Source organism: Canis lupus, chromosome 24 (assembly GCF_048164855.1).
Source record: "Canis lupus baileyi chromosome 24, mCanLup2.hap1, whole genome shotgun sequence".
In the NCBI taxonomy this organism is placed as follows: domain Eukaryota; kingdom Metazoa; phylum Chordata; class Mammalia; order Carnivora; family Canidae; genus Canis; species Canis lupus.
This window is the reverse complement of record NC_132861.1, coordinates 52,021,690-52,162,670: the sequence shown is the minus strand read 5'-3', so window position 1 is coordinate 52,162,670 and position 140,981 is coordinate 52,021,690. Positions and strand designations below refer to the sequence as shown.

Here is a 140,981-nt window from a genome sequence, read left to right as displayed (position 1 = left end):
TTCTCACCCTTGCGGCCTGTTCCGGGGGGCCCAGCGAGGCAGCTGCTTCTCCCAGGACGAGAGCTGGAGACCGGGTCCCCAAGAGGGCCGCTGCCGTCCCTGACCTAGCGGGGTCCCGTCACCTCGGCTGTGCACCCTGCGCGGGGCAGGAGGGGTGTCAGAGGGTGTCAGGACAGGGCACGCTCGGGGAGGCTGAACCCGGGAGAGGCGGGAGAGGAGGCATGTTCCCCAGTAGAGCCCGGAGCCCGGGTCAGGGATGTCCAGCAGCAAACCGGCACCGACGGTCAGCGCCCGGAAGGGATTATGGCCCAGTGAAGGCCAGGTCCGGGGAGATGAATGGAACTTACTGGAATGAACTATTGTGTAAGCTCATTGCTGAGACCCAGTCAGTGTGGCCTGCGTGGCTCCACGAGGTGGGGGTGGGCACCCAGGGGGCACCTGGCCCCTCACGGAGTCCCCCGCCGTCCAGGTCAGGTCCTGTAGCCACACGAAGGTGAAGCCAGGGCCTGCCCACGCGCTCCAAGCTGCATGAGTCCCTGGAACGTGACCACAGGGTGGCCAAGAACTTAGATCAGGAAAACATAAACAAGGGGAAAGGAGAGAAAACGAGAGGGAGAAATCAGAGAGGGTGGGTGACCAAACATGAGAGACTCTGGGAAACGGACCAGGGGTAGTGGGCGGGGGGGGGATGGGTGCCTGGTGACGGGCACTGAGGGGGGCACTTGCCGGATGCGCACTGGGGGTTACACTATGTGTTGGCAAATCCAATAAAAAACATATACATTAAAAAAAAAAAAAAACAAAAAAAAAAAAAAACATATACATTAAAAAAAGGAGGGCAGCCCAGGTGGCCCAGTGGTTTAGCGCCGGCTTCAGCCCCGGGCGTGATCCTGGAGACCCGGGATCGAGTCCTGCATTGGGCTCCCTGCATGGAGCCTGCTTCTCCCTCTGCCTGTGTCTCTGCCTCTCTCTCTCTCTCTGTCTCTCATGAATAAATAAATAAAAATCTTAAAAAAAAAAAAAAAAAAAAAGGAAAACACATGTGCCTGGACGGGGATTTGGGATCAGAGATGGGGACTGGATGTGCTCTGGCCCTCCCTGCTTACGGCGTAGTGGGAGCGTGGGGACGGCCAGCTTGGGGAAGGGCCTCTGCGCCCACCTCCGTGGTCACCGTGGCGGGCACCGGGCAGGGCTCCGCTGGGGGCGCCAGGTCTGGGGGCTGCAGGGCACGAGGCAGAGAGCAGAGGTGAGCAGGCCATGGCGGGCGGAGGGGACGTGGGGGACACGGGGGACACGGGGGCGCCTGGCTCGAATATGCACCCGCCAGCACACGGTGAAGGGGGAGCTTCCCTCTCCACCAGGTATTTTTAAAGCGGAAAATCAGAGGGGGTGCGAATGACCTCCAAAGCTGATCAAATTAATACCCACATGAACGTCTAGCCCACAAAAAAATTCAGTTCAAATCCCCTAAATTGCAACTGTCACATGCAGCGGGGTTCCGGGAGGGGAGTCGCGGGGTGCGACCACCGTCTTCATTAGATCTGCACCACGCGGAACTGCTTGAACCACGACTTTCCAGCAGAAGGTATTGTGAAAGAACGATTCTCCCCCCCGATTTTCATCAGATTTCATGATTTTCAAGTGCGTGGCGGGGGGAAGAGCTGTTTGCTCAGCAGAGGCTGGAGCCGGGCTTCGAAGCCTCCTCGGCCTCCACAGGGCGCCTCCCAGGGGCCTGCTCTGCACACGGCCTCCCCGGACTTCTGGAAGCGTAGGAAGGACAGGCTGCCTGGGCCCCGGGCAGGTGTCTCCTCGGTTCATCCTCACCCTGCTGTCCAGAGGGTCCCGGGGGGTCAGAGGGTCCCGGGGAGGGGGGAGGATGCAAGGGGACGGCGCCCACGGCCGCCTGAATCTCCGGGGCGTCGCGGCAGCAGGAGTGTGGGCCGCGAGCAGGGTCCTGGGGCCTCCTGGCCTGGCCGAGCCAGGGGGCAGCAGCTCCCCCCTCAGGGGCCTGCCGTGCGGGGCGGCTCGGAGTCCTTGCTGCGACCCCCTGCGCCCGCCTGCAGCTGGCCTTGGGTCCTGGGGCCCGGCCACGCCGCCACACCCACAGCTTCCTGGTCATACTGCGGCGCTCCTTCCCCCCTTCTCCTCGGCCCCCGTCCTCCCGAAGTGGACCCCAGGCCCGGGGAGATTCTGAGCTACAGACCGGATCGATCTGGGGCCCCAGCGGCGGGGGGGCAGGATGGGGAAAGGTGAGAAGCTAACCAAGGTCATGGTTCTGGGTGGAGCCTCGCCCGGCCTGGTCCCCAGGTCGCAGTCCCTGGTTGTCCTTGCACCTAGGCTCCTGCCTTGGATGCAAACTGCACACAGGCCTCCAGGACATGCTGTGTGAGACGTAGGGTGGGCTTGAGGCCCCGGGCACCCTGTGAGGCACAGACACAGTCCCTGCATTAGAGGCAGATGCACCCTCAGGCCCAGGGGCAGGGGTGGGGGTCCCTGGCACCCTGCCCCATCCTGGAAGCTGGGGGGCCACGTGGGCCCAGGGACGGGGGTGGGGGTCCCGAGGGTCAGGAGCCTGGACGCCAGGCCTGGCCTGAAGGCTCGAGTGGGAGAGCAGCCCCCACGCTCAGGCTCAGTCACGCGGCCCTGGGGTCCTTGGCAGGACTGGGGTCCTCATCACCTCGGTGGGAGCCCCCAGAGGCAGCTCGGGGCACGGCTCGCAGCAGGGCAGGCGGCTTTCCGGGATGAAGAGGGGGAGGTCACCGAGGCGGGGTCCTCCACACTTAACCTGGGGGGGGCGGGCATCCTGCTCCTCCTTCGAGGTGACTTGGCCCCTCAGGGCCCCGGGGAGGGTCACCCCAGCTGCGAAGGCAGGGTCGTCGGCCGTCCTAAGACACGCTTTGGTGCAGCGGTGGGCCCCCTCGGTGGAGCGGAGCCCGGGCCCAGGCCCCTCGGAGGGCTTCTGCCCGAGGGAGACGCACAGGGGCCCAAGGCTGCTCGCTGGTCACACCCAGCCCCATGCGTCCGGCCCCGGGTCGCCTGCTGCCGGGCAAAGGCGCTTCGACCAGAGACTCCAGGCCTAATGCTGCTCACTTCGAGGGCAGAGGCGCGAGGATTTTCAATTTTCTTTTTAATCGGCACAGCATCCGCTGGGGAAACCTGCCCGGTCACCGTGAAGAGCGCTTGCCCAGTCTGAGGTCCCCGAGACACTTAATCAAACCCGGAAAAGCACAGGGGGGACACAGGGGCGGCGGGGAACACGGCCCTGGGCCCACAGCGCAGCTCGCCGGCCTGCAGACGTGACCCACGCGGGTCCCCAGCCACCCTGCGCTCCGCCGCCGCCGTGGGCCCCACGCCCCTCCCCCTGCCCCCGTCCCCCCCGTCCCTCCCAGCTCCTGGGCCCGGGCTCTCTCACTTGCAGACCAAAGGCAGAGTCTGGGCTAGGAATGTACCAGAATGCGGGCGGAGGGAGGGGCGCCGGGCTGCCCAGGGCAGAAGCCGCCCGCAGCCCGCAGAACCCAGTGGCAGGGAAGGCGGCCAGGGCGGGGGAGCCCAGTGCCCAGCTGCCAGACGTGGCCAGGAAGCGGCGGGGCGGGGGCGGGGGGCGGCGCTGGCCGGGGGTGCACGGCCGGGGCTGGGCCGGGGGAGCAGCAGAAGGGCCCGATGCAGTGGCTGCTGGTCCTCAGCTGCGTCATGCCCCTGAGGAGTGAGGAACAGAAGCGGATCACGGTTTCCAGCACTTTCCGGGAGCCTCTACCCGGCCCCCCAGCCTGCAGCCGCTGAGACTGGCAGTGCGGGGACCGGCCACATCCCAGGACGGCCGGGGCGCGCAGGCGGTGTGCAGGAGCTGCAGGGGGCCGTGCCCCTGACCCACCTCCTCGGGGCCTTGGGCCAGCATCCCAGAGGCACCACAGACAGAGGCCCTCAGTGTGCACTGGCATTGCGGATCCAGCCACTTGTCTACACACGCGGAGGGATCTATTTAACATACTACCCTGTGAGGATCAGGCTGTTTCCAGGGCGGCCTCGGGGATCGGGGAAGAGCAAAGTCTGGCTGCACGGGGTCTGGCACCTGCTGCCTTAGCACCTCTCAAGCGAGGCTGCACCCCGCGCCCCGCCCAGACCTGGGGCGCCCCCCAGGAGACGTCCCAGCAGACCCTGCTCTCCCTCACCCTCCTCTGCCGGCGCCTTCTCCAAGGAGGACCTGAGAGCCACTGCCACGCGGTGACAGCTCTGGGTTTGGGTGGGGCGCCTGCTGAGGGTGGAGCGTGGGGTGCAGTGTGGTGGCCGAAACGCCCATGTGTGTGCGCGTGTGTGCATGTGTGCGTGTGTGTGCACGTGTGTGGGTGTGTGCACGTGTGTGTGCATTCACACACACTCTCCAGGAGGCCCAGCACCTCAGTGAGTCTCCGAAGCACGTTGGCATCGAGCAGACAGGCAAGGCGGCCACTGGACACGCCAGGAGGCCGAGGCTCAGGAAGGTAGCATGACCCTCCCAAGGTCACGGGGTGACAGGAGAGGAGCCGGCTGCCCTGGGAGCAGGGCTACCCCAAGGAGCCCGAGGACGGGGCACCCAGCACGCACTGCCCTCGCCCTCCAGGGTGCCCCCTGACAGCTCTGGTGGAGAACAGAGCTGCCAGCGTCCGAGGAGCTGGCCCGGGCCCGGGTCTGGGGGTGACGGTCCCGGGCCGGCCGTCATTCTGTTCCGGCACAGAAGGGCCGACCGCTCCCCTCACGGAGGGCAGCTCCCCGCCGCAGTCGCCTTGCCGTCCTTGAGGCTCCCCCGGAGGCGCAGGGGCATCTTTGTGGGCATTTACTCAGGCGCCACCTCGGGGGCTGGAACACTCCCAAGGAGTGGGCGACGGTCCCAAGAGCAGGGCCACTGCGGAGCCCAACCTGACCTGTGAACGTCCCCTGCCCTTTCTCCCAGCTGTGCGATGGGGACATGAGAGGACATCTGTGCCCTGCTGTCCGGGCTCCACGGGTGACTCGGTGAACTCTGGAAGGCCACGGCTGCACGCCTCTCTATGTGGCTGGGGCCAGTCGTGGCCAAGTGGCCCAGGATCGCCTCTCTGCGACTAGTGCGGAGCAAGTTTGCTGGGTGTGAACATCCAAGGAAGGGCCCGGGGCGTCCCCGCTCCCCCGGGTGCCCCTCCTCCCCTGGGCGTCCCCCCCAGGCATCCCCTCCTCCCCAGGGCAGCAGCCCCCTCTCTCGTCCTCCACGTCCAGCCCACAAGCTCCCGGGGACCCTCCTGGCGACTTCTCCGGAGTGTCCCAGACACAGCTAAGTGCATCGAGCACAGGACCCATGGAAGGACACAGAAATCACACGGCCACCACAGGGAAGGGAGGGAGGGGGAGGGCAGGGCCACACAGGGCAGGGAGACGGCTGCCCTTGGGGTCCAACCACAGCCCTGCTGCTGGAACGCCCGCTCCCGGAGTGGCAGGTGGGACTGAGCCTCAGAGACAGACGTGGGTGGAGGGGGGTGCGCTGAGGGGGCACCGGGCCAGGTCACAGGGAGACCCTGTCTCTAGGTGAGGCAGCCCCTAAAGAAACACTCAGGCCCCCCCCCAGGAGAGGCCACCCTTCGGGGACATGCGATCTGGGGACATTACAGAAGGGGCCCCGGGCACGCTGACACACGGCTGGCAGAAGCAGAACTGCACAGCTTTCTGGAAGAAACACGCAGGCGCCAGGCCCCAAGCGAGGGTACGGACATGCTCAGAGCAGCCTTATTTATAATAGGGGGGAAGTGGAAGCGTCTAGCAGGCCTTCCCTGGATGGCGAAATAGCAAGAAGCCAGGAAGCCCGCCAGGGCACAGCGGACTCGGGCACCGCGGCCAAACACCTGGCCTTGCCCAGCGCGCAGAGCGCCCCCCGCAGAACACAGCCCCACGGGCATTTCTGAACCAACACAGACCGTGTCGTGGACCGCGAAGTGAGGCTCAGTAAACTTAAAGGGTTCGGGGAACACAGAGCACGTTCCGTAGCCAAAATGGAACGGACCCAGAAGCCAGCAGCAGCAGGACACGTGGAAAATCACGCACGTTTGGGGAGTAAGTAACGCACGTGTCAGTAACCCGCGCTTCAGGGAGGGGGGCCAGAAGAAGATAAGAAAAAAGTGGGAACTAAACAAGAATGAAAATAGAGCAGGTCAGGACCAGCTTCCCAGCTCCGCGCGCCCGGGTCAGAGGGCAGCAGGTCGCACGCCGGTGGCCCCGCCCGTGACCTCGGCGTCCGCCTGAACGAGCAGGGCCAGAAGGGTGAACTAAGCCCGTGTAAACAGAAGAAGGAAGGAACCAAGGTGAGAGTGGAAATCAATAACACGGGAAACAGGAAAATAAAAACAGAGGCGATCCACGAAACCAAAAGCTAGTTCTCACCCAGAGTGACACATCTCTGGTCAGACGGATGAGGAAAGAAGAGAACGAGACACGAATGACCAGTATCAGGAACGAGGAGGTGACACCAGACTCTGCAGATGCGAAAGGACTTTAAGAGAATATCGTGAACAACTTGAGGCTAATGAATCTGACACTTTGGATGAAATGAACAATTTTTTTTTTTTGAAATGACCACAGCTCACTCCAGTGGAAACGTGTACCTTGATAGCCACGCACCCAAGCAAGTCGAATTTGTAGTTGAGAGCCTTCCCACCAACAAAACTCCAGGCCCCGGTGGCTTTCCTGGTCCGTCAACCCCACGTGAAAGGAAGAAATGATATTCCCTACAGAAACTCTTCCAGAAACTCACGGAGAGGGAGCACTTCCCTGCTCATCGATGAAGCCATTACCTCTCCCCAAACAGCAAACGCCTGCCTGATAGATCGGTATCTCTCACGAATGGAGCCATCCCTGCTCTTAACCAAATTTTAAGCCAACTAGATCTGATCATATATAAAAGGATTAACTCCCAGGCCTATTAGGTTGGTTTAACATTTGAAAAGTAATATTAAGTGAAAAGAGATGTTTTTATCTTTTTATTTTTTATCTTTTTATTATAAATTTATTTTTTATCGGTGTTCAATTTGCCAACATATAGAATAACACCCAGTGCTCATCCCATCAAGTGTCCCCGTCAGTGCCCGTCACCCAGTCACCCCCACCCCCCCGCCCTCCTCCCCTTCCACCACCCCTAGTTCGTTTCCCAGAGTTAGGAGTCTTTATGTTCTGTCTCCCTTTCTGATATTTCTCATTTTTTCTCCTTTCCCCTTTATTCCCTTTCACTATTGGAAGGTATGATGCTGAGTGACATAAGTCAGTCGGAGAAGGACAAACATTATATGGTCTCATTCATTTGGGGAATATAAAAAATAGTGAAAAGAAATGTTTTTAAAGGCGATCTCAGTAGATGCTAAAAACATGTCCGACAGAACCCAACATCCACTCCCCCCAAAAAAAACTCCGAGAAAGTCAGTAATAAAGCAAAGAGTTTTCAGCCTGATAGAGGGCATCTGTGAAAAACCCACTGCTAACATTTCTTGACACTGAAAACCTGAACGCTTTCTCTGTAGGATCAGAAGGATCAGAATCCAGGCAAGGACACCCGCACTCACCCCTTCTAGCCCACAGGCCACGGGAAGGTCTGGTCTGTAAAATAAGTCACAAAGGAGAAGGGATCTAGATTGGAAAGGAAGTCAAGCTGTCTCTAGATAGCCTGATCGTCTCTGTGGAAAAACCCGACAGAGTCCACAGAAACCTTGGAGGAGCCAACCACCGAGTCTAGCCAAGTTGCAGGGTACGAGCTCAAGGTATCGAAATAAACCATATCGTTATAGCCTGGAAACAAACAGTTGGAGGTTGGAATTTAAGGAGCACCATTTACAATAGTACCATATGAAATACTCAGGGACCTGACGGTGCATAAAACCACAAAGCGTCGCTGAGAAAAAGTGAGGAACTAAAAATCGGATTGATATTCTATGTTCATGGGCTCAGTGTGCTCAAGGTATCAATTCTCCTCGTTTTATTTTATTTTATTTAAGATTTTATTTATTCACGAGAGACACAGAGAGAGACAGAGACACAGGCAGAGGGAGAAGCAGGCTCCCTGCGGGGAGCCCCACGCAGGACTCGATCCCAGGACCCCAGGGTCATGCCCTGAGCTGAAGGCTGACGCTCAACCACTGAGCCATCCAGGTGCTCCAGTTCTCCTCATTTTAATGTATATTGTAAACGCAACCCCAGTTGGAAATCCCTGGAGGATCTTTTGAAGCAAACAGGACAGGTCAGTTCTGAAATCCTTTTGGAAACATAAAGGAAGTAGAGTAGCCAAAACAACTTTAAAAAGAAGAGAGTCAGGGGCGCCTGGGTGGCTCAGTCGGTTGAGCTTCCGACTCTTGACTTCAGCTCAGGTCATGACCTCAGGGTTGTGAGACGGAGCCCTGAGTTGGGCAGGCGCTCAGCAGGGAGTCTGCTTGAGAGTCCCTGTCTCTCTTTCAAATAAATAAGTAAATAAAACCTTAAAGAGATGCTTATTAAAAAAAAAAAAAAAGAAGGGAGTCAGAGGACTGACACTATGTGGTTTGAAGACTTACTATAAAAGCCGTAGCAAGCAACGCCGCACGACTGGGGGAAGATAGAGCTAGATCATTGAAACAGAATGGTGGCCAGAAAGAGACCCCGCACGCGTGCAAAGCTGACTTTCTACAAACGTGCAAAGATCATTCAGTGGTGAAAGGAAAGTTTTCAAAAACAAACCTGGAACAATCAGATAAACATTTGGGGGAAAAAAAAAGATCTGTACCAGGCAGAGAGGGGTGGTCAGGGAGGGGAACAGGATGGTTTCTGGTGACGGATACGTCCATATTTTGTCGATGGTGATGATTTTATCAACTACCCGTGTGTGGAAAGCTATCAAGCCGTACTCTTTACCATGTGTAGTTCATCGTATGTAAAAAAGTGCCCTAAGACCCTACGCGGTCTGTCCTCCATTCACCCTCCAACCTTCGTTCTGAAAACTCTGTCCCTTGCTAAGTCCACCCCATCCACCAGGACTCTTTGCTGTTTTGTTTTGTTTTGTTTTGTTTTGGCCAAGCCCTCACCCCACCTCACTTTGCATGTGCTGTGCCCGATGCCTGGGATGCGTTTCTCCAGGGCTGCTCGGCTCTCTCTCACCAGCACAGCCCGAGTAGGTCTTGGCTCAAATGTAACCGCTCAGAGGCCTTCCTTGGCCGCCCTACTTAAAACCAACACTCTCCACCCCTCCCCCAACGCACACTCACTCGAGCCCTGGCCCACTTTGCTCCCTCGTTCTTGCCCACGGCACCTGGAGCCTTCTGCACCTTACATTCACTCCTCTGCGGCCACTGTCCCCCCCACACTTACACGTCACCTCCACGAGGGCAAGTGCGTTTGTCCGGTTTGTTTCCTGCTGCATCCCCAAATCTGGGGACAGGGCTTGTCACTTTTCGGGTGCTCGATACACCTGCTGTGCAAACTAACGAGGTAACGGCTAAATGCTCCTCAGCCGGGATCTCCAAAGACACGTCCTTGCGTAGCCGGATGTGTTGCTACCGTTAGAGAAGGATGAGGTGTTTATGTGCGCTGCCCTCCCCTCAGCGTGAGTGCAGCTCAAGAAAGCCCTCATTTTACAGCTTCTCCTGGATCGTGCTGCAGGGAGTGCGGGGGGCACCATCCCAGAGGCCCCAGGATGCTCTGCTGACAATCAGGTGTGTCCTTACCTGAGCCCACACTGCGCCCTGAGCTCTGGTGTCTCTTCCTTCACTGGTGTCCCTTCTTCCCCATCCTCCCTCACCCCATCCTGAGGAACTGTTAGATCAGAAATGAGGAGGTGAGTGGTAAATGGGAAGGGGACAATTTATCATTATTGCCAGCTCTGTGGATTAAAAAAAAAATTAGAGAAGCTTAACAAATCAGAAAATTCTTCCGGGTTACTTTTGATTCATTTTGAGTCCACTGTACGCTCTCCTCCTCTGCACTCTGAACATTGGAAGGAGGAAATAAAATCTAAGGGAGAAATCCCCACGGGCAGGTAAAAATCCAATCCCCCCCCGCCAAAAAAATTCCAATTCCCTAATTTTTACTTCAAGTTTAGTTGATGCCAAAATAGAACCCCGAGACCGCTATGTGTCTGCACATGGAAAGATGTTCAAGACGACAGTAAGTCAACTCGGCAGGTTACAGAATGAATACAGGGAGGATTTCGGTTATACCACATAAATTATACACACACGAAAGAACATACTGAAAACGGCTCATTACAGTTGCAAACCTTAAAAATAAAGCTGCTCATTATCTTTACCAGCTAGGCAAGAAGCGCCCAGACTCGCAGCCCACGGCGAAGGAGTCCCTGGACCTTTGCAGAGAAGCCTGTCTTATAGGGGAAAGGGGGGCGGGGGCTGTTGTAAACGGAAAGTCCATTGGAGCAAAATGGGAGCTGGAAGTGTGGTGGCTCCTCATTGGCTGGGCTGTGACGGCCTCTCATTGGCTGGGCTGTTGCCGGGGCAGAAGGAAACCACCCCTCATGCTGAGGTGGCGAGGTGCTTTACCTGTGCACGGTGGGTTGTCGCTGCAGGCTCTGCATTGCCAGCAGAGCCAGGCATGAGGGTTCCTGCTGGCCGCCCTACGCTCTTCTCAATGAGGTTTCCCTTTACGGATTCTCAGCCAACTAGACGAGGCTGGGACTGTAGAGGATTTGCACCATTTTACATCATCCACTTCTGTAAAGTGTGAACATTTTTCATCAAGTACATATTGATCGTCGCTGAATAGTAACTGTAGTTCCATTGTGTGTGGGACACAAAAGAAATGAAGGAAGGAAACACTTGCAGCTATTATCCTGGACCTTCTAAAAAGTCCAAGCCGGCAACCTATAAGAATAAATAAAGAACTGGAAGATTCTGGGTGTTGTTCCTAAAACCTCTTTGTTATTTTAAGAATGCTTGAAAAATAGGGATTGACATCATCCCCGCTGCCTCTGAAGCTCCCATTTGGTGTGCAATCTTCCTCCTGGCAAGCGCGAGGTTGCACTTGGCTAGCCGGTGGGCAGATGTGTGTGTCACAGATAAGCCTGGGATCAGGAAACAAGTCTGTTCCCTTTCCACTGGGAGCCCAGGAGAAAAGAGTGACAAAGACAGAGACCTCGGCCGCGGGCATCTCTCTGCCGCAGGAACGTTTTGCTTGACGGAAGCTGTCGTTGTAAGCCAAGCCCGTCCAGGGGAGCCGACAGCGCAGGGCAGTAGACCGCGGTGTGACGGGCGATTCCTGGAGGCCCCATGAACCTCAACGCCTCCACGGTGGGGATGCTTGAAACTCTGCCCCATGGAAGCTCACTTGGGTAAGCAGAGGACCGCCATCCCAGAGGCGCTAGCACGTTCGGCGGCCAGCAGCAGATTAGCGCATTTTCCTAAGGTTTGGGTGACCTGGGGGTGTAATTTGAAGTCGTGGGTCCTGCTCCACATGATTACTGCGAGGGTGAGGCCAGTCCTGGACAACGGTGGGAGCCACTCAGGCCACTTTGGGCCAGCTGGATGCCGTGGGCGTGAGTGGAGGTGGGCACGGAGGGCGCCTCACACTTTTGTGAACCCCTAACTTTAGGAACGGCAGGCTTCTGGCCCGTTGTCTACCTATCTTCATATCAATGTTTTAAAAAAAAAAAAAGTTAAAAAGTAATGACTGGCTCTGACTGGTTATAAAATGAAGTCAAAATTCCTCAACCCAGCATGCTCAATTTTTCAGCCTTACTTACCATTTGCCCTCAAGCTTCTGGCCCTCTCTGTGCCCTCCCGGCTGGTGTCAACTCCGCCTGCCCCTCCCGGCTGGAAATATCCATTTCCTCACTTAGTGTCTCAAACCTAGCATGACCCACAGTGAGTTACATACCCTCCCCTTGCATGTGGCTGAAAGTGTGACTTGTGGGGCGGCAAAGATGGTGGGACGGCCACGGGAGCAACCCCCTGCTGGAAGACTCAGGTCTTAGGAGATTGGAGGGAGACATTCGCCTCCTGCCCTTGGAGACGCGGCACCGTGAATCCTCCAGCCACAGGAAACGAATCCCGCCAACAACCTGTGTGAGTTGGAAGAAGGGCCTTCCCTTCTGGGGGTGGGAACGCAGCCCAGCTGACCCCGTGGTTACAATCTGGCGACACCCTGAGCGGACAGCCGGCGGAGCTGCGCCTGCACCCTGACCTACAGTAAGAGGACAAACGGGGCTGTTCTGAGCCACTGAGTTTGTGGGACTTTGCTGGGCAGCTAGACAACTGCCGTCCGTCCACTCATCACACTGTTCAGCCTCAGCCACCCAGATGAGCGCGTGCCCCCTCATCACCATCTCCGGCGCTTGGCACCCCGGGGACCCCCGCAGAGCCCCGAGCAACTCACAGATGGCGTAAAGCAGACTCTCTTACGGGAGGACCTATCACAGGAAGGCCCCAACCAGGCTTTATTTAAGATGCAAAAGTAACGCTGAGGGTTCAGCGGGGTTAGTGCTCGCAAAATAGAAGAACAGCCCTGCTCATCCTTTTATGGAAGCTTCCCGTCAGGAAGAGCCTTGCCTGGGAGCCTGTGGGGGTCTGACCCCCGCACACCCACCGGGTCTCCATCAAGTCAGCGTGGACCAAGCGGCCAAGCGCGGGATTGGCAGAGGACCGGTGGCCCTGGCGCTCGCCCTTTGGGGATGGAAAGGGGCTTCCTATGGCAGCGCTGTCGGCTGACAGCATCATCTTCTAGGAAACCCACAGGAGGCCGAGCGTTCGCTCTGGCAGCGCGTATTTCAAGGAACTACCCCCAAACACCCGGGCAGCGACCAAAATATAATTTGATCAGATCCCGGTCTTTAATCTTTCGGCCAAAACTAATGAAAATATGTGAGAAACCGATTCGCCTTTTCCATGATTAACTTTGTTACATAAACAAACCTCCACATTGGCCCTGAAAACCAAATTCTCACTCCACTCAAGAATGTTGACAGAATAAGGCAGCAAAATAAATCTCAATTTAATAACCCTATAATCACATTTTTAACCACTTGCCACTTGAGATTAGAGCAAAGTCAGCGTCTGTCTCTTCACAAAGTCTCTGAACTCGCAGCATCTGTGCGCAGAGCCGGGCGTCTGGGGGCACCGGAGCCCACCCACTGCTGGGAGATGGGGGGGTGCTGGTTCTCGGAGGGGGACTTCCCCATCCCCCATGGGAGGGAGGGGAGGGTGCGAGGCGGTGCGTGGGGGGGGCACGGGGCGGGGTGTGGGGGGGGCTCCTGGCTTCTCAGGAGAGGCTCTCCCTTGGCCCTAAGGATTGACTTCCACAGCCCCACCCGGGCCTCGGACTCGGGATTTACCTCCATGTGGTTTACCTGCGCCCCTCCGGCCCTGCCCCTGCACTTCCCTTGGCCCCTGAGCCCCTGTGCCCCTGCACCCCTGCACCCCTCTGCCCCTGTGCTCCTCCGGCCCTGCTCCTGCGCCCCTCCAGTTCTGCCCCTGCACGCCCCTTGGCCCCTGAGCCCCTCTGTCCCTGCGCCCCTCCACCCCTGTGCCCCTCCACCCCTTCGCCCTCCCCCCTGCCCCGCACCCTCGGTCCCTCAGCCCTTCCAATCCCTCTGCCGCTGGGCCCCTCAGCCCTTCAGCCCCTCTGCCTCTTAGCCCCTCCGCTCCCCTCGTCTCCTGTGCCCCGGCCCCTGTGCCCCTCCAGCCCTGCTCCTGCGCATCCCCTCTGCCCTTGTGCCCCGGCCCTTCCGCCTCTCTGCCCCTCGGGCCCTGCACCCCTCCTCCCCTGCGCCCCTCCGGCCCTGCCCCTGCGCGCCCCCGCGCCCCTGCGCCCCCCGCGCCCCTCCGTGCGGGCTTGTCTGACTCGCGTCCAGGGCGCTGGATCCAGCACCGCGCAGGGGGGCAGCTCCTAGGCGGGCCTGGCCGCCTCCTCCGCATCCTGCCCGCAGCCCGGCGCTCGGTTGCTTGGACGCGACCCCCAGGCTCCCGCGCCTGAGGATGCTGTCCGGGTGTCACTGCGTGTCTGTGAGGAGTCCTGCGTAATTAGTGCAGAGCCGCATGCACGTCTTCTTTGTCCCCAGACTTGTGCGAACTCATTATTTCTGTCGGTGTAGACGCGTGTCTAGTCTCGCTCAAGAAGCCCTAGTCCAGTGCTGCTGCGCTTAATGCGAAGGAGCTGCAGGCCTGGTGGGGCAGCTAGGGGGGCTTCCTGGAGGAGAAAGCTGGCTTGGCTGTCGGAGGAGGAGCGGACAGCTTCCTGGCGGACAGCTTGGTGCGGCCACGGATCCCAGGGCGCCTCGGAAGAGCCTGGCCCCCTGGGGACCACAATGGTCCCAAATGGCTAAATTCAGGGGGCAAGCGGGGAGGCAGGAGGGGAAGGGGAAGAGCTGCGGGAGGAGAATGTCCAGGCCTGAGGCCCTGAGAGTCGGGGAGGCTGGAGAGGGTCCCAGGAGGACGCGGCCGCAGGAGCCTGTGACCCTGCCTCCCGGAGAAGGGAGCAGCCGGGTCAGGCCGCAGCCTGGAGCTGGTCCCATTGGGCCACCTCCTGGTGGGACAGAACGGAGCAGCCCTGAGCCCCCAGTCCTGCGTCCAGGCAGGCACCTCGGGAATGTGGTCCGCGTCAGGGAAGAATTTACCCACTGCCTTCAAGTCGCCCTGAAGGCCGTACAGCGCTCTTCCACGCGGGTGCACAGCAGCAGAAACGGGGTGGGGGCAACAGCACCCTGCTCCCTCAGTTTTGAGGCCAGAAGCTGGGATGGGGGTGTGGGCCCCACCAGAAGCCGGGGATCGGGGTGTGGGCCCCTCAAGAAGCCCCAGGTCGGGGTGTGGGCCCCACTAGAACCCTCCCAGGGCTCTGGGGAGCGTCCTCCTGCTTCTCCCAGCTTCTGTTGGTTCCAGGCGGCCCTGGGCTTGAAATTGGGGTCCACCCCTCTCCTGCATGACCTCATCTGACCCTGGCTGTTTACATGTGCAACAACCCTGTTCCCAGATAAAGCCCCGTGTGGGACACTAGGGCGTGGGCTTCACCACATCCTTTAGGACACAGAGCTCAGCCCCTATCAGGGAGGTGCTGTCTTCTTGCCCCGATGTTGGGGCAGAGGAGCGCGGCTACCCCGGGGTCAGGCCGGTGCCTGGCCTGGCAGCCGAGTGAGGTTCGGGGCCCTGCCCCCTCTGCACTCCTGCCCTGTACCAGTGTCCCCGCAGCTCCTCACTCTCCGAGGGTGGCCTCCTGCCTCAGCAGGCCAGGGCCTCCTAGCTCTAGGCCCGTCCCTCTGCCACCCGGTCCCGGCTGACCTCGTTCGTGCTGGCAGGACTATTCCTTCAAGCTCGTCCCCATCCGAGGACGACAATGGTGATCTGTCTCTGCCTGGAAGTGACCGCAGACCTTGTAGATGTGTCCCACGGACCCTTCCCGAAGATCCCTGCACAGTCCCCACATGCCCCCGCCCGCCCGTCACACGCCATGGGCAGCAGAGCAAAAGTAATGGGCTTAACTCGCTGTCGGTAATATCTTGGTTTGGTGTGTGTTTTGTTTGTTCTGTAAAATTTACAAAACTGCGTGACGGCGATGAGCACAGCACCGGGGCCTCCCTTCCGCACAAGTTCTGCTGCGTAAGCCACGTGAGTTCAAGTAGTTTGCCCTTTAGGGACTCCCATCTGGGGACCCGATCGTATGGCGCAAAGCCACGAGCGCAAGATACTTGTAGGATGTTTACGGCGACCCGCGTGGAGCGCCCAGGCCCCAGACGTAGCCTGGCTGTTGTGAACACGATTGCTGAGGGCACGGGCTCTGGGCGCCCGGAGCAGGAGCCTCACCTCCCAGGAATTTGACCCCCAGGGACGTGTGACAATGTCTGGAGACTTGGGTTGTCTTGACTGGGGCCCGGGGGACGGAGGCCAGCGACGCCATGAGCCACCCCACAGGGCAGAGCATGGCGCCGCCACGGAGAGTGAGTCCACGGCTGCCTGAGAAGCTCCGGGCCGGTACCAGCTGCTGGGGAGCCCGCGCGGCTCTACCGTGGGGAGCCCTGGCAGGTGTCCGAAAGGCATCGCTCAAGGAGAAAGCGCAGGTGTGTGAGGGGCGTGGAGTGGGCTTCGGCAGCAGCCGGGGTGCGCGGGGCGCCTGGCTGGGCCGGGGCGGCGCCGTCTGTCTGCGCCAGGCCGTGGACACTGAGCGTTTGCTTGGAGAAAGGCAGTGGAGGCGAGGGGGCGGGGAGGCATCTTTTTTTCTTTTTCTCACTTTAAAAATCTTTCTTCCTCTGCAGTGTGTACCCGTCAGCTGGCCTGCGTGCGGAGCGAGAGGCGGCCGCTCGCGGGGAGCGAGGCGGGAGGTGAGGTTCCGCTTTCAAGGCTGCCGCTGTCCGCGGGGACAGGGACGGGTCTAGCGAGCGTTTCAAAGGCATCTCCAGCCCTTTAATTCCGGGGCCGCTGTTCTTGGCGCAGCTGGGCTCCTGCCCAACACGCGCCCCCCAGCTCCCCGCACCCCAGGCTCACGATACCTGCTCCTGGGTTGCTCAGTGAATGTAGGACAAGCCGCTAGAAGTGACACAGGAGCCTGCTCTTTTATCAACCTGTTTCCACCACCGTCAGGGCAGAAAGAACCAAAAAGGCAGAGGAGGAGGCCCGGCGGGCGGCCCGCCAGGGGGAGCGGGACGGCTGGTGCCCAGCTCCCAGCGGAGCCCCTCCGCGGCAGGCGGCCCGGGAGCCCCCGACGGCGGTGGGACGGGGCCATGCTGCCCAGACGCCTCAGCCAGGCTGAGAAACACGCTGAGCCCCGGTTCCCATAAATCCGGCTTTTATGTGGCGATGAATAGGCGTGAACAATGGATCTATTTCAGGCCGCAGAGAAGCCGGCCCAGCCTGGGTCCCTCTCCTGCAATTAGGAGCCTCGGCATGGCGGGTCCTGGAATGCGCGGCCCGGCCTGTAGGCCCCACAAAGAACAGCCACCTGCTTGGGTTCGGGGGAGGGTGTGCTCATCCGCGGGGGTCCGTGGCTGGCAGGACCCCCTCCCCAACCGCAGGACCCAGCCGCGGTCACCGCCCCATCACCCCATCTCGGTGAGCACAGAGTTGGCCCCGGCCTTGGGTGGTCTCTCCCGACTCCTCGCAGGACGGGAGCCCCTCCGCCGCCCCCTCATCCATGTGGCCAGCCTCCGCTCAGATTCTCCTGCTGAAGCAGACCCACCCCTGCAGACCCCTTAGAAATAAGGTCCACGTCCACCAGCCGCCATCGCTGCATCGCTCTGCCTGTGGACACCCAGCACTCCCCCGCCAAGGGTGGACATTGTACGTGTGCTGGGGGCAGCCAGACGGGGGAGGTCAGGCACTCCTACCCAGCAGTCCCCACCCCATGGTCTACGGCGGCGCAGAATCCACCGCCTCCAGTCCTTTCTCCCCCAGGTGAGTGTCCCTGGAAAGTGCATATTCTCTAGACGCTCATCTCTCTGCCCCCCTGCCCTGCCCCACCCCGGTGGGGGCTTCGGAGGGGACCTTCGCATCACACTGCCCTCAGTCAGCTCCAGCCCAGCCTGGCTCCCTTGCCTCAAGCCACGTGCCCCACCTACGGAGCGACATGCTTCCAGCCTGCACCTCCCCAGCTCCCAGCCTTACCTCTCAGAAGCAATCACGTTCACCTCTATTAGCTGTTCTTCTGCTCTTCATCTACGTGTTTCCAAAGAATAGGTTTATACTTCTGTCCCTTTGGTGACTACTTCTGTCCCTTTGTCCAGCCCATGGGACCCAGTTGTTTGCTCAAACACCAGTCTAGATGTCACCATGAAGGAAAATTTTCAATGAAAGCAGATGGCCTTTCATAATGTGGGTGGGCCTTGTCCAATCAGTTGGAGGGTTGAAGAGGAAAGACTGAGGAAGAGGGAATCCTGCCTCCTAATGGCCTGTGGACTCAAGCCGACACATCAACTCCTCCCTGGCTCTCCAGCCTGCCCTGCAGATTTCAGACCTACAAGCCCCTACAAGCGCCTAAACTAATTCCTTACAATAAATCTCTCTGCCTTTCTCCCTGTGTTCACATCCCGTGGATTCCTCTCTCTGGGGAACCTTGTGTAATCCTCAGCCTTATTGTGGGCAGCCTCTGAGATGGTCTCCAGTGACTCCTGACTCTTGGTGTGCATGCCCTTCTATATTTCCGTTCCCTTGAATGAGGGAGGGACCTAGCAATGGATTCTAATAGAGACGGTACGGCAGGGGTAATGGGATGCCATCCCTATGATTAGGTTACAGAAAGACCTCCATCTGCTTGCCTTCTCTGGGGTTCCCTCTGGAGTCAGAACCCTCCCTCTGGGGGAAGGCAGCATCTGCAGTGTGAGCTACCCTACGGAGAGGCCCTGTGACAGGGACCAGAGGGAGGCCCCCAGCCAACAGCCGTGAGGGACTTGAATCCTGGCAACAGTGCTGTGAGTGAGGTGAATCCTTCCCTAGTGAGGCTTTCAGGTGCCTGCAACCACAGCTGATGCCCTGTGAGAGACCCCAAGTCAGAAGACCCCACAGTCCTGGGCCTGGGTTCCTAACCCGTTTGGATGGTGGAGTAATGAACATTTTGTTGCTTGGGGCCTGTGCACTTTGGGGTGACTCGCTGCACTGGCGTAGGGAACTGATACACCCCTGCTCATTTACATTTAGACCTTATCTGCTGAATCTTGCCGTTTCCCACTGTTCTCCCTGTCCCTCAACACAGCCATATCAAAGTTTGGGTGAAATCAGTGCCCAGGCCTCACAGGATTATGAGCATGTAAAGGAAGGAAATTTACTTCTGAGCTAGAGTGCATCCTGATGACGTTACTACGATTCTCCATCCTTTTTTCCCAGAGTTAGTTATTGCCTTGCTTTTATTTATTTATTTTTAAAGAGCTTAGTTTTCCATGTACCGATTTATGATCCGAAGGCTGAGGCAGAATTTTTTTTTAAGATTTTAATTATTTATTTATTTATTCATAGAGACACACACAGAGAGAGGCAGAGACACAGGCAGAGGGAGAAGCAGGCTCCTTGCAGGGAGCCCAATGTGGGACTCGATCCCAGGAACCCGGGTTCACGCCCTGGGCTAAAGGCAGATGCTCAACCACGGAGCCACCTGGGCATCCCTGGCCTGTTTTCTTGATCAAAAGCAGAGGCTTCGGTGCAGAGGGATCTCTGGGCACAGAGCATCCCTCCTGCCACTAAGTGGGAGCGGCCCGTGCACAGGTCAGTGAGCTGTATTCAGAGAGCAGCGCGCTCTCCCTGCTATACCAACATAACAAGTTGTAGAGAAACAAACTCTGAAATCCTGACTTTGCAACACTGCTGTGACCCCACTGTCACCCTGGCAGGGAGTCACCTTCCAGCCTGCGGGGCAGAGCTCACTCTCTTCCTCCAGGCTCCCTGGGCCCCTTGCCTCCCCTGGACACCCCCAGCCTTCCTCTGAACCCCCATGGTCAACACAACCCCCCACCATCCCCACATCCCACATGACCCCCCCACCCCCCATAGCCCTCCCCATCCCCCACAGCCCACCAGGCCTAGAAGAAATTCAGACCACTTCCCACCAGGCCAAGAACCAGCTGCTGTCAACAGTAGGGCCTTTCCTGTTGTACTTCTGGGGTCATGCAGGGGCACTGGGGTTCATGAGAGTGGGTTTTCCCTGCGTTAACATTAGGTGGAGCCTCTAGTGAGCCTTTCAGACTCAAATGGGCATTGGGATCCCCTAAAGGAGAAGCGCCCATGACAGAACCGCCCACCTGTCCCGGTGGCCTTCTCCCCGCGTCCCCCTGGGGCTCACGGAAGTGGACTCTGGGGGGCAGGGCAGGCGTCAGGCCCAGAACCTGGAGGCACACCGGTGGGGCACTTTGCCCCAAGCTGTCTGCCCCCTGGACTTCCGCCCCTGCCTGTGCCCGCGTCTGCACGGCGGCCCTGCGTGTCTACCTGGCTCGCACAGTCTCCGACCGTCAGGGCCCAGGACCCACAGCTGGACCGACGGACGCTCGAGCAACACTGCTAAGCTGCTGTCCCGTCACTGCGGCCAGTCTCCGTGAGTCCCTGGGTTGTTTCCCAAGAGCCATGAGTTCAAAAGCCCTTTGGGCTTTCTCGGGGGCAGACACCCGGCCAGGAGAAGCCAGTGCCGTGGGTTTGCGGTCACACCCAGGAGCGTGTGCCTCCCAGGACGGGCTGCACGGGTCTATGTGGGCAGCCCACTGGACGCTGCAGCGCCCCGGCCCCGGAAACCCCAGGACACCTGGGGGTGGGGGTGTTGACAATGCGAGGCTCCGCCGGGCCAGGCCTTCTGAACGAGGCTCTGCAAGGGGGAGGCATGTGCACAGCGGCTAGGGGTGCGTGATGGCAAAGGGGGGGTTCCGTCCCTCCACTCAGGGGCTGTCCCCAGACCTCCACCACGGGCCATTGGCTGCAGCAGGTCCCTAACTTGGAAAGCTTCGGTTTCCTCCCCGATGAGATGGAGAGGACAGAACAGCTCCGAACTCAGCAGGAGCGAGGCCTCTGGTGGGGGGTCTGCGGAGGGGCCTGGACGAGCATCCACTGGGAGACGGGCGCTGGGACGACGTGAAGCGGGTTCCCGGGTGGGGCGAGCACCCCAGAGGCGGCAAATCGGAGTAGGCGTCCCCGTGTTTCATCACACAACACAGGGGCTCATTGCCCTCCGCGCTCGCTGTGTTCAGGCGCCCGGATCGCGAGGCCTGCCTTCCTCACTAGCGCAGACCCGCGTGTGGCCCGTGTCCGTGGGGGCTCCTGTGCTGGGAGGACGGAGGAGTGCAGGGTCCTGGGGCCGCGGCAAGGCCACCCATCTCGTCCTGCCCCGCAGAGCTCCCAGGCCTCACCTGCTCTGCACAGCCCACCTCCCACGCCCTCGTGCTTCTGAGACCCCAGCGCCGGCTGCCTGCAGGGGCGCAGCAGGTGCTCTACCCGGCGTGAGGGGACCTAACCCCGTGGGCCAACCCCCAGCCAACAGAGACACAAAGCACCGGATAAACACTTCTGCTCCTGGTCTGTGGTCTCAGAAGAGCCCCGGCGGGCACCACTGGCCCACGGCCGTGCCAGGGCAACACGTCCAGGTTCCGGCTTTCCCCTTCGGTTCCCAGCCCCACCCAGTGCTCCATCCCGGCTCCCTGGGATCGCTTCCCACACGTGCACGCGCTGAGATGGCTCTGGTTAAGTCTTGGGGTGTTGGGGTGTGACCCTTGCAAGCTCTCTGTGCCCTGGAAGGAGGGGGATGAACGGGGAGCCCCCACATTCTGCATCTCCTGCTGGCCTCTCCTTCCGGGTGTCTCTCCTCCCACCCAGCCAGGACCACATCTACGACCCCGGGCAGGATCCTCACACCATCTTGGTGCTGGGGCCCTGGGCTGCCGTCTCAGGGAGTATTTCCAGAAAGAAGATCCTGGTGCTAGGAGCTCTGGGGGCCTGAGGGGGGCACAGAGCATCCGGCGTGGGATCCGGGCACCTATGACCGCTCACATCTAAGGCCTCTCTGTCCCAGTTGTGGGCCTTCGGGGCCCACGTGCCCTCCATGTCCCCCCATCCCTGGCCCCAAGTGGTGCCCCCACCTCTCTGGCTGCTCACATTCTCTCTGACAGGCCCGCCGGGCCAGCTGTGCAGACTCGGGGTGCGCTGAGCCAGGAGCCCCGCCGAGCCACGGAGCTCAGGGCTGTGTCATGGCCTGGACCCTACAGGCCCCCGGGCTGGAGCCCCTTCTTGCGGCCAGTCTGTGCCCGGGGCCCGGCAGGGACGGGTAGGACTGCGGCTTAGCAAATACAAGTACAGGCCGCCCAGTTAGATTAGGATTTCAAACAGTCAACGAACACACTTTTAGCATCGAGCCATCCGCCCTGCGATCCAGGGGCCGCCGCTGGCCGGCCTCGGCCTCCCCGGGCCTGGGTCCCCTGGGCTCGGGAGGCCTCTCAGGGACCAAGCTGGGCCGTGGTCGGGAGTTCCCACAGATCAGCTAAAGGAAAGAATGGTTTTTAGAAGAGTCGAAAGGGCTTTTTTTTTTTTTTTTTTTTTATTTTTTTTTTTTTATTGGTGTTCAATTTACTAACATACAGAATAACACCCAGTGCCCGTCACCCATTCACTCCCACCCCCCGCCCTCCTCCCCTTCTACCACCCCAAGGGCTTTACACGTTTTAGTTTCAGTTCTGCACGGTACCTTCTCCGACCACCCGTCTGTCCCGCGGGCCGGCGCCGGGATTCCAGCGAGGACGGCGCCCCCTGGCGCCCGCCGTGATTGCAGGTGTGCGTTTCCTCGGATGCTCCGGATGGTGGGACGTGGCTCCCCATCTCAGCATCTCCTCGCCCAGGCCACATCTCCCCCTGGCAGCAGTTTCCAGCAACATTCACCTCGACTGGGCCTTTCAAGGCAACTTCGTTTTCACCCACAAAACTCTTTTCATGTTCATTAGATTTTACGATGTTTAATTAAATCCTTTTCTTAAAAGATGAGAAGTACAGTCAGAGACTGTGGATTTGGGAACAGAATTCGTGAGCGTGAGCGGCATCCCCGCCCCTTGCAGGTGCTTCTGCAGAATTCGCAGCTGCGTGAGCGGCCCTGATGCTAACCAGGTGACGCGGGCCGGGCACCGACCACCGAGTGTTCAGCCCGTCGGCGCTGTCCCCTCGGGACGCAGGGAGTGCTCCAGACCCGAGACACTCCGGTATCTTCAAGGAGCCGCGGCGGGGGGGGGGGGCACATGGCTAAGCCGAGGGCAGTGTCGCTTCCTGGGGCCGAGGAGGGGACAGAGTGACTGACCGTGTGCTGGGGAAGGCAAGGCCCCAGGGGGGCAAAGTTCCTGGGCTCGGGGAGGGACAGGGGTGGGGAGCTCCGGGCTGAGCCGTGCACACTGCCAGAGCCCAGAGCCCAGAGCCCAGAGCCCAGAGCCCAGAGCCCAGAGCCCAGAGCCCAGCGCGGGCTGGCCAGAAGGGAGCCGGGAGCAAGCCTGCAGCCGGGGCTGAGGTTCCCAGGCTGGACGGGCTCAGCACGTGGACACTTCCAGAAGCAAAGTGAAGCCTCGGAAGGGAGCTGAGCTGATGGTGGCTGCGGGGAGGGTCGGGGAAGAGGAACCCCCCCGAAGGCTCGGGCAGGGGAGCCCAAGTATGGGAGGACCGGTGGCTTTAGGGCTGGATAAGGAACAAGGCTCTGGTCGTGCTGGGACAGCTGGCAGGGCTGTGACCTCGGACGTCCTGCCCGTCCTTCCGGGGACCTGGGGGCTCCCCCTGGGGGCCCGGCTCCACACCTGCAGCTGTCACCCACCTCGAGGAGGCCACGCTTGGTGCAACGGAGTCGGACGGCAGAGGGCGCCCGAGACCGCCTAACGGGAGCATCAGGCCTGGCAGGATGTGCCCTGGTGTCACCTGCGCAGAGGCAGAGGACAGCAGGCTCCAGGCCAGCTTGCCCCCCCCCCGCCCCCCCCCCCCCGACACACACACACGCTGGCGGAGGCCGCAGCCGCCCCCTCTCTCTGCCGTCAGCATGGAGGCCGACCCTTGTCCTCTGTGTCCACCAAGGTCCAGCGTCCCACCCCAGGCAACTCCAACCTGGGCCCCACCTGGACCCGTCCTAGCGGCTTCCTGCCTTTGGAGCCGGCGGGGTGAACCCGGCTCTGCAGGTGCTTCTGATGTGCAGTCAGGGTTAGAACCTCTGCTTTAGACAGTGGCCCCCAAAGCCGGGCCCTGAACCTGCTTGGCACCCGGTAACAGGTCGCATACGCCCCGAGCTCTGAGGCGGGACCCGAGCGGTGGAGCCCAGCCACTGCCTGCTAACACGTGCCCCTCAGGCCGCGCTGACACTGCCCAGGTTGAGAACCTGCCCACGCCTCGAGACCCTAAACCTGCTCTGGGCCAGCGGCACGGGCATGTCTCGGGAGCTTGTTAGGAATGCAGATTCCCAGGCTCCCCTCCCGACCTGCTGAATCGGAACTTGCATTTAACAGGACCCCTGGGTGACCTGCACGTAAGGTGAGGACCGTTGCTCTGGGATCCCCTGGAACAAGAACAATCCACGGCTGGCTGTGCAGAGCTGCAACGAGCGGCACTGTGGGGGGGCTGCTGGGTGAGGGGGAAGGGGCCCTTGTCCTGGGGCAGACGAGTTGGTCTCCAAGGTGGGGTCCTCTAGGTGGGGCTCTCCAGGTAGGGTCCTCTAGGTGGGGCTCTCCAGGTGGGGTCCTCCAGGTGGGGCTCTCCAGGTGGGGTCCTCTAGGTGGGGTCCTCCCGGTAGGGCTCTCCAGGTGGGGTCCTATAGGTGGGGTCCTACAGGTAGGTCTCTCCAGGTGGGGCTCTCCAGGTGGGGCTCTCCAGGTGGGGTCCTCCAGATGGGGTCCTCTAGGTGGGGCTCTCCAGGTGGGGTCCTCTAGGTAGGGTTCTCCAGGTGGGGCTCTCCAGGTGGGATGCTCTAAGTGGGGCTCTTCAGGTGGGGCCCTCCAGGTGAGGTCTTCTAGGTGGGACTCTCCAGGTAGAGTTCTCCAGGTGGGGCTCTCCAAGTGGAGTCTTCTAGGTGGGGCTCTCCAGGTGGGGTCCTCCAAGTGGGGCTCTCCAGGTAGGGTCCTCTAGGTGGGGCTCTCCAGGTGAGGTCCTCTAGGTGGGGTCCTCTAGGTGGGGTCCTCTAAGTGGGGTCCTCCAGGTGGGGTCCTCCAGATGGGGTCCTCTAGGTAGGGTCCTCTAGGTGGGGCTCTCCAGGTAGGGTCCTCTAGGTGGGGCTCTCCAGGTGGGGTCCTCCAGGTGGGGCTCTCCAGGTGGGGTCCTCTAGGTGGGGTCCTCCCGGTGGGGCTCTCCAGGTGGGGTCCTATAGGTGGGGTCCTACAGGTAGGTCTCTCCAGGTGGGGCTCTCCAGGCGGGGTCCTCCAGATGGGGTCCTCTAGGTGGGGCTCTCCAGGTGGGGTCCTCTAGGTAGGGTTCTCCAGGTGGGGCTCTCCAGGTGGGATGCTCTAAGTGGGACTCTCCAGGTAGGGTCCTCTAGGTGGGGCTCTCCAGGTGAGGTCCTCTAGGTGGGGTCCTATAGGTGGGGTCCTCTAAGTGGGGTCCTCCAGGTGGGTCTCTCCAGGTGGGGCCCTCCAGGTGAGGTCTTCTAGGTGGGACTCTCCAGGTAGAGTTCTCCAGGTGGGGCTCTCCAAGTGGAGTCTTCTAGGTGGGGCTCTACAGGTGGGGTCCTCCAAGTGGGACTCTCCAGGTAGGGTCCTCTAGGTGGGGCTCTCCAGGTGAGGTCCTCTAGGTGGGGTCCTCTAGGTGGGGTCCTCTAAGTGGGGTCCTCCAGGTGGGTCTCTCCAGGTGGGGTCCTCCAGATGGGGTCCTCTAGATAGGGTTCTCCAGGTGGGGCTCTCCAGGTGGGATGCTCTAAGTGGGGCTCTCCAGGTGAAGTCCTTTAGGTGGGGCCCTCCAGGTGGGGTCCTCTAGATGGGACTCTCCAGGTAGAGTTCTCCAGGTGGGGCTCTCCAACTGGAGTCTTCTAGGTGGGGCTCTACAGGTGGGGTCCTGCAGGTGGAGTGCTACAGGTGGAGTTGCCCTGCTGGGGCTCTCCAGGTAGGGTCCTCTAGGTGGGGTCCTCTAGGTGGGGCTCTCCAGGTGTGGTCCTCCAGGTGGGGCTCTCCAGGTGGGGTCCTCCAGGTGGGGCTCTCCAGGTGAGGTCCTCCAGATGGGGTCCTCTAGGTGGGGTCCTCTAGGTAGGGTTCTCCAGGTGGGGCTCTCCAGGTGGGATGCTCTAAGTGGGGCCCTCCAGGTGGGGTCCTCTAGGTGGGACTCTCCAGGTAGAGTTCTCCAGGTGGGGCTCTCCAAGTGGAGTCTTCTAGGTGGGGCTCTACAGGTGGGGTCCTGCAGGTGGAGTGCTACAGGTGGGGTTCCCCTGGTGGGGCTTTTCAGGTAGGGTCCTCTAGGTGGGGTTCTCCAAGTAGAGTTCTCCAGGTGGGGCCCTCCAGGTGGATCCAGGGAAGGTGTGTGTACAGGCCAGTAAGGGAGAGGGGCTTGAAGGACTCAGGGAGAAAAGGTCTGTGGTGAACGTGGGGTAGTGATTTGGTTGTGGAAGACCTGGGGGATTGGCCCAGGGCGGCGGATCACAATGCTTAGTAACAGGGAGCAACGGGTGGTGGTTTCACAGGTTTTTCCTCCGTACATAAAAGTAATAAATTAAGGAATATATGTATGTCCAGAAAGAAGAAAAACCCCACCCGTCGCCCCACCACCCAGTACCATCACTGCTCATTCCTTGCAGGTTTTTTTCAGGTAGTTTTTTAAAATAAGGAAACAGTTATAAAGATACAGTATTTGTCATTCTCTTTCCTTTCTCCTGACATCAGAGGAGTGATTGGTTGCACATCGGGGGCGGCCGGAGCTGGACGATGCGCCCCTGCCCTCTGCGGCCCGTCCGGCGGGTCCTCACTGCCCCCCGCGCGCTGCCCAGCCCTGTCAGCCGCCCCGGACACGGAGGTCTCAGCCCCCACGGCGCTGGGCGGCGCCCCCACAGACAAGCGGGCCACGCGGAGGGCAGGGGAGCCCCACTCGCCCGGCGGGCGCCCCACGCTGTATGAGGTCTGGCTCTGCACCAAACCCCGCGTCCCCCGTGTGGGCGGCATGCGGGAGCCAGGAGGGCCCAGGGGACGAGGCTCCGGGTGGAATCGGGAATCCGTTCTCGGCCTGACAGCGGTGCCGTCCGCAGGATGCGGGCGCTGGAGGCCGTGCGGCCGAGGGGCTGCAGAGGGCCAGGCTCTGGGTGACCGGGCGGCTCCCGCCACAGACCACCTGGACGGGATACGCGGTGCGGGCTGTGGGGCTGGTTGCCAACCGGAGAGTGTGGGGAAATAAAATCAGGAGCTCAGGGCTTAAAATTCCCAGCTCAGGGGGCAGGTGAAGAGCCAAAAAGCGTCTGTGCTATGCAGAGGGGGGGTCCACCTGCAGGTCCGTCCCCCGCCCCGGCTGGCCCCCGGGAGGGCTCCCAGCACCCTCAGGGGTCCGAGGGCCCCGCCGCTGCCATCGCCCGAGCAGCGTGGTTCAGGCTGAGCACCCGAGTCTCCAGCGGGCAGAGGGACCCTGTGCCCCGTCCCCGGCGGGTACCCTGGGTGCCGCAGCTCCACGGGCTCCCCCGCAGACGGCACCTCCCACGTCGTCACACCCAGTGGTGGCCTGTGTGAGCCCACGGGGAGGGCCTGGGAGCTGCCCCCTGCTCCCTGCTCCCCCCTCCCCTGCACTGCACCAGCCCCAGCAGGGGCGCGGCCTCTGGGAAGTCCAGGGGTCCTCGAGGTCCCCGAGCCGGGTGGGCCCGGGGACCCTGACGCAGCTGCCCTACAAGAGTCCAGTATCTCTTGCAAGCACAGATTCCAGTATCTGAAAAAGCACAAAGCAAACCCAAGAAGATTTGATCTGGTGGGTGGCTGCATCACAAGGCAAGTTGAATTCCTGATCTCTGGGGCCATCTTTTGCGGGGGGCCGGGTATTGTTGGGCAAGAAGGAGCCCCGTCACTTGGATGGGGACATGTGGGGAGATTCTGAAGGTGAAGACCTGAGCCCCGACATTCTGCAGGGTGTCCTTTGCCAGAAGCGCCCTTCCTCCCCCTCTGGCGGGTTAGCCCCCCTTGCCTGGAGAACCTGTAGTTCCCCCCACAAAGTAGTCATCCGCGGGGGGCTGTTGATTCTCCTCGGGACCACCCGTGACTCTGTTTCCAGATCCGTGACGAGACCCTGAGGCTCAGATGTGACTTAGAAGCTGAGGGGCGAAGTGTGTCCCCAGGAGGCTCTGCATAGGACCATTTGTGTTGCCCGCAGCCCAGGGGCCATATATGGGGAGGGTTAGGGTGGAGGTGATACTGAGTGTTGGCCAGGGGCCCCCGTGGACGAGAGTGGATTCTCAGGGTGACGGCGAGTGGCTCTGTCTGTGTTTGCACAAAACTTGCCCACGCAGGAGGCTGAGATGCCAGACCTGTGGTCCCCGGTCCAGGCAGGTGGCCAAAGGCTTGGGGGGACCAGGGGCTTGTTGGTTGGATCTGCCACCTAGGCCCTGTCCCCTGCCACTCAGCGGCCAGCCAGACGGCACGCCGTGCACCGCAGCTGCGTGGATTCCGTGGGTGACGGGCCCCGAGGTGTATCAGAGCACTGACCACGGAGCCTGGATGTGGGCCACGGCGTCCCTGGGGCTGGAACACCTGCCTTCCCAACGACGGGCTGGATCACGGCAGGGACGCTGTGGTCTGAGGTGGGGGGGGACTGGACACCCACGCTTCCCTCACGGCCTCTGCTCAGCGGTGTCCTGTCGGCAGGTGGCTCCCCAGGGGTCCCCCGAGGCAGCTCAGCCATCACGCTGGTCCTGCAAGGGGGCATCTCAGCCCCGGTGTCAGGCTCAGGACGTGTTTCTCTCCCGGTGGACAAGACACTGCGTTGACTTCCAGTTCCCGTGCTGACTCCAGTCCCGAAAACCCCAGCAGGGGCCTCTGCAGCGGTGTTTTTCTCCCAGCCTGATCCTTGGATCCGATCCTCAGGAGCGAACTCTCAAGATCGTGCTGCCAGCAGGGTCACAGGAGCCCTCAGTCCTCGGGCGGTGGCGGATGAAATATTCAGTTTGACGGCTCCGCTCCCGAGGGTGGAGGGTGGAGGGGGACGCCTGCCTCCTCGGCCTGGCCTCTTATAAAGAGGAGCCTGCTGGGCCGCAGAGCCCATCCCCTTCCCCCTGCGGCCGCGGTGAGCCCCGGGAGCTCAAGGTAACCCCTGCAGGGGCAGATGTGGGGGCGCCGCGACAGGGAGGGACCCAGACGGCCGGGGCTTGGGCTCAGGACGACGGTCTGAGGCTCCTGGAACTGAACCCTCAGAGCCCGACCTCTTCCCAGAGCCGTTTTCCAGGGAGCTGCCCGGTGTGGGGAGGCTTGGGGGGAAGAAGCGGGCGCTGCCGGGCGCCTGGTCCCACCCTGGCTCCTCCCGCTGCAGGTGGACGGGAGCTTCGTCAGCTGGTGGGCATGATGAAGGCCTGCTTGGTGCCAGGGGTGGCCCTCTGCCTCCTGCTGGGACCTCTGGCGGGTGAGTGGCGGCTGCTGTGCCCCTGGCCGCTAGGCAGCGGGTGTGTGGGGGCCGGGGGGTCCTGCCTGGGGGGCTCTCCAGGGTGACTGCCCTCCTCTTCCTCTGCAGGGGCCAAGCCGGTGCAGGAGGAGGGAGGTATCGTATGGTCTTCTTGTTCTCTCCTTGTGTGTGTTTGGGTGGGATGGGGTCTGAAGAGGGAGCCGGGTGGGGGCTGGGTGGGGGCTGCCCCCCCGCCCCCGTCCTGAGCCAATGAAGCAGGAGCCTGGGTCAGGCCAAGGACAAGCTATGCAGGCAGAGGGTCAGGAGCCTCTTCCCCCGGCCCTGCCCTCCAGCCCCCTGGGGACACAAACCCTCCGCGACCGGTGTCCTAGGCTTGCTCGGCCTCCTCATCCTCGGGTTGGACTCACCCCAGGGCCCCCCCACCTGAGTCCTGCCTCAGAGCAGTGGCGTCTGGACTCCAGGGCTGGGGCTGTGGTCTCCGGGGAAAGCCCCCCCCCGGGCTGTGCCCCCACCCTCACCGAGGTGTTCCCTCCCTGCCCAGCATCTCCAGGATGGGAGCCAGATTCCCCGCCCCCTCCCCCTCCCCCTCCCCCTTTTCCTGTCCCTGAGCTGTCCCCCCCCCCCCAACCAGGAGTGCTGAGAGGCAGACCCAGGCCATCACCCAGATAACGAGGCTCCGGGTACTTCCACAGAGGACCGGGGGTGGCCCAGGTCCCGGCTCCCAGCTGGGAGGGCCCCTTCACTGCCAGGGCACTGCTGGCCACCGGCCACCTGCCCTGAGGCATCACGGAGGGGCAGCTCGGGCAGGGCGGGTGGGGCAGCCACTGAGGCGGCGGCGGCCGTGTCTTTCAGGCCCCTATGCCGAGCCGCCCGCCATGCCCTACTGGCCTTTCTCCACTTCCGACTTCTGGAACTACGTGCAGTACTTCCAGGCCCTGGGGGCCTACCCGCAGGTTGAGGACCTGGCACGCACCTTCTTTGCTCACTTCCCCCTGGGGACCACCCTGGGGTTCCATGTCCCCTATCAGCAGGACTGAGCCCACCTGGCTCCCCAGTCTCATGCTCAATAAATTCCCGACTTGAGATGCACCGAGCCTTCGGGTTTTCTTTCAAGAACGGCTCTAGTCAGGCCACGTTCCCTTTCTTATGTGACAAGCGCTCCAGGGCCCTGACTCAGGACCGTGCTTTACACGTCACCCTGTTACCTAAACTCACAGCCCCTCGGAGGGAGGTGCTGCAGGTCTCCTGGAGTGCAGGGGGGAAACTGAGGCAAACAGACACCAGGGCGCTGCCTGACTTGTTGACGGGACCTAGATTCCAGGCGGCCACACCCCAGAGCCCCGGCCCTCGGTCACCGAGGTGTGCAGCAGCCGGACCCTCAGCGGCCGCCCGCGCTGGGACCCCTGCCGCCCCCCCTTCCCGCAGCGTGCTCCTGAGGGCCGCTCACAGCAGGGCGGCAGGAGCCTGGCCTGTGGGGAAGGGCCAGGGGCTGGGTGCCCTCCGTCTGTAAGGGGAGGGTCCCTGAAACCTGGGCGCAGGCGTGGCCTACTCCTCCGTGGCCAACTCCTCTGGGGCTGTGGGAGGAAGCGGGCTACATGCCCTGGGGACTCTGGAGGTGGGGGAGGTGGGGGAGGACAGGCAGGCCACCGGCATGGTGTCTGGGGTGGCAGCTCTGCAGCTCTGCAGGCGGTGAGCCTCCCCGGGGCAAGCGTACAAGCCGCACGCCCTGCCGGCCACCTCGGGTCAATGAGAAGCCTCTGTATGGGGCGCAGTAGGTAGAGGACACATCCGGCTCTCCCCGTTTGTCAGTGAGCACGGGGTGCTCCCACCTTTGAGCTGCTGGGGATGACGGTGCCCTGACCACAGGGTGCAAGTGCCTCGAGCAGAGCCTGCCCCCACGTCCTCTAGGTGTGTCCCCCAGTGGCACCGAGGCTGGCAGGGCTGGCAGGGCGGTTCTACCCGCTCCGCACTGCTGCTCCGGGTCACAGTCCCCGGCGGTGCACGACTGACCGCTCCGGCCCTGCCCTCCCCTCCCCTCCCCAGCTCCTCCTCCTCGCCCCCTCCGGGTTGTAAACCAGGGAGGTCAGGTGGATCCTCCGGCATCTCCCCGAGGCTGCGGGGGCGGAGCACCCTTCCTGGGCTTCTCGCCATTCCTGTGTCCGCTGCAGAGAAAGGGCTCCTCGGGTCACTTGGCCACTGAGGTGCGGTCTGTGCTGGAGAGTCACGGGGTCTCCGTGTGCTGCGCACGGATCGCTCACCGCGGTGCACAGCGGCCCACGGGCATGTGCCTGCAGCGGGCGGGGCCCGGGAGTCCCGGAGCCCCCTGACCACCACCACCCGCCCCTGTCCTCGGTCCGCGGGGCTCCCCCCGGGGGCTCCCCCCACCCCATCGCCGCCCTCGCCGCCTCCCCCCAGCCCCGTGTCCATCCCCCTCCCGGCCCCGTCCTCCCGCCCCCACCCCCGTGCCCTCTCCCCTCCGTTGTCCCCTCCCCCGCCCCGTGCCCTCCCCTTCCCCGTGTCCCTCCCCCCCGTGTCCTCCCCCTTCCCCGTGTCCCCCGCCCCGTGCCCTCCCCCCTCCTCCGTGTCCCCTCCCCCTCCCCGTGTCCCCCCTCCCCCCGTGTCCCCCCCGTGCCCTCCCCCTCTCCGTGTCCCTCCCCTCCCCGTGTCCCCTCCCCCCCGTGCCCTCCCCCTCCCCGTGTCCCCTCCCCTCCCCCGGGTCCCCTCCCCCCCGTGCCCTCCCCCTCCCCGTGTCCCCTCCCCTCCCCCGTGTCCCCTCCCCCCGTGCCCTCCCCCTCTCCGTGTCCCCTCCCCCTCCCCGTGTCCCCCCTCCCCCCGTGTCCCCCCCGTGCCCTCCCCCTCTCCGTGTCCCCTCCCCCTCCCCGTGTCCCCCTCCCCCCGTGTCCCCCCCGTGCCCTCCCCCTCTCCGTGTCCCCTCCCCCCCGTGCCCTCCCCTCCCCCGTGTCCCCTCCCCGTGTCCCCTCCCCTTCCCCGTGTCCCCCTCCCCCTCCCCCGTGTCCCCCGCCCCGTACCCTCCCCCTTCCCCGTGCCCTCCCCCTCCCCGTGTCCCCTCCCCCCCCGTCCCCCCCGCCCGGTGTCCCCCGCCCCCCGCCGCCCCCAGGACCGCAGGATAGCCCGGCCCCGCCCCGCCCCGGCCCTCCGACCCCCGCGTTCGCGCGCGGCTTCGCCCGGTCTGCGCGCTGGGCCGTCGGGGCCGAGCCGTCGGCGCCCGGGGCCACCCCGCCTCCCCGCCTCCCCGCGCAGGTCCCTCCCGGGGCGCCCAGGGAACCACAGAGTCGGCGGTCCTCCGGCGCCTAGACCCGCCGCGGCCGGCGCGCACCGGAAGAGGCGTCGGGCGGGCCGGAAGTGGGCCGGGGGCGCGGGCGGCGAGATGAAGCCGGCGGTGGTGGACGAGATGTTCCCCGAGGGCTCCGGGCCCTACGTGGACCTGGACGAGGTGAGGCGGGGAGGCGGCGGCGGCCAGGCTGGGGCGGCGGCCAGGCGGGGGCCCCAGGGGCGGGAGGGGCTCCGGGCGCCGAGGGAACCATAGAGTCGGCGGTCCTCCGGCGCCTAGACCCGCCGCGGCCGGCGCGCACCGGAAGAGGCGTCGGGCGGGCCGGAAGTGGGCCGGGCGCGCGGGCGGCGAGATGAAGCCGGCGGTGGACGAGATGTTCCCCGAGGGCGCCGGGCCCTACGTGGACCTGGACGAGGTGAGGCGGGAGGCGGCGGCCAGGCGGGCGCCCGGGGACACGGGGGCGGCGCTGGGAGGCGGCCCGGGGGGCGGGCTGGGGGCTGGGGCGAGAGGGGCCGCGGCCCGGGAGCGGGTGGCCTGCGTGGCCCGGGGCAGGGCGGGAGGCCGCGGGCAGAGGCGGCGGAGGATCCCGGGATTTTTTTTTTTTTTTTTTTTCTTAAACGTCTCGGGTTTGGGTTCCTGAGAACGACCGCGGAAAGGCCCAGGGGCAGCCGCCCGGCGACTCCGGAGCCGGGAAAGGCGGGAGCGGGCGGCCCGGGGACCCTCCCCCGTCGCCGTGTGGCCTCCGCCTGCCCGGCCGCGCTGGCCCGCGAGGCGCCGGGACCCCAGGCCCGCGGGGAGGCCCCAGGGAAGTGGGTGGAGGCTCCGCAGCAGCGGGGGGCGATCCAGGGCCCAGGCGGCGGCGCAGGGTTCGCACAGACTCGGGGCCTCTGCGGCGCCCCGTAGGGGGCTAGAACCCCGCCCAGGGTTTGCGGGGAGGTGGCAGGTCAGGGCGGCTGCAGGATGCTGTGTGAGACGCAGGGGGAGCCCGGGGATGCGATGCACACGGCGTCCAAGACCCGAGGACCCGAGGGGACCTTCAAGGTAATTCCCTGGGATGCCGCCCCTCTCGCCCACTTCCTCGGCCTGAAACGAAACTCTGGCTCCGACCGGGGCACCTCTCCACCCCTCGCCCGCCTGCCTCTGCTGCAGGGCGGCCCCGGGTCCTGTAGGGCGCTGTCCCCCCCCCCCCTTCCTGCTCTCCCGGAAAGCAGCCCTGACGCCGTGTCCCCTTTCCCTTCCAGGCCGGAGGTAGCACCGGGCTCCTGATGGACTTGGCAGCCAACGAGAAGGCAGTTCACGCAGACTTTTTCAATGGTGAGGACGCGGGGGTTGGGGATTCCAGGGCTGACCCGAGTGTTCGTCGGGTGTGTGAGGCAGTGGAATACCTTGCGGCGCCGCAGCCTGGGCAGTCAGCCCTGCTTCCCAGGAGGAAAACAAAGTATAAAACTGGACCCAGTCTTGCGTTCCGGTGGTCGAGCTTGCGCTGTAGCCACGCTTTTGGCCTCCTGAGCCCGTGGCAGAGGCTGGTCTGTTGTCGTGACCCGAGACTCGGGTGCGGGAACCCCAGGGGGGTTTCTCGTCTGCCGTAGGAGACGGCTGGTTTTCCTTCCTTCCCTGTGTCATGTTGCTGGGTTCTGGCCCCCGGGCTCCCTTCACGGCCACAACCCGCTCTCCCCGCCCTTGTCGCTGAAAGCAGGACTTCGTTGTACTTCAGAGCTTTGATGCTGGTTACCCAGAACCTGGATAGTCACTAGTGAAGAACCAAGGGGGCGTGACACCTTCTCACAGCCTCCCCACGTTACAGGGGGTGTTTCTCCTGCTGCCCTCGGGTCTCCTAAGGCCCTGTTCCTGCAGGTTGTATTCTTACTAAGACACAAGATAGGTCGTCTTGGGAGAGCCCGTGGTGTTTTCCATCATCCTTCTTTCATCCAGGGTGCTGCTTTGATGTGCCCAGTCCCCGCTGGAGCCCGAGTCCACGTTCTCTTATCTGGCGTCTTTTCAGCAAGTCGTTGCCTAAAAAGAGAAGCCAGGCTGCTTGCTTAGGTGCCGTCTTCCCGGGGAGCCGGCCACTCGCCTGAGGCGACACCCAGGCTGCCACCAGCCTGGAGGACGGGACAGCCTTTCTCTAAGGTCTCCAGAGTCACCATGTGAAAGCCCCGCTCATGTGAGGTGATCTCAGGGGGCCTCTCCCCGGGCAGGGCAGGGTGGTCTCCAGCAGCACCCGACCTGCTATCACATGCAGTAATCTCCCTCAAGGTCCCACGGGTCCTCTGGATTTACAGACTTGCCTGCGTTCCAGTGTTCAGGTGCACATGGTTTCTGAAAACAGCCCTTTAATTCTGCCAGGAAGGTACCTGGGAGGGACCTGGGCCGCCCAGCGTGGGGCCCTCCTCTCTCTGGTCAGGGCTGGAAAGGGAGGGAGCACAGAACGACTTTGTGCTGCATCGGTCCACCCACCGACAGTTCACGAGGAGGGAGCACGTGGCCGTCAGGCTGTGCCAGTGCCCTGTGTTCAGGAAGCTGCTTACTAGCCGGGAGTGCCTAGGGTGGGGCTTCTGCCCCCTGGCCCCTGGGGCGTGCTCTCTTCACTCACTGTATGGTAGGCCAGGCACGAGGGGGGGGCAGCTGTGAGGGCAGTTTCTCTGGGGGCGGGGGTGTGAGCTGGGGCTGGGGGCTGGGGAGAAAGGTGCAGAGCTGTGGGACGGGGAGTCAGCCCTGCTGCACTGGGACACCCCCCCCACCCCCGTGTCATTGCTGAGCAGAGGCGGCTGGGACCCTCCACACCTCTTTCCAGCTGTTTGTCCTGCACCGTTTGAACATGGGACTATGAGGAGACCCTTAGTTTCCTTTCCCCGTCGTGAGAGCAAGGCCTGCCAGTGGTAGAGGGTTTAGGAAACCCATAGACAAAGAGAATCCAGCGTCCTCCAGTGCTGAGGCAGGGGACCCATCCCAGTAAGCGGAACGCCGCAAGTGTGTGGTGCTTCTTCCAGCACAAAGGGCTCAGACCGTCTCTCAGGCGGGACCGTTGGTTGGACTCCCTTAAAGACGACCATTCTTGGGTGGCTCAGTTCTAGCACCTTCCTCCCGCCTGCCCTCTGCGTTCCCGTGCTTGCGCGGCGTCCAGTGCCTGCCAGCCTTCAGTGGCCTCGCCTCCGCCTGTGTGCATTTTCTTAAGATTGTCACCTAAATAGGTTAAAGGTGCCGCTTTCTGCACTACTCTGCCCCTAGGACAGTATGACCTCTGCTGGATAAAATGGAGTCTGGAAAAGCTCGTTTATTTGGATTGTTTACTGTTTTTTCTGTATTTTGGATGATTATGTAATTCATTTTGAAGTTATTTTCTTAGTTTACCTTTGTGCTTAGTTAACGTGTAGTTTTGTTTGTTTACGTAGATTTTGAAGATCTGTTTGATGATGATGACATCCAGTGAGACGCCGTCCAGGGGCGCGTGTGCGCGTGTGCTCACGCCTGCACTGTACTGCTGTGGTGGAGCTCCGCAAAGGACAATTTCAGATGGCTCTAAAGAACTTGTGGACATTACTAGAAATTAGGAGGTGGTTACCAAGAAAGAGAAGGATGGTTTTAAATATCTGCATGAGGCCCGCTAATCTCTAAATGTGACCAACTTTTGTCCTTCAATTAAAAGAAAAAGTGATGCCGTCATTGCAGGGTAATTTTAATTCTTGAATTTTCAAGCAAATGTTACAATCCCTGAAAGTCTCTGTGCTTACGTGTGGGTGTGTGTGTGTTGGCATGGAGAGTGAAACACTTGTCAGCCTACAAGTACACACTACGCTCTTTTCCCCGTATGCAGTATCGAGTAATTGTGAGGGCTCACCCCCTGCAAAGTGTGGGCTAGACAGCGGTGTCGGGTGTGCACGTGGCCCTCCTCACAGCACGCTGGTCAGACCTTACTCTGGGCAGATGCGCCTGGCACGGTCCCCCCCGCTCCCCCAAGCTGGGCCTCGGGTCACCTGCCCTAGCACTAGAGCAGCTGCTGTTGCGAGACCCGAGGCTTGAAGACTCAAGACAGCTAGATAATGACCCTGACGGAGGTGCCTTCCTTGTGAGAAATGTGTATGTTGGGCCATTTCAAAGAGGATGTAACACCTAAGGGAGAAAAAGGTATTTTTGACTTTCTTTTTGGCCCAGCTCAGCTATAGATAATGGCTGTAAAAACTAAGATTTCTATTTCATGTCGATGTCAAAGTGAAGAGTGTTTTCTTCGGCCAGGAAGCGCCCATGCCACAGGACTACAGCGCTCCGCATATCTTAGAGATGAGCAGGGCCACTGAGTAGATGCTCAGCACATGCTGACCTCCCCCGGGACAACGCGCTCGACAGCATCACCTGGTAGCCCGAAGAGAGATGAAGGTCTAACCTGGAGGAGCCCTCACCTCTGCTGCGTCCCCGTGAGTGCTGTGCGGGCTTCCAGTCTGTCACTTAGACGGTGCTCCTGCCCTGCCCTGGGAGAACTAGTCTGGCAAGCTGCCCTGGGCCCACACGAGAGCGGGTTACGGCCCAGTGTCCCTGCCAGACAGGACAGGACAGGTGTGGTCTGCTGTGTCGGAAGCCCCTTCCTCTGAGGCTCGGGGCCCCAAAGCACAGGCTGCCTCACAGGCGAGCTGCGCACTCTCTGCCTTCTGAGAGCGGCTTTCTTGGTGCTTAGCTTAATTCACGAGCGGTTTCTACTGTTTGCTAAGTGGGTTTCTCAGAACAGGCCCACAAGTGTCTGGGGAGCAGGTAGGTGTGGGGGTGAATTCTTTGGGGTTACCCTACAGTCCTCATCCGTTGAGGTTTTCAACAGCCCTGTGTGGCTTGTGCCGTTTTGCGTCGGGGCTGGCTGGGGCTCAGACCCGCAGCGACCCTGCAGTGACCCCTGTGTTGAGTGTCACCAAGGAGCTGTGGGCCCCGCCCAACCCCCCTCACCTGTCGGGCCTCCTTCTTTGTCGGCAGACGAGGCCCTTGGTCCCTGACATGGCTCCTGGTTCTTGGGCCTCTGCTTGTCAGCAGGAGGGGGTGGCCCGAGGTGGAGGAAGGGGAACCAGAGCACGGGAACTCCATGGCTGCAGTGGGGAGCTCTGTGTGAGCCTTAGAATCCCGGGCGAGTCTGTCCCAGCAGCTGTGTGAGTGCTAATCCCCGTGTGTGTGACACACGCGGTTAGACCCGTTAGGCATTTGTGCCCTGGACCACCTTTTGCCTTCACAGAAGCTGCAGCTTCCTGGTGCCATGAGGCTCAGAGACAGAATTTGCACCTTCTCCCCCTTTGTCTCGCTGCGCCTCGGCCATCCCCATGGGGAAGCGGCGAGTACGGTAGGAGACAGCAGCATCCGCTTGTCCTGTGCGTGTGCGGACTCTTGCCGTTGTCAGTCATGTGTCTTCATTGACAGTGGCAAAAACACACTTCCTCTAATTTTTTCTACCTCCTTGCCTTGATCATGGGGCCTCGTGTGCCCATCTCTGGCACATTTAGAAATGCTGTGGGACGCCTGGGGGGCTCAGCGGTGGAGCGCCTGCCTTCAGCTCAGGTCATGATCCCGGGATTGAGTCCCACATCGGGCTGCCCGCTGGGAGCCTGCTTCTCCCTCTGCCTGTGTCTCTGCCTCTCTCTCTGTGTCTCTCATGAATAAATAAATAAATCTTAAAAAAAAGAAATGCCGTGGAGTTATGCCACACTTGACGTCAGGCCCAGCTGCCAGCCAAGGGGTGGAACGTGAGAAGGTGAGGCACAGCTGGGCCGGAACCCCTGGGGCTGCTTGGAGACCCAGCTGAGGGTAAGGAGACTCCTCAGTGAGGACGGGAGGCAGCTTACGCACCAGAGCCTGTGAGTGGAAGCGGGGATTTGTGGGCAGGCTGGAAGGACAGGTGAACAGAGGACAGCTGGCCCCAGGCTCTGGGACCCTCGAGGGGGCCGTCCCCCCACTTCCCCTGCCACGGGCTTCTCGGGCCAGGTGGGGCCAGGGTCCTGACAGTGCTGGCTGTAGCTGGCCCCGTGTGCCCCCCGACCTGCCAGCCGTGGCCAGGCTGCCGCTGGGACAGTGGGTGGCAGTGCCCACTCAGACCCCGGAGCTGGGGAAGCACCTTTGTACAGAGCGGAAGGTGTCCGCTCCATGGCCGTGATGGGTTCTTTGGGGAATATTCTGTTAACTGTTGGGGGATCCTCGGGATCTGAAGTTACCGGTTCTTGGATGTGAGGATGCTAACGAGAGGGAGCCCTTTCAAGACCTCGTGACCAACTACACGTGTGGGGCTCAGGAAGCGACCCGAGAGGAAGACTGTCCCGAGTTTCACACTGGCAGGACTTCAGTCGGGGCCTCTGAAGGGACCGTCCCCTCTCCTGGCCCTCGTGTCCTCCCGAGTGGGGGCAGCGTTCACCTCACGCCAGCTCTGGCCCGGCCCTCCGTTCGAGCAGAGATGTGCCTGTGGCCTCTCAGGACTCCGGATACCACCCGAGACGGGGCGGGGGGCCGGCCTCTGAGTTCTGGCACAAACACCAGACAGCTGGGCTGAGCACGCTTCCAAAACAAGTCACATTTTTTAAAAAGCAGCGTTAGTGATTTTAGAAATCTTACCGCTGTGAATTCCGCCTGGAGCCAGGAGAAAGTGCTGAGGAGAGGCGCCCAGATAATAGGGCCCTTTGTTTCTCCAGAGGCTGAAGATGGACCCCGAGGGGCCGCAGAAGCAAAGCCTCGGCCAAGGGCAAGGGTGACTGCCCCACTCCCGCCCCCAAGGAGGTGGATGCAGCATCTCTGCACCCACCTCCTGCACCCAGCTCAGGTCAGTGCGGGGGTGTCAGCCCCACGGTGAGATCTGCGGGTGCCGCGTGTTGTGTGGATGATGCTTAACCCCGACGAGCCAGAAAGTGAGCTGCTCAGAAGTATGGCTCACTGGTGTAACTCGGGGGAGCGCATGTGGTGCCCTGGAAATGGCAAGTGCCCTCCAGGCGAAGAGCATCACCCCTTGGGGAGGGGCGGTGGCAGGGAGGGAGAGTCCCCTGGCCCGTGAGTGGCCGCGCACCGGAGGGGCAGCTTGTAGCCAAGCAGTGGCTGCCACGCAGTCGTGCTCAGGAAGCGCCTGGATAATAAGTGGCACTTGTGCGTGGTGCTGCGGCAGCGTGCGTCCCCACCACAGTGCACAAGGGCTCCTTTTCTCCACGGCCTCGCCAGCACCTGTTTCTTGTGTTTCTGACTTTAGCCATTCTGACAGGTGTGGGGTGATTCCTCATCGGCATCGTGATTTGCCTTCCCTTGCTGATGAGCGATGTGGAGCATCTCTCTGTTGGCCGTCTGGGCATCTTTAGAGAAACGTCTCTTCAGGTCCTCAGCGTGTTCTTGAATCACGTTATTTGGGGTGTTGTGGTTGTTGTTGAGTTGTAGAAGTTCTTTACGTGTTCTGGACACACACCCTTCACTGAATACGTCATTTGCGGATACCCTCTCCCATTCGGTAGGCCGCCCTTTACACGTTGCTGACAGTGGTCTCCACCGTGTGAAAGCTTTTTATTTTGGTGAAGTCCCAGTAGTTTATGTTTGCTTTTATTTTTCTTGCTTCAGGAGACACATCTAGGAAAAGTCGCCATGTCTGATGTTGGAGAAATCACTACCGCCGGTGCTCTTTTCTAGGAGTTTAGAAAAGGGTTTCTTGCCTCACATTTAGGTCTGAACTTATTTTTGTGTGCGGCGTAGCAGAGTGGCCCAGTGTCCCTGTTCTGCACGCGGCTGTCCAGTGCTCCAGCACCATTTGTGGAAGAGCCTGTCTTGTCCCCCCCGTGTACCCGCCCCTGCCCTGTCCAGGGTTGGGTGACCATATAAGCAGGGGCTTATTTCTGGCCTCGCTTTGCTCCCATGGACGCAGGTGTCTGTTCCGGTGCCGGTACTGCGCTGCTTTGATTACGGTGGCTTTGTGGGATTGTTGAAATTTGGGGTTGCGATGTCTCCAGCTTGGTTCTTCTTTCTCAAGAAAGAGCACCTTTGGCTGTTGGGAGTCTTTAGTGGTTCCACACAGACGTTAGTGATATTTGTTCTAGTTCTGTGAGAAGTGATCCAGCCAAGTGCACCACGCACCACTGGGTACTCACCCAAAGGAAAGGAAGAACACTAATTGGAAAAGATGCACGCAGCTCGTGTTTGTTGCAGCATGATTTGCAGTAGCCGAGACCTGGAAGGAAGGGCTGCGTGTGTGTAACGGATTATCACTCAGCCGTAACAAAGGCCGAGGTCTTGCAGCTCCGTGGATGGACCTAGAGGGTGTTATGCTAAGTGTAGTAAGTCAGAGAAAGATGAATGCCGTGATTTCATGCGTATGTGGAATCTAGAACACAAAACAAATGAATAAACAAAAAGACACAGACCTGTAAACAGAGGACACACTGGTGGCTGCTGGGGCGGGGCAGTGAGCAGAATGGGGAAGGGGAGCGGGAGGCGCAGGCTTTCTGACCGCGGGGATGAACGGCACAGTCGGTGGCACTGGGGAGCGTGTGGTGCCGTGGTAGTGACGTGGTAGTGACGCTGGTGAGCACAGCGTTAACACCCTGGGCACTCTTGTGCTGTCGTGCATCAACTGCACTCAAGAATACGTGAATCTAAATAAACACAAGTGTATTGGATACGCAAGGGACTTTGAAAATAATCAAGTCCTGGGTCCTGCTGGAGGACAGCAGCCCGGGGAGGTTGTGCGTGGGGCCCAGTGCCTGCTCCGCTCACCTCGGGGGCTCCCGGCGCCCCCAGCCAGGCTGGCAGGGCGGGGAGAGTGGGGCCTCCGGAAGTGCCAGGCACGGGGCGTGGGGAAAGGCTGGGACATGGATTTCCATTCGTCTTCCAGTCACAGCTGGCGAGAGAGAGGCTGCCCTGAGAGACCCCTCATCAGGTCCCTAGAGGTGGCACGGGCCAGACCTTGCCGGGACCCAACAGGCCCTGCCAGGTGAAGTGCTGCCCCCGCCTCCCGAAACGTGCAGGCTGTGCTGACCCTGCCTGGAGACAGCCCAATGCTTCGAGGGGCCTGGGCGAGGCTCTAGGCCGTCCCTCCTGGAGCCGGGGGCGGGGGGCGGGAGGGGGGGGCCTGCCTGCACTTTGCAGAGAGCTCCCTGTTCCTGCTTGGGGCCAGCTCTCCTGCTGCCCACCCCCACCCAGTTCATTAGATCATTTGGGGGAGGGAATTGGGGTGCAGATGCTGCACAGAGAGAAGGCGGATCCTGCCGCCAGTAGAGCCCCAGGACTGAGCTGCAAGGTCCTGTGGACTCCGGTGTCGGTGGGCCCAGCCCAGCCCAGCCCAGCCCCATGTTGGATGCACAATGGAGGAAGCCGGGCCTCAGGCAGGAGGAACAAGTGACCTGCGGTCCTGCAGGCCCAACACTCCAGGAGGTGGGGTCCTCACAGCCCCAGGTGACCTCCTAGACTTGGGGTCCCGGGGCACATCGGGATGAGAGATTGTGCAAACACATCCCAGTCCGAGGCTGCCTGCCACACGGCCCAGGGGCACAGGGGACCTGAAGGTGCGCCCCTCCTGGTGGGGAGACAAAGGCAGAGGGGCAGGCGGGGTGCACAAGGTGGCGGTGACCAGGCTCCCTGGAGCTGCTCCCCCCCCGACTTGCCCCCCCTGTGCCTGCCTGAGCTGTGAAGTGGGGCTGCTGAGAGTGAGCAGGGCCCGAGTTACGCCCAGATTGCCCCCTGCACGTGGCACTGCGAGCTGTGAGCACGCCCGTGGGCCCCGGGAACCTTGGGTCCTCTGTCCTCCGCCTCCCCCTGCCCCTGAGTTCCTGTCCCTGTGGAGTCACCATCTGCCCACGGCACAAGGGGATTTGCCCCCCGTGGCGCAGGTCTCAGGAGGCGCCTGGCCCCAGCCCCAGCCCCGGGCTCGGGCGGCCTTCTCTCTCCCCAGAGGTGCGGACAGGCCGGGAGACAAACGGCGAATGTGGAAGGACCCACGGGAAGCACACACCACAGACGCAGGGCCGCGGGGCCAGTGTGGACCGGGGTCGGGCGCCTGTGCAGAAGGGCAGCGGAGCCGCGCAAAGGAAAGGATGGGTCCGGGGACCGGGAAGACCGTGCGCAGAACCACGGCCCGTGCGAGGCTGCAGCTGCCGGTAGATGTCCGGTGAGGCAACACCTCACTCTCCTCACTAGAGGGGCAGACGTTTAAAAGACTTCATTATGTTGACTTGAAGATAGTGTAGTTGGGGTACACGATCGGTGTCGGGTGTACCACGTGGGTCACACGGTCTGTGCGTGACTCCGTGCTCGCCATCTGAGCGTGGTCCCTCCTCCCCGCGCAGCGCCACGGCGATCTCACTGGCCACCCTCCCCACGCGGCCCTTCCCGGCCCTGCGCCCCACTGCTTCACAGCCGGGGCTTTATCCGTCTCCGTCCCCTTCCCTACTCTGCCCACCCCCGCCCTGGCAACCACCAGTTTGAACAGGTCTGTGTTCACAGGGCTGATTCTGTTTTCAGTTTGTTTATTCATCTATTTTTGTGGATTCACATAAATAAGTGGAATCATATGGTGTTTGTCTTTCTCTGACTTGTTTTCACTTAGCGTTAACACCCTCCAGCTTCGGGACGCCCGGGTGGCTCCGTGGGTGAGCGTCTTCGCCCAGGGCGTGACCCCGGGGTCCTGGGATCGAGTCCCGCATCAGGATCCCTGCAGGGAGCCTGCTTCTGCCTCTGCCTGTGTCTCTGTGTCTCCTGTATAAGTAAATACAATCTTTAAAAAAACAAAACAAAAAAAAACAACCGACACCTAGCTTCATCCAGGTCATCGCAAATAGCAAGACCTCCTCCTTTTGTATGGCTGACGGGTATTCCACTGTGTGTGTGCAAGGTGAGGTGCAGGGGGTGGGGCGGTTACTTGATACACTTACACCTATTCATCTAATACATAGAATTGACCTTTTGCTGTGCGTGTACAGATGTGTGTTCCGGGGGAAGGCACGCACGCGGTGTGTGCCCACCTGTACCTGTACGGCCGCCCCCCCTCAGCCCATGGCTGTGACCATACACAGGGTACATGCTCACATATGTGGGGGGGTGTGTCCCAGAAGGTGGAACTCACGGCCCCGCGGGGAAGGACACACCTGAAGAGCCTGAGCAAGTAGCGTGAGGGCAGGTGCTGGGGCAGGTGTAGGCTGCACTCTGGAGGAAGCCCCGGGTGGTGAGGAGGAGAGGGAGAGAAGAGTGGCCGGGTGTGTGCAGGATCCGGGCCAGGTGGCCGGTGGGGTGGCCACGGGGAGATTCGTGCGGGGCTCGGGGTGATTGGTTTTAGCCGCAGTCTCTGGACCGTGTTACTGGTTTTGTTCTGTTTGGTCCATCTCTGTACTCTTCCAACTTGAACTTTCATTTTGCTGAGACCTAATTTATCCTGTCACTAGGGGGGCAGGCTTCAGCCCCCAGCCGTGCCCAGCACGGTTAAGTAAATGTTGAAAGAACCTGTTGGAACTTTTGCTGAGACAGGAAAACCACCAGGCCTGCCGTGAAAATAACATTTGGAACAGTTGGCTGTGTTTTTTCTTAGCCTCTTGCTGAGGATCTGAACAGTCCCACAAGGTGGCATTCATTGAAAGCCAACTCTGAGCACCACGTTTCCATTATTCCATCGTGAAGCCCCAGGATGTCCCAGAGGGCAGGTGGTGTGCCACTGGCACGAATAAACTGAGGCTCACCACGGCGACGTGTCTCGCCCGGGCAGGCCCTCTGAGGACAGGAGGAGCAGGACGGTGCCTGGAGAGGTACAGCAGGGCCACCCTGCTTAGGACACGGGTGCGGGTCTCACCCTCTGAGATGTGTGACCTGGGGCCCGGCCCTCTGCTCCCGTAGGGTTAGAGAGACACCTAGCTCAAGACGAAATGAACACTTTCTGCTTGACAAAAGATGCCATTGGGGGACCATCAAGCTGCAGACGGAGGAATATCGTAGCTGACAAGGGGCCCACCTCCAAAATACACAAAGGGCTTCTGCAAATCAACAATAAAAGCAGGAACAACCTAATGGAACTGGGAACAGGGCGTTTATAAAAGGAGGTAGGCAAGTGACCAGGGCCCCCTGAGAGGATGCCGGGCATCATGGATCAGGGCAACGGCGCCGGGATGTGATCTCGCATTTGCTTGAATGGCCACAGTCTGAAACAACAAGGACGGATGTCGGGGCTGGGGGGCCCTCGGGGGGCCGTGTCCGGCCTGCCATGCGGGGCGGTGGCTGGGCAGCCGCCTTACTAGGCTAAGCCTCCACCCTCCTGCAGGCCCTCTGCCTGCGAGCTGCACTTTCAGGCATTTACCTAAGAGGGAGGAGTCTGCCAGCACCAAGCTGGGCCCAGACTGGCCCCTGCCCCCGTGCGCCCAGCCGTGGAGCCCGGAGAGCGCGTGGGGGACACCGCAGCCTGGGGCTAGAGAAAGCAGCCAGGCCCGGAGGAGAGCAGGAGCAGGTGTGGGCGGAGCTCATCCAGGGGACACGGGTTAGAGCCTGGAGGGGTGGGGGTGGCCCTGACGGGCAGTGCAGGCTGAAGCGGCCGCTGGGTCGGAAGTTTCCGTCTCGTGTGCAGCTGGTGGTTTTGTGGTTGTATTTAATCGTCAGGACCCATCAGACTGAGCGCTTAGGTGTGTGCATTTGATGATCTGTCGGCTGCTCGATGATTTTTTTTTCAAGGGCAGCGCGTTATTGTTATTAGTGTGCTGGGGCGGCTTCAACAGCAGAGACTTTCCTCCGAGTCTGGAGGCAGGAGGTCCCAGATCACGGTGTTGCCAGGGCTGGTTTCTGCTGAGACGGCTCTCCGCGGCCTGCAGACGGCTGTCTCCTCCTGTCCTCCCTGGCCTCGTCCCCGTCGGCGTCGGGTGTCTCCTCCTCCTCCTGGAGGGACACCAGGCCTATGGAGCCGGGGACCCACTCTTCGGCCTCATTTAGCTTCAGCTGTGTCCTCAAAAGCCCTGTCACCAGATCCAGTCACGTGGGGTGTTGGGCTTCAATCTGTGAACTTCGCGGGGGTGGGGAGGGACACAACTCAGTTCATAACAAAGAGTTTTTTTTTTTATTATTATTGGTGTTCAGTTTGCCAACATATAGCATAACACCCAGTGCTCATCCCATCAAGTGCTCCCCTCCGTGCCCATCACCCAGTCACCCCACCTCCCGCCCACCTCCCTTTCTACCACCCCTAGTTCGTTTCCCAGAGTTAGGAGTCACAAAGAGAGTTTTTGAAAGAGAAAAAGAATACCTGCTCGCAGAGTGGTCGTGAGGATTACACCAAGGAAGACAGCCCTGAACACAGCCCCCGCCACGCACCCCGCCTGAGCAAGAGGGCGCCTTCATGGTCAGCAGCTCTGGAAGGCCGGGCTGTTTGGCCTCCATCCTTAGGGGCTGTTCACCCGGATCGCGTGCGGGTCCTAGCTCGTCCTGGCACGAAACCGCCGTGGAAGGAAGGAGCACTTTGTCAACTAAGGAATTCGCGCCGCCTGCTGACCCAGGACACTGCCCTGGTTGCTGATCAGAGGCAAGATGGTCTTCCCAGCGTGCCTGGGTCTGGCCGCTTTCGCCTCTCACCCTTGGAAGCAAAATGCAGGGAACTCGTTGAATCCTCGAACTGTGTTCTATGGAGAGGTGTGGACATTTAAGGTAAAAGAAAAGAAAACGGCTCCGGATGTCTGTATTCAGAACCGAAATAAGAAATGAAGCTGCCCCTGCTCCTCGAATCACCAGGCAGAAAACAAGAATTTTCAAGTGCTTATTCGTTCAGAGTAACTTTGCTGCCGTTCCGTTCACCCGCAGTTCAAGGCACCCATTTTAAGGGTACCGGTGACGATGTGGCAAATGTGTGTATCCACGTAACTTGTGTCACATTCAAGATCCAGGACATTTCCATCATCCCCAAACCCCAGACATCCCCTCCTACTCCTCCGTAGTCAGAACCCTCCACCTGCAATGTCTAACCCACTTTCTGTAACCACAGCAGCGTTGTGCCGCTCTAGCGTCTCATACACACACGTCATACCCCTTTGCATCTGGGGTATTTTCCCGAGATGATGTTTTTGAGATTCGTCCACCCTGATCCGTGTACCAGCAGCTCATTCTTTATTGCTGAATATGTGCCGTCGTACGGGCGCCGTCTTCTATGTTTTTTTTTTCTAGAAGTTATGTTTTGTACCTGTGATCCATTTCAAATTAATATATATGCACAGCAAGGGCAAGATTTGAGGATCATTTTATATTTTCACATGGATGTCTAGTTTGTCTAGCAATTGATTTCCATATTGATAATAGCATCAGATAATCAGACTGTCTTTATTACTATAGCAATGGGGTGAGTCTTGAAGTCAGGTAGTATCAATCCTCCAACTTTGTTTTGCTCCTTTGATGTTTTGTCGTCTCCTCCCAGTCTTTTACTTCTCCACAGAAAATTTAGAATCAGTTTCTTAATATCCACAAGATAACTGCCTGTGACTTTGATTGGGATTGCATTGAATCTATAGATTGAGTTGGAAAAAACTTCACATCTTGACAATAGTAAGCCTTGCTATCCATGAACATGAGATATCCCTCCATTTATCTGGCTCTCCTTTGTTTCCTTTCATCACACATTTGTAGTTTTTCTCATACAGATTTTGTACCTACTTTGTCAAATGTACACCCCAGCATTTCATTTCCAGGGAGTGATAATGTGAGCAGTGATACTATAAATAGTGTTGTGTTTACAATGTCAATTTCTGCTCATTTATTGCTGGTATATAAAGCTAAAAATTAGCCTTATATCCTGCAAGCTTGCTGTAATTGCTTATTAGTGCCAAGAGGTTTTGTTGTTGTTGCTGTTGATTCTTTTGGATTTTGTACAGGTGATTGTGTCATCTGTGAACAAAGTTTTATTTCTTCCTTCTCAATCAGGAGGTCTTATGTTTCCTTTTTTTCCTCTCTGTTTTATGGAATTTGCTTGGACTTCCAGCATGATCTTGAAACGGCGTGGTGAGAGGGGATATCCTTTTCTTGCTCCTGATCCAAGTGGAAAAGCGTCACATCGCACACCATTAAGTATGATGTCAGCTCTAGGTTTCTTGTAGACATTCTCTATCAAGTTGAGGAAGTTGCTTTCATTCCTAATTTACTGATAGTTTTTTTTAAAAATCATAAATGGATGTTGGATCATGACAAATGCTTTTTCTACATCTATTGATATGATCACATGATTTTTTTTTCTTTAGCCTGTTAATTTGATGGATTATATTATTTGACTTAAAATGTTTAATTAGCTTTGCATACCTGGGATAAATCTCACTTGGTTGTGGTGTGTGATTATTTTTATATTGTTTCTTTTTCAGATGTAGAGTTCGGTAATTCATCAGTTGCATATAACAGCCAGTGGTCATCCCATCAAGTGCCCTCCTCAAGGCCCATCACCCCGTTACCCCATTCCCCCCCCACCTCCCCTGCAGCAACCCTCAGTTTATTTCCTATAGTTAAGTGTCTCTCATGGTTTGTCTCCCTCTCTGATGACTTCCCATTCAGTGTTCTCTCCCTTCCCCTATGATCCTTTGTGCTGTTTCTTATGTTCCATGTATGAGTGAAATCATATGATAATTGTCTTTCTCTGATTGCCTTATTTCACTCAGCATAATACCTTCTAGTTCCTTCCATGTCGATATAAATGGTGGATATTCATCCTTTCTGATGGCTGAGTAATATTCCATTGTATATATAGACCACATCTTCTTTATCCGTTCATCTGCCCGTGGACACTTGGTCTCTTTCCATAGTTTGGCTCTTGTGGACATTGCTGCTATAAACACTGGGGGGCAGGTGTCCCAGTGTTTCACTTCATCTGTATCTTTGGGGTACATACCCAGTAGTGCAACTGGGTCATAGGGTAGCTCTATTTTTAACTTTCTGAGGAACCTCCACACTGTTCTCCAGAGTGGCCGCACCAGCTTGCATTCCCACCAACAGTGCAAGAGGGTTGGTTCCCTTTTCTCTGCATCCTCGCCAACATTTGTCGTTCCTGACTTGTTAATTGTAGCCATTCTGGCTGGTGTGAGGTGGTATCTTACTGTGGTTTTGATTTATATTTCCCTGATGCCCAGTGATGTTGATCATTTTTTCATGTGTCTGCTGGCAATTTGTATGTCTTCTTTGGAGAAATGTCTGTTCATGTCTTCTGTCCATTTCTTGACTGAATTATTTGTTTTTTGAGTGTTGAGTTTGGTAAATTCTTTATAAATCTTGGATCAATATGCTAATATTTTGTTGGGGATTTTTGTATCTTTGTTCATGAGAGGTATTGGTCTGTACTTTTCTTGTGATGTCTCTACCTGGTTTTGGTATTAGGGTAATTCTGGCCTCATATAATGACTTGGAAAGCATTCCTCTGAGAGAGATTGTAGAGGATTTGTACAATCTATTCTTTAAATGTTTGGTAGAATTCATCAGTGTCTGAGTTTAGTGCTTTCTGTTTTGGAAGGTTATTAACTACTGGTTTCAATTTCTTTAAAAGATATAGGCATATCCAGATTGCCAGTTTCTTCTTGTGTGAATTTTGGCAAATTGTGTTTTTAAAGAAATTGGTCCATTTAATTTACCAAGTTTTTGGACATTGAGTTGTTTTAGTAATCTTTTATGATCCATTTAATGTCCATAGGTCTGTAGTGATGTCCTCTTTGTCATTTCTGATATTAATAATTTTTGTCCTCTCTGTTTTCCTTAGTCTGGCTAGAGGCTCATCAGTTTTGTCGATTTTTTTTAAGTGACAATGTTTGATTTCATTGTTTTCCTCTATCGTTTTTCTGTTTTTAATTAGTTTCTGCTCTAATTATTTTTCCTTTTACTTATTTGGATATAATTAGTGCTTCTTTTTCTATTTTTTAAAGACAGAACCTTAGATGATTGACTGTAGATCTTTCTTGTACTCTTATATATGCATTCAGTGCTGTACATTTCCCCCTGAGCACTACTTTATATGCACCCCACAAATTCTGATGAGTTATGTTTTCATTTTCACTTACTTCAAAATATATTTAAATTTATTTTGATATTTCTTTAACCCTTGTGTTATTTAGAAGTATGTTTAATATCCATGTATTTTGGGATTTTGTAGCTATCTTTCTGTTACTGAGTTCTAGTTTTTTTCTACTGGGGGCTGAGAGTAGACATTGCATGTTTTCTATTTTTTAAATTTGTTTAAGATGTGTTTTATACCCAGAATGTAGTCTACCTTGATGAATGTTCCAAGGAAGTTTGAGAACAATATGCCTTCTCAAATGTTGTTGGATAAAATGATCTGTAGATGTCTGTTACGTCCAACTGACTGATAGAATTGTTGAACTCAACCATGTCCTTACTACTTTTCTGCCAGTTGGATATAACCATTGGTGTTAAAGTCTTTGACTATAATAATAATGGATTTATCTGTTTTTCCTAGCAGTTCTACCAATTTTTGTGCTGTGCAATTTAATGCTGTCTTGTTTGTCCCATATACATTAAAGATTGTTTTATCTTCTTAGAGAACTGACCCCTTTATCATTATGTAGTATCTCTCTCTATTCCTGATAATTTTCCTTGCTGTGAAGTCAGCTCTGTCTGAAATTAATATAGCTGCTCCTGCTCTCTTTTGACTAGCTTGGATTCTCTTTCTCCATTCATTTCATTTTAATCAATATTTTAAGTGGGGTTTTTATAAACTACATGTAATTGGGTTTTGTTTTTTGATACATCCTGACAATCTATATAATTTAATTGGTGCATTTAGACCATTGACATTCAAAGTGATTATTGATATGGTTGGACTAATATCTACCATATTTGTTACTGTTTTCTACTCTTCCCCTTGTTCTTTATCCCTGTTTTTGTTTTATACTCTTTTTCTGCCTTTTGTGGTTTAATGGAGCATTGATTTGATTTCATTTTATCTTTTCTTGCCATAATAATTATGTGTGTGTGTGTGTATATATATATTTGTATATTTTTATTGGAGTTCAATTTGCCAACATACAGCATATCATCCAGTGCTCATCCCGTCAAGTACCCCCCTCAGTGGCCGTCACCCAGTCACCCCAACCCCCTGCCCATCTCCCCTACCATTACCCCTTGTTCATTTCCCAGAGTTAGGAGTCTCTCATGTTCTGTCTCCCTCTCTGATTTTTCCCATTTTATCTCCTTTCCCCTATAATCCCTTTCACTACCTTTTATATTCCCCGTATGAATGAAACCATGTGATGATTATTCTTCTCCAATTGACTCACTTCACTCAGCATAATACCCTCCAGTTCCATCCACGTCTAAGTACAGGGTAGGTATTTGTCATTTCTAATGGCTGAGGAATATTCCATTGTATATATAGACCACATCTTCTTTATCCATTCATCTTTCAATGGACACCAAGGCTCTTTCCACAGTGTGGCTATTGTGGACATTGCTGCTGTGAACATTGGGATGCAGGTGCCCCTTTGAATCACTGTATTTGTATCCTTTGTATGCAATTGTTGGATCATAGAGTAGCTCTGATTTTAAGTTTTTGTGGAATTTCCATATTGTTTTCCAGAGTGGATGCACCAGTGTGCATTCCCACCAGCAGTGTTAGGAGAGCTCTCTACATCCTCACTAATACCTGTTGTTCTGAGTTGCTCATTTTAGCCATTCTGGCCAGTGTGGTGTGGTATCTCATTGTGGTTTTGATGTGTATTTTCCTGATGCTGATGTCTGAGAAAGTCTGTATTTCTGCTTCACTTTTGAAAGATGATTTCACAGGGTACAGAATTCTAGGTTGATTTTTTTTCCCTCTCAACATTTTAAGTATTAATGCTACTCTCCTCTTGCTTGCATGTTTTTTGAGAAGTTGGTTGTAATTCTTACCTTTGCTCCTCTATAGATAAGGTAATCTCTTTTCTCTCTGGCTCCTTTCAGGATTTTTTCCTTATTTTTGGTTCTGAATATGATATGTCTAGGTATAGTTTTTTGTTGTTTTGTTTTTTCTTTTCTTTTTTTTTTCTTTTTCTTTTTCTTTTTTTTTTTTTTTTTTTGGTATTTAATATACCTGTCATTCTCTGAACTCCCTGGATCTGTGGTAGGTGTTTCATAGAAACTGAATGTGTCTCCCGCCCCCCAACAACCAAATTAATCTATTAAGTCCCTAATCCCTACTGTGATGATATTCAGAGATTATACATCAGGAGGTAATTAGATCTTGAAGGTTGGGCCCTCATAATGAGACAGGTGCCCTTATAAGAAGGGACCCCAGAGAGCTTGCTTCCTCTCTATCAGCCACGTGGACACAGTTAGGAGGTGACCATCTACAAACCAGAAAGAACGTCCTCACCAGACCCTGGATCTTGGATTTTCCAGCCTCCAGAACTGTGAACAAAACCCACAAATGTTTGTTGTTTAGCCCCCCTTGTCTGATCTTAATGTAGGGAAAATTACCAGTCAGTGTTGCTCCTTCCCCACTTTTCCTTCGGGTGTTCCATTACATGTATATTACACCTTCTCTATACTGTGTCTCACAGTTCTTGGATATTATGGGGGCTTTTCCCTTAGTTTTTCTTCCTATGCTTTTCAGTTTTGGAAGTTTCTGTTGTCATGTTTTCTAGCTCATCGGAGCATAACTTGGTTGTGTCCCCCACTAATAAGCCCATTCGAGACATCCTCCATTTCTATCAGTGTTTTTTATGTCTTACATTTCCTTTGGATTCTTCCTTAGAATTTATACCTCTCCATTTACATTTTCTCATCTATTTTTTGAAACTGTCTACTTTATCCACTAGACCCCCGTAGTGTATTACTCAGAAGTGTTTTAGATTCCTGGTCTTACAATTCCAGCATCTCTGTCATACCTGGACCTGGTTCTGATGCTTCCTTTCTTTTTTTAAACTTTGGTTTTATGGTTTTAGTATGCCTTGTAATTTTTTCCTCAGACATGAGGTACTGGGTAAAAGTTGCTGCTGGAAACAGGCCTTTGGTGAGATGGTGATGAGATGTAAGGGGAAAGGAAGCACTCTGTAGTCCTGTGATTTCATCTCCATCTTGTAATGAGCCTAAGTCTCTGGACTGTGACCTCACAACTGCTTCTCAATTGTCATTTGTTTTCACACACGCCTGGCACAATGTGGTTAGAATGGACTGCAGTTGGATGTTTCCCTTCCCCCCAGGTCACTATTTCCACTAGATAATTTCCACTAGATTGGACCATGGTTAAATGATAATTTCCACTAGATTGGACCATGGTTAAATAGTGAAGTAGCCCTTTCCTGAAGGCACACCTTAGAAAGACAGAAAATTCTGGCATATTTCAGAATGGCCGCTTGCCTCCTCCCTCTTCCAGAAGCATGAAGGGATTTTTCTCGAGTATTTATGTGAGACCTGGTAGGACTCCAGGAGGTAAACTCCCCAGAGTGTGGGGCCCCTGATGGGTGCATCCCCCTTGAGTTTTTATCTCTCAGCCTTATTCACACCAAGCCTCCAGTAGTTCATCAGCTGTGGTTCAGGTTTTCCAAGATGGTGCTGGTCCCATAGACTTTTCAGCTCTGAGTTTCTGCTCCAGTATGTTGTGATTCTCTGTAATCCCTGTCTTTGGAAGCAGTGGTTTACCCTCTGACCTCACTTCTCTTGTGGATCTAAGAAGAGTTGTTGATTTCTCAGTTTGTTCAGCCTTTTACTTCTTGGTAGGATTGAGTGGGGAATTATGAGCCCCTCTCATGCTGGAGAAACCACAAGTCTCCATGCCTATTTTTATTCCTGTCATCCCTTCCTTGTCCTTCTCAGGCAACCACTGACCTCTTTTCTATATAGATAATGTTGTATTTGATAGAGTTTTATACACGTTGAATCATGCGGTACATACTCATTTCTTTGGCCTTTTAAATTGAGCATACTGATTCTGAGATCCATCCCTGCTGTTGGGTGTATCAATAGTTTGTTAATTTTTTTTTTTAATTCATATTCTTTTTTTTAATTTTTTTTTCAATTTTCATTTATTTATGATAAAGAGAGAGAGAGAGAGAGAGAGAGGCAGAGACACATGCAGAGGGATAAGCAGGCTCCATGCACCGGGATGCCTGATGTGGGATTCGATCCCAGGTCTCCAGGATCGCGCCCTGGGCCAAAGGCAGGCGCCAAACCGCTGCGCCATTGCAGAGTTACTCATACATTGTATGCATTTACCGCAATCTGTTTATTCATCTATCTGTTGATGTACTTGGGTTGTTTCCATTCTTTGGCTATTATATTGTGGATGCTATGAACATTCACTCATAAGTCTCTGTATTGACATATGCTACCATTTCTCTTGGGTAAATATCTGGGAATGGATTGGCTAGGTCATATGGTAGGTGTATGTTTAACTTTTTAATAAATTGTTAAACTGTTTCCCAAAGAAATTGTATCATTTTACATTCTTACCTGCAATATATGAGAGTTCTTAATTTTCTTTTTTATTAGACTTAAATTTTAGCCATTCTGGCGAGCATATAAGGGTGTCTCATTGTGATTTTCATTTGTATTTCCTAATTAATTATGTTGAACATAATTTGTTCATTTGTTTATTTGGTTGTATATAATATATATATAATTTTATATAGTATAATATACTATATTATATTTGTTATATGTAATCTTAAATGAGGAGTGGCAGATATTCTCTTCTATTCTGTGATTTGTATGGTGTGTAGGCAACCTTCATGATGGCGCTAAAGATCTTCATCACCACCACCACCTCCGCCCTCCCTGCCCCCTCCCCCCACCCCGGTTTCACATTGTTGTTTTATCCCCTTCCTGGAGGTGGGTGTGATTTAGTTACTTCCTTCTAATGAGTAGAATATGGCAGAAGTGATGGTATGTTTCTGTCGATATTAGTTTAGTTATATAAAGCCAGACTTCTCATTCGCTCCCTTTATTCCCTTCTCTGTCTCATCATTTTCTTAAATAAGACAGTTTGCATATTTTAAGGACACTTAGGCACCATATAGAGATATCTGCTTAGAAAACTGGTGCAGCCACTCTGCAAAACAGTATGGAGTTATCTCAAAAACTTGAAAATAGAGCTACCCTGTAACCCAGCAATTGCACTACTAAATTTTTATCCGAAGGACACAAATACAGCGATTTGAAGGGGCACATGCACACCAATATTTATAACAGCAATGTCCATAGTAGCCAGACTATGGAGAATCCTAGATGCCCTTGACAGATGACTGGATAAAGAAGATTAAAAAAAAGAAGAAGATGTGGTATGTATACAGTGGAATATTATGTAGCCATCAAAAAGAATGAAATCTTGCCATTTGCAATGATGTAGATGGAACTAGAGGGTATTATGCCAAGTGAACCAAGTCAGTCAGAGAAAGACAAACACCACATGATTTTACTCATATGTGGAATTTAAGAAACAAAACAGATGAACATAGGGGAAGGGAAAGAAAAATAAGATGAAAACGGAGACAAAACATAAAAGATTCTTAACTATAGAGAACAAACGGAGGGTTGCTAGAGGGGTGGGGGTATGGGGTAACTGGGTGATGGGCATTAAGGGGGGCACTTGTGATGAGCACTGAGTGTTATATGCAACTGATGAATCACTAAATTGTACCCTGGAAATTAATAATATACTATAAGTTAACTAACTTGAATATAAAACAAACAAACGAGATATCTACTTGACAAGGATGTGAGTTATTCAGTGAATAACTGACATTTATCAACAATCACATGGGTAACCTTAAAAGCAGATCTTTCAGTCGGCTGCTTTCTCATTATTAACCCTGAGAAAGAATCACCCAGCTAAGCTGTTTCCAGATTGCAGATGCTCAGTAACTTTGTGAGATGATGTATATTCTTTGTTTTAAGCTGCTGAGTTTGGGGGTAATTTGTTATGCATCAATACATAACTAAAACAGACTTTGGACCTGGAAGTGGGGTGCTTCCATAAAAGATGGGAAACTGTGGAAGTGGCTTTGGAACCAGATCATGGGCTTTGGAGGTAGTATTTGTGAAAGTCTAGAGTGCCTAGAGGAAACTGACGGTCTCTGATAAAGGCTCACAGGAAAGTGAGGTGAATTTTATTGGAAACCGTATAGAAGCAGAAGCTATGTAGTGGCACAAAGTGTGGCAACATTGTTGCTTAGATAATGAGGAAAGCAGAAATTATGCCAAATGCATTAGAAAATCAAGCTAAGGAAATTACAAGTGCCACTTGTTTCCTTGCTGCTTATACTAAAGTGCAAGACGATCAAGATTTTTTTTTTTAAAGAGAAATACTCTTAAGCAGAAAGGTACCAGAAATTTATATTTTGAAAATTCTCAGCCTTTCCAGATGACAAATGATGTTAAAATTAAGAAATGGCCTCTAAGAAAGGCTCAAATCTAAGGCATTTCCAGGAAAACTAGACACAGAAATCAAGCCAAGAGTATGACTGAACTCCTTTGTTAAGACCTTAGAAAGATCTAAAGTTGTGCCTAAGTCATATAAGTCTTTGGAAGAGAGTAAGAATGTGCATCCAAGATGCTTTTACTCACACAGTAGCATCACTAGGAAGCTAAGGACCTCATCCTTACCAGTCTGAGCAGGAAGCCAAAGCGTGGAGGAATTACTTCAAAGGGCCTCAAGATTTGCAGAGACCTTCGTGTTCTTAAAAGGGTTCAATATGCATCAACACCACCAGCTAGCTGTGAGAAGGACAGTGATAAATGAGAATGGGGAGAAGCCTTTGGGCCCCCAGAATCATACTGGCAAAAATCAGGGTGAGAGAGCTATTTAGTTAAAAGCATTTTATACCATTCACGCAAAAGGAGAGATGACCCAGAGGGCAGAGCCACAGAGAATTATTCCTGGGCCATCAGACACAGTTAAGGAACTTAAGAGAATTTCCCAGCTGGATTTCAAAATTGCTAGGTCCAGTGACACCTCTGTGCCTCTCACTTCCCTGTTTTTGAACAGGAACTTCTACAGAAGTTTTTCCATGTGCATCCAGTGTTGCATGTTGGGTATATGTGGATTCACATGACTTCTCTCTGTAGGTTCACCAATCTACATATTGAGAAAAACTGTACTCAATGAGCCATAATTAAGGAAATGTTCCTGAGAAGCTACATCCACATGTGGACCCAATATAAATTATGAGATTCTAGATGATGCAGTCATGAGATAAAATTGCGGGAGCCTTGTGATGAAATGAGTGTATCATCTCATACTGGAGAGAAATAAACCAAATGAATACAGAAAAAAATGCTGGGATGTTATTCTGTGTTTATTTTTTTTAATAAATTTATTTTTTTATTGGTGTTCAATTTGCCAACATATAGAATAACACCCAGTGCTCATCCCGTCAAGTGCTCACCTCAGTGCCCGTCACCCAGTCACCCCCACCCCCTGCCCACCTCCCCTTCCACCACCCCTAGTTCGTTTCCCAGAGTTAGGAGTCTTTCATGTTCTGTCTCCCTTTCTGATATTTCCACTCATTTTTTCTCCTTTCCCTTTCATTCCTTTTCACTATTTTTTATATTCCCCAAATGAATGAGACCATATGTTTGTCCTTCTCCGATTGACTTATAAATTATGACTCTACTTCCACACTGGTGTCTTCTCTTCCCCCCAGACCACCCCCCCTTTCACTGCCCATTTGGAGAGAGCCAGCTGCAGTGTCATTGGTTAGTCCTGGGGCCGAGCTGCATGAACAAGCTTGGGAGAAGGGCTTTTGAGGCCTTGTCTGTGGACACATGAGTGATCTCAGGCCTTTAGGTGACCACAACCCAGGGTGACACTTCGCTGCCTCCAGAAAGACGTCAAGCTAGGACTGCCTGCTACGGTGTGTCTGCATTCCTGGCCCACAGAAACTGGTGTGATAACATGTTTGGGTTTTTTTTTTTAAGCTTCTATAACAAATAGAACTGTTTGCCTTTTTATGTAAATTTTAGAATTAGCTCATCAATATCTTTAAAGAGCCTATTGCAATTTTGATCAGGTTTGCATTGAATCTATAGAGCAAATTTGGGTGAATGGATATCTTAACAATATAGAGTATTCCAATTCATAAACACAGTTTATCTCTCCATTTATTTAGACTTTCTTTAATTTTCAAAGCAGCCTTTATAATTTTACACAAATATATCTTCATTTTGTTAGATTTATACTGAAGCATTCTATTTTTGTGATGTTATTGTAAACTATAGAAATTTCAAATTCCAACTGTTTATTGCTAATCTATAGATATATTACTGATTTTGTATTCTGACTTTGCTCCCTGAGACTTTGCTAAACTAATTTATTGTTCTAGGAGATATTTTGTAGATTCCTTGAAAATTTCCATATAACTGGAATTAGCTACTAATGTTAAACAGGCCCCAATGACCCAGAAACTTCAGTTCCTTGGCATAGTTGCAACACAAATCAGTGCTTATGGCCATCAAAACACATGCAAACGATTGCTCATAGCAGTTTGAGTTGTAACAGCTCCCAAATTGGAACAACTTAAATGACCATCAGCAGTAGAGAGGATAAGTTGTGTGTTTATGTAATAACATAGTATGCAGCAGTAGGAAAGAGTGAACTTCTACAACACGAAACAGCATGGAGGACTTACACAGGAATTACACTGAGCCAAGTAAGCCAGACAAAAGAGGACACAGTGTATAATTCTATTCTTAAGATGTTTAGAATAGAAAAAACTGATTTATATTATTAGAGATTAGAATAGTTATCACCCTAGGTATTGATTGGGAAGGGGCACAAAAGGGCTTCTTTGGTTCTGAAAATGTTTCAGTCTTGGCATGGGTGGTAGTTTTATGGGGATTTTCACATGTGAGAATCACTAAGCTGCACATGTAATAATTGTGCATTATGACTGGGGATGGATGTGATTGGAGGGTCTCATATGGAGACCGCGACCTCAGAGGTCACTGATGGGGGCAAATGGACCCTGGAGAGATGGGAGGCAGGAACAGCCCCCAGGGGGGCATCAGCATTTAAATGGCATGAAAGAGAGGGCCCACCATGAGTGTCTGGGTAGGAATGATCAGAGGCATTTGGAAAGAACAGGGATTGCCACATGCCCCAGACATTAAAGGAGGAGAAGCTGTCAAAGAAGAAAGGGGTAACATTGACATTTTCACAATATTAATTCTGCCAATCCATGGGCATGGAATATTTTTCCATCTCTTTGTGTCTTCCTCAATTTCTTTCAGAAGTGTTCTATAGTTTTTAGGGTATAGATCCTTTACCTCTTTGGTTAGGTTTATTCCTAGGTATCTTATGCTTTTGGGTGCAATTATAAATGGGATTGACTCCTTAATTTCTCTTTCTTCAGTCTCATTGTTAGTGTATAGAAATGCCATTGATTTCTGGGCATTGATTTTGTATCCTGCCACACTGCCAAATTGCTGTATGAGTTCTAGCAATCTTGGGGTGGAGGCTTTTGGGTTTTCTATGTAGAGTATCATGTCATCAGTGAAGAGGGAGAGTTTGACTTCTTTGCCAATGTCAATGTTACCCAGGGCAATTTACACGTTTAATGGAATCCCTATCAAAATACCATGGACTTTCTTCAGAGAGTTAGAACAAATTATTTTAAGATTTGTGTGGAATCAGAAAAGACCCCGAATAGCCAGGGGAATTTTAAAAAAGAAAACCATATCTGGGGGCATCACAATGCCAGATTTCAGGTTGTACTGCAAAGCTGTGGTCATCAAGACAGTGTGGTACTGACACAAAAACAGACACATAGATCAATGGAACAGAATAGAGAACCCAGAAGTGGACCCTGAACTTTATGGCCAACTAATATTCGATAAAGGAGGAAAGACTATCCATTGGAAGAAAGACAGTCTCTTCAATAAATGGTGCTGGGAAAATTGGACATCCACATGCAGAAGAATGAAACTAGACCACTCTCTTTCACCATACACAAAGACAAACTCAAAATGGATGAAAGATCTAAATATGAGACAAGATTCCATCAAAATCCTAGAGAAGAACACAGGCAACACCCTTTTTGAACTCGGCCACAGTAACTTCTTGCAAGATTCATCCACGAAGGCAAAAGAAACAAAAGCAAAAATGAACTATTGGGACTTCATCAAGATAAGAAGGTTTTGCACAGCAAAGGATACAGTCAACAAAACTAAAAGACAACCTACAGAATGGGAGAAGATATTTGTAAATGACGTATCAGATAAAGGACTAGTTTCCAAGATCTATAAAGAACTTATTAAACTCAACAGCAAAGAAACAATCCAATCATGAAATGGGCAAAAGACATGAAGAGAAATCTCACAGAGGAAGACATAGACATGGCCAACATGCACATGAGAAAATGCTCTGCATCACTTGCCATCAGGGAAATACAAATCAAAACCACAATGAGATACCACCTCACACCAGTGAGAATGGGGAAAATTAACAAGGCAGGAAACCACAAATGTTGGAGAGGATGCGGAGAAAGGGGAACCCTCTTACACTGTTGGTGGGAATGTGAACTGGTGCAGCCACTCGGGAAAACTGTGTGGAGGTTCCTCAAAGAGTTAAAAATAGATCTGCCCTACGACCCAGCAATTGCACTGCTGGGGATTTACCCCAAAGATTCAGATGCAATGAAATGCCAGGACACCTGCACCCGATGTTTCTAGCAGCAATGTCCACAATAGCCAAACTGTGGAAGGAACCTTGGTGTCCATCGAAAGATGAATGGATAAAGAAGCTGTGGTCTCTGTATACAATGGAATATTACTCAGCCATTAGAAATGACAAATACCCACCATTTGCTTCAACATGGATGGAACTGGAGGGTATGATGCTGAGTGAAATAAGTCAATCGGAGAAGGACAAACATTATATGTTGTCATTCATTTGGGGAATATAAATAGTGAAAGGGAATAGAAGGGAAGGGAGAAGAAATGGGTAGTAAATATCAGAAAGGGAGACAGAACATAAGGACTCCTAACTCTGGGAAATGAACTAGGGGTGGTGGAAGGGGAGGAGGGCAGGGGTTGGGGGTGAATGGGTGATGGGCACTGAGGGAGGCACTTGACGGGATGAGCACTGGGTGTTATTCTGTATGTTGGCAAATTGAACACTAATAAAAAATAAATTTATTATTAAAAAGAAAAACAAGAAAGGGGGTAACCCAAATCCACTCAGGTCATCACTGATAAGGGCCAGAAAGTGTCTCTTAGATTTAGTGGCACTATAGTCAGTAGTTTGAGAGATTTGATTGCAGAGGGATGCAAGACAGCACAGGTAGAGACAGTGAGTACACAGTACAGGTTTAAAAAACATTCATGGGGAGTGAGTGAGAGATATAACCAGGCTACGGAGATGGCTGTGTTAAAGGGAAGGGTGAGAGAATTTTGGATAAGCTTGAAGGTTGAAGAGAATGAATTGGGAAGGAGAAAGGTCAAAATCAAATGAGAGAGAGGACACTTGTTGGCAGAGAGCCCTGAAGGAGCCCAGAGGAGTGGATGCAGTAGAATTCCAGACCCAGTATAATGTTCAGCCTTGAGCAGGATGGGGACAGTTTATCCTGCGAAGACAGAGGAGGTAAATAAAGATGAATGCGCCTGAAGGCCCCATGTTTTTAACAAAGTTATGATGAGGTGGTTTGCTGATAGTAAGGCAGTGTGGGTGACTCAGTTCAGTTCAGCAAACATTCAGCATCCAACTAGGTGCCATGAGCAGGGGCTACAGAGACAAGTGAGATGTGATCTCTGTTGTTGAGAAGGTGCACATGCATGGACATGCACACTCACACAGGCACACAGAATTGTCATTCATGTGACATGGGAGATGCACCAGTAGAAGTATCCAGAGTAGAGGGGAGCCATGCAAGAAGGGTACATAGATCTGTCCTGGCCTTGATGCTGGGACTGTGCTGGCAGAGGGCAGAGGTAAACAAGATAGAGGTGTAGCCAGCAAGCTAGGCGGGAAGTTCATTCTAGGCACCATTGTTACAAGAGGAACACTGGCTTCCTGTGACAAGAGAGGATCTGTGATTGCCAAGAGAGAGTGCTAACATGGCCAGACTTCTCTGGGCTTGATCTTTTAAACCTCACTATAAGGGTTGCTCCTCTCTGAGCCTAAGATCGAGGCACTGGTAGAAGCCCTTTCCAGGGGCTCAGATAAACTGCATGGTCAGAGGCTGAGGCAGCAGTGATTTGCATTGAAGCCATGGTGGGCAGTGGGAGCATGGAATGGGTTAAGGGGCTGAGAGCCAGAAATGGCAGGGCCTCTGCTTAGGGTCCATTCATCATTCAACCTGGTATGCTCTTGGTTGTGGGAGAGTTTGAGGTAAGAAAGGTACATTCCTTTCCTTTGTTCTAATTTTTCATGTCACTTTGGTTATTCGTATGGCTGGTTTCTATATAAAAATGTTAGAATCATGTGTCCAGTAATATAAAAAAATATATGTTAAGAGCAAGGCAACATTGGAACACCTCAACTGACATCTCAGTCAGTTAAGTGTCTGACTCTTGGTTTCAGCTCAGGTCATGAGATCAAGCTCTGTGTCGGGCTCTATGCTCAACATGGAGTCCTCCATCTCCCCTCCCCTCCTCCGGCTTGCTCTCTCTTGCTTGCTCGCTCTAAAATAAATAACAAAGGGTTGTGGAAGGGAGGAATGTAAGGGGATGGGGTAGTTGGGTGATGGGCACTGAGGAGGGCACTTGATGGAATGAGCACTGGGTGTCATACTACATGTTGGCAAAATGAATTTAAATAAAATTTAAAAACTAATAAAATAAATAAATATACCAAAGAGTAAGACAACATTGAGTATATTGGTTATGTTGTATAATAAGGATCTTTGTGTTAAAACTTCTCATCCATGAACATGATACAGCTTTCCATTTACTCAGTTCTTTCATATATTTCAACAACATTTAAAATTGTTTTGCTAAATGTATTGCACATCATTTGTTATTATTTATTCATATATACTGAAGAGTTTTATGATATTTTACTTTTTAAACATTCAACAATATGTTATAAAATAGCACAAGAGGGATCCCTGGGTGGCGCAGCGGTTTGGCGCCTGCCTTTGGCCCAGGGCACGATCCTGGAGACCCAGGATCGAATCCCACGTCGGGCTACCGGTGCATGGAGCCTGCTTCTCCCTCTGCCTGTGTCTCTGCCTCTCTCTCTCTCTCTGTGTGACTATCATAAATAAATAAAAATTAAAAAAAATAGCACAAGAATAGACAAATAGCCCAGTGGGACAGAATAAGACTCTAGAAACACATCAACATATATAGGGACACTTGGTTTATGACAAAGGTGACATGACATAGCAGTGGAGGAAAAACATATATATTTTTAAAAAGGCCAGTAGGATAACCATAAGGAAAAAATAAAACAACCCCTATATCACAAAAGCTACAAAAAGTTAATTCTATATGACTTATAGATACTAATATAAAAGACTAAGGAAGAAAACTTCACTAGATAGTATAGAGAAATATGTTTTTGGATCCAATATGGGAAATAGTTCTTTAAAAGTGCTATAGAATAAAGTAACCATGAAGAAAATGAGTGATTAATTTTACTAAGAGAATTTAAGAACTTCTGTTAATAGAAAAAATTAATACAAGTGCAAATGTGGAAGCAGCAGAGAGGAAGATGATATTTGCAAATCATATAACTGATGAAGGGCTCATACCCAGAATATAGGAAAAAATTCTATAACCAATATAAAAAGAAAAACAATAGAAAAACCAAGCAAAGCATATATACTTTCCCAAAAGGACATCCAAATTGCTGTTAAATATATGAAAATCTGCTTAGCCCATTGGCCACTGGAGAAATGAAAATGAAAGCCACAATGATATGTGGCTACATACCTACCAGAATGGCTAAAATTGATAAATATGACTTGTTTGTGATGGTGTGCAGCAACAGGAACTCTCAGGCACTATTTTTGGGAACAAAGATTGCTGTAACATTTTTGGAAAACTTGCATTATCCAAAAAGATGAACAATTCCACTCCTAAGAATGCCCAAATGAATTCGTTCACAGCAAAAACAAAACAAAATATGTAAAAGTATTTCATAGCAGCATTATCTTAAAAGACAATAACTGGAAACAACCCATGTGTTCATAACAGTAAGATGAACAAGTTATGGTATCTTCATATAATGAAATGTATATAGCAACGAAAATTAAAGAACTGCTTCTATACACAATCACAAGGGTTAACGTCACAGAGAGAATATTAGCAAAAAAAAAAGTCACAAAAGAAGAAAAATTGTGTGCTTCTATTCCTAGGAAGTTCACAGCAGGCAAAACTAATCTGTGTATTAGAGGCGGGATAGCTGTTGACCTTGCAGGGCAATGACTAAATGGAGGTAGGGGTATAGTGGAAACTGGGTAGGTTTTTTTCTTGACCTGGGGGTTGGTGATCTCCCTGAATGGATATGATGTTATTTTTTTTTCTGTAGATACATACAAATTATATCTGTTTATACTTCATGTCTCTCATTATGTGACTAGGAAGGTGGATGTCACGGCTGGAGCTCTGGGTCATCTTTTCTAGTGTCAGTGTCTCCCATGCCCTTGGTGTCATGAAGCGGAGCCCAAAGGAGCTCCTTCCTCTGAATGAGGCCAATGCATTGCTTCAGACCACTAACCTGGCTTCTCTGTGAGAGAGGCCCTATCATCAGACCTGAACTGCTACAGCCAAGCCCATTTCTATTGACACCAAACCCACCATGAGGAATACCTTGGACACACATTACATTATTATCTTAAACAGATGTCTATGGCAATGGTATTGAGGATGGCCTGATGAGAGGTAAATGTTCAGATCTTGCCAAAAATAGATAGCAAGGGCATTTAGAGGATAGGAGGTTGGAGGTACAGTGTATGCAGACACTTTTTTCATCCAGTTCGATCAAGATACATAAACATCTGACTCCTCTCCTACTAAATCTCATGGATGGTATAGAGAACCATGATAAGAAATAAGCAGAAGACCTACCCCTGCCTCGATGCCCAGTGATTGCTCTCCTTATCTTCATGTGATTCAAGTCATTGCTCTTTCTTCGAACATTTAGAGATTTGAGAGAGAACATCCTCATTTATCCATACATTTCCCACTTAGTAAACATCTGGTCCATTAAATGCTTTTAATCAACATTGATTGAAAGAGTAAATGAATCAGTTTTTCAACATGTCCAATTCCATCTGGAAGTGATGAGGTTTGAGGAGGTCCTCATAGTTCAGTGTCTCCCTGAGGCCTCCATCCAGCCTGCAAGACACACTGACTCCCTTCAGCACATCCTTCACATGGCCGTGTGTTTCTGGCCCAGCCTCCGCAGGGCCTCCTTCACATCCTTGTTTCGCAGACTGTAGATGAGGGGATTGAGCATTGGGATGACCAGCGTGTAGAAGACAGAGACTACCTTGCCCTGCTCCATGGACTCAATTGCTCCTGGCTGGGCATACATGACAAAAACAGTCCCAAAAAATAGGGTCACTGCAGTCATGTGGGAGCCACAGGTGGAGAAGATCTTGCGTCTCCCAGCTCCTGACCGCATCCTCAGGATGGTCACTGTGATGTAGCCATAGGAGATGAGGATCACAATCGTCACAGCCACTATGATGAGCCCACAGATGCCAAACAAGAGAAGTTCATTGATGGCCGTGTTGCCACAGGCGATCTGGAGCAGAGGGGGCACATCACAGAAGAAATGGTTGATGCGGTTGGAGCTGCAGAATGGGAGGTGGAATGTGAAGCTGGTCTGCACAACAGAGTTGAAGCAGCCTCCACAGTAGGCGCCCAGCACCAGGCGAGTGCAGGCAGACTGGCACATGGTGGTGGGGTAGCGCAAGGGGCTACAGATGGCCATGAAGCGGTCATAGGCCATGACACCCAAGAGGAAACCTTCAGTTGTGACCAGCAGGGAGAAAAAGAATAACTGGGTGGCACATCCTGTAAAGGTGATGACCTTGGATGAGGAGAAGAAGTTGGCCAGTGCATTGGGGGCGATGACAGATGAGTAGCACAAGTCCAGGAAGGAGAGGTTCTTGAGGAAGAAGTACATTGGGGAGTGCAGTCGGGCATCCAGGGTGATAACGATGATCATGAGGAGGTTACCCAGGACAGTCACCATGTACAGGGCCAGGAACACAGCAAAGAGCAGGGCCTGGGTCTCCAGACCACCTTCAAATCCCTCCAGCACAAAATCTTGAAGGTAGACCATGGAGAGGTTTCCATTACTGTAGGATGGCATGAGCCTCAGTCCTCACCAGGGGTATTACTTCTTCAGTATAGGCAGTTTAAGTAGGTCAAGCTAAATTCCCTGCTGAAGACTATTTAGAAGATAAATAACAACAAAAAATCTGATTGAAGATATAATGGAGTTAATGGTTTAGCAAAGAATTACTCAACAAAATTCAATATACACAGAGGCCCAGGGATTCATCACTCAGAGCTTTTTTATCCCTTGATTCCTAAGCCAATTTTGAAGAGGAATCTGAGAGGCCAGGTAGCTGAGCAGTGAGGTTTTGTTTGTCTTGCAGAGCTAATGCTGACAGTGGTTGGTTACTAGGGACCAGGCAGGATGTACCATAGCAGTGAGATAAATCTGACCATTTCAATCACTGAAAGTGTTAAGATGTTATCTGAGCGCTAGTGCCTCTGACACCTTGCATAAGTAAACATATCTCAAGAGGCAGACACATTATCTTAGACTGCAGGTACTATCTACAAAAGTTCTGTTTAAATAATGCCAGACATTTTTAAAAATTGAATTATGAATTAAAATAACATAAAAACATAAACAATAAACAAGAAAAATGCAAAGGGATTTCAGATTTTGGAATTCACACACATAAGCGTTAAAGTTATTATGTTTAAAGAATAAAAGATGAGACTAAGAATTTTAGCAGAAATGTGAAAGGTGTAAAGCAAATAATATGTAACTTTTTAAAGTACAATGACTAAAATTAGGAATTCAATGAATGAGTTTTACAGATTAGAAATAGTTAAGGAGAAAATTTGTGAACTAGAATACCAATCAGTAGAAAATATTCAGAGTGAAACATTGAGAGACTAAAAGATAGAAGAAAAATCCAGAAATGAGGGTTAGAGACAAAAGATATAGAAAAATACATAGTATGAGCTCCTAAAAAAGAGGAAAAGAGATAAATAGGCTGAATCAGAGCTTGAAGAAATAATGGCCAAGTATTATCTCAAACCAATGAATGATATTATTTTTTTTTAATTTTTATTTATTTATGATAGTCACACAGAGAGAGGGAGAGAGAGGCAGAGACACAGGCAGAGGGAGAAGCAGGCTCCATGCACCGGGAGCCCGACGTGGGATTCGATCCCGGGACTCCAGGATCGCACCCTGGGCCAAAGGCAGGCGCCAAACCGCTGCGCCACCCAGGGATCCCTGAATGATATTATTCTATAAATTCAATAACACTTCAAATTAAAGCAGGATTTATACAAAGAACACCAAACTTGGGCATGTCATAGGAAATATTTAGAACCAAATAAATAGAAAAACATTAAAAACAGCTTGAGAATGAACCATAGCCACTTCAGGGATGCCTGGTTGGGACAGTCAATGAGGTCTTCCACTCCTGGATTCTGGGATGTGTATGTAGCTCAGCAGTTGATCATCTGCCTTAGGCTAGAGCGGGATCCCAGGGTCATGTGGTTGAGTCCTGCATCGAGTTCCCAGGGGAGGTGGGTGGGTGGGGGGAGCCTGTTTCTCTCTCTGCCTGTGTCTCTGTCTCTCTCTCTCCGTGTCTCTCATGAATAAATAAATAAAATCTTTTTTTTTAAAACCCTCCTGGCTTTTGCTCAGATTGTGGTCCCAGAGTTGTGAGATTGAGCCTCATGACAGGCACACATTCAGCAGAGAGTCTGCTTGAGACCCTCTCTCCCTTTCCCACTGCCTCTCCCACCTAAAATAAATAAATAAATAAATAAATAAATTAATTAATTAATTAATTAATTAATCTTTTCTATAAAAGAAGACATAGTCGCTTCAAAGTATGAACATTAGAATTAAGACTGACAATTATCTTACCAGATTAAAATAATGGAAGCAAAAATAAAAGGATTTCTATTTTCCTTTGTTCAAAGAAAATAATTACCAACATCTACCAAAAAGTATCCTTCAAGGCTCAAAGTGAATTTAGCAATAATAGTTAAGACTTCAAGACTCCGCTGAATATTGAATACAAAAACAAAACTAAGTATCAGTAAGAAATAACAGATTTGAACAGCATTATAAACCAAATAGACCTAACAGGCATACATAGAGCACACTGTGTCCCCATTGATAGCAGAATACATTAATAGCAGAACACGGTGCATGGGAAACATAATCCAGGATAGCCGATATGTTAGTTCACAAAGCAAGTCTCAATAAATGTTAAAAGATTTAAAGTACATGATGTATGTTCTCCAGACAAAATGGAATGAAATCACAGAACAACCACATAGGGCAATTTGGAAAGCTTACAGACATGTGGAAGCTAAACAACATATTTTTAAATCACAATGAAAATTATAAAATATTTTGAGATTAATGAAAATGGAGACACAACACCCCCAAACTTAGGAGATACAATGAAAGAAGACTCAGAAATTTATAGCTATAAACACCAACATTAAAAAAATATTTAAAATCAATTATTTAAGTTTCCATCTTAGGAAAGAAAGAGTAACAATACAAAACTAAACTCAAAGCATAAAGAATGAGATAATAAAGGTTGGAGAAGACAAAAATGAATTAGAGGAAAGTAATATAAGGCAGAAAATCAAAGACATTAAAAGTTAGTTCCCCAAAAAGTTTAGCCAACTTCACATTCAGTTAGATTGACCTAAAAAATCAGAATTAAATTTCTAAAATCAGGACTGAAAGCAGACACGTGACTTCTGAACTTACATAAATAAAAAGTATCGTAAGAATATATTGGAACAATCGTATGCTAACACATTAGCTAACCTAATGAAATGAACAAATTCCTGGAAACACTCAAACTGACATAACCAACCCAAGGAGAAATAGAAAATCTGAGAAGACATATAACAAAGAGATTGACTCAGTAGTCAAAAACATTTCTAACAAAGAGAAGTTCAGGACCAGATGGTTTCAGTGGTGACTTTTACCAATGAATATAAGAATTAACATATGTACAACTCAAAGTCTAAAAATGTAGATAGGAGAAACCACTTCTTAATTCATTCCGTAAGGCCTGTATTGTTTTCACACAAAATGGAGACAAAGATATTTCAAGAAAATGAAGCTAAAGATCAATATGTCTTAGGAATATAGATACAAGAATCCTTGTCAAAATATGAGCAAGCTAAATAAGCAGAACTTCACAAGGACTATACAGCATGAGACAAGTGAGAGTTATCTCAGGAATGCAAGAGTGGAGCAATATACAAAAATCATTCAATGTGATACACCATACAAGTGGAATTCAGGGAAAATAACCACATGATGATCTCAGTAGATACATAAAAACTACAAAACATTGCTGAACAGAATGCAAGAAGAAATGTAAAGATATCCCATGTTCATGGACTGGAAGACTTACTAATGTCAGGATGTAGTAATCCCCAAATTTACACACAGATTCAATTATAATCCTATTAAAATTCCAATTGTCTTCTTTGATTTGGGGCAGAAATCGCCCTAAATAGTGAAAACAATATTTAAAAGGACAAAGTAGGAGCACTAACACTTCCTGATTTTAAAACTGACTTTGAACCAGAGCAGTGTTGTATTTACACAAGGATAGACATAGACCAAAGAAAAGGAATCAAGAATACAGAAATAAACTCACACATCTGAGATTTTCAACAAGGGGCCCACCAGCACCATCCAACAGTAAAAAATAGTCTTTTTCACAAATGGTGATGGAAAAACTAAATATCCAATATCCACATGCAAAAGAATTAAGTAAGAGCTTTACTTCACATCACATACAAAAATTAACTCAAAACGGACAAAGACCTAAATGCATGTGCTAAAATTATAAAATTATTAGATGTTAAAGAGACATCAATGTCATTTATTGTGACTTGGGATTAGTCAGCAATTTCTTAGATATGACATCAAAGTACAAACAACAAAATAGATTAAAACTAAAATAAGGGATCCCTGGGTGGCACAGCGGTTTGGCGCCTGCCTTTGGCCCAGGGCGTGATCCCGGAGACCCGGGATCGAATCCCACGTCGGGCTCTGGGTGCATGGAGCCTGCTTCTCCCTCTGCCTGTGTCTCTGCCTCTCTCTCTCTCTCTGTGTGTCACTATCATAAATAAATAAAAATTAAAAAAAAAATAAAAATAAAATAAGATAAAATAGACAAATTGAACATCAAAATTAAAATATTGCACATTGAAGGACACTATCAAGAATATGAAACAGCCCATTTTATGGGAGAAAATTTTAAAAAATTACATATATTATAGGGATCTGTTATTCATTGAATAACATATATTATTCATTGAATATACGGAACTCTTCCACTCAGCAACAAAAAGACTCAAATTTTACTTTTTAAGATTTTTTATTTTATTTATTCATGAGACACACACACACAGAGAGGCAGAGAGATAGTCAGAGGGGGAAGCAGCCTCCCTTGAGGGAGCCTGATGTGGGACTCGATCCCAGGACCTCGGGATCAAGATCTGAGCTAAAAGCAGACCCTCAACCACAGAGCCACCCACTCAGCCTGACAGTCAAATTTTAAAATGGGTAAAGGACCTGCATGGATATTTCTCCAAAGTTAATATACAAGTGGCCAATAAGTATAAGAGAAGTTATTCAATGTCATTAGTCAAGAGGGAACTGTGGAACAAAACCACTATGAGATTCCACTTCATTTGTTAGAAGGGTTACAATTATTTTTAAAGATAGAGAAGAACAAGGGTTGGTGAGAATTTGGAAATTAGAACCTTCATATACAGCAGGTACAAATATAAGAGTGCTACAGCCTCTGTAGAAAATAGCTTTCCCATTCCACAGAAAGTTAGACACAGGGTTTGCCTATGACCCACCCTAATCCACATGTAGGGATGTGTCCAAGAGAATTGACAATATATGTTCACATACAAGCCTGTTCACAAATGTTCATAATAGCAATATTCATAATAGCTAAAAGCAAATGTGAGCCAAATGTCCATCAAATGGTGGAGAGATAAACAAAATGTGAAATATTTATACAGTGGCAACATCAGTATGAAGCCATTAAAGAAGTGAAATTCTTTTGTGGGGGTTAGGGAGGGAGCACACAGGTGAGCAGGGGGAGGGGCAGAGGGAGAATCTTAAGCAGGATCCATGCCCAGCATGGAGTCCAATATGGGGCTTGACTCACAACCCTGAGATCATGACCTGCACCCAAATCAAGAGTCAGATGCTGAACTGACTGAACCACCCAGGATACACCGTGGATGACCCTTGGAAACATTATGCTGAGTAAATGAAGCTTGACACAAAAGACTGAATAATCTATTGTTCCATTTATATAAAATGTGCAGAAGAGGGACAGAAGTGCATTTGTATTTGCCAAAATATGGTTGGGAGAGAGGGAAAGGAGAGTGCTAATGGGTATAGGGTTTCTTGTGTGATGGAACTATTCTGGAACCAGAAAGTTGAACATGGTGGATATAATAAAATGAAAGACCACACTTGTTTGTAAACTTTGAACTGGTAAAATTGTGACTTTTATGTCATGTGAGATTATTCCTCAATTTAAAATTTTAAAAATACAAATAATGAAGGTTAAATAAGAACATTTACCAGCTATTTAAAATGAGAGAATTTAATTGAGGCACATCAAATATGTTAAAAATCCATGTGTTCATCATACCAAAAAAACCACTTCATTGGTTATCTTAGGAGATGCTGAGGGAATCCACGCAGTGATGCTCATAGTGAGGAAATAAATGTTTAGAGGGATTATCCCTTTATAGAAAATTGCAGCTAATAAATAAAGATTGAATTACACAATTTGAATTTATCGTCCTATAATCCCCTAATGAAACAATGAATTTAGGTAAGATTACTGATGGCTACTAATATTAGAAAACAAGAAATGCAGCCAGGTGGACCCCTAAGTGGAAGTACGCAGAACACTTATGAAATATTCCTGCAAAAAAAATCAATCGTGAGCCAGACTGAGCCTCTAGGGCCTACCAGTTACTGGAAATATAAGGAGCAACAAAGTATGCCAATCAACACTACAGGGACATGATCAGCAAAATCTGTCATGTGTGTGAGTGGCTTTGCAGGATAAACAATCTGTTTTCTTCAATAAATAAGGTGAAGTAATAATTTTGAAATGAAAACAGAGGGACAGGAAGCCAGTGAATGAGAGACTTTAGAGGCATCATGAGAGCACGGTGTAAGGATGTTAATCCTGTTCCAAAACAAACTATAAAGGAAAAATGAGTCAATCAGGACAATTAAAACACTAAATGGCAATTTCATAATATTAAGAAGACATTATTAATTGTTTTATAGATAATAGTGACATTGGAGTTATCTTTCTTTAAAGTCCTCACTCTAATCCCTCAGTTTAGAGGGATTAGATATGATTGGCTCTAGGTTGATAATATTGAAGTTGGTGGGTGCTATAGGTAATCCATTACTACTCTAGTTTCATGTCTGTGTGTTTGAGAACAGCCATAATAAAGAGAGGCCTTTATCTAAAAATAAATAAAATAAAACTAAGTGAAGAGAATTGGTCTCACACAGGAAGAAAAGCAGACGTGACCTTTAGGTAGCAGGAAACTGACCTTGGGGACGAGGGGAGCTCAGTGATGGCAGAAAGAATGAAGGTTATGAAAAATGGCCCCAAATGGATATACCTAAATAAATACAGATTTTATGAAATGTACATCAGGTTGAAAATGGAGAAAGTAAAAAATACAGGTAATTGAGAGTAAATACCTAGAGTAAAAACAGTTTCCTCATTGTTCAGAACATCAATAAAAAATACTAATGTCAGTTATGTTAGGTCAAGAATGCAATTTGTAATTTGTTTGCCACCCCTAACAAAAGAAAAAGAATACTAAACAAATGTAAAACTTCCAAGCTAATATAAAGAAAAGGTGGAATAATACTTTTTTCAATGAATGCAAAAAATGGAAGAAGAGAGAGAGAAAAAATAAATATTGCTAATGAACTCAGTATGCATACAGCCTAAAAATGGGGTATTATGTGAAGGACTAAAGTGTCTTGTACAACATGATTGGAATGAAGTTTCCAATGAAAAGATGTTCCAGTAGGCAGGTTGAAGAAACAAAACTTAACCATACACTATATAAGAGATAGAAAAAGCAACAAAATTGTTGAAAACAAAGTGATGGAAACAAACACAGCAAACTAACATTCCACCAAACAACCACACGACACCACAGTTGCTATACTAATCCCAAAGCCCAATTCAGGATAAAAACACCAGCTGAGAAGAAGACACTTCACAGTGACGAGAAACATTTGGTTCCCCCGAGACGGGCAACCGTGTTAAATGTGTGAGCACCTGCTAGAAGAGCCTCAGGGTGTACAAAGCAAAACTGGGCACTTACGGGAGAAAAGTACAAATCCACAACTATGTGAGAGATTTTAACCCCCTCCCTTGGAACTGATAGAACAATCTCACAAGGTGCCAACCTGGATATGGAACGTTTAGGCAGTAACATAGTGACCATAACCTAAAGGAGCACGGCACAAAATGGCAAGATGTATATTCTTTGTTTTCTTTTTCCTAAAAGTTTTTGTTTAAAGTCCAGTAGAGTTAAGAGAGTATAATATTAGTTTCAGGTGTACAGTATAGTGATTCAGCCCTTCTATACAGCACCTGGTGCTTATCACGACAGGTGTGCTCCTTCATCCCCATCGCCTCGAGCCCCCCATCCCAGGCCCACCGCCCCTCTCTTACCCTCAGTGTGTTCTCTGTAGTTCAGAGTCTGTTTTCTGGTTTGCTTCTTTCCTTTCTTCCCCTATGTTCATTTGTTTTGTTTCTGAAATTCCACACATGAGTGAGATCATATGATAATTGTCTTTCTCTGACTTTATGTAGCATAATACCCTCTATATCCACCCATGTTATTGTAAATGGCAAGACTTCATGGGTTTTTATGGCTGAGTAATACTGCATTGCATGTATATATCACCTCTTTATCAATCAGTCAGAGGATGTACATTATTTTCAAGAGTATAAATAACACATTAATACATTGGCTATATTCTGGACTCATTGCAGCTTTCAACAAATTTCAAAGGACTGAAGGTGTAAAAAATATATTTGTGTGCAATTTATATGAAACCAGGCCAAAAGTAAATCACAAATAGATCATTTAAAAATCCAAAAAAATAAAAATAAAATCCTTGTGTATTTTTATTTTTAAAAGTACTTCTAAGTAAGCCATGGGTGTAAACAAGAATTTTGAAATATAGAAATTGCATAAGATGAGTAACAAAAGTAGCAGCTTGGATGCATTACCGTCTGTGTTTAAAGGCAAATTTATAGGCTTAAGTCCATATGTAAGAAAAGTAGAAAAACAGGAAATAGTATTCGTCTGAAAATATTATAAAAAATTAGTGCATGAATCCCAAAAAATGGAAAGGAAGAAAGTAAAGAAGAAAATTTATTAAATACAAAACAGACATACACCAGAGAGATGTTATAACAAAAGGTGATAATTTAGGATGACTGATCAAATAACCAGACTTTTGAGGGATGAAGGAGAAAAGGCAGAAATTACTGAGGTCGGGAATGAAAGGAGGTTATCACTGAGATCCTTGAATCGGAGTGGATCGTGACAGAGTGTTTTCATAAACTTGAAAAGTTGTGGAATTTGCAAACCACGAGAAAGATTTCCCCCAACCCAAATGTCTCAATAATGAACGAGGTTGAAGATCTGTAAGTTTCATAATTCTTGAGAAGTGTGATATGTATTGTAAAATCTTTCCATGGAAAAGGTTCCAGGACTAGATGGCTTTGCAGTGGAAAGTAAATACCTTTACTAACTATGACCAAGTCTACCAAAACTGAATCTTACAAAAAGCTTCAAAACAATAGAAGGAAAATTTCCATGTTATTTTATGAGGCTCGTGTAATATTAATGCCAAACTCTAACAAGGATATTATAAGAAATTTTTTACAATTACACTATCTCAATCACAAGTATATAAGCAAATTTACCAAACAAAATCTGATTAAGTACCATATAAAACTTATGGTATGCCCAACACCAAGTGTCTGTATTCCAGGAATGCATAAACTGTAGAGAGAAACCAAAGTAGACTTAAGTAACATGGTGGGATTCCAGATCCCCAAACTGGAACACTCAATATTGCAAAGATGCCAGTTCTCCCCAGTGAAGTGAGTCACTGCGATTTTTTATTGTGGAATCTGAAGAGGTGATCCTAAAACCATGTTGAATTGCAACACTAGTGTTTCCAAGACAGTTTTGAGAAATTATCAAGGGGGGGATTTGCACTATCAGCAAACAGCGAGGGGGATTTGCACTATCAGCAACTCACAGTAGGTGTGATGAAACAATGATAGCGACAGAGGATAGGCCATCTGAGTACGGAACACAACAGAGAGCCTGGAAGTCAACTCAGTGCTTGTTAGACACCCCATTTACCAAACAGGTGGGTAGTCTATGGAAAAGTAAAAAAATCTGGGTCAATTAAGAGTCATAGGCTAACCACTGAGATTTGGCTCTTACCTCATACTAGACACACAAAAGAGTCCAGGCTGAATGCAGAGTTAGATTTGAAAGCAAAATAGTGATGAGAGTAGAGGAGACCCTCCAGGTCCTCAAGCAGGAAAGTGCCTCCCAAATGTCCCGTGCAGGGAGCAAAAAGGAGTAAAGCACGAAGGAAATACCTTGAGGATGGAGCTACATGAAAATCGAGAGAGTCTGCAGAGTGTGTCAAGGCAGAGCACAGCTTGGGAAGGCACACTGCAATACATGATGGGAAACCGACTTGTCTGCATGATATATAAGTAATCCTTGACCCACAAGAATAAGACAAGCCTGTAGAAATGCGAGAGACAGGTAGAAGCGATGTGCAGAGGAGAGGAGCCAAATGTGCTGGACACATTTGAAATGTGTCCTGTCTCCCCACGGGCTCTCCGTCACCTCTCTGATGAGACTGTTTCCTGTATGTGCCATAGGCAACCTGGTCACACCCCCTCTCACTGCCTGTGTCCCATCATATTGCACATGTTTGTTGTCATGTCTGCCTTCCTGCAGAGCCATGAGCTCCCAGGGCTGGCCTTGATCTACACTATTTCTGCATCCCCCACCCTGGGACCATGTCCCTTAGAAGTGTGTGCTCAGTTCTCTGGTGGGCTACTGATTTGAGCCTGAGAAATACATTTCAGGTCATGAGGGAGCCTGGTGCTGTGATCCTCTGATTAAAATGAAAACCTGTTCCTTCAGATGGAATGACCCTGATCCCAAATAGTGCTGGCCAGGGCAGGAGTGGGTCACCCTTTCAGCTGCTGAGGCAAGCCCTGAGTGCTTCCTGTCTACCATAACTCTGATGCCCCCCTTACACACTCGGTGTCTTTCATACCCTGGACTCCTGAGGGATGGCCGCCTTGACCTTTACCTCCTCCAGGTGAGGGTCATGACTGTTGAAGGTCACACAGCCCATGTCTATGCAGATGATGATGAGGTCGGCTTGTAGAACTGTCACCCCTCCTTCTTAGTTTTGGGTTCCCATGCAATGAAGAGAGTGTTGGGAGGGAGCAGGCGAGGGTCTTGGGGTCACAGGGGCTGTGTGGATGGGTGCTCCATGTTCAAGCTTCAGGAGCTCCTGGTTTCTGGTAGAAGCAGAGGAGGAAATGGCCTCAGCTCACTTCAGCTGCCACATCTTGTTGCTTCATCCAGGCAGTAGTAGTGCAAGGACGTGCACCTTGGGGTCACTGTGCTGGGAAGGTCTCTCCTCCTGAACTGCTGGGACTTGGAGCCTTGAATGGCCAATTAGGTGAGCTTGTTTGTCTTCTGGCCTCTGGAGTGTACTGGGACTCCCAGTTCCCCTGGGTACCACTGTCATCAAGCTCTGTCTGAACCCGTCTGCCCCTACACAGCTAGGCTCCAAAGCAGACAAGTCTCTCTGGGCCTCAGGTGTGAGCAGAAGAGAATCATAGACATCATGTGCCCACCTTAATGCCCGTCATCCGGTTACCCCATTCCCTATACCCTCCACTGCAGCAACCATTAATTTCTTTCCTATATGGAAGACTCATTTTTAACAATTTTATTCAGAAGAGAGCACTTGACCTAGGAACTACCATTTAATACATTTTTTCAGAACACAGTAATCATGTTGGTTGTAGATACAGGGTACAGCACATCTCTAAAGCTTATTCTTTTATGACAGCAGTTTATGTCTGTTACATAATAACTTCATCACCCCACCTGTGGCAATCTCCATACCCTCCATCAAGGTTGCAGGACACATTGACTCCCTTCAGCACATCCTTCACATGGTCGTGTGCTTCTGGCCCAGCCTCCGCAGGGCCTCCTTCACATCCTTGTTTCGTAGACTGTAGATGAGGGGATTGAGCATTGGGATGACCAGCGTGTAGAAGACAGAGACCACCTTGCCCTGCTCCATGGACTCAATTGCTCCTGGCTGGGCATACATGACAAAGAGAGTCCCAAAAAAGAGAGTCACTGCAGTCATGTGGGAGCCACAGGTGGAGAAGATCTTGCGTCTCCCAGTTCCTGAGCGCATCCTCAGGATGGTCACTGTGATGTAGCCATAGGAGATGAGGATCACAATCGTCACAGCCACTATGATGAGCCCACAGATGCCAAACAAGAGAAGTTCATTGATGGCCGTGTTGCCACAGGCGATCTGGAGCAGAGGGGGCACATCACAGAAGAAGTGGTTGATGCGGTTGGAGCTGCAGAATGGGAGGTGGAATGTGAAGCTGGTCTGCACAACAGAGTTGAAGCAGCCTCCACAGTAGGCACCCAGCAGCAGGCGAGTGCAGGCAGACTGGCACATGGTGATGGGGTAACGCAAGGGGTTACAGATGGCCATGAAGCGGTCATAGGCCATGACACCCAGGAGGAAGCCTTCAGTTGTGGCCAGCAAGGAGAAAAAGAAAAACTGGGTGGCACATCCTGCAAAGGTGATGACCTTGGACGAGGAGAAGAAGTTGGCCAGTGCATTTGGGGCAATGACAGATGAGTAGCACAAGTCCACAAAGGAGAGGTTCTTGAGAAAGAAGTACATTGGGGAGTGCAGGCGGGCATCCAGGGTGATAACGATGATCATGAGGAGGTTACCCAGCACAGTCACCATGTACAGGGCGAGGAACACAGCAAAGAGCAGGGCCTGGGTCCTAAGGCCACCTGCAAATCCCTCCAGCACAAAATCTTGAAAGTAGACCTTGGAGAGGTTTCCATTATTGTGCAATGGCATGAGCCTCAGTCCTCCCGACGGGAATTACCCCTCCTTGTTGGCAAAATAAGTGGGTCAAGCTAAACTCCTGCTGAAGACTATTTAGAACAGATAAACAACAACAAAAAATCTAGTTGAAGATATAATGGAGTTAATGGTTTAGCAAAGAATTAATAAACAAAATTCAAGATAGACGCATAGGTCCAAGGATTTCAATACTGAAGATTTCTTCTTCCCTTCATTCCTAAGCCAATTGTGAAGAGGAATCTGATAGCCAGGTGGTTCATCAGTGAGATTTTCCCTGTCTTCCAGAGCTAATGTGATAATGATTGGTTACTACTGGAGCAGCCAGGATGCACCATGGGAGTGAGTTAAATCAGGAGTAAGTATGCAGCTGAGCTTCTGACCATTTCAATCACTGATAGTATATTAAGACACGATCTGAATGCTATGCTCTAAAACCCTGCAAAAATAAACATATATCAAGTTGAAGACATGTTATCCTAGACTGCAGATGTTTTCTCTAAAAGTTTTTGTAACTACTGCCAGACAGAATTAAAAAATTGAATTCCTGTAATAAAAATTAAAATTACCCGACCATAGAGAAACCCCAAGAGGTTTCCGATTTTGGTGTAACACATATGTAAATTTTATATAAAGTTATTATTTTAAAGAATGAAAGATGAGCGATGCCTGGGTGGCTCAGTGGTTAGGGCCTGCCTTTGCCCCAGGGCGTGATCCTGGAGTCCCGGGATCGAGTCCCACGTTGGGTTTCCTGCATGGAACCTGCTTCTCCCTATGCCTGTGTCTCTGCCTCTCTCTCTCTCTCTCTCTGTGTGTGTGTTTCTGTCTCTGTATCTCTCATGAATAATTTTTTTAAAAAAAGAATGAAAGTTGAGAGTTACAATCTTATTTGAAATTTGCAAGCAATAAAGAATAATATGTAACAGTTTAGAAGTACAATGGCTAAAATTAGGAACTCAATGAATGAATTTTAAAGATTAGCTAAGAAGAAAATTAGTGAACTAGAATACGGATCAGTGGAAAATACTCAGAGTGAAGTATTGAGAGACAAAAGGACAGAAAAAATCAGAAATGAGTGTTAGAGATCAACAACATAGAGATATACATATTATGAATTCCGTAAAAAGATTAAAGAGATTAATATGCTGAATCAGTGCTTGAAGAGTTAATGGCCAGGTGTTATCTCAAAACAATGAAAGATATTATTCTACAGATTCATTAACCTACAAAATCACCCCAGTGACAGTGGGTCCTTGACGGAGGGACCTGGGGGCTGATGCACAACACGCTCCTCCCCGGTGGCTCGTCCGCGTCCCCCTGGGAGCTTGTAAAAGCCTGAAGCCCAGGGTGCACCCCCCACCAGCTCGGTCAAGGGTGGGCCCCAGGCCCTGCACGCTGCTTCTCGGAGTGGCCCAGACGGCCCCGTGAGCCGCGAGGTGGAGAAGCCCCAACACGGGGTCCTCTGTGCAGCGACTGTGAGTCCCCGGCCCCGCTGCCCCCTCCCCGGCGGCTCAGGAGAGCTCTAGGAGCCCTCTGTCGCACGGGAAATGAAAGAGCCTCTAGGGAGCTAGTGGCCACAATGCACCACACCGGGCTCGTTTCCTTGCACTTCTGGAAGCAGGGACGCCCGAGACCAGGGTACCAGCGGGTTTCTCCAGGGCCTGTCTCCTTGGCTTGAGGAGGCTATCCCCGCCACCCGGGGCCCCCACATGGCCTCCCTCTATATGTATCTCCTTATAGGGACACCAGTCAGACTGGATTGGGTAACCTACAAAATCAAAGCAGCATTTATACAATGAACGCCACACTTGGACATATCATAGTAAAAATATTTAGAGTCAAAATAAAGAGAAAAGTATAAAAGCATTCTGAGAAAGAAAACAATCACTTCAGGGGCACCTAAGTGGAACAGTCGGTTAGGACTCTGATTCCTGGCTTCTGCTCAGGTTGTGATCTCAGAGTTGTGAGATTGGTTACCATGGCAGGCTCACATTCAGCACAGAATCTGTTTGAGACCCTCGCTCCCTTTCCCAGTGCCCCTCCTCTAAAATAAATAATAAAACCTTTCTTTACAAAAAAGACAAAAAAGAAGACATAGTCATTTCAATGTTTAAAGTTAGAAATAAGACTGACAATTGTCTTACCAGATTAAAAATAATGGAAGCCAAGGAAATATATTTTCCTTTCTTCAAAGAAAATAATTATCAACTATTATTCTGCATCTAGCCAAACATATCCTTCAGAACTCAAAGTGAATGTAGCTGTAACAATTAAGGAGTCAATCCATTTACAATTGTATCCAAAAGCATAAGATACCTAGGAATAAACCAACCAAAGAAGTAAAGGATCCATACCCTAAAAATACAGAACACTTGTGAAAGAAATTGAGGAAGTCACAAAGAGATGGAAAAATATTCCATCCTCACAGATTGGAAGAATTAATATTGTGAAAATGTCTCTGCTACCCAGGGCAATTTACACATTCAATGCAATCCCTATCAAAATCCCATGGACTTGGGGGCAGCACCGGTGGCTCAGTGGTTTAGCACCGCCTTAGATCAGCTTAGGGCATGATCCTGGAGACAGGGGATTGAGTCCCACGTTGGGCTCCCTGCATGGAGCCTGCTTTTCCCTCTCTCTCTCTCTCTCTTTCTCTTATGAATAAATAAATAAAATCTTTTAAAAATATCCCATGGACTTTCATTAGGGAGTTGGAACAAATAATCTTAAGATTTGTGTGGAGTCAGAAAAGACCCCAAATAGCCAAGGGGATATTGAAAAAGAAAACCAGAGCCGGTGGCATCACAATGCCAAGTTTCAAGTTGTACTACAAAGCTGTGATCATCAAGACAGTGTGGTGCTGGCACAAAAAGAGACACATACATCAATGGAACAGAATAGAGAACCCAGAAATGGGCCCTCAACTCTATGGTCGACTAATATTCAACAAAGCAGGAAAGACTATCCAGTGGAAAAAGGACAGTCTCTTCAATAAATGGTGCTGGGAAAATTGGACAGCCATGTGTAGCAGAACGAAACGAGATCATTGTCTGACACCAGACAAAGATAAACTCAAAATGGATGAAAGATCTAAACGTGAGACAAGAATCCATCAAAATCCTAGGGGAGAACACAGGCAACACCCTTTTTGAAGTTGGCCACAGTAACTTCTTGCAAGATCTATCTATGAAGGCAAGAGAAACAAAAGCAAAAATGAACTATTGGGACTTCATCAAGATAAGAAGCTTCTGCACACCAAAGAAACAGTCAACAAAACACAAAGACAACCTACAGAATGGGAGAAGATATTTGCAAATTACCTATCAGATCAAGGGCTAGTTTCCAAGATCTATAAAGAACTTATTAAACTCAACAGCAAAGAAACGAACAGTCCAATCATGAAATGGGCAAAAGACATGAAGAGAAATCTCACAGAGGAAGACATAGACATGGCCAACAAGCACATGAGGAAATGCTCCGCATCACTGGCCATCAGGGAAATACAAATCAAAACCACCAGAAGATCCCACCTCACACCAGTGAGAATGGTGAAAATGAACAAGATGGGAAACAACAGATGTTGGAGAGGATGTGGAGAAAGAGGAACCCTCTTGCACTGTGATGGGAATGTGACCTGGTGCAGCCACTCTGAAAACTGTGTGGAGGTTCCTCAAAGAGTGAAAAATAGACCTGCCCTACGACCCAGCAATTGCACTGCTGGGGATTTACCCCAAAGATACAGATGCAGTGAAATGCCGGGACACCTGCACCCTGATGATTCTAGCAGCAATGTCCACAGTAGCCAAACTGTGGAAGGAGCCTCGGTGTCCATCGAAAGATGAATGGATAAAGAAGCTGTGGTCTCTGTATACAATGGGATATTCCTCAGCCACTAGAAATGACAAATACCCACCATTTGCTTCGACGTGGATGGAACTGGAGGGTATTATGCTGAGTGAAGTAAGTCAGTCCGAGAAGGACAATCATCATATGGTCTCACTCATATGGGGAATATAAAAATTGTGAATGGGATTAAAGGGAAAGGAGGGGAACTGAATGGGAAATATCCAAGAAGGTGACAGAACATGGAGGCTCCTGGTTCTGGGAAACGAACAAAGGGTGGTGGAAAGGGAGGTGAGTGGGGGGAAGGGTGATTGGGTGACGGGCACTGAGGGGGGCATCTGACGGGATGAGCACTGGGTGTTATGCTATATGTTGGCAAATAGAACTCCAATAAAAAATATAAAAAAAAGGAGGAGGTGCAAGATGGCAGAAGAGTAGGGTCCCCAAATCACCTGTCCCCACCAAATTACCTAGATAACTTTCAAATCATCCTGAAAATCTACGAATTCAGCCTGAGATTTAAAGACAGAACAGCTGAAATGCTACAGTGAGAAGAGTTCCCGCTTCTATCAAGGTAGGAAGACAGGGGAAAAAGAAATAAACAAAAGGCCTCCAAGGGGGAGGGGCCCCGCGAGGAGCCGGGCTGAGGCCGGGTCGAGTGTCCCCAGGACAGGAGAGCCCCGTCCCGGAGAAGCAGGAGCTGCACCAACCTTTCTGGGCGGAAAGGGGCTCGCAGGGAGATGGAGCAGGACCCAGGAGGGCGGGGATGCCCTCGGGCTCCCGGGGACACTAACAGACACCTGCGCCCCGGGGGAGTGCGCCGAGCTCCCTAAGGGCTGCAGCGCGCACGGCGGGACCCAGAGCAGCTCGGAGGGGCTCGGGGGCGGCTCCGCGGAGGGGGTTGCGCGGCCCGGGAGCGCGAATCCAACAGCGCAGGCCCGGGAGCACAGGGCGCTGGGACACAGCCCAGGATCCGGCCTCCCCCGGGACAGGCTGAGGCCAGGAGGGACCAGGACAGCGAGGACGCTCCTGCCCCGAGCTGAGCAGATCAGCGGCCCCGCCCGGAGCCTCCAGGCCCTGCAGAGGGAGAGCTCCAGAGCTACTGTGGGGGCTGACTCCAGGGCTGCAGAGCTGGCCCCGCCACTGCGGTTATTCCTCCTGGGGCCTCACGGGGTGAACAGCCCGCACTGAGCCCTGCACCAGGCAGGGGGCTGAGCAGCTCCCCCAAGTGCTAACACCTGAAAATGAGCACAGCAGGCCCCTCCCCCAGAAGACCAGCTAGACGGACAAGTTCCAGGGGAAGTCAAGGGACTTAAAGTATACAGAAGCAGAAGATACTCCCCCGTGTTTTTTCCTTTTCTTGTTTTTTTTTCTTCTTTTTGATTTCTGATTCCTTCCCCCACCCCTTTTTTCACCTTTCTTTCTTTTTCTCTTTTTCTTCTTTTTTCCTTTTTTCTACCTTTTTTCTTTTTTCTTTTTTTTTTCTTTCCTTCTCTCTCTCTCTTTTTCTCCTTTTCCCAATACAACTTGTTTTTGGCCACTCTGCACTGAACAAAATGACTAGAAGGAAAACCTCACCTCAAAAGAAAGAATCAGAAACAGTCCTCTCTCCCACAGAGTTACAAAATCTGGATTACAATTCAATGTCAGAAAGCCAATTCAGAAGCACTATTATAAAGCTACTGGTGGCTCTAGAAAAAAGCATAAAGGACTCAAGAGACTTCATGACTGCAGAATTTAGATCCAATCAGGCAGAAATTAAAAATCAATTGAATGAGATGCAATCCAAACTAGAAGTCCTAACGACGAGGGTTAACGAGGTGGGAGAACGAGTGAGTGACATAGAAGACAAGTTGATGACAAAGAGGGAAACTGAGAAAAAAAGAGACAGACAATTAAAAGACCATGAAGACAGATTAAGGGAAATAAACGACAGCTTGAGGAAGAAAAACCTATGTTTAATTGGGGTTCCCAAGGGCGCCGAAAGGGACAGAGGTCCAGAATATGTATTTGAACAAATCCTAGCTGAAAACTTTCCTAATCTGGGAAGGGAAACAGGCATTCAGATCCAGGAAATAGAGAGATCCCCCCCTAAAATCAATAAAAACCGTTCAACACCTCGACATTTAATAGTGAAGCTTGCAAATTCCAAAGATAAAGAGAAGATCCTTAAAGCAGCAAGAGACAAGAAATCCCTGACTTTTATGGGGAAGAGTATTAGGGTAACAGCAGACCTCTCCACAGAGACCTGGCAGGCCAGAAAGGGCTGGCAGGATATATTCAGGGTCCTAAATGAGAAGAACATGCAGCCAAGAATACTTTATCCAGCAAGGCTCTCATTCAAAATGGAAGGAGAGATAAAGAGCTTCCAAGTCAGGCAGAAACTGAAAGAATATGTGACCTCCAAACCAGCTCTGCAAGAAATTTTAAGGGGGACTCTTAAAATTCCCCTTTAAGAAGAAGGTCAGTGGAACAATCCATAAAAACAAGGACTGAATAGATATCATGATGACACTAAACTCATATCTGTCAATAGTAACTCTGAACATGAACGGGCTTAATGACCCCATCAAAAGGCGCAGGGTTTCAGACTGGATAAAAAAGCAGGACCCATCTATTTGCTGTCTACAAGAGACTCATTTTAGACAGAAGGACACCTACAACCTGAAAATAAAAGGTTGGAGAACCATTTACCCTTCAAATGGTCCTCAAAAGAAAGCAGGGGTAGCCATCCTTATATCAGATAAACTAAAATTTACCCCAAAGACTGTAGAGAGAGATGAAGAGGGACACTATATCAAACTTAAAGGATCTATCCAACAAGAGGACTTAACAATCCTCAATATATATGCCCCGAATGTGGGAGCTGCCAAATATTTAAACCAATTAATAACCAAAGTGAAGAAATACTTAGATAATAATACACTTATACTTGGTGACTTCAATCTAGCTCTTTCTACCCTCAATAGGTCTTCTAAGCACAACATCTCCAAAGAAACGAGAGCTTTAAATGATACACTGGACCAGATGGATTTCACAGATATCTACAGAACTTTACATCCAAACTCAACTGAATACACATTTTTCTCAAGTGCACATGGGACTTTCTCCAGAATAGACCACATACTGGGTCACAAATCGGGTCTGAACCGATACCAAAAGATTGGGATCATTCCCTCATATTCTCAGACCATAATGCCTTGAAATTAGAACTAAATCACAACACGAAGCTTGGAAGGACCTCAAACACGTGGAGGTTAAGGACCATCCTGCTAAAAGATGAAAGGGTCAATCAGGAAATTAAGGAAGAATTAAAAAGATTCATGGAAACTAATGAGAATGAAGACACAACTGTTCAAAACCTTTGGGATGCAGCAAAAGCAGTCCTGAGGGGGAAATATATCGCAATACAAGCATCCATTCAAAAACTGGAAAGAACTCAAATACAAAAGCTAACCTTACACATAAAGGAGCTAGAGAAAAAACAGCAGATGGACCCCACGCTCAGCAGAAGAAGAGAGTTAATTAAAATTTGAGCAGAACTCAATGAAATCAAGACCAGAAGAACTGTGGAACAGATCAACAGAACCAGGAGTTGGTTCTTTGAAAGAATTAATAACATAGATAAACCATTAGCCAACCTTATTAAAAAGAAGAGAGAGAAGACTCAAATTAATAAAATCATGAATGAGAAAGGAGAGATCACTACCAACACCAAGGAAATACAAACGATTTTAAAAACATATTATGAACAGCTATACGCCAATAAATTAGGCAATCTAGAAGAAATGGATGCATCCTGGAAAGCCACAAACTACCAAAACTGGAACAGGAAGAAATAGAAAACCTGAACAGGCCAATAACCAGGGAGGAAATTGAAGCAGTCATCAAAAACCTCCCAAGACACAAGAGTCCAGGGTCAGATGGCTTCCCAGGGGAATTCTATCAAACATTTAAAGAAGAAATCATACCTATTCTACTAAAGCTGTTTGGACAGATAGAAAGAGATGGAGTACTTCCAAATTCGTTCTATGAGGCCAGCATCACCTTAATTCCAAAACCAGACAAAGACCCTAAAAAAAATTTATAGCTATAAACACCAACTTTAAAAATAAACATCTCAAATCAATAATTTAACTTTCCATCTTAGGAAAGAAAGGAGAAAGAGAATAAAATACCTCATAGCAAATAGAACAAATAAAGGTTAGAGTAGAGGTAAAAGAATTAGAGTAAAATAATTCAGAATATAGATGATACTAACATTTAGTTCTCTGAGAAGTTTAACCGACTTGGCAAACCGTCTGCTAGATTCACCCCCAAAAAGCAGAATACTTAAATTTCTAAGATCAGAAAAAAACAGAGACATGACTTCTGATGTTATAGAATTAAAAAGTATTATAAGAACATATTGGAATATGGCATGCCAACACATTAGCTAACCTAGATAGAATGACCAAATTCCCAGAAATAGACTAACATAACTGACTCAAGGAGAAATAGAAAATCCGAGCAGACATATAATAAACCGATTGAGTCAATAGTCACGTAACATTTCTAACAAAGAAAAATTTAGGAACAGATGGTTTCAGTGGTGACTTTTACCAGTATACAAGAATTAACACACTGGTACACCTCAAATTCTAAAAATTAGATGGGAGAAAACACTTCCTAATTCATTCCATAAGGCCTGTATTATTCTCATGCAAAGTGGAAACAAAGATAGTGCAAGAAAACGAGGCTACAGACAAATATCTCATATGAAGATAGATACAAAAATCCTTATCAAAATACTAAAAGCTAAATGCAGCAGAACTTCACAGGATTATACAGCATAACCAAGTGAGAGTTATCCAGGAATACGAGAGTAGACCAATATACAAAAAAAATCACTCCATATAATACACCATAGACATGGAATTCAGGGGGAGAAACTACATGATCATCTTAGGAGATCCAAAAAAGTACAAATCATTGTGGAAAGATGAAGAGGACCCACATCAATGCGAGGATATCCCATGATCATGGACTGGAGGACTTACTAATGTCAAGATGTAGTACTCCTCATGTTTACATATAGATTCAATGTAATCCTATCAAAATCCAATTACCGTTTTATATTTTGTGGGTTTTTTTTGGCAAAAATTGACCCTAAATGGCTGAAAAAATATATGAAGAGACCAAAGTAAGAGGACTGACACTTCCTGATTTCAAAACTGACTTTGAAGCAGTGTTGTGCTTGCACGAGGATAGACATAGAGCAATGGAATAGAATCAAAATACAGAAATAAACTCACCTGTGATTTTCAACGAGGGGCCCAAGGGCACCATCCAACAGTGAAAAAAGAGTATTTTTCATAAATGTTGAGGAAAAAAGTGTATAATCCACATGCAAAAGAATGAATTAAGAGCTTTACCTCACACCACATACAAAAATTAACTAAAAATGGACAAATACCTAAATGCTTGTGCTAAAACTATAAAACTATATAGTGAGGTGAAATAGACATCAGTATCAATTATTGTGACTTGGGATTAGTCAGCAATTTCCTATATGACATCAAAGTACAGACTACAAAATAGGAGAATCAAAACTAAAATATGATAAAATAGACCAATTGAACTTCTTCTAAATTAAAATCTTGTGCATCAAAGGACACTCTCAAGACGATGAAGACAAAAATCTATATTAAGGTAAATACTTTTGACAATTGATACATATCTAATAAGGATAAAATATCCATGGAATATACAGAATTCCTCCAACTCAGCAACAAAAACACAGTCAAATGTTTAACTGGGCAAAGGGTTTGCATGGGCATTTCTCGAAAGATATATACAACTGGCCAATAAGTTAAAGAGACATTATTCAATGTCGTTAGTCAAGAGGGAACTGTGGAACAAAACCCCTATGAGATTCCACTTTGTTTGTTAGAATGGTTACAATTATTTTTTTTTAATTTTTATTTATTTATTTATGATAGTCACAGAGAGAGAGAGAGAGAGGGGCAGAGACACAGGCAGAGGGAGAAGCAGGCTCCATGCACCGGAAGCCCGACGTGGGATTCGATCCCGGGTCTCCAGGATCGCGCCCTGGGCCAAAGGCAGGCGCCAAACCGCTGCGCCACCCAGGGATCCCGAATGGTTACAATTATTTTTAAAGACTGAGAAGAACAAGGGTTGGTGAGAATTTGGAAAATAGAACCTTCATATCCGGCAGGTACAAATATAAGAGTGGCACAGCCTCTGTAGAAAGTAGTCTTGCCATCCCTCAAAAAGTTAGACACAGGGTTTCCCTATGACCCACCCTAATCCACATGTAGGGATATGCCCAGGAGAGTTGACAATATACGTTCACACACAAGCCTGTTCACAAGTGTTCATAGTAGCAATATTCGTAATAGCTAAAAAGCTAATGGAAGCTGAATGTCCATCAAATGGTGAAGAGATAAACAAAATGTGAAATATTCATACAGCGAAACAATATTCATCCACAAAAGAAATAAAGTTCTTGTGTGTGTGTGTGTGTGTGTGTGTGTGTGTGTGTGTGTGTGGTGGGGGGGTGGTTAGGGAGGGAGCACACAGGTGAGCAGGAGGAGGGGCAGAGGGAGAGAAGGGGAGAGGGGGAATCTTAAGCAGAATCCAGGCCCAGCATGGAGCCCAATATGGGGCTTGACTCACAACTCTGAGATCATGAGCTGAGCCCAAATCAAGAGTCGGATGCTGAACTGACCGAACCACCCAAGTTCCCTGAAAGAAATAAAGTTCTAGTACAAGATACATCATGGATGAGCCTTGAAAAAATTATGCTAAATAAATGAAGCTTGGCACAAAAGCCTGAATATTCTGTAAATTCATTTTATAAAATATGCAGAAGAGGGACAGAAGTGCATTTGTATTTGCCAAAATATGGTTGGGAGAGGGAAGGGAGAGTGCTGATGGGAATAGGGTTTCTTTGGGTGATGAAACTCTTGGAACCAGAGAGATGAACGCTGTGGATACAATAAAAAATGAAAGACCATGCTTATTTGTACACTTTGAACTGGAAAAAATGTCATGTGAGCTTTGTTCCTCAATTTAAGATTTTATTTATTTATTTTTTAAAATAAATTTATTTTTTATTGGTGTTCAAATTGCCAACATACAGAATAACACCCAGTGCTCATCCCGTCAAGTGCCCACCTCAGTGCCCGCCACCCAGTCACCCTCACCCCCCGCCCTCCTCCCCTTCCCTTCCACCTGCCCACCTCCCCCCTTCCACCACCCCTAGGTCGTTTTCCAGAGTTAGGAGTCTTTCATGTTCTGTCTCCCTTTCTGATATTTCCCACTTATTTTTTCTCCTTTCCCCTTTATTCCCTTTCACTATTTTTTATATTCCCCAAATTTAAAATTTTAAGAATACAATGAAGGTGAAATAAGAACACTTACCAGCATTTTATTTTTTAATTTTTGTATAGATTTATTTTTTATTGGTGTTCAATTTGCCAACATATAGAAGAACACCCAGGGCTCCTCCCATCAAGTGCCCCCCTCAGTGCCCGTCACCCAGTCACCCAACCCTCCGCCCACCTCCCTTTCTACCACCCCTAGTTCGTTTCCCAGAGTTAGGAGTCTCTCATGTTCTGTCTCCCTTTCTGATATTTCCCACTCATTTTTTCTCCTTTACCCTTTATTGCCTTTCACTATTTTTTATATTCCCCAAATGAATGAGACCATATCATGTTTGTCTTCTCCAATTGACTTATTTCACTCAGCATAATACCCCCAGTTCCATCCACGTTGAAGCAAATCTTACCAGCATTTTAAACTGAGAGAATTTAATTGAAGCATATCAAATGGATAAAAATTCACGAGTTTATAATACTGAAAATAAAAACCCCTTCATTGGCTTCTTTGGAGTATGATGCAGAGGGAAGCCACACAGTGACCCTCACAGTGAGGAAATCAATGTTTAGAGGGATTTTTCCTTTACAGAATATTGCAACTAATAAATGAAAATTGAAGTACAGAATTTGAATATTATCATCTGATAAACCCATAATGAAACAACAAGTTTAGGTAAGATTACTTATGGCTACTGTTACTACAGGACAAGAGATGCAGCCAGGTGGACCTCTCAGTGGAAGTACACTCAACACTTATGAAATATTCCTGCCAGAAAAATCAGTCATGAGTCCGACTGAGCCTCTAGAACCTACCAGTTACTGGAAATAAAAGGAACAACAGAATACGCTAATCAACCCTACAGGGACAAGGTCAGCAAAATCTGTCGTGTGTGAGAAGCTTTGCAGGATAAACCATCTGTTTGTTCAATAAAGAAGGTGAGTAGTAATATTGAAATGAAAATAGAGGGACAGGAAGCCAGTGAATGAGAGGTTTTAGAGGCATCATGAGAACATGGAGTAAGGATGTTATGAATCCTGTTCCAAAACATACCAGAAAGGACAAATGAGTCAATCAGGACAATTGAAACACTAAATGGCAATTCTATAATATTAAGAATTCATTATTAATTGTTTAAAGGATAATAGTAACATCAGAGTTGTCTTTCTTTAAAGTCTTCAATGTTTAAAGGGATTAGTTATGATGGGCTCTAGGTTGATAATATTGAAGTTGGTGGGTGCGATAGGTAATCCATTACTGCTCTAGTTTCATGTCCGTGTGTTTGAGAACAGCCATAATAAAGAGAGGCATGCATCTAAACATAAATAAAATAAAACTAAGTTAAGAGAATTTGTCTCACACAGGAGGAAAAGCAGACGTGACCTTTAGGTAGCAGGATACTGACCTTGAGGGTGAGGAGAGCTCAGAGATGGCATAAAGAATGAAGATTATAAAAAAGGGCCCCAATATGGATACACCTAAATAAATACAGATTTTATGCAATGCACATCAGGTTGAAAATGCAGAAAGTAAAGTACACCACACCAAAGACAGGTAATTGGGAGTAAATATGTAGAGTTGAAAGGGTTTCCTCATTGTTCAGGGAGTCAATAACTATACTAACGTAGGTTGTATTAGATCAAAATGTAAGTTGTAATCTGTTTGCCACCCCTAACAAAAGAAAAAAGAGCAAATGGAAGTAAAACGTAGAGCTAATATAATAAAGGTGGAATAATACTTTTCAATGAATGTTAAAAAAAAAACGGAGAAAGAAATAAAGAGCACTAAAGAACATGGTATACATAAAGCCTAAATTTATCTGTATTATGTGAAGGACTAAACTGTCTTGTGTACAACATGATTGAAGTGAAATTTCCAATGAAAAGTTGTGTGCTAGTAGGCAGGTTGAAGAAACAAAACTTAAAAATATGCAATCGGAGAAGGACAAACATTATATGTTCTCATTCATTTGGGGAATATAAATAATAGTGAAAGGGAATACAAGGGAAGGGAGAAGAAATGTGTGGGAAATATCAGAAAGGGAGACAGAACATAAAGACTCCTAACTCTGGGAAAAGAACTAGGGGTGGTGGAAGGAGAGGAGGGCGGGGGTTGGGGGTGAATGGGTGACGGGCACTGAGGGGGGGCGCTTGGTGGGATGAGCACTGGGTGTTATTCTGTATGTTGGCGAATTGAACACCAATAAAAAATAAATTTCTTATTAAAAATAATATGCAATATTAAGAGATATAAAAAGCAAACATAAAATGTTGAAAATGAAGGTGATGGGAACATACACAGCAAAATAATATTTTAGCAAAAACCACACACCACCACAGTTACTATACTAACCAGAAAGCCGACTTCAAAGTGGAAAAACCAGCTGAGAAGAGGACACTTCACAGTGATGAGAAACATTTGGTTCCCCCGAGACGGGCAACTGTGTTAAACGTGTGAGCACCTGCCAGAAGAGTCTTAGGATATACAAAACAAAACTGGGCACTTATGGGAGAAAAGTACAAATCCACAACTATGTGAGAGATTTTAACCCCCTCCCTTGGAACTGATAGAACAATCACACAAGGTGCCAACCTGGATACGGAACGTTTAGGCAGTAGCATAGTGACCATAACTTAATGGAGCACGGCACCCAACAGCAGGATGTATATTCTTTGTTTTCTTTTTCCTAAAAGGTTTTGTTTAAAGTCTAGTATAGTTAAGAGAGTATAATATTAGTTTCAGGTGTACAGTATAGTGATTCAGCCCTTCTATACAGCACCTGGTGCTCATCACGACAGGTGCACTCCTTCATTCCCATCGCCTGGAGCCCCCCGTCCCCCACCTACCTCCCCTCTCTTACCCTCAGTGTGTTCTCTGTAGTTCAGAGTGTTTTCTGCTTTGCTTCTTTCCTTTCTTCCCCTATGTTCATTTGTTTTGTTTCTGAAATTCCACACATGAGTGAGATCATATGATAATTTTCTCTGACTTCATTCACTTAGCATAGGACCCTCTATATCCATCCATGTTATTGTAAATGGCAAGACTTCATGGGTTTTTATGGCTGAGTAATACTGCATTGCATGTATATATCACCTCTTTATCAATCAGTCAGAGGATGTACATTATTTTCAAGAGTATAAAGAACATATTAACACATTGGTTATATTCTGGATTCATTGCCGCTTTCAACAAATTTCAAAGGACTGAAGGTGTAAAAAATATATTTGCGTGCAATTTATATGAAACCAAGCCAAAGGTAAATCACAAATAGAACATTTTAAAATCCTATTGTATTTTTAATTTTAAAAGTACTTCTAAGTAAGCCATGGGTGTAAACAAGAATTATGAAATATAGAAATCGCATAAGATGAGTAACAAAAGTAGTAGCTTGGATGCATTATCGTCTGTGTTTAAAGACAAATTTATGGGCTTAAGTCCATATGTAAGAAAAGTAGAAAAACAGGAAATAGTATTGGTCTAAAAATATTATAAAAATAATTGTTAATGAAATCCCACGGTCTCATTCATTTGGGTAATATAAATAATAGTGAAAGGGAATAGAGGGGAAGGGAGAAGAAATGGGTAGGAAATATCAGAAAGGGAGACAGAACATGGAAGACTCCTAACTCTGGGAAATGAACTAGGGGTGGCGGAAGGGGAGGAGGGCGGGGGATGGGGGTGAGTGGGTGGCGGGCACTGAGGTGGGCACTTGACGGGATGAACACTGGGTGTTATTCTGTATGTTGGCAAATTGAACACCAATAAAAAATAAATTTATTATTAAAAAGAAAGTTCTTTCATCCAAAAAAGAAAAAAAAAAAAAAAGAAAAGAAATCCCAAGAAAATGGAAGGGAAGAAAGTAAAGAAGAAAAAAAAATTTTTTAATGGCAAGATTTCATTCTTTTGTTTTTCTTTTTTTAATTAATTAATTTATTTATTCATAAAGACAGGGAGAGAGAGAGGCAGAGACACAGGCAGAGGGAGAAGCAGGCTCCATGCAGGGAGCCTGACGTGGGACTCGATCCAGGGTCGCCAGGATCACGCCCTGGGCTGCAGGAGGCGCTAAACCGCTGCGCCACCAGGGCTGCCCAGAAAATTTATTAAATACAAAACAGACATACACCAGAGAGATGTTATAACAAAAGGTGATAATTTGGGATGACTGATCGAATAACAAGACTTTTGAGGGATGAAGGAGAAAAGGCAGAAATTACTGAGGTCGGGAATAAAAGGAGGTTATCACTGAGATCCTTGAATCGGAGTGGATCGTGACAGAGTGTTTTCATAAACTTGAAAAGTTGTGGAATTTGCAAACCACTAGAAAGATATCCCCCAACCCAAATGCCCAAATAACAAGGTTGAAGATCTGTAAGTTTCATAATTCTTGAGAAATGTGATATGTATTGTAAAATCTTTCCATGGAAAAGGTTCCAGGACTAGATGGCTTTGCAGTGGAAAGTAAATACCTTTACTATGACCAAATCTACCAAAACTGAATCTTACACAAAATCTTCAAAACAATAGAAGGAAAATTTCCATGTTATTTTATGAGGCCCATGTAATATTAATGCCAAACTCTAACAAGGATATTATAAGAAATTTTTTACAATTACACTATCTCAATCACAAGTATATAAGCAAATTTACCAAACAAAATCTGATTAAGTACCATATAAAAGTCACGGTATGCCCAACACCAAGTGTCTGTATTCCGGGAATGCATAAACTGTAGAGAGAAACCAAAGTAGACTTAAGTAACATGGTGGGATTCCAGATCCCCAAACCGGAACACTCAATATTGCAAAGATGCCAGTTCTCCCCACAGTGAAGTGAGTCACTGTGATTTTTTATTGTGGAATCTGAAGAGGTGATCCTAAAACCATGTTGAATTTTGCAACACTAGTGTTTCCAAGACAGTTTTGAGAAACTGTCAAGGGGGGGATTTGCACTATCAGCAAATAGCGAGGGGGATTTGCACTATCAGCAAACAGCGAGGGGGATTTGCACTATCAGCAACTCACAGTAGGTGTGATGAAATAATGATAGCGACAGAGGATAGGCCATCTGAGTACGGAACACAACAGAGAGCCTGGAAGTCAACTCAGTGCTTGTTAGACACCCCATTTACCAAACAGGTGGGAAGTCTATGGAAAAGTAAAAAATCTGGGTCAATTAAGAGTCATAGGCTAACCACTGAGATTTGGCTCTTACCTCATACTAGACACACAAAAGAGTCCAGGCTGAATGCAGAGTTAGATTTGAAAGCAAAATAGTGATGAGAGTAGAGGAGACCCTCCAGGTCCTCAAGCAGGAAAGTACCTCCCAAATGTCTCACGCAGGGAGCAAAAAGGAGTAAAGCACGAAGGAAATACCTTGTGGATGGAGCTACATGAAAATTGAGAGAGTCTGCAGAGTGTGTAAAGGCAGAGCACAGCTTGGGAAGGCACACTGCAATACAGGAAGGGAAACGGACTTGTCTGCACAATATATACATAATCCTTGACCCGCAAGAATAAGACAAGCCTGTAGAAATACAGGCGAGAGACAGGTAGAAGTGATGTGCAGAGGAGAGGAGCCAAACGTGCTGGACACATTTGAAATGTGTCCTGTCTCCCCACGGGCTCTCTGTTACCTCTGTGATGTGACTGTTTCCTGTTTGTGCCATAGGCAACCTGGTCACACCCCCTCTCACTGCCTGTGTCCCATCATATTGCACATGTTTGTTGTCATGTCTGCCTTCCTGCAGAGCCATGAGCTCCCCAGGGCTGGCCTTGATCTGCACTACTTCTGCATCCCCCACCCTGGGACCATGTCCCTTAGAAGTGTGTGCCCAGTTTTCTGGTGGGCTACTGATTTGAGCCTGAGAAATACATTTCAGGTCATGAGGGAGCCTGGTGCTGTGATCCTCTGATTAAAATGAAAATCTGTTCCTTCAGATGGAATGACCCTGATCCCAAATAGTGCTGGCCAGGGCAGGAGTGGGGTCACCCCTTCAGCTGCTGAGGAAAGCCCTGAGTGCTTCCTATCTACCATAGCTCTGATGCCCCCCTTACACACTCGGTGTCCTTCATACCCTGGACCCCTGAGGGATGGCCGCCTTGACCCTTACCTCCTCCAGGTGAGGGTCATGACTGTTGAAGGTCACACAGCCCATATCTGTGCAGTAGATGATGAGGTCAGCTTGTAGAACTGTCACCCCTCCTTCTTAGCTTTGGGTTCCCATGCAATGAAGAGAGTGTTGGGAGGGGGCAGGCGAAGGTCTTGGGGTCACAGGAACTGTGTGGATGGGTGCTCCATGTTCAAGCTTCAGGAGCTCCTGGTTTCTGGTAGAAGCAGAGGAGGAAATGGCCTCAGCTCACTTCAGCTGCCACATCTTGTTGCTTCATCCAGGCAGTAGTAGTGCAAGGACGTGCACCTTGGGGTCACTGTGGTGGGAAAGTCTCTTCTCCTGAACTGCTGGGACTTGGAGCCTTGAATGGCCAATTAGGTGAGCTTGTTTGTCTTCTGGCCTCTGGAGTGCACTGGGACTCCCAGTTCTCCTGGGTACCACTGTCATCAAGCTCTGTCTGAACCTGTCCGCCCCTACACGGCCAGGCTCCAAAGCCCAGAAGTCTCTCTGGGCCTCAGGTGTGAGCAGAAGAGAATCATAGACATCATGTGCCCACCTTAATGCCCGTCATCCGGTTACCCCATTCCCTATACCCTCCACTGCAGCAACCATTAATTTCTTTCCTATATGGAAGACTCATTTTTAACAATTTTATTCAGAAGAGAACACTTGACCTAGGCACTACCACTTAATACTTTTTTCAGGGCACAGTAATCATTGTTGGTTGTAGATACAGGGTACAGCACATCTCTAAAGCTTATTCTTTTATGACAGCAGTTTATGTTTGTTACATAATAGCTCCATCACCCCACCAGTGGCAATCTCCGTATCCTCCATCAAGGTTGCAGGACACATTGACTCCCTTCAGCACATCCTTCACATGGCCGTGTGCTTCTGGCCCAGCCTCCGCAGGGCCTCCTTCACATCCTTGTTTCGCAGACTGTAGATGAGGGGATTGAGCATTGGGATGACCAGCGTGTAGAAGACAGAGACCACCTTGCCCTGCTCCATAGACTCAATTGCTCCTGGCTGGGCATACATGACAAAGAGAGTCCCAAAAAAGAGAGTCACTGCAGTCATGTGGGAGCCACAGGTGGAGAAGATCTTGCGTCTCCCAGCTCCTGATCCCATCCTCAGGATGGTCACTGTGATGTAGCCATAGGAGATGAGGATCACAATCGTCACAGCCACTATGATGAGCCCACAGATGCCAAACAAGAGAAGTTCATTGATGGCCGTGTTGCCACAGGCGATCTGGAGCAGAGGGGGCACATCACAGAAGAAGTGGTTGATGCGGTTGGAGCTGCAGAATGGGAGGTGGAATGTGAAGCTGGTCTGCACAACAGAGTTGAAGCAGCCTCCACAGTAGGCGCCCAGCACCAGGCGAGTGCAGGCAGACTGGCACATGGTGGTGGGGTAACGCAAGGGGCTACAGATAGCCATGAAGCGGTCGTAGGCCATGACACCCAGGAGGAAGCCTTCAGTTGTGGCCAGCAGGGATAAAAAGAAAAACTGGGTGGCACATCCTGCAAAGGTGATGACCTTGGATGAGGAGAAGAAGTTGGCCAGTGCATTGGGGGCAATGACAGATGAGTAGCACAAGTCCACAAAGGAGAGGTTCTTGAGGAAGAAGTACATTGGGGAGTGCAGGCGGGCATCCAGGGTGATAACGATGATCATGAGGAGGTTACCCAGGACAGTCACCATGTACAGGGCCAGGAAAACAGCAAAGAGCAGGGCCTGGGTCTCAAGGCCACCTGCAAATCCCTCCAGCACAAAATCTTGAAAGTAGACCTTGGAGCGGTTTCCATTACTGTGGGATGGCATGAGCCTCGGTCCTCCAGAGGGGAATTGGCAGATTAAGTGGGTCAAGTTAACTTCCTGCAGAACACTATTTAGAAAGATAAACAACAACAGTCAAAAATCTGGTTAAAATATAATGGAGTTAATGGTTTAGCAAAGAATTAATAAACAAAATTCAAGATAAACGCATAGGTCCAGCGATATCAGTACTGAGGATTTCTTCTTCCCTTGATTCCTAAGTCTTTGTGAAGCAGAATCTGAAAGGCCAATTGGTTAAGCAGTGAGATTTTGCCTGTCTTGCAGGGCTAATGCTGGTAGTGGTTGGTTACTACGAACCAGCCAGGATGCATCATGGGAGTGAGTTAAATCAGGAGTATGTATGCAGCTCAGCTTCTGACCATTTCAATCATTGAAAGTATATTAAGACATGATCTGAATGCTATGCTCTAAAACCCTGCAAAAATAAACATATCAAGTTGAAGACATGTTATTCTAGACTGCAGTTGTTTTCCCAAAAAGTTTTTGTAACTACCCAGGCAGAATTAAAAAATTGAGTTCCTGCAATAAAAATTAATATTACCAGACCATAGAGAAACCCCAAGAGGTTTCAGATTTTGGAGTAACACTTAAGAAATTTTATATAAAGTTATTATTTTTAAAGAATGAAAGATGAGGGATGCCTGGGTGGCTCAGTGGTTTAGGTCCTGCCTTTATCCCAGGGCATGGCCCTGGAGTCTCAGGATCAAGTTCAACATTGGGGTCCCTGCATGGAGCCTGCTTCTCCCTGTGCCCCCCCCATCTCTCTCTGTGTGTCTCTTATGAATAAATAAATAAAATATTTTTTAAAAAGTCCCATGGACTTTCGTCAGAGAGTTGAAACCAATAATCTTAAGATTTGTGTGGAATCACCATTTGCTTCAATGTGGATGGAACTGGAGGGTATTATGCTGAGTGAAATAAGTCAATCGGAGAAGGACAAACATTATATGGTCTCATTCAATTGGGGAATATAAAAAATAGTGAAAGGGAATAAAGGGGAAAGGAGAAAAAATGAGTGGGAAATATCAGAAAGGGAGACAGAACATGAAAGACTCCTAACTCTGGGAAATGAACTAGGGGTGATGGAAGGGGAGGAGGGCGGGAGGTTGGGGTTACTGGGTGGCAGGCACTGAAAGGGCACTTGATGGGATGAGCACGGGGTGTTATTCTGTATGTTGACAATTTGAACACCAATAAAAAATAAATTTATTATTAAAAAAATAATAAAAAGATTTTTGTGGAATCAGAAAAGACTCCAAATAGCCAGGGGAATATTAAAAAAGAAAACCAGAGCTGGGGGCATCACAATGACAGGTTTCAAGTTGTACTACAAAGCTGTGACCATCAAGACACTGTGGTACTGGCACAAAAACAGACACATACATCAATGGAGCAGAATAGAGAACCTAGCAAAGGACCCTCAACTCTATGGTCGACTAATATTCAACAAAGCAGGAAAGACTATACTCTGGATAAAGCATAGTCTCTTCAATAAGTAGTGCTGGGAAAATTGGACAGTATATGCAGAAGAATGAAACTAGACCATTGTCTGACACCAGACACAAAGATACACTCAAAATGGATGGAGATCTAAAGGTAAGACAAGAATCCTTCAAAATCCTAGAGGAGAACACATTCAACACCCTTTGGAACTTGGCCATGGCAACTTTTTGAAGATCCATCCATGAAGGCAAGGGAAACAAAAGCAAAAATGAACTATTGCGACTTCATCAAGATAAGAAGCTTCTGCACCGCAAAAGAAAGAGTCAACAAAACTAAAAGATAACCTACACATAGGAGAAGATATTTGCAAATGACATATCAGATCAAGTGCTAGTTTCCAAGATCTATAAAGACTTTATTAAACTCAACAGGAAAGGAACAAACAATCCAATCATGAAATGGCCAAAAGACATGAACAGAAATCTCACAGAGGAAGACATAGACATGGCCAACAAGCACATGATAAAAATGCTCCACATCTCTTGCTTTCAGGGAAATACAAATCAAAACCACAAGGAGATCCCACCTCACACCAGTGAGAATGGGCAAAATGAACAAGATGGGAAACAACAGATGTTGGAGAGGATGTGGAGAAAGAGGAACCCTCTTGCACAGTTGGTGGGAATGTGAACTGATGCAGTCACTCTGGAAAACTGTGTGGAGGTTTCTCAAAGAGTTAAAAATAGACCTGCCCTATGACCCAGCAATTGCACTACTGGGGATTTACCCCAAAGATAGTGATGCAGTGAAATGGCAGGACACCTGCACCCCAAAGTTTTTAGCAGCAATGTCCACAATAGCCACACTGTGGAAGGAGCCTTGGTGTACAATAACAGATGAATGGATAAAGGAAAACTGGGCACTTACAGGAGAAAAGTACAAATCCAGAACTATGTGAGAGATTTTAACACCCTCCCTTGGAACTAATAAAACAATCTCACAAGATGCCAACCTGGATACAGAACGTTTAGGCAGTAACATTAGTGACCATAACCTAATGGAGCACAGCACCCAACAGCAGGATGTATATTATTTGTTTTTTTTTTTTTTAAAGAGTGGACTTTTGTTTAAAGTCCAGTGTAGTTAACAGGTGTACAGTATAGTGATTCAGCACTTCCATAACAGCACCTGGTGCTCATCACGACAGGTGCGCTCCTTCATCCCCATCGCCTCGACCCCTCATCACCCCCACCCACCTCCCCTCTCTTACCCTCAGTGTGTTCTCTGTAGTTCAGAGTCTGTTTTCTGGTTTGCCTCTCTCCTTTCTTCCCCTATGTTCATTTGTTTTGTTTCTGAAATTCCACATGTGAGTGAGGTCATATGATAATTGTCTTTCTCTGACTTTATTTAGCATAATACCCTCTATATCCATGTTGTTGTAAATGGCAAGACTTCATGGTCTTTTATGGCTGAGTGATATTCCATTATATGTATATACCAACTCTTCTTTATCCATTCATTAGTGGATATTCATTATTTTTAAGCCATAAAGACCATATTCACACATTGATTATTGATTCACACATTGATCTGGACACAGAGTAGCTTTCAACAAACTTCAAAGGTTTGAAGGTATAATATATATTTTTGTGTAATTTAAATTAAATGAATAGTAAATCAAATAAAGCATTTTAAAATCCTCATATACTTTTTAATGTAATTATTTCTTCTATGTAAGCCATGGGTCTAAATAATATTTTTGATATTTAAAAATTGCATACGAATAACAAAAATAATGCTGCGATACATTTAAGTCCACTTTTAAGGAGAAATTTATAGGCTTAAATCCATATGTTAGAAGAAAAACAGGAAATCAGGATTTATCTGAAAATATTATAAAAAGACTAGTGAATGAAATCCCAAGGAAATAGAATGGATGGATGTAAAGAACAAGACTCATGAGGTAGGAAACACACAAGAAGATGTTATATCAAAAGGTCATTATTTGAGAGAACCGATCAAATGACAGGACTTCAGAGAGATGAAGGAGAAAAGGTAGAAATTATTGATATTGGGAACGAAAGGAGGATATCATTGAGATCCTAGATTTGGAGTGGAACATGAAAAATGTTTTCATAAACTTGAAATGTTGAAATTGTTGAAATTGGCAAATTACTAGAAATATATTACCCACCTCAACTGCCTCCCCAGTGAAGTAGAAGATAGGTGAGGTCCATACTAATTGAGAAATGTAATATGTACTATAAAATCTTCCCATGTAAAAGATTCCAGACGAGATGGCTTTACTTCTGAAAGTAAACCCTTCATGAAATATGAACAAATCTACCAAAATATTAATCTCATACAAAATCAATGAAATCATAAAGAAGGACAACCTTCCATGTTATCTTATGAGGCCCATGTAATATTTATGCCAAAATCTGAAAAGGGCATTATAAGAAAATTTTAAAAATTGTGCTATCACAATTACAAGCATATAAACAAATTTACCAAACAAAATCTAATTGAATAACATATAAAAATTACTGTCCAACACCAAGTTGTCTGTATTCCAGGAATGTATAAACTGTTGAGAGAAACCAAAGTAGATCCAAGTAACATGGCAGGATTCCAAGGTCCTAAAAGGGTACACTCGGTGTTGCATAGATGCCAGTTCTTCCCACACTGAACTGAGTCAGTGTGATCCTGGTGATTTTTTATTGTGAAATCTGAAAAGCGGATCTAAAATGCATATTGAAATTGGGAACCAAATGTTTGCAACACAATCTTGAGAAGAGAAATGAGGGGGATTGCGCTACCAGATGTGGACACATAGTAGGTGTAATAAAACAATAATGGTGGCAGAGGTTTGACCGTCTGTGGAGGGAACAGAACAGAGAGCCGGGAAGTCAACCCCGTGCTAGTCTAGACACCGCATTTACCAAACAAATCAGTAGTCTATGGAAAAGTCGGAACACCTGGGACAGTTGATAGTCATAGTCTAAACACTGAGATTTGGCTCTTTCCTCATACTAGACACACAAAACAGTCCAGGCTGAATGGAGATGTAAGTTTGAAAGTGTAAGAGTGAAGACAGTGGAGAAGACCCTCCAGGTCCTCGAGCAGGAAAGCACCTCCGAAATGTCCTGTGCAGGGAGCAAAAGGGACTAAATCACAAAGGAAATATCTTGTGGATGGAGCTACATGAAAATCGAGACAGTCTGTGGTGTTTGTAAAGGCAGAGCACAGCTTGGGAAGGCACACTGCAATACATGATGGGAAACCGACTTGTCTGCACGATATATAAATAATCCTTGACGCAAGAATAAGACAACCCAGTACAAATACAGGTGAGAGATTCATACAAGTGATGCACAGAGGAGAGGAGTCAAATGTTCTGTACACGTTTGAAAATGTGCACGATCCTGCTAATCATCAGGAGAAAGCAAGTTCCCACGTTAGACACGTCCTCCTGCACACCCGCCCAAATGTCTCAAACTAAGCAGAGGGCAGTAACCAGCGGTGTCGAGGACGGGAGCCACCGGAAGGGAGTGTAAATCAGGACACGTTTGTCATTTTCTACTGATGTGGAGGATCCCCGTCCTCACCTGTATCTTCACTTTCCCTCTGGAAGTGCGCACAGGTGCACAAGGAGACCACGGGGAGGCTGTTCTCGGCAGCGTTAGCACCATAGCTGCACTAGTGAGTTGTGGTGTGTTGTCTGGCGGAGAACTAGACAACCGTAAACAGGAAGCAGCATGATGCTGACCATGGACTGCAGCCTGAGAACAGCTGCTCATCACAGGTCAGGCTCAGGTCACTCACTCTCAGAGCCTGGGCTTCCAAGGGCAGCTGGTCCCCAAGGACCCAAGTCATCCTGTTCAAAACTGCTTGCTCAGGTCCAGGTGGAGGAGGTCACCACCAGGAGCCAGGCGGGACACTGTCCACCCTCTCCCTTGCCCATCCTGGGCTGTCACCTGACATTCTAAGTGCATTCACTGTCCTTGCCTCCTGCTTCTCACTTGTCAACTCCAGACCTTTCCAATCTCCATCTGAAAGGCCACCATGCTTTCATAATGAACTCCAGCCTGTCCATTCCCTGCTTTGTGTCCCCACAGAGCTCCCTGGGCAGAGTCACCAAAGTCTCCCTCGGGTCATGTTGCTCCCTAATGCAAATGAGTGACAGCTTCCTGACCAGCTGAGGGATCCTGGAGAGGAGCCCAGAAGGGTCTTCTCTGGTGACCTCAGCTCCAGGAGGGGACATCATGCTCCGCAATTCTCTGATTCTCTTCTTCTGTCATGAATGTCTATCTTGCCCCCTCCAATTTCTGTGTGTGACAGCTCTCCCTGCTCCCCATAGCTCTCCATCACCTCTCTGATGTGACTGTTTCCTCCTTTGAGCCATTAGCAGCCTGCTCCCCCGCCAATCACTGCCCATGTCCTAACAAATTGCAGGTGTTTGTGGTCATGTCTGCCTTCCTGCAGAGCCATGAGCTCCCAGAGATGGCCTTGGTCTATGCTATTTCTGCATCTCCCACCCTGTGGCCATGACCCTTAGAGGTGTGTGCTCAGTACTCTGGGGAGCTAATGATTTGAGCCTAAGAAATTCACATCAGGTCATGAGGGAGCCTGGTGCTGTGATCTCTGATTGTATTGAAAACCTTTTCCTTCAGATGGAATGACCTTGAAGCCCAAGAGAGTGCTGGCCAGGGCAGGAGTAGTGTCACTCCTTCAGGTGCTGAGGCAAGCTCTGAGTGCTTCCTGTCTACCATAGCTCTGATGCCTCCCTTACTTATTTTTTTTTAATTTTTTTATGATAGTCACACACAGAGAGAGAGAGAGGCAGAGACACAGGCAGAGGGAGAAACAGGCTCCATGCACCGGGAGCCTGACGGATTCGATCCTGGGTCTCCAGGATCGCGCCCTGGGCCAAAGGCAGGCACCAAACTGCTGCGCCACCCAGGGATCCCTGATGCCTCCCTTACACACACTGTGTTCTTCATACCCTGGGACCCCTAGGGATGGCTGCCTTGACCCTTACCTCTTCCAGGTGAGGGTCATGACTGCTAAGTATCACACAGCCATCACCTGCTCTCCCAGGGTCTCTGAGCTCCTGGCCTTCATGTGCTGATGATAATGAAGTGTGAGCCGAGGAATGACACCCCTCCTCCTTCAGCTCTGGCTTCCCAGGCAATGAAGAGAGAGTGGGAAGGGGATAGGAGAGGGCCCTCAGTGAGGGTCCAGGGACAGTCTAGATGGGTGCCCTTAGTTCCAGATTCTAGAAGCTCCTTGTCCTGGTAGAATCAGGGGACATAATGGTCTTTGCTCACCTCAGCTTCTGAGTTTTGTTGCATCCTCCAGGCAGCAGCACAAGGACCTGTATCTTGGGGTCACTGTGCTGGGAAATTCTCTCCTCCTGCTGGCTGGGACTTGGAGCCTTAAATGGCCAATTAAGTGAGCTTGTTTGTGTTTTGGCCTCTGGAGTGCATTGGGACCTCTGGTTCTCCTGGGTACCCCTGTCCCTAAGCTTTATCTGACCCACCCTCCCCTACATGGCCAGGCACCAAAGCCCAGAAGTCTCTTGAGGCCCCAAGATGAGCAGAAGACATGAGCAGACTAAGAGCTGATTCTGTGGCCCTAAGTGTACTATCCTCCCGGGAGTGGCAAGTGTGAAGTCCTGAGCCTAAAGACATTTTCTCATGGCTTCCTACTATCACCTTAGGCGTACCATTCTTCTGTGAGCTGAAATGATCTGTCAGGAAACAATCCTCTTTGGGTTCATCTCAGTTTGTTGTGGTCCCCCGACAGCAAAGAGTGATCCACGAGTGGGAGAGGACCACCCTGAGTACATTTCTGTTCCTGGAAGAGGATCAGTTAAAGGTTGCTTTTCAAATTTATAAAACTGAAATGTGTTTGAAAAACAAGAACTTATGAAGTATTTGGCGAGCAGTGAGGATGCCTCTCTATTTACCCCAGTCACTGTCCCTACTCTGTGGAAGGGCAAGGGTTTCAACCTCCACACTACTAGGAGAGGAGGTGCTCTAGTGGTGGATGTGTCTTTCATTAATTTGTCTTTTTTTAAGAGAATAAGAGCACACCCCACAACAGGTCTGCATTTTTAAAAATCTTTTTACCAATTGCCATGTAATCATAACCTTTGTAAGATCATGACATTCTCCTTCAGGGTCTCGAGTGTACTGATGTGTGGGGGACCAGGAGTTCTTCTTTTAACTATGTGAATGGCTATTTATGATTGTACTTTTATTTTTTTTAAAGAATTTGTTTTTTTTGTTTTTTTTTTTTAATTTTTATTTATTTTTGATAGTCACACACAGAGAGAGAGAAAGAGAGAGAGAGAGAGAGAGAGAGAGAGAGAGAGGCAGAGACATAGGCAGAGGGAGAAGCAGGCTCCATGCACCGGGAGCCTGATGTGGGATTCGATCCTGGGTCTCCAGGATCTCGCCCTGGGCCAAAGGCAGGTGCTAAACGGCTGCACCACCCAGGGATCCCCTATGATTGTACTTTTAAAAATTTAATTCAGTTAGCCAATATATGCTATAGCACGTTTCAGATGTAGTTTTCAATAATTCATCAATTGAATATAACACCCGTGTTCATCACATCACAGGCCCAGCTTAATGCCCATCACCCAGTTACTCCATTCCCCAGACCCTTCTGTCCAGTAACCCTCAGTTTGTTCCAAGACTGAGGAGTCATTTCTAAAAATTTTATTCTGAAAAGAGCACTTAAACTAAGATCTACCCATAAATTAATTTTCAAGGGCACAATATATCATTGTTGGTTGTAGATAGCATATGGCATTTATCTAAAGCTTATTCTTCTTGTTTGAGAAATATGCCAGTTAAAAAAGACCTGAGCTCCCCATATGTGGCAACCTCAATATCTTCCATCAAGCATGCAGGACACACTGACTCCCTACAGCGCATCCTTCACATGACTGTGTGTGAAGACAGCCTCTGCACAGCCTCCTTCACATCCTTGTTTCGCAGACTGTAGATGAGGGGATTGAGCATTGGGATGACCAGCGTGTAGAAGACAGAGACCACCTTGCCCTGCTCCATGGACTCAATTGCTCCTGGCTGGGCATACATGACAAAGAGAGTCCCAAAAAAGAGAGTCACTGCAGTCATGTGGGAGCCACAGGTGGAGAAGATCTTGCGTCTCCCAGCTCCTGATCCCATCCTCAGGATGGTCACTGTGATGTAGCCATAGGAGATGAGGATCACAATCGTCACAGCCACTATGATGAGCCCACAGATGCCAAACAAGAGAAGTTCATTGATGGCCGTGTTGCCACAGGCGATCTGGAGCAGAGGGGGCACATCACAGAAGAAGTGGTTGATGCGGTTGGAGCTGCAGAATGGGAGGTGGAATGTGAAGCTGGTCTGCACAACAGAGTTGAAGCAGCCTCCACAGTAGGCGCCCAGCACCAGGCGAGTGCAGGCAGACTGGCACATGGTGCTCGGGTAGCGCAAAGGGCTACAGATGGCCATGAAGCGGTCATACGCCATGACACCCAGGAGGAAGCATTCAGTGGTTGCCATAAGGGAGATAAAGAAAAACTGGGTGGCACATCCTGCAAAGGTGATGACCTTGGATGACGAGAAGAAGTTGGCCAGTGCATTGGGGGCAATGACAGATGAGTAGCACAAGTCCACGAAGGAGAGGTTCTTGAGGAAGAAGTACATTGGGGAGTGCAGGCGGGCATCCAGGGTAATTATGATGATCATGAGGATGTTCCCCAGAAGAGTCACCATGTACAGGGCCAGAAACAGAGTGAAGAGTAGCGCCTGGGTCTCCAGGCCACCCCCAAATCCCTCCAGCACAAAATCTTGAATGTAGACCTTAGAGAGATTTTCATTACTGTGGGATTTCATGAGCCTCACTCCTCACCAGGGTAATTACTGGTCCAGTATTAGCAGATTAAGCTGAATTTCTGCTGAAGTCTATTTAGGAAACATATACAACAAAAACCAAAATGTGATTGAAGGTATAAGGGAATTAATGATTTAGTAAAGAATTACTAAGCAAAATTCAATATACACAGAGGCCCAGGGATTTCCTTACTCAGTGTTTCTTTTTCCCTTGAGACATAGCCATTTTGAAGAGGAATCTGAGAGGCCAGGCGGCCTAGCAGTGAGGTTTTGTCGGACTTGCAGAACTGATGCTGACAGTGGTTGGTTACTAGGGACTGGCAGGTTGCACCATGGGAGTGAGATAAATCAGGAGTTGGAATGCAGCTCAGCTTCTGACCATTTCAATCACTGAAACTGTATCAAGATGTGATCTGGGTGCTAGTGCCTCTGACACCTTGAAAAAATAAACATATCTCCAGAGGAAGACACATCTTAGATGGCAGATATTATCTATAAAAGTTCTGATTAAATAATGCCAGACAGGGTCGCCTGGGTGGCTCAGTGGTTGGGCACCTGCCTTCGGCCTAGGTCATGATCCCAGTATCCGGGAATGAGTCCCGCATCAGGGTCCCTGTGAGGAGCCTGCTTCTCCCTCTGCCTGTGTCTCTCATGAATAAATAAATAACTCTTTAAAAAAATAAATAAATAATGCCAACCGAATTTAAGTATTGTATTATGAACTTAAAGAACAGAAGCAATAGAAAAACCAAAAGAGTCTTTGGTTTTGGAGTTAGCACACATGAACTTTAAATTAAAGTTATTAAAAGATGAGACTAAGAATTTTAGCAGAAATGTGGAAGCTCTCTCATTCAGAATAGAAGGAGAGATAAAGAGCTTCCAAGACCGGCAAGAACTGAAAGAATATGTGACCACCAAACCAGCTCTGCAAGAAATTTTAAGGGGATCTCTTAAAATTCCTCTTTAAGAAGAAGTCCAATGGAACAATCCACAAAAACAGGGACTGAATAGGTATCATGATGACACTAAATTCATATCTTTCAATAGTAACTCTGAACGTGAATGGGCTTAATGACCCCATCAAAAGGCGCAGGGTTTCAGACTGGATAAAAAAGCAGGACCCATCTATTTGCTGTCTACAAGAGACTTATTTTAGACATAAGGACACCTACAGCCTGAAAATAAAAGGTTAAAAAATTTAAAGACAGTTGTTTTAAAACTAATATTTATTGTAGGTTTTTTTGTTTGTTTGTTTACAGACAGACAGTGAGAGAGCTTGTGCACAGGGGAAGGAGCAGAGGAAGAGGCAGACAGCCCCAGTCAGACTCCATGTTCAGTGGGGAGCCCAATGCAGGGCTCAATCTGATGACTTTTAGTTTCTGACCTGAGCCAACATGAAGAGTCGGAGCTTAGCCAACTGAGCCACTCAGACACCCCCGTATTGTAGGATTTCATACGTATATAGAAATAACATATATGAAAGAATGGGTTAAAGAATGGGAGGGGAGAAATAGAAGTATGCTCTGAGAATGTTATTACTTTATACATAAATGGTTATGGATTAGTTGAAAATAGACTACTAGATTAAAGATGCATATTATAAATGCTAGTGCAACTGCTAGGTAAACACAAGAACATATAGCTAAAATGCCAATAGTAGAAATAAAATTGAATTTAGTAACATGCTAGATTATTCCATAATAATGTGAAAGGAAGAAAAATAACAAAGAGTAGAAAGAAAAACTGAAAACCATGGCATATTGGCATATATAAACCAATCATATTTGATAATTACATTAAGTATAAATGTAGGAGAGGTGATGGTTACAAAGGTATAGCATCAGAGAAATTTTGGGGGGAGATAGAACTATACTGTACCTTGATTGTGGTAGTGGTTATTTAACCCTGTGGATTTGTCATAAACACATGAACTAAGAAATTGAATTTTTCTTTATGTATTTAATTAAATAAATTAAAAAAGAAAGCAATGCTTAACATCATTAATTGTCTGGGAAATGCACAATGAAGTTGCAATGTGAGGGTGCCAGGGTGGCTCAGACTCTTGATTTTGGCTCAGGTTATGATTTCAGGCTCATGAGATCGAGTCCCAAGTCTGGCTCCACACTCAGCAAGGAGTCTGCCTGGGATTCTGTGTCTCCCATCTGTCTCTCTCCCTTCTCTCCCAAGCTCTCTCCATCTCTCAAAATAAATAAATAAACATTTAAAAATAAAAAAATAAAAAATAAAATGAAATAGACAAATTGATCTTGCACATTGAAGGACACTATCAAGAAGATGAAACAAAACCCATATGGAACAAAATTTTGACAAATTACATAACTCATAGGAATCTAGTATCGATGGAATACACAGAGCTTTTCCAACTCTGCAACAAAAATAGAGTCAAATTTTAAAATGGCCAAGACTTGCATGGACATTTCTCCAAAGAAAATGTACAACTTGCCAATAAGTATAAGAGAAGATACTCAATGTCATTAGTTGTTAGGGAACTGTGGGTCAAAACCACCATGCGATTCCACTTTGTTAGTTAGAATGGCTACAATTATTTTTAAAGGTAGAGAAGAACAAGTGTTGGTGAGAATTTGGACATTAGAACCTTCACTCACTGCCGGTACAAATATAAGAGTGGCACAGCCTCAGTAGAAAGTAGTCTTGCCATCCCTCAGATAGACACAGGGTTTCCCTATGATGCACCCTAATCCACATGTAGGTATGTGACCAAAAGAAATGACAATACATGTTCACATGAAAGCCTGTACACAAATGTTCATAATAGCAATATTCATAAGAGCTAAAAGTAAATGGAAGCCAAATGCCCATGAAATGGTGAAGAGATAAACAAAATGTGAAATATTCATACAGTGGAACAATATTCATCTAGAAAAGAAATAGAGTTCTCATGTGTGTGAGGGGGGGTCTGAGAGGGAGTGTACAGGTGAGCTGGGAGAGGGGCAAAAGGAGAGAAGGGGAGAGGGGGAATCTTAAGTAGGATCCATGCCCAGCATGGAGTCCAATATGGGGCTTGACTCACAACCCTGAGATCATGACCTGAGCCCAAATCAAGAGTCCGATGCTGAGCTAGGTGATCCACCTGGACCCCCAAAAGGTATTCCTTGATCTCCTATGATCTACTACAAGACAGAACACAGATGAGCCTTGAAAACATTATGTTGAGTAAATGAAGCTTGACACAAAAGCCTGAATATTCTATAAGTCCATTTATATAAAATGTGCAGAAGAGGGACAGAAGTGCATTTGTTTGCCAAGATATGGTTGGGAGAGAGGGAAGGGAGAGTACTGGTTTCTTTGTGTTATGAAACTCTTCTGGAACCAGAGAATTGAACACAGTGGATATAATAAAAAAAATGAAAGGCCACACTTGTTTGTACAATTTGAACTGGTAAAATTGTGACTTTCATGCCATGAGAGGATCATTCCTCATTTTAAGTTTTAAAAATAATAAATAATGAAGGTGAAATAAGAATACTCACCAGCACTTTTAAATTGAGAAATTTAATTGAAGGACAAAAATATTATAAAAATTCCACGAGTTCATGTTAAGAAAAAGTCCCTTCTTCTTCTTTGGCTATCTTTAGAAGGTGATGTTGAGGAAATCCACACAGTGACCCTCACAGTGAGGAAGTAAATGTTTAGAGTGATTTTTCCTTTAAACAATCCTGCAACTAATAAATAAAAATTGAATTATGGAATTTGAATATTATCATCTGATAAACCCATAATGAAACAAAAAGTTCAGGTAAGATTATTCATGGCCACTAATATTACAAAACAAGAGATGCAGCCAGGAGGACCTCTCAGTGGAGGTACACACAACACCTATGAAATATTCCTGCCAGAAAATCAATTATGAGTCAGACTGAGTCTTTAGACCTACCAAATTACAGGAAATATAAGGAGCAATAGAATATGCTAATTAACCCTACAGGGACAAGGTCAGCAAAATCTGTGATGTCTGTGAGAAGCTATGCATGATAAACAACCTGTTTGTTCAATAAATAGGGTGAGTAATAACATTGAAATGAAAATAGAGGGACAGGCAGCCAATGAATGAGAGACTTTAGAGGCATCCTGAGAACACAGTGTAAGGATGTTATGAATCCTGTTCCAAAACAGACCAGAAAGGAAAAAGGAGTCAATCAGGACAATTAAAACACTAAATGGAAATTTTACAATATTAAGAAGTCATGATTGTTTAAAGGATAATAGAAACATTAGAGTTGTCTTTCTTTAAAGTCCTCACTGTTTAGAGGGATTGGATATGATCAGCTCTTGGTTAATAATATTGAAGTTGGTGCGTGTGATAGGTAATCCATTACTGCCTTAGTTTCATGTCCATGTGTTTGTGAACAGCTGTAATAAAGAGAGGTATTTATCTAAAAATAAATAAAATGAAACTAAGTGGAGAGAATTTGTCCCCACACTGGAGGAGAAGCAGATGTGACCTTTAGGTAGCAGGAAACTGACCCTGGGGGTGAGGGGAGCTCAGTGATGGCAGAAAGAATGTGAGACAAGAATCCATCAAAATCCTAGAGGAGAACACAGGCAACACCCTTTTTGAACTTGGCCACAGCAACTTCTTGAAGATCCATCTATGAAGGCAAGGGAAAGAAAAGCAAAAATGAACTATTGGGACTTAATAAGATAAAAAGCTTCTGCACAGCAAAAGAAACAGTCAACATAACTAAAAGACAAGCTACAGATGTGAGAAGATATTTGCAAATGACCTATCAGATCAAGGGCTAGTATCCAAGATCTATAAAGAACTTATTAAACTCAACAGCAGCAAATAAAATAAAATAAATAAACTCAACAGCAAAGAATCAAACAATTCAATCGTGAAATGGGCAAAATATTGAACATAAATGTCACCAAAGAAGACATACACATGGACAACAAGCACATGAGAAAATGCTCCACATCTCTTGTCATCAGGGAAATACAAATCAAAATCACAAGGAGACCCCACTTCACACTAGTGAGAATGCTGAAACTTAACAAGACAGGAAACAACAGATGTTGGAGAGGATGTGGAGAAAGGGGAACCCTCTTGCACAGTTGGTGGGAATGTGAACTGGTACAGCCACTCTGGAAAACTGTGTGGAGGTTCATCAAAGAGTGAAAAATAGATCTGCCCTATGACCCAGCAATTGCACTTCTGGGGATTTACCCCAAAGATACAGATGCAATGAAACGCCGGGACACCTGCACCCCGATGTTTATAGCAGCAATGTCCACAGTAGCCAAACTGTGGAAGGAGCCTCGGTGTCCATCGACAGATGATGGATAGAGAAGCTGTGGTCTATGTATACAATGGAATATTCCTCAGCCACTAGAAATGACAAATACCCACCATTAGCTTCAATGTGGAGGGACCTGGAGGGTATTACGCTCAGTGAAGTAAGTCAATCGGAGAAGGGCAAACATTATATGGTCTCATTCATACGGGGAATATAAAAATTAGTGAAAGGGATTATAAGGGAAAGGAGAGAAAATGAGTGGGAAATATCAGAGAGGGAGACAGGACATGAGAGACTCCTAACTCTGGGAAACGAACAAGAGGTGATGGAAGGGTAGGTGGGTGGGGGTTGAGGTGACTGGGTGACGGGCTCTAAGGAGGGCACTTGGCGGGATGAGCACTGGGTGTTATGCTATATGTTGGCAAATCGAACTCCAATAAAAAGTATACAAAAAAAGATAAAGGGCCCCAAATAAATACAGATTTTATTCAGTGCACATCAGGTTGAAAATGCAGAAAGTAAAGTACACCACACCAAAGACAGGTAATTGGGAGTTAATACATAGAGTTAAAAGGGTTTCCTCATTGTTTAGGGAGCCAATGACTATATTAACGTAGGTTGTGTTAAGTCAATAACGCAGGTTTTACTTTGTTTGCCTCATTTAAATGACTGTGAAAAATCAAGTAAAGAGAGAAAAAAATAAAAAGCACTAAAAAGAACAGTATGCATAAAGCCTAACTTTGTCTTTATTTTATTGATTTATTCATGAGATATACAGAGAGAGAGAGAGAGAGACAGAGACATTGAGAGAGGGAGAAACAGGATCCTTGCGGGGAGCCCGATGAGGGACTTGATCCCTGGACCCAGGAGCACACCCTGAGCTGAAGGCAAACGCTCAACCACTTAGCCATCCAGGCGTCCTTAAATACGCCTGTATAATGTGAAGGACTCATGTGTCTTGTACAATATAAATGGAATAAAGTTTCCAATGAAAAGATGTGCCAGTAGGCAGGTTGAAGAAACAAAACTTAACCATACGGTATAAAAACAATTAGAAAAAAGCAAACATAAATTGTTGAAAACAAAGTGATGGAAACATACACAGCAAACTAACATTCCACCAGACAACCACACGACACCACAGTTGCTATACTAACCCCAAAGCCCACTTCAGGATGGAAGCACCAGCTGAGAAGAGGACACTTCACAGTGACCAGAAACATTTGGTTCCCCCAAGACGGGCAACCATGCTAAATGTGTGAGCACCTGCCAGAAGAGCCTCAGGATGTACAAAGCAAAACTGGGCACTTTCAGGAGAAAAGTACAAATCCACAACTATGTGAGAGATTTTAACCCCCTCCCTTGGAACTGATAGAACAATCTCACAAGATTCCAACCTGGATATGGAACGTTTAGGCAGTAATGTAGTGACCATAACCTAATGGAGCACAGCACCCAACGGCAGAATGTATATTCTTTGTTTCTTTTTTTTTTTAAATTGTTTAAAGTCCAGTATAGTTATCAGAGTATAATATTGGTTTCAGGTTTACAGTATAGTGATTTAGCCCTTCCATAGAGCACCTGGTGCTGCTCATCACGACAGGTGCTCTCCTTCATCCCTATCACCTTGTCCCCACCCACCCCCCGCCACCCACCTCCCTCTCTTACCCTCAGTGTGTTCTCTGTAGTTCAGAGTCTGCTTTATGGTTTGCATCTCTCCTTTCTTCCTCTATGTTCATTCGTTTTGTTTCGTAAATTCCACACATAAGTGAGATCATATGATAATTCTCTTTCTCTGACTACTTTCATTTAGCACAATACCCTCTATATCCACCCATGTTGTTGTAAATGGCAAGACTTCATGGTCTTTTATGGCTGAGTCCATTATATGTATATATCACCTCTACCAAATCCATTCATCAGAGGACGTACGTTATTTTCTTTTTCTTTTTTCTATTGGAGTTCAATTTGCCAACATATAGCATAACACCCAGTGCTCATCCTGCCAAGTGCCCCTGTCAGTGCCCATCACCCAGTCACCTCAACCCCCCGCCCACCTCCCTTTCCACTACCCCTCGTTCGTTTCCTAAATTTAGGTGTCTCTCATGTTTTGTCACCCTCACTGATATTTTCACTAATTTTCTCTCCTTTCCCCTTTAGTTCCTTTCACTAATTTTTATATTTCAAATGAATGAGACCATATAATGTTTGTCCTTCTCCGATTGACTTATTTCACTCAACATCATACCCTCCAGTTCCATCCACGTCGAAGCAAATGGTGGGTATTTGTCGTTTCTAATGGCTGAGTGATATTCCATTGTAAAAAAGAACTGCCCTAGGACCCAGCAATTGTACTGCTGGGGACTTACCCCAAAGATACAGATGCAATGAAACGCCGGGACACCTGCACCCCAATGTTTATAGCAGCAATGTCCACAATAGCCAAACTGTGGAAGGAGCCTCGGTGTCCATTGAAAGATGAATGGATAAAGAAGATGTGGTCTATGTATACTACATGTACATTATTTTCAAGTTTACAAAGGACATATATACACAGTGACTATATTCTGGACACAGAGCCGCTTTCAACAAATTTCAAAGGATTCAAAGTGTATAAAATATATTTGTGTGCAATTTAAATTAAACCAAAAGTAACGACAAATACCCACCATTTGCTTCAATGTGGATTGAACTGGAGAGTATTATGCTGAGTGAAGTAAGTCAATCAGAGAAGGACAAACATTATATGTTCACATTCATTTGGAGAATATAAATAATAGTGAAAGGGAATATAAGGGAAGGGAGAAGAAATGCGTGGGAAATATCAGAAAGGGAGACAGAACATAAAGACTCCTACCTCTGGGAAACGAACTAGGGGTAGTGGAAGGGGAGGAGGGCAGGGGGTGGGGGTAAATGGGTGATGGGCACTGATGGGGGCACTTGATGGGATGAACATTGGGTGTTATTCTGTATATTGGTAAATTGAACACCAATAAAAAATAAATTTATTATAAAAAATAAACCAAAAGTAAGTCACAAAGAGCATTTTAAAATCCTCATGTATTTTTTCATTTAAAATGTTGGCAAATCAGGGACGCCTGGGTGGCTCAGTGGTTGATTGTCTGCCTTTGGCCCAAGGCATGATCCTGGAGACCCAGGATAGAGTCCCACATCGGGCTCCCTGCATAGAGCCTGCTTCTCCCTCTACCTGTGTCTTTGCCTCTCTCTCTCTCTGTGTGTCTCATGAATAAATAAATAAATAAATAAAATCTTTAAAAAAAGTGTTGGCAAATCGAACTTCAATTAAAAATATACATATCAGGGATCCCTGGGTGGCACAGCGGTTTGGCGCCTGCCTTTGGCCCAGGGCGCGATCCTGGAGACCCGGGATCAAATCCCACATCGGGCTCCCGGTGAATGGAGCCTGCTTCTCCCTCTGCCTATGTCTCTGCCTCTCTCTCTCTCTGTGACTATCATAAATAAAAAAAAAAATTAAAAAAAATATACATATCAAAATAAAATGTAAGTAAGCTGCAGGTCTAAACAATAATTTTGAAATTTAAAATTGTGTAAGATGAGCAACAAAAATATTATCAGGATACATTTAAGACTGTGTTCAAAGGGAAATTTATAGGTTTCTATCCATATGCTAGAAAGGCAGAAAAACAGCAAATCAGTATTTATTTGAAAATATTATAAAAGATTAGTGAATGAAATCCCAAGGAAATAGAAAGGAAGAAAGTAAAGAATCAACTTCATTAAACAGTAAACAGAAACACACCAGAGATGTTATACCAAAAGATGATTATTTGGGAAGACTGATAAGATGACAAGACTTTGGAAGGATGAAGGAGAAAAGGCAAAAATTTCTGATGTCAGGAGTGAAAGGAGGATACCACTGAGATCCTAGAATTCGAGTGGATCGTGACAGAATGTTTTCATAACTTGAAATGTTGATAAAAATGGCAAACTATTAGAAAGATATCACCCATGCCCAGTGGATTCTCCCAACAAAGTAGAAGATACATGAGATCCATAGTTTGAGAAATATAAGAAGTTCTTTAAAATCTTTCCATATAAAAGATCCCGGTACTAGATGGCTTTCCCTGTAACAGTAGATACTTCTCCTAATTACGACAAAATCTAACAAAATAATCATACAATATCTTCAATATAATAGAAGAGGGTCAAACTTCCATGTTATTTTATGAGCACATGTAATCATAATGGCAAAATCTGAAAAGGACTTTATAAGAAAAAATTTTAAAAATACGCCATCTCAATTACAAGTATATATGCAAATTTACCAACAAAAGCTAATTAAGTAACATATAAAAATTATCGTATGTTGGACACCAAGTTGTCTGTAATCCAGGAATGCATAAAACTGTTGAGAGAAACCAAAGTAGATTAAGTGACATGGCGGGATGTGGCAGGTTCCCAACCAGCACACCGAGTATTGCAATGATGCCAGTTCTCCCCACACTGAACTGAGTCAGTGTGATCCCAGTGATTTTTTTATTGCGGAGTCAGAAAAGCTGATTCTAAACCGCGTGCTGAAATGTGTAAAATTGAGTGTGTCTAAGACATTCTTGAGGAGACAAACAGCGTGGGGGGATTTGCACGACAGACAACCATAAGTAGCGGCAATGAAACGATGACGGCATTAGCAGATTGACCATCTGCTGATGGAACAGAACAGGGAGCCTGGAAGTCAACCCCGTTCTTCTCTAATAATCCCATTTAACAAACAGGTGGCTAGCTCCCAGTGTGGAATAGTCACAATCTCCCTCATGTCATATTGCTCCCTAATACAAATGAGTGACAGCTTCCCCACCAGCTGAAGGATCCTAGAGAGGAACCCAGGAGCAGCCATGTGAGGTGATCCCGGATCCAACAGGGGACATCATGCTGGGAATTATCTATTTTCTGGTTATGCCACTAATGTCTGTCACCCCCATGCACTGTTTCGCTGTGATCAGCTCTCCTGTCTCCCATCTTTACCTCTCCATCACCTCTATGATGTGACTGATTTCCTCTTTGTGCCATCAGCAGCCTGGTCACAGCCCCTCACTGCCCGTGTCCCAATATATTGCAGTCTTTGTTGTCATGTCTGCCTTCCTGCAGAGCCATGAGCTCCCAGGGCTGGCCTTGGTCTACACTATTTCTGTATCTCCCACCCCGTGGCCATGTCCTTTAGAAGTGTGTGTGCTCAGTACTCTGGGGAGCTAACGATTTGAGCATGAGAAATGCACTTCAGGTCATGAGGGAGCCTGGTGCTGTGATCCTCTGATTGAATTCAAAACCTGTTCATTCAGATGGAATGACCCTGAAGCCCAAGACAGTGCTGCCAGGGCAGGAGTGGGGTCACCCCCTCTGCTGAGGCAATCCCTGAGTGCTTCCTGTCTACCATAGCTCTGATGCCTCCCTTACACCGGTGTCCTTCATACCCTGGGACCCCTAAGGGATGGTTGCCTTGACCCTTACCTCCTCCAGGTGAGGGTCATGACTGTTGAAGCTCACACAGCCAGCACCTGCTTCTCCCAGGGTCTCTGAGCTCCTGGCCCTCAGGTGCTGATGATAAAGAAGTGTGAGCTGAGGAATGCCACCCCTCCTCCTTCAGCTCTGGCTTTCCAGGCAATGAAGAGAGAGTGAGAAGGAGATAGGAGAGGGCCCTTAGGGTCCAGGGACAGTCTAGATGAGTGCCCTAAGTTCCGGATTCTAGAAGCTCCTTCTCCTGGTAGAATCAGGGAATAGAATGGTCTCTGCTCACCCCAGCTTCTGAGTTTTGTTGCCTCCTCCAGGCAGCAGCACAAGGACGTGTATCTTGGGGTCACTGTGCTGGGAAGTTCTTTCCACCTACAAGGCTGGGACTTGGAGCCTTGAATGGCCAATTAAGAGAGCTTGTTTGTATTTTGGCCTCTGGAGTGCATTGGGATCTCTGGCTCTCCTGGGTACACCTGTCCCTAAGCTTTATCTGACCCACCCTCCCCTACATGGCCAGGCACCAAAGCCCAGAAGTCTCTTGGGGCCCTAAGATAAACAGAAGAGATAAGCAGACTAAGAGCTGACTCTGTGGCCCTACGTGTACTGTCCTCCCGGGAGTGGCAAGTGTGAAGTCCTGAGCCTAAAGACATTTTCTCACGGCTTCCTACTATCACCTTAGGTGTACCATTCTTCTGTGAGCTGAAATGAACTGTTAGAAAACAATCCTCTTTGGGTTCATCTGAGTTTGTTGTTGGTCCCCGACAGCAAGAGTGATCCACGAGTGGGAGAAGACCACCCTGAATACATCTCTGTTCCTGGAAGAGGATCAGTTAAGAGTTGCTTTTCAAATTTATAAAACTGAAATGTGTTTGAAAAACAAGAGCTTATAAAGTGTTTGGTGAGCAGTGAGGATGCCTCTCTATTTACTCCAGTCACCGTCCCTACTCTGTGGAAGGGCAAGGGTTGCGACCTCCACAACTACTAGGAGAGGAGGTGGTCTAGTGGTGGATGTGTCTTTTAATTAATTAAATAATTTGTCTCTATTTTTTTAATTTTTTATTTTATTTTATATCTTTCATAATGCATTTATTTTTTACTGATGTTCAATTTGCCAACATACAGAATAACACCCAGTGCTCATCCCGTCAAGTGCCCCCATCAGTGCCCGTCACCCATTCACCCCCACCCCCCTCCTCTTCCACCACCCCTAGTTCGTCTCCCAGAGTTAGGAGTCTCTCATGTTCTGTCTCCCTTTCTGATATTTCCTACCCATTTCTTCTCCCTTCCCTTCTATTCCCTTTCACTATTATTTATATTCCCCAAAAGAAGAGAACATATAATGGTTGTCCTTCTCCGATTGACTCATTTCACTCAGCATAATACCCTCCAGTTCCATTCACATCGAAGCAAATGGTGGGTATTTGTCATTTCTAGTGGCTGAGGAATATTCCTTTTCTTTTGATATAGCTATAATTTTTAATAAAACAATATATTAAGCTAAAACTAAATTGATTTTCTTTATCTTTTTTTTAAATTTATTTTTTATTGGTGTTCAATTTACTAACATACAGAATAACCCCCGGTGCCCGTCACCCATTCACTCCCACCCCCCGCCCGCCTCCCCTTCTACCACCCCTAGTTCGTTTCCCAGAGTTAGCAGTCTTTACGTTCTGTCTCCCTTTCTGATATTGTGCACACATTTCTTCTCCCTTCCCTTATATTCCCTTTCACTCTTATTTATATTCCCCAAATGAATGAGAACATATAATGTTTGTCCTTCTCCGACTGACTTCACTCAGCATAATACCCTCCAGTTCCATCCACGTTGAAGCAAATGGTGGGTATTTGTCATTTCTAATGGCTGAGGAATATTCAATTGTATACATAAACCACATCTTCTTTATCCATTCATCTTTCGATGGACACCTAGGCTCCTTCCACATGTTGGCTATCGTGGACATTGCTGCTAGAAACATCGGGTGCAGGTGTCCCGGCGTTTCATTGCATCTGAATCTTTGGGGTAAATCCCAACAGTGCTATTGCTGGGTCGTAGGGTAGCTCTATTTTTAACTCTTTGAGGAACCTCCACACAGTTTTCCAGAGTGGCTGCACCAGTTCACATTCCCACCAACAGTGTATGAGGGTTCCCTTTTCTCCGCATCCCCTCCAACATTTGTTGTTTCCTGCCTTGTTAATTTACCCCATTCTCACCGGTGTGAGGTGGTATCTCATTGTGGTTTTGATTTGTATTTCCCTGATGGCAAGTGATGCAGAGCATTTTCTCATATGCATGTTGGCCATGTCTGTTTAATGCAATCCCTATCAAAATACCGTGGACTTTCTTCAGAGAGTTAGAACAAATTATTTTAAGATTTGTGTGGAATCAGAAAAGACCCCGAATAGCCAGGGGAATTTTAAAAAAGAAAACCGTATCTGGGTGCATCACAATGCCAGATTTCAGGTTGTACTACAAAGCTGTGGTCATCAAGACAGTGTGGTACTGGCACAAAAACAGACACATAGATCAGTGGAACAGAATAGAGAACCCAGAAGTGGACCCTGAACTTTATGGTGAACTAATATTCGATGAAGGAGGAAAGACTATCCATTGGAAGAAAGACAGTCTCTTCAATAAATGGTGCTGGGGGGGAGGAGCAAGACGGCGGAAGAGTAGGGTCTCCAAATCACCTGTCTCCACCAAACTACCTAGAAAACCTTCAAATTATCCTGAAAATCTATGAATTCGGCCTGAGATTTAAAGAGAGACCAGCTGGAATGCAACAGTGAGAAGAGTTCGCGCTTCTATCAAGGTAGGAAGACGGAGAAAAAGAAATAAAGGAACAAAGGCCTCCAAGGGGGAGGGGCCCGCGAGGAGCCGGGCTGAGGCCGGGGCGAGTGTCCCCAGGACAGGAGAGCCCCGTCCCGGAGGAGCAGGAGCTGCACCGACCTTCCCGGGCTTAAAGGGGCTCGCGGGGAGGTGGAGCAGGACCCAGGAGGGCGGGGATGCCCTCGGGCTCCCCGGGACAGTAACAGAGCAACTGCGCGCCCAGGAGAGTGCGCCGAGCTCCCTAAGGGCTGCAGCGCGCACGGCGGGACCCGGAGCAGCTCGAGGGGCTCGGGCGGCGGCTCCGCGGAGGGGGCTGCGCGGCCCCGGGAGCAGCTCGGTCGGGCTCGGGCAGAGGAAGAGGCTCCGTGCGGAGGGGGCTGCGCGGTTCCAGGAGCAGCTCGGAGGGGCTCGGGCGGCAGCTCCACGGAGGGGGATGCGGGGCGGGAGCGCGAATCCACCAGCGCAGGCTCCGGAGCACAGGGCGCCGGGACACAGCCCAGGATCCGGCCTCCCCCGGGACAGGCAGAGGCCGGGAGGGCCCAGGACAGCGAGGACGCTCCTGCCCCAGCTGAGCAGATCAGCGGCCCCGCCCCGGAGCCTCCAGGCCCTGCAGACGGAGTTCCTGCCGGGGCTGAATCCAGGTTTCCAGAGCTGCCCCGCCACTGGGGCTGTTCCTCCTGCGGCCTCACGGGGTGAACAACCCCCACCGAGCCCTGCACCAGGCAGGGGCACAGCAGCTCCCCCAACTGCTCACACCTGAAAATCAGCACAACAGGCCCCTCCCCCAGAAGACCAGCTGGACGGACAACTTCCAGGAGAAGCCAAGGGACTTAAAGTACACAGAATCAGAAGATACTCCCCTGTGGTTCTTTTTTTTTTTTTTTTTTTTTTTTTTGGTTTTTTTTTTTTTTTTTTGGTTTTTTTTTTGTTTTGTTTTGCTTTTTGATTTGTTTCCTTCCCCCACCCCCCCTTTTTTTCTCCTTTCTTTTACTTTCTCTTTTTCTTCTTTTTTATTTTCTTTCGTTTTTTTTCTCTTCCCCTTTTTTTTCTCTTTCTCTTTTCTTTCCTTCTTTCTCTCCTCTCTTTTTCTCTTTTTCCCAATACAACTTGCTTTTGGCCACTCTGCACTGAGCAAAATGACTAGAAGGAAAACCTCACCTCAAAAGAAAGAATCAGAAACAGTCCTCTCTCCCACAGAGTTACAAAATCTGGATTACAATTCAATGTCAGAAAACCAATTCAGAAGCACTATTATACAGCTACTGGTGGCTCTAGAAAAAAGTATAAAGGACTCAAGAGACTTCATGACTGCAGAATTTAGAGCTAATCAGGCAGAAATTAAAAATCAATTGAATGAGATGCAATCCAAACTAGAAGTCCTAACAACGAGGGTTAACGAGGTGGAAGAACGAGTGAGTGACATAGAAGACAAGTTGATAGCAAAGAGGGAAACTGAGGAAAAAAGAGACAAACAATTAAAAGACCATGAAGATAGATTAAGGGAAATAAACGACAGCCTGAGGAAGAAAAACCTACGTTTAATTGGGGTTCCCGAGGGCGCCGAAAGGGACAGAGGGCCAGAATATGTATTTGAACAAATTCTAGCTGAAAACTTTCCTAATCTGGGAAGGGAAACAGGCATTCAGATCCAGGAAATAGAGAGATCCCCCCCTAAAATCAATAAAAACCGTTCAACACCTCGACATTTAATTGTGAAGCTTGCAAATTCCAAAGATAAGGAGAAGATCTTTAAAGCAGCAAGAGACAAGAAATCCCTGACTTTTATGGGGAGGAGTATTAGGGTAACAGCAGACCTCTCCACAGAGACCTGGCAGGCCAGAAAGGGCTGGCAGGATATATTCAGGGTCCTAAATGAGAAGAACATGCAACCAAGAATACTTTATCCAGCAAGGCTCTCATTCAAAATGGAAGGAGAGATAAAGAGCTTCCAAGACAGGCAGCAACTAAAAGAATATGTGACCTCCAAACCAGCTCTGCAAGAAATTTTAAGGGGGACTCTTAAAATTCCCCTTTAAGAAGAAGTTCAGTGGAACAGTCCACAAAAACAAAGACTGAATAGATATCATGATGACACTAAACTCATATCTCTCAATAGTAACTCTGAACGTGAACGGGCTTAATGACCCCATCAAAAGGCGCAGGGTTTCAGACTGGATAAAAAAGCAGGACCCATCTATTTGCTGTCTACAAGAAACTCATTTTAGACAGAAGGACACCTACAGCCTGAAAATAAAAGGTTGGAGAACCATTTACCATTCGAATGGTCCTCAAAAGAAAGCAGGGGTAGCCATCCTTATATCAGATAAACTAAAATTTACCCCAAAGACTGTAGTGAGAGATGAAGAGGGACACTATATCATACTTAAAGGATCTATTCAACAAGAGGACTTAACAATCCTCAATATATATGCCCCGAATGTGGGAGCTGCCAAATATATAAATCAATTATTAACCAAAGTGAAGAAATACTTAGATAATAATACACTTATACTTGGTGACTTCAATCTAGCTCTTTCTATACTCGATAGGTCTTCTAAGCACAACATCTCCAAAGAAACGAGAGCTTTAAATGATACACTGGACCAGATGGATTTCACAGATATCTACAGAACTTTACATCCAAACTCAACTGAATACACATTCTTCTCAAGCGCACATGGAACTTTCTCCAGAATAGACCACATAGTGGGACACAAATCGGGTCTGAACCGATACCAAAGGATTGGGATTGTCCCCTGCATATTCTCGGACCATAATGCCTTGAAATTAGAACTAAATCACAACAAGAAGTTTGGAAGGACCTCAAACACGTGGAGGTTAAGGACCATCCTGCTAAAAGATAAAAGGGTCAACCAGGAAATTAAGGAAGAATTAAAAAGATTCATGGAAACTAATGAGAATGAAGATACAACCGTTCAAAATCTTTGGGATGCAGCAAAAGCAGTCCTAAGGGGGAAATACATCGCAATACAAGCATCCATTCAAAAACTGGAAAGAACTCAAATACAAAAGCTAACCTTACACATAAAGGAGCTAGAGAAAAAACAGCAAATAGATCCTACACCCAAGAGAAGAAGGGAGTTAATAAAGATTCGAGCAGAACTCAATGAAATCAAGACCAGAAGAACTGTGGAACAGATCAACAGAACCAGGAGTTGGTTCTTTGAAAGAATTAATAAGATAGATAAACCATTAGCCAGCCTTATTAAAAAGAAGAGAGAGAAGACTCAAATTAATAAAATCATGAATGAGAAAGGAGAGATCACTACCAACACCAAGGAAATACAAACGATTTTAAAAACATTATGAACAGCTATACGCCAATAAATTAGGCAATCTAGAAGAAATGGACGCATTCCTGGAAAGCCACAAACTACCAAAACTGGAACAGGAAGAAATAGAAAACCTGAACAGGCCAATAACCAGGGAGGAAATTGAAGCAGTCATCAAAAACCTCCCAAGACACAAGAGTCCAGGGCCAGATGGCTTCCCAGGGGAATTTTATCAAATGTTTAAAGAAGAAATCATACCTATTCTCCTAAAGCTGTTTGGAAAGATAGAAAGAGATGGAGTACTTCCAAATTCGTTCTGTGAAGCCAGCATCACCTTAATTCCAAAGCCAGACAAAGACCCCACCAAAAAGGAGAATTACAGACCAATATCCCTGATGAACATGGATGCAAAAATTCTCAACAAGATACTGGCCAATAGGATCCAACAGTACATTAAGAAAATTATTCACCATGACCAAGTAGGATTTATCCCTGGGACACAAGGCTGGTTCAACACCCGTAAAACAATCAATGTGATTCATCATATCAGCAAGAGAAAAACCAAGAACCATATGATCCTCTCATTGGATGCAGAGAAAGCATTTGACAAAATACAGCATCCATTCCTGATCAAAACTCTTCAGAGTGTAGGGATAGAGGGAACATTCCTCGACATCTTAAAAGCCATCTATGACAAGCCCACAGCAAATATCATTCTCAATGGGGAAGCACTAGGAGCCTTTCCCCTAAGATCAGGAACAAGACAGGGATGTCCACTCTCACCACTGCTGTTCAACATAGTACTGGAAGTCCTAGCCTCAGCAATCAGACAACAAAAAGACATTAAAGGCATTCAAATTGGCAAAGAAGAAGTCAAACTCTCCCTCTTCGCCGATGACATGATACTCTACATAGAAAACCCAAAAGTCTCCACCCCAAGATTGCTAGAACTCATACAGCAATTCGGTAGCGTGGCAGGATACAAAATCAATGCCCAGAAGTCAGTGGCATTTCTATACACTAACAATGAGACTGAAGAAAGAGAAATTAAGGAGTCAATCCCATTTACAATTGCACCCAAAAGCATAAGATACCTAGGAATAAACCTAACCAAAGATGTAAAGGATCTATACCCTCAAAACTATAGGACACTTCTGAAAGAAATTGAGGAAGACACAAAGAGATGGAAAAATATTCCATGCTCATGGATTGGCAGAATTAATATTGTGAAAATGTCAATGTTACCCAGGGCAATATACACGTTTAATGCAATCCCTATCAAAATACCATGGACTTTCTTCAGAGAGTTAGAACCAATTATTTTAAGATTTGTGTGGAATCAGAAAAGACCCCGAATAGCCAGGGGAATTTTAAAAAAGAAAACCATATCTGGGGGCATCACAATGCCAGATTTTAGGTTGTACTACAAAGCTGTGGTCATCAAGACAGTGTGGTACTGGCACAAAAACAGACACATAGATCAGTGGAACAGAATAGAGAATCCAGAAGTGGACCCTGAACTTTATGGGCAACTAATATTCGATAAAGGAGGAAAGACTATCCATTGGAAGAAAGACAGTCTCTTCAATAAATGGTGCTGGGAAAATTGGACATCCACATGCAGAAGAATGAAACTAGACCACTCTCTTTCACCATACACAAAGATAAACTCAAAATGGATGAAAGATCTAAATGTGAGACAAGATTCCATCAAAATCCTAGAGAAGAACACAGGCAACACCCTTTTTGAACTCGGCCATAGTAACTTCTTGCAAGATACATCCACGAAGGCAAAAAAACAAAAGCAAAAATGAACTATTGGGACTTCATCAAGATAAGAAGCTTTTGCACAGCAAAGGATACAGTCAACAAAACTCAAAGACAACCTACAGAATGGGAGAAGATATTTGCAAATGACATATCAGATAAAGGGCTAGTTTCCAAGATCTATAAAGAACTTATTAAACTCAACACCAAAGAAACAAACAATCCAATCATGAAATGGGCAAAAGACATGAACAGAAATCTCACAGAGGAAGACATAGACATGGCCAACATGCATATGAGAAAATGTTCTGCATCACTTGCTATCAGGGAAATACAAATCAAAACTACAATGAGATACCACCTCACACCAGTGAGAATGGGGAAAATTAACAAGGCAGGGAACAACAAATGTTGGAGAGGATGCGGAGAAAAGGGAACCCTCTTACACTGTTGGTGGGAATGTGAACTGGTGCAGCCACTCTGGAAAACTGTGTGGAGGTTCCTAAAACAGTTAAAAATATACCTGCCCTACGACCCAGCAATTGCACTGTTGGGGATTTACCCCAAAGATACAAATGCAATGAAACGCCGGGACACCTGCACCCCGATGTTTATAGCAGCAATGGCCACGATAGCCAAACTGTGGAAGGAGCCTCGGTGTCCAACGAAAGATGAATGGATAAAGAAGATGTGGTTTATGTATACAATGGAATATTACTCAGCTATTAGAAATGACAAATACCCACCATTTGCTTCAACGTGGATGGAACTGGAGGGTATTATGCTGAGTGAAGTAAGTCAGTCGGAGAAGGACAAATATTATATGTTCTCATTCATTTGGGGAATATAAATAATAGTGAAAGGGAATATAAGGGAAGGGGGAAGAAATGTGTGGGAAATATCAGAAAGGGAGACAGAACGTAAAGACTGCTAACTCTGGGAAACGAACTAGGGGTGGTAGAAGGGGAGGAGGGCGGGGGTGGGAGTGAATGGGTGACGGGCACTGGGTGTTATTCTGTATGTTAGTAAATTGAACACCAATAAAAAAAAATAATAACAAACTCTAAAAAAAATATAAAAAAAATAAATTGTGCTGGGAAAATTGGACATCCACATGCAGAAGAATGAAACTAGACCACTCTCTTGCACCATACACAAAGATAAACTCAAAATGTCTTGATGAAGTCCCAATAGTTCATTTTTGCTTTTGTTTCTTTTGCCTTCATCAAGATAAGAAGCTTTTGCACAGCAAAGGATACAGTCAACAAAACTCAAAGACAACCTACAGAATGGGAGAATATATTTGCAAATGACATATCAGATAAAGGGCTAGTTTCCAAGATCTATAAAGAACTTATTAAACTCAACAGCAAAGAAAAAGACAATCCAATCATGAAATGGGCAAAAGACATGAACAGAAATCTCACAGAGGAAGACATACACATGGCCAACAAGCACTTGAGAAATGCTCTGCATCACTTGCCATCAGGGAAATACAAATCAAAACCACAATGAGATCCCACCTCACACCAGTGAGAATGGGGAAAATTAACAAGGCAGGAAACCACAAATGTTGGAGAGGATGCGGAGAAAAGGGAACCCTCTTACACTGTTGGTGGGAATGTGAGCTGGTGCAGCCACTCTGGAAAACTGTGTGGAGGTTCCTCAAAGAGTTAAAAATAGACCTGCCCTACGACCCAGCAATTGCACTGCTGGGGATTTACCCCAAAGATTCAGATGCAACGAAACGCCGGGACACCTGCACCCGATGTTTCTAGCAGCAATGTCCACAATAGCCAAATTGTGGAAGGAGCCTCGGTGTCCATCGAAAGATGAATGGATAAAGAAGATGTGGTTTGGGATCCCTGGGTGGCGCAGCGGTTTAGCGCCTGTCTTTGGCCCAGGGCGTGATCCTGGAGACCTAGGATTGAATCCCACATCGGGCTCCCGGTGCATGGAGCCTGCTTCTCCCTCTGCCTGTGTCTTTGCCTCTCTCTCTCTGTGACTATCATAAATAAATAAAAATTAAAAAAAAAGAAGATGTGGTTTATGTATACAATTGAATATTCCTCAGCCATTAGAAATGACAAATACCCACCATTTGCTTCAATGTGGATGGAACTGGAGGGTATTATGCTGAGTGAAATGAGTCAATTGGAGAAGGACAAACATTATATGTTCTCATTCATTTGGGGAATGTAAATAATAGTGAAAGGGAATAGAAGGGAAGGGAGAAGAAATGGGTAGGAAATATCAGAAAGGGACACAGAACATGAGAGACTCCTGACTCTGGGAGACGAACTAGGGTTGGTGGAAGGGGAGGAGGGCGGGGGTGGGGGTGAATGGGTGATGGGCACTGATGGAGGCACTTGACGGGATGAGCACTGGGTGTTATTCTGTATGTTTTCAAATTGAACACCAGTAAAAAAATAAATTTATTATTTAAAAAATCTCAGGGAAGACATAGACATGGCCAACATGCACATGAGATAATTTGTCTTTTATTATTTTTTTATTTTTATTTTTATTTTTTTTGTTAATTTGTCTTTTTAAAAGAGGATATGACCACTCCCCAGAACAGGTCTCTAATTTTTTATCTTTTTACTAGTTGCCATGTAATCATCACTTTTTGTAAGATCATGACATTCTCTTTCAGTGTCTTGAGGGTATTGTTGTGTGGAGGACCAGGACTTCCTCATTTCACTATGTGAATGGCTTTTTATGATTGTATTTTTAAAAAATTTAATTCAGTTAGCCAATATATGCTACATCATGATTCAGATGTAGTTTTCAATCATTCATCAATTGAATATAACACCTGTGTTCATCACATCACATGCCCACCTTAATGCCCATCACCCATTTACCCCATTCCCCGACCTTTCTGTCCAGCAAACCTCAATTTGTTTCCAAGACTGAAGAGTCATTTCTAAAAATTTTATTCTGAAAAAAAGCACTGAAACTAAGATCAACCCATTAACTTTCAAGGGCACAATATACCATTGTTGGTTGTAGATAGCATATGACATTTATCTAAAGCTTATTCTTCTTGTTTGAGAAATATGCCAGTTAAAGAAAACTGAGCTCCCCATCTGTGGCAACCTCCATAGCTTCCATCAAGCCTGCAGGACACACTGACTCCCTACTGCACATCCTTCACGTGACTGTGTGTTTCTGGCCCAGCCTCTGCACAGCTTCCTTCACATCCTTGTTTCGCAGACTGTAGATGAGAGGATTGAGCATTGGGATGACCAGCGTGTAGAAGACAGAGACCACCTTGCCCTGCTCCATGGACTCAATTGCTCCTGGCTGGGCATACATGACAAAGAGAGTCCCAAAAAAGAGGGTCACTGCAGTCATGTGGGAGCCACAGGTGGAGAAGATCTTGCGTCTCCCAGCTCCTGACCGCATCCTCAGGATGGTCACTGTGATGTAGCCATAGGAGATGAGGATCACAAATGTCACACCCACAATGATGAGCCCACAGATGCCAAACAGAAGAAGTTCATTGATGGCCGTGTTGCCACAGGCGATCAGGAGCAGAGGGGGCACATCACAGAAGAAGTGGTTGATGCGGTTGGAGCTGCAGAATGAGAGGTGGAATGTGAAGCTGGTCTGCACAACAGAGTTGAAGCAGCCTCCACAGTAGGCGCCCAGCACCAGGCGAGTGCAGGCAGACTGGCACATGGTGCTGGGGTAAAGTAAGGGGTTACAGATGGCCATGAAGCGGTCATAGGCCATGACACCCAGGAGGAAGCATTCAGTGCTGGCCAGGAGGGAGAAAAAGAAAAACTGGGTGGCACATCCTGCAAAGGTGATGACCTTGGATGAGGAGAAGAAGTTGGCCAGTGCATTGGGGGCGATCACAGATGAGTAGCACAAGTCCACGAAGGAGAGGTTCTTGAGGAAGAAGTACATTGGGGAGTGCAGGCGGGCATCCAGGGTAATTATGATGATCATGAGAATGTTCCCCAGCAGAGTCACCATGTACAGGGCCAGAAACAGAGTGAAGAGTAGCACCTGGGTCTCCAGGCCACCCCCAAATCCCTCCAGCACAAAATCTTGAATGTAGACCTTGGAGAGGTTTTCATTACTGTGGGATGGCATGAGCCTCAGTCCTCACCAGGGGAATTACTTGTCCAGTATTAGCAGATTAAGCCATTTTCTGCTGAAGTCTATTTAGGAAACATATACAACAAAACCCAAAATGTGATTGAAGGTATAAGGGAATTAATGATTTAGTAAAGAATTACTAAGCAAAATTCAATATACACAGAGGCCCAGGGATTTCATTACTCAGTGTTTCTTTTTCCCTTGAGACATAGCCATTTTGAAGAGGAATCAGCCAGGCTGCTGAGCAGTGAGATTTTGTCTGGTTTGCAGAACTAATGGTGACTGGTTGGTTACTAGGGACAGGCAGGTTGCACCATGGGAGTGAGATAAATCAGGAGTTGGAATGCAGCTCAGCTTCTGACCATTTCAATCACTTAAATTGTATCAAGATGTGATCTGAGTGCTAGTGCCTCTGACACCTTGAAAAAATAAACATATCTCCAGAGGAAGACACATCTTAGATGGCAGATATTATCTATAAAAGTTCTGATTAAATAATGCCAGACAGGGTCGCCTGGGTGGCTCAGTGGTTGGGCACCTGCCTTCGGCCTAGGTCATGATCCCAGTATCCGGAATGAGTTCCGCATCAGGGTTCTGTGAGGAGCCTGCTTCTCCCTCTGCCTGTGTCTCTGCGTCTCTCTCAGTCTGTGTCTCTCATGAATAAATAAATAACTCTTTAAAAAAATAAATAAATAATGCCAACCGAATTTAAGTATTGTATTATGAACTTAAAGAACAGAAGCATGTATCCCTGGGTGGCTCAGCGGTTTAGCGCCTGCCTTTGACTAGGACGTGATCCTGGAGTCCCAGGATTGAGTCCCACGTCGGGCTCCCTGCATGGAGCCTGCTTCTCCCTCTGCCTGTGTCTCTGCCTCTCTCTCTCAGTCTGTGTCTCTCATGAATAAATAAAATAAAATTAAAAAAAAAAAAGAACAGAAGCAATAGAAAAACCAAAAGAGTCTTTGGTTTTGGAGTTAGCACACATGAACTTTAAAGTTATTAAAAGATGAGAGTAAGAATTTTAGCAGAAATGTGGAAGCTCTAAAGAGAAATAATATCTAACTCTTTATAAATACAATGGCTACAATTAGAACTCAATGAATGAATTTTACAGATTAGAAAGAGCTAAAGAGGAAATTTGTGACCTAGAATACAGATCAGTAGAAAATATTCAGAGTGAAATATCGAGAGACAAAAAGAGAAAAATCAGGAATGAGGATTAGAGATCAAAGATTAGATACATACATACTATGAATTCCTCAAAGAAGAGGAATGAGATAAATAGGCTAAATCAGGGATCCCTGGGTGGCGCAGCGGTTTGGCGCCTGCCTTTGGCCCAGGGCGCGATCCTGGAGACCCGGGATCGAATCCCACGTCGGGCTCCCAGTGCATGGAGCTTGCTTCTCCCTCTGCCTGTGTCTCTGCCTCTCTGTCTCTCTCTGTGTAACTATCATGAATAAATAGATAAAATCTTTAAAAAAATAGGCTAAATCAGAAGTTGAAGAAATAATGGCCAGTTGTTACCTCAAACAAATGAATGATATTATTTTGCAGATACATGAAACCTCCATAGTCAAGGCGGGATTTATACAAAGAACATCACCCTTGGATCTATCATAGTAATAATATATAGAACCAAATTAAGAGGAAAAAATCAAAAGCAGCCTGAAAACGGAAACAGGAATCCTGGGTGGCACATTTGGTTCCATCTCTAACTTCTATTTTTTTTTTTCTTAGGTTGTGATATTAGAATTGTGAGATTGGTCCTCCTGGAACATACAGACTCAGCACAGAGTCTCCTTGTGCTGAGAGTCTCCATCTCTCCCACTCCTATTGCCCCTCCCTGTAAAATAAGTAAGTAAATTTTTTTTGAAAAAAGAAGACATAGTGGCTTTAAGGTATCAACCTTAGAAGTAAAACTGGCAATGGTTTACCTGATTAAAAACCATGGAAGACAGAGTAAAATGAATTATATTTTCCTTGGTTCAATGAAAATAGTTACCAACTAGAATTCTACCTCTACCCAAAAATATCCTTCAAGACTCAAAGTGAATTTAGCAATGATAATTAAGACTTCAATACTCCTCTTTCAATAATGAATACTACAGAAAATCTTTTTTTTTTTTTCAAACAACGTGGAACAAGGCTTTATTTTAAGCTATGGAGGAAACTCCTAGAACATAGAAAGAACATGGGGAGAGCCAGTGTCAAGTGTGGGCCATGGAGGAGTCCTGTGTGCTGCAGGTCTGGAGGCAGAAGGGACACGGGCCTCCGCAAGCTGTCCTGGGGTTTGTAGCCACTGGGACCTGACACAGCTCAAGCCACCCACCTTTGGGAAAACTGCGGGGCAAGGCTTGGGAATATTCCGGATGCTGGCTTTCCAGATGCCCAGTGTTGCTCCAAGACCACAGAGGTCAGGTTTCCCTGACTAGGGTTTCCCATGGACATGAGGTCCATACACATGCAGCCTAGAGGGAAGGGGCACACTGGTGACTTGCCAGGTAGCTACGGACTCATGCCCACATTTTCCTCTTAGATCCCAAAAGAGTGGATTGGGAGGTGGAGGGAAATGACCTGTGGCTCGGCGCAGCTCTTTTGTGACTCCCCAGGCCCTGGGCAGCTGACAAAGGGCTCCTGGCTGTGCTCAGCACAGAGGCAGGGCTGCTCCTGGCAGGGCTGCTCCTGGCTGTGCTCAGCACAGAGGCAGGGCCGCGAGGAGTAGGGCCCAGGTTGCACACGACCCTGCAGGTGGCCTCACTGCCAGTGCTGCTGGGCTCTGGGCTGGGCCTTGGGGGCCTCTGAGTGGGTAGGTTCCTCAGGCTGGGACTTACAGTAGGGGCATTCGGGCCTCCAGACACAGGATTGTGTTTGGTGCTGGCTTTGGTGGTTGTCATGGGGGTGCTCCCGCAAGGGTGGTCCTGGGTGTTCGGGCCCAAGCTGTTTCTAAAGTGGTGTGTGCTGCTCGGGGCCCTGCTGGTTTGTGGTGTAATGCTGAGAGCTCCAAAGCTGCAGCTCCGGTCTGGGGCAGCCTGTCGCCTCCCCAATCCTGCAGGGGCTGCTGCAACCCCCAAGCTCAAGGGGACTGGGCTTGTGCTGCCAGCTATTGGGCAGTGCTGCCAGCTGTTGGGCCCAGCATTGGTCATGGAGCCAGGGGCAGTGGCTGTGCCAGGGGGCACGACAGCTGGGGTGGCAGCAAAGCCTGGCTGGGAGCCAGCATGGGTCCCTGAGGTGCAGGATGTTGGAAAGGAATCCCGAAAGCCACCTGTGTGACGCTGCCCAAGGAGAGCTGGCCTGAAGCAGAGGTCAGGGCCCCGGCTGCTGTTGAGGCTGGAGCTGCCCGTTGTCCATAGGGGAGAGGGCTGTAAAGGGTGGTGGCTTCCTGACACTACCCATCAGTGGCCGTGAATAGGGGCTGAGCTGGAGTTCCTGGGTTCCCACAGGGGTGTTACACAGGTGGGCTCAGGCTCTAGAACCCAGTGCATGCAGGCCAGTGTTGCCTGTGATGTACAGCAAATCTAAGTGTCAGCAAGGAAATAATAGATTTCAAAAGCAACATAAACCAAATGGTCATAAAGAGCATATGTGGGACACACTGTGCTCATCAATAGCAGAATACATTCGTCTCCAGTGCACGTGGAACATTATCCAGGATAGACATATGTTAGTTCACAAAGCAAGTCTCAATAAATGTTAGAAGATATAAACTACACCAAGTATGTTCTCCAAACAAAATGGAATGAAATCACAGGGCAAAAACATAGCCTTACATAGCATTTGGAAAACTTACAAATATGTTGAAGCTAAACAACATATTTTTAATAACAGAATATAGGTCAAAGAAGAAATCACAATGGTAATACAGTATTTGGAGATGAATAAAACTGGTAACACAGTACACCAAAATTTAGGAGATGCAATGAAAGAAGGACTCAGAAATTTATATCTTAAACATGAACATTAAAAAAAAAAGATTTAAAATCGATAATTTAACTTTCTTAGGAAAGAAAACAAACAAAAAAAGAATACAAAACTAAGCTGAAAGCAAATAGAATGAATGAGATAATAAAGATTAGAAAAGAGATAAATGAATAGGAGGAGAGTAAAATAAGGCAGAAAATCAATGACACTAAAAGTTAGTTCTCTGAAAAGTTTAACCAACTTTGTAAACCTTCAGCTAGATTGACCCAAAAAAAGGCAGAAGACTTAAATTTATAAAAATCAGAAATGAAAGCAGACACATGACTTCTGATCTTGCAGAAATAAAAAGTATTATAAGAATATATTGGAGGTTCCTCAAGGAGTTAAAAATAGATCTGCCCTACAACCCAGCAATTGCACTGCTGGGGATTTACCCCAAGATACAGACACAGTGAAAAGCTGAGACACCTGCACCCAATGTTCACAGCAGCAATGTCCACAATAGCCAAACTGTGGAAGGAGCCTCGGTGTCCATCGACAGATGAATGGATAAAGAAGCTGTGGTCTCTGTATACAATGCAATATTCCTCAGCCATTAGAAATGACAAATACCCACCATTTGCTTCGACGTGGATGGAACTGGAGGGTATTATGCTGAGTGAAGTAAGTCAATCGGAGAAGGATAAACATTATATGTCTCATTCATTTGGGGAATATAAAAAATAGTGAAAGGGAATAAAGGGGAAAGGAGAAAAAATGGAGGGAAATATCAGAGAGGGAGACAAAACATGAGAGACTCCTAACTCTGGGAAAAGAAATAAGGGTGGTTTAAGGGGAGGTGGGCAGGGGGTGGGGATGACTGGGTGACCGGCATCAAGGTGGGCACTTGACGGGATGAGCACTGGGTGTTATTCTATATGTTGGCAAATTGAACACCAATAAAAATAAAAATAAAGTTGTAAGTAAAAAAATAAAGAAAGAAAGAAAAGAAAATCCTCATGTATTTTTTCATTTAAAATGTTGGCACGAAAGATGAATGGATAACTCGAACTTCAATAAAAAATGTACATAATAAAATAAAATGTAAGTAATCTGCAGGTCTAAACAATAGTTTTGAAATTTAAAATTGCATAATATGAGTAACAAAAATACTATCAGGATACATTTAAGACTGTGTTCAAAGGGAAATTTATAGGCTTCTCTCCGTATGCTAGAAGGGCAGAAAAACAGCAAATCAGTATAACTCTGGGAAACGAACTAGGGGTGGTGGAAGGGGAGGAGGGCGGGGAGTGGGGGTGACTGGGTGGCGGGCACTGAGGGGGGCACTTGACGGGATGAGCACTGGGTGTTATTCTGTATGTTGGCAAATTGAACACCAATAAAAAATAAATTTATTATTAAAAAAGAAAATATTATAAAAGATTAGAGAATGAAAATCATGGAAGTTTCTACTCAATAAATTTTGCCTGTGATTCAGGAGTCTTGTGAAAAAAAAAAAAGATTAGTGAATGAAATCCCAAGGAAATAGAATGGAAGAAAGTAAAGAATAAACTTAATTAATCAGTAAACAGGAACTCACCAGAGAGATGTTATACCAGAAGGTGATTATTTGGGAAGACTGATCAAATGACAAGACTTTGGAAGGATGAAGGATAAAAGTCAAATTTTCTGATGTCAGGAGTGAAAGGAGAATATCATTGAGATCATAGAATTGGAGTGGATCGTGACAGAATGGTTTCATAACTTGAAATGTTGATAAAAATGGCAAACTACTAGAAAGATATCACCGACCCCCCAGTGGACTCCTCCAACGAAGTAAAAGATATATGAGATCCATAGTTTGAGAAATATAAGAAGTTCTTTAAACTCTTTCCATATAAAAGATCCCAGTACTGAAATATCAGAAAGGGAGACAGAACATGAGAGACTCCTAACTCTGGGATATGAACTAGTGGTGGTGGAAGGGGAGCTGGGCGGGAGGTGGGGGTGCCTGGGTGATGGGCACTGAGGTGGGCATTTGACGGGATGAGCACTGGGTGTTATTTTATATGTTGGCAAATTGAACACCAATAAAAAAATAAATTTATAAAAAAAAAGATCTCAGAACTAGATGGTTTTCCTTGTCAACGTAGATACTACTCCTAAATACGACAAAATCTAACAAAAAATTAATCATACGATATCTTCAAAACAATAGAAGAGGATCAAATTTCCATGTTATTTTATGAGCACATGTAATCATAATGGCAAAATCTGAAAAGGACTTTATAAGAAAAAAATTTTTTAAATACGCCACCTCAATCACAAGTATATACACATATTTACCAAGCAAAATCTAATTAAGTAACATATAAAAATTATCGTATGTCAGACACCAATTTGTCTGTAATCCAGGAATGCATAAAACTGTTGAGAGAAACCAAAGTAGATTAAGTGACATGGCGGGATGTGGCAGGTTCCCAACCAGCACACTGAGTATTGCAATGATGCCAGTTCTCCCCACACTGAACTGAGTCAGTGTGATCCCAGTGACTTTTTATTGCGGAGTCAGAAAAGCTGATTCTAAACTGCGTGCTGAAATGTGTAAAATTGAGTGTGTCTAAGACATTCTTGAGGAGACAAACAGCGTGGGGGGATTTGCACGACAGACAACCATAAGTAGCGGCAATGAAACGATGACGGCATTAGCAGATTGACCATCTGCTGATGGAACAGAACAGGGAGCCTGGAAGTCAACCCCGTTCTTCTCTAATAATCCCATTTAACAAACAGGTGGCACATCAGTAGAGGGGGCACATCAGGTGGCTAGCTCCCAGTGTGGAAGAGTCACACCCTCCCTCATGTCATATTGCTCCCTAATACAAATGAGTGACAGCTTCCCCACCAGCTGAGGGATCCTGGAGAGGAACCCAGGAGGGGCCATGTCAGGTGATCCCAGATCCAATAGGGGACATCATGCTGGGATTTATCTATTCTCTGGTTATGCTGCTAATGTCTGTCACCCCCATCCACTGTTTTGCTGTGACAGGATCTCCTGTCTCCCATCTTTACCTCTCCATTACCTCTCCATCACTTCTCTGATGTGACTGTTTCTTCTTTGTGCCATCAGCAGCCTGGTCACACCCCCTCACTGCCCATGTCCCAATATCTTGCGGTCTTTGTTGTCATGTCTGCCTTCCTGCAGAGCCATGAGCTCCCAGGGCTGGCCTTGGTCTACAGTATTTCTACATCCCCCACCCCGTGACCATGTCCCTTAGAAGTGTGTGTGCTCAGTACTCTGGTGAGCTGCTGATTTGAGCCTGAGAAATGCACTTCAGGTCACGAGGGAGCCTGGTGCTATGATCCTCTAATTATAATAAAAACCTGTTCCTTCAGATGGAATGACCCTGAGCCCAAGACAGGGCCAGGGCAGGAGTGGGGTCACCCCTTCAGCTGCTGAGGCAAGCCCTGAGTGCTTCCTGTCTACCATAGCTCTGATGCCTCCCTTACACACACCGTGTCCTTCATACCCTGGGACCCCTGAGGGATGGTGCCCTTGACCCTTACCTCTTCCAGGTGAAGGTCATGACTGTTGAAGCTCACACAGCCATCACCTGCTCTCCCAGGGTCTCTGAGCTCCTGGCCTTCATGTGCTGATGATAATGAAGTGTGAGCCGAGGAATGACACCCCTCCTCCTTCAGCTCTGGCTTCCCAGGCAATGAAGAGAGAGTGGGAAGGGGATAGGAGAGGGCCCTCAGTGAGGGTCCAGGGACAGTCTAGCTGGGTGCCCCATATTCTGGCTTGTGCAAGCTCCTTCTCCTGGTAGAATCAGGGGACAGAATGGTCTCTGCTCACCTCAGCTTCTGAGTTTTGTTGCATCCTCCAGGCAGCAGCACAAGGACCTATATCTTGGGGTCATTGTGCTGGGAAATTCTTTCCTCCTGCTGGCTGGGACTTGGAACCTTAAATGGCCAATTAAGTGAGCTTGTTTGTGTTGTGGCCCCTGGAGTGCATTGCGACCTCTAGTTCTCCTGGGTACCCCTGTACTTAAGCTTTATCTGACCCACCCTCCCCTACTTGGCCAGGCACTGAAGCCCAGAAGTCTCTTGGGGCCCCAAGATGAACAGAAGAGATGAGCAGACTAAGAGCTGACTTTGTGGCCCTACGTGTACTGTCCTCCCGGGAGTGGCAAGTGTGAAGTCCTGAGCCTTAAGACATTTTCTCATGGCTTCCTACTATCACCTTAGGGTTACCATTCTTCTGTGAGCTGAAATGATCTGTCAGGAAACAATCCTCTTTGGGTTCATCTCAGTTTGTTGTTGATTCCCTGACAGCAAAGAGTGATCCACGAGTGGGAGAGAACCACTCTGAATACATTTCTCTTCTTGGAAGAGGATCAGTTAAGAGTTGCTTTTCAAATTTATAAAACTGAAATGTGTTTGAAAAACAAGAACTTGGGCAGCCCTAGTGGCTCAGTGGTTTAGTGCTGCCTTCAGCCCAGGGCCTGATCCTGGAGACCTGGTATCAAGTCGCACGTTTGGCTCCCTGCATGGAGTCTGCTTCTCCCTCTGCGCATGTCTCTGCCTCTCTCTCTCTCTGTGTATCTCATGTATAAATAAATTAAATCTTTAAAAAAAAAAGAAAAACAAGAACTTATAAAGTGTTTGGTGAACAGTGAGGATGCCTCTCTATTTACCCAAGTCACTGTCCTACTCTGTGGAAGGGCAAAGGTTTCCACATCCTCAAATACTAGGATAGGAGGTGATCTAGTGGTGGATGTGTCTTTGTTAATTCGTCTTTTTTTAGAGAATATGACCATACCCCAGCACAAGTGTGCATTTTTAAAATCTTTACCAATTGCCATGTAATCATCACTTTTGTAAGATCATGACATTCTCTTTCAGTGTCTCGAGGGTACTGTTGTGTGGGGGACCAGGACATCCTCATTTCACTATGGGAATGGCTATTTATGATCGTACTTTTAAAAATTTAATTCAGTTAGCCAATATGTGCTATAGCATGTTTCATATGTAGTTTTCAATAATTAATCAATTGCATATAACACCCATGTTCATCACATCACAGGCCCACCTTAATGCCCATCACCCAGTTATCCCATTCCCCAGACCCTTCTGTCCAGCAACCCTCAATTTGTTTTCATGGCTGAAGAGTCATTTCTAAAAATTTTATACTGAAAAGAGAAATTAAACTAAGATCTACCCATTAATTTGTTTTCAAAGGCACAATATATCATGTCGATTGTAGATAGCGTAGCTTATTCTTCTTGTTTGAGAAATATGCCAGTTAAAAAAAATGAGTTCCCCATATGTGGCAACCTCCATATCTTCCATCAAGCCTGCAGGACACACTGGCTACCCACAGCACATCCTTCGTATGGCTGTGTGTTTCTGGCCCAGCCTCTGCACAGCCTCCTTCACATCCTTGTTTCGCAGACTGTAGATGAGGGGATTGAGCATTGGGATGACCAGCGTGTAGAAGACAGAGACCACCTTGCCCTGCTCCATGGACTCAATTGCTCCTGGCTGGGCATACATGACAAAGGCAGTCCCAAAAAAGAGTGTCACTACAGTCATGTGGGAGCCACAGGTGGAGAAGATCTTGTGTCTCCCAGTTCCTGAGCGCATCCTCAGGATGGTCACTGTGATGTAGCCATAGGAGATGAGGATCACAAACATCACACCCACAATGATGAGCCCACAGATGCCAAACAGAAGAAGTTCATTGATGGCCGTGTTGCCACAGGCGATCTGGAGCAGAGGGGGCACATCACAGAAGAAGTGGTTGATGCGGTTGGAGCTGCAGAATGGGAGGTGGAATGTGAAGCTGGTCTGCACAACAGAGTTGAAGCAGCCTCCACAGTAGGCGCCCAGCACCAGGCGAGTGCAGGCAGACTGGCACATGGTGCTTGGGTAGCGCAAAGGGCTACAGATGGCCATGAAGCGGTCATACGCCATCACACCCAGGAAGAAGCATTCAGTGGTGGCCAGCAGGGAGATAAAGAAAAACTGGGTGGCACATCCTGCAAAGGTGATGACCTTGGACGAGGAGAAGAAGTTGGCCAGTGCATTGGGGGCGATCACAGATGAGTAGCACAAGTCCACGAAGGAGAGGTTCTTGAGGAAGAAGTACATTGGGGAGTGCAGGCGGGCATCCAGGGTAATTATGATGATCATGAGAATGTTCCCCAGCAGAGTCACCATGTACAGGGCCAGAAACAGTGTGAAGAGTAGCGCCTGGGTCTCCAGGCCACCCCCAAATCCCTCCAGCACAAAATCTTGAAAGTAGACCATGGAGAGGTTTTCATTACTGTGGGATGGCATGAGCCTCAGTCCTCACCAGGGGAATTATTCCCCAGTATTAGCAGATTAAGCTGAATTTCTGCTGAAGTCTATTTAGGAAACATATACAACAAAAAACCATAATGTGATTGAAAGTATAAGGGAATTAATGATTTAGTAAAGAATTACTAAACAAAATTCAATATACACAGAGGCCAGGGATTTCATTACTCAGAGTTTCTTTTTCCCCTGTGACATAAGCCAATTTTGAAGAGAAATCTGTGAGGCCAGGCAGCTGAGCAGTGAGGTTTTTTTGGTCTTGCAGAACTAATGCTGACAGTGGTTGGTTACTAGGAACCAGGCAGGATGCACCAATGGAATGAGATAAATCAGGAATAGGTATGCAGCTCAGGTTCTGACCATTTCAACCACTTAAACTGTACCAAGATGTGATCTGAGTGCTAGTGCCTCTGACACCTTGCAAAAATCAACATATTTCCAGGGGAAGACACATCTTAGATGGCAGATGGTATATATAAAAGTTCTGATTAAAACCCAGGGTCGCCTGGGTGGCTCAGTGGTTAGGCTCCTGCCTTCGGCCTAGGTCCTGATCCCGGTATCTGGGAGTGAGTCCTGCATTAAGGTCCCTGTGAGGTGTCTGCTTCTCCCTCTGCCTGTGTCTCTGCTTCTCTCTCTCAGTCTGTGTCTCTCATGAGTAAATATTTCTTTAAAAATAAATAAATAATGCCAATCGAATTTAAATATTGTATTATGAACTTAAAGAACAGAAACAATAGAAAAAGCAAAAGAGTCTCTGATTTTGTAGTTAGCACACATGAACTTTAAATTAAAGCTATTAAAAGATGAGACTAAGAATTTTAGCAGAAATGTGGAAGCTCTAAAGAGAATAATATCTAACTCTTTAGAAATACAATGGCTACAATTAGAACTCAATGAATGAATTTTACAGATTAGAAAGAGCTAAAGAGGAAATTTGTGACCTAGAATACAGATCAGTAGAAAATATTCAGAGTGAAATATCGAGAGACAAAAAGAGAAAAATCAGGAATGAGGATTAGAGATCAAAGATTAGAAACATACATACTATGAATTCCTCAAAGAAGGGGAATGAGATAAATAGGCTAAATCAGAAGTTGAAGAGATAATGGACAATTGTTACTTCAAACAAATGAATGATATTATTTTGCAGATACATGAAACCTCCATAGTCAAGGCAGGATTTATACAAAGAACACCACCCTTGGATCTATCATAGTAATAATATATAGACCAAATCAAGAGGAAAAATTTAAAAGCAGACTGAGAAAGAAAACAGGAATCCTGGGTAGCACATTTGGTTCCATCTCTGACTTCTGTTTTTTTCTCAGGTTGTGATATTAGAATTGTGAGATTGGTCCTCATGAAACATACAGACTCAGCACAGAGTCTCCTTGAGACCATCTCTCCCACTCCTATTGCCCCTCCCTGTAAAATAAGTAAGTAAATCTTTTTGAAAAAAGAAGACATAATGGCTTTAAGGAATCAATGTTAGAAGTAAGACTGACAATGGTTTACCTGATTAAAAACAATGAGAGCCAAAGTAAAATTAATTATATTTTTCTTTGTTCAATGAAGATAATCACCAACTAGAATTCTACATCTACCCAAAAAAATCCTTCAAGACTCAAAGTGAATTTAGCAATAATAGTTAAGACTTCAATACTCCTCTTTCAATAATAAATACTACAGCAAACCTAAGTTTTAGCAAGGAAATAATAATTTCAACAGCAACATAAACCAAATGGTCATAAAGAGCATATGTGGAACACACTGTGCTCATCAATAGCAGAATACATTAGTCTTCAGTGCATGTAGAACATTATCCAGGATATACCATTAGTTCACAACATAAGTCT

General features: G+C 47.9%; 8 protein-coding genes and 1 long non-coding RNA gene across 19 annotated transcripts; 3 read left to right on the top strand and 6 right to left on the bottom strand.

Annotated features, from left to right (window-relative positions):
• The first annotated feature begins 28,477 nt into the window (after positions 1 to 28,477).
• On the top strand, positions 28,478 to 30,011 carry OTOS (otospiralin). The gene is made up of 4 exons (XM_072796940.1): positions 28,478 to 28,615; positions 28,839 to 28,928; positions 29,037 to 29,063; positions 29,781 to 30,011. Exons 2-4 carry the CDS (start codon positions 28,868 to 28,870, stop codon positions 29,963 to 29,965), a joined length of 273 nt encoding a protein of 90 aa, XP_072653041.1. The 5' UTR covers positions 28,478 to 28,615; positions 28,839 to 28,867; the 3' UTR covers positions 29,966 to 30,011.
• A 2,467-nt stretch (positions 30,012 to 32,478) lies between these two features.
• On the top strand, positions 32,479 to 35,883 carry COPS9 (COP9 signalosome subunit 9). The gene is made up of 3 exons (XM_072796959.1): positions 32,479 to 32,635; positions 33,462 to 33,534; positions 35,613 to 35,883. The coding sequence occupies exons 1-3, from the start codon at positions 32,573 to 32,575 to the stop codon at positions 35,648 to 35,650; spliced, it is 174 nt and encodes a 57-aa protein (XP_072653060.1). The 5' UTR covers positions 32,479 to 32,572; the 3' UTR covers positions 35,651 to 35,883.
• A 13-nt stretch (positions 35,884 to 35,896) lies between these two features.
• LOC140616329 (uncharacterized) lies at positions 35,897 to 37,876 on the top strand. The gene is made up of 3 exons (XR_012016866.1): positions 35,897 to 36,345; positions 36,454 to 36,632; positions 37,430 to 37,876. It is a non-coding gene; the product is annotated as an uncharacterized lncRNA (long non-coding RNA).
• Positions 37,877 to 64,264: 26,388 nt separating this feature from the next.
• LOC140616324 (olfactory receptor 9S13-like) lies at positions 64,265 to 91,293 on the bottom strand. 4 transcript variants are annotated; one of them, XM_072796946.1, is made up of 2 exons: positions 91,166 to 91,293; positions 64,265 to 65,465 (listed from the first exon to the last, which is right to left on the bottom strand). In XM_072796946.1, exon 2 carries the CDS (start codon positions 65,384 to 65,386, stop codon positions 64,436 to 64,438), a length of 951 nt encoding a protein of 316 aa, XP_072653047.1. In that variant the 5' UTR covers positions 65,387 to 65,465; positions 91,166 to 91,293; the 3' UTR covers positions 64,265 to 64,435. The 4 variants fall into 4 exon arrangements, with proteins under 4 accessions (XP_072653047.1, XP_072653045.1, XP_072653046.1 ...); XM_072796944.1 differs by lacking the exon at positions 91,166 to 91,293 and adding an exon at positions 75,761 to 75,892; XM_072796945.1 differs by lacking the exon at positions 91,166 to 91,293 and adding an exon at positions 75,725 to 75,847.
• On the bottom strand, positions 75,761 to 91,302 carry LOC140616323 (olfactory receptor 9S13-like). The gene is made up of 2 exons (XM_072796943.1): positions 91,166 to 91,302; positions 75,761 to 78,029 (listed from the first exon to the last, which is right to left on the bottom strand). The coding sequence occupies exon 2, from the start codon at positions 77,585 to 77,587 to the stop codon at positions 76,637 to 76,639; it is 951 nt and encodes a 316-aa protein (XP_072653044.1). The 5' UTR covers positions 77,588 to 78,029; positions 91,166 to 91,302; the 3' UTR covers positions 75,761 to 76,636.
• A 4,256-nt stretch (positions 91,303 to 95,558) lies between these two features.
• Positions 95,559 to 117,008, bottom strand: LOC140616322 (olfactory receptor 9S13-like). 2 transcript variants are annotated; one of them, XM_072796941.1, is made up of 2 exons: positions 116,869 to 117,008; positions 95,559 to 96,813 (listed from the first exon to the last, which is right to left on the bottom strand). In XM_072796941.1, exons 1-2 carry the CDS (start codon positions 116,886 to 116,888, stop codon positions 95,799 to 95,801), a joined length of 1,035 nt encoding a protein of 344 aa, XP_072653042.1. In that variant the 5' UTR covers positions 116,889 to 117,008; the 3' UTR covers positions 95,559 to 95,798. The 2 variants fall into 2 exon arrangements, with proteins under 2 accessions (XP_072653042.1, XP_072653043.1); XM_072796942.1 differs by lacking the exon at positions 116,869 to 117,008 and adding an exon at positions 103,249 to 103,485.
• Positions 104,921 to 129,142, bottom strand: LOC140616327 (olfactory receptor 9S13-like). Of its 7 annotated transcripts, XM_072796952.1 has the most exons (4): positions 112,539 to 112,746; positions 109,615 to 109,806; positions 106,296 to 106,538; positions 104,921 to 106,174 (listed from the first exon to the last, which is right to left on the bottom strand). In XM_072796952.1, the coding sequence occupies exon 4, from the start codon at positions 106,103 to 106,105 to the stop codon at positions 105,158 to 105,160; it is 948 nt and encodes a 315-aa protein (XP_072653053.1). In that variant the 5' UTR covers positions 106,106 to 106,174; positions 106,296 to 106,538; positions 109,615 to 109,806; positions 112,539 to 112,746; the 3' UTR covers positions 104,921 to 105,157. The 7 variants fall into 7 exon arrangements, with proteins under 7 accessions (XP_072653053.1, XP_072653055.1, XP_072653054.1 ...); XM_072796954.1 differs by lacking the exon at positions 106,296 to 106,538; XM_072796953.1 differs by lacking the exon at positions 109,615 to 109,806.
• On the bottom strand, positions 127,737 to 128,908 carry LOC140616326 (olfactory receptor 9S13-like). Its single transcript, XM_072796950.1, has one exon. The coding sequence runs from the start codon at positions 128,860 to 128,862 to the stop codon at positions 127,912 to 127,914; it is 951 nt and encodes a 316-aa protein (XP_072653051.1). The 5' UTR covers positions 128,863 to 128,908; the 3' UTR covers positions 127,737 to 127,911.
• Positions 129,143 to 137,819: 8,677 nt separating the features above from the next.
• Positions 137,820 to 139,545, bottom strand: LOC140616544 (olfactory receptor 9S13-like). The gene has a single exon (XM_072797173.1). The coding sequence runs from the start codon at positions 139,105 to 139,107 to the stop codon at positions 138,139 to 138,141; it is 969 nt and encodes a 322-aa protein (XP_072653274.1). The 5' UTR covers positions 139,108 to 139,545; the 3' UTR covers positions 137,820 to 138,138.
• Positions 139,546 to 140,981: the final 1,436 nt, after the last annotated feature.

What these genes read in the sequence shown, in the direction of transcription:
- LOC140616322 (XM_072796941.1), bottom strand. Translation starts at nt 116,888, where the DNA reads ATGACCCTCACCTGGAGGAG. An exon ending in ATGACCCTCACCTGGAGGAG is followed by an intron (nt 96,814 to 116,868) that starts GTAAGGGTCAAG and finishes CTTTCTAAATAG; the next exon opens with TGTTCTGCAGGAAGTTAACT.
- LOC140616323 (XM_072796943.1), bottom strand. Translation starts at nt 77,587, where the DNA reads ATGCCATTGCACAATAATGGAAACCTCTCCAAGGTCTACTTTCAAGAT.
- LOC140616544 (XM_072797173.1), bottom strand. Translation starts at nt 139,107, where the DNA reads ATGCCATCCCACAGTAATGAAAACCTCTCCATGGTCTACTTTCAAGAT.
- LOC140616327 (XM_072796958.1), bottom strand. Translation starts at nt 106,105, where the DNA reads ATGAAATCCCACAGTAATGAAAATCTCTCTAAGGTCTACATTCAAGAT.
- LOC140616326 (XM_072796950.1), bottom strand. Translation starts at nt 128,862, where the DNA reads ATGCCATCCCACAGTAATGAAAACCTCTCCAAGGTCTACATTCAAGAT.
- COPS9 (XM_072796959.1), top strand. Translation starts at nt 32,573, where the DNA reads ATGAAGCCGGCGGTGGACGAGATGTTCCCCGAGGGCGCCGGGCCCTAC. An exon ending in CCTACGTGGACCTGGACGAG is followed by an intron (nt 32,636 to 33,461) that starts GTGAGGCGGGAG and finishes TTTCCCTTCCAG; the next exon opens with GCCGGAGGTAGCACCGGGCT. An exon ending in TCACGCAGACTTTTTCAATG is followed by an intron (nt 33,535 to 35,612) that starts GTGAGGACGCGG and finishes TTGTTTACGTAG; the next exon opens with ATTTTGAAGATCTGTTTGAT.
- OTOS (XM_072796940.1), top strand. Translation starts at nt 28,868, where the DNA reads ATGATGAAGGCCTGCTTGGTGCCAGGGGTGGCCCTCTGCCTCCTGCTG. An exon ending in CCTGCTGGGACCTCTGGCGG is followed by an intron (nt 28,929 to 29,036) that starts GTGAGTGGCGGC and finishes CTTCCTCTGCAG; the next exon opens with GGGCCAAGCCGGTGCAGGAG. An exon ending in GCCGGTGCAGGAGGAGGGAG is followed by an intron (nt 29,064 to 29,780) that starts GTATCGTATGGT and finishes CGTGTCTTTCAG; the next exon opens with GCCCCTATGCCGAGCCGCCC.
- LOC140616324 (XM_072796946.1), bottom strand. Translation starts at nt 65,386, where the DNA reads ATGCCATCCTACAGTAATGGAAACCTCTCCATGGTCTACCTTCAAGAT.